At 40.2% G+C, this 144,179-nt stretch overlaps 3 protein-coding genes and 1 pseudogene across 11 annotated transcripts; 2 read left to right on the forward strand and 2 right to left on the reverse strand.

Moving 5' to 3' along the window:
- Nucleotides 1–17,517: 17,517 nt before the first annotated feature.
- On the reverse strand, nucleotides 17,518–67,014 carry BMS1 (BMS1 ribosome biogenesis factor). Of its 3 annotated transcripts, none has more exons than XM_027589358.2 (23): nucleotides 66,893–67,014; nucleotides 65,122–65,331; nucleotides 63,944–64,134; nucleotides 61,783–61,862; nucleotides 58,881–59,069; nucleotides 58,095–58,237; nucleotides 57,232–57,353; nucleotides 56,721–56,914; nucleotides 54,835–54,974; nucleotides 52,808–53,556; nucleotides 52,496–52,597; nucleotides 51,074–51,231; nucleotides 45,836–45,917; nucleotides 27,323–27,396; nucleotides 26,492–26,665; nucleotides 23,982–24,170; nucleotides 23,711–23,891; nucleotides 23,463–23,521; nucleotides 22,368–22,490; nucleotides 21,329–21,476; nucleotides 20,808–20,983; nucleotides 18,578–18,739; nucleotides 17,518–18,054 (listed from the first exon to the last, which is right to left on the reverse strand). In XM_027589358.2, the coding sequence occupies exons 2-23, from the start codon at nucleotides 65,295–65,297 to the stop codon at nucleotides 17,824–17,826; spliced, it is 3,843 nt and encodes a 1,280-aa protein (XP_027445159.1). In that variant the 5' UTR covers nucleotides 65,298–65,331; nucleotides 66,893–67,014; the 3' UTR covers nucleotides 17,518–17,823. The 3 variants fall into 3 exon arrangements, with proteins under 3 accessions (XP_027445159.1, XP_027445151.1, XP_027445168.1); XM_027589350.2 differs by having other exon boundaries at nucleotides 65,122–65,336; nucleotides 66,893–66,997; XM_027589367.1 differs by lacking the exon at nucleotides 66,893–67,014 and adding an exon at nucleotides 66,748–66,766 and having other exon boundaries at nucleotides 65,122–65,336.
- A 56-nt stretch (nucleotides 67,015–67,070) lies between these two features.
- Nucleotides 67,071–82,349, forward strand: LOC113920347 (annotated as a pseudogene).
- A 162-nt stretch (nucleotides 82,350–82,511) lies between these two features.
- Nucleotides 82,512–113,125, reverse strand: LOC113919755 (zinc finger protein 33B-like). Of its 7 annotated transcripts, none has more exons than XR_004819640.1 (6): nucleotides 113,008–113,125; nucleotides 111,929–112,211; nucleotides 111,014–111,072; nucleotides 105,747–105,873; nucleotides 100,223–100,284; nucleotides 98,564–99,603 (listed from the first exon to the last, which is right to left on the reverse strand). XR_004819640.1 is itself a non-coding variant. In XM_027589416.2 (5 exons), the coding sequence occupies exons 2-5, from the start codon at nucleotides 112,005–112,007 to the stop codon at nucleotides 83,080–83,082; spliced, it is 453 nt and encodes a 150-aa protein (XP_027445217.1). In that variant the 5' UTR covers nucleotides 112,008–112,211; nucleotides 113,008–113,125; the 3' UTR covers nucleotides 82,512–83,079. The 7 variants fall into 7 exon arrangements, 4 of the variants coding, with proteins under 4 accessions (XP_027445217.1, XP_027445211.2, XP_035580098.1 ...); XR_004819641.1 differs by having other exon boundaries at nucleotides 100,223–100,288; XM_027589416.2 differs by lacking the exons at nucleotides 98,564–99,603; nucleotides 100,223–100,284 and adding an exon at nucleotides 82,512–83,267.
- Nucleotides 83,259–84,273, forward strand: LOC113923721 (PHD finger protein 6-like). Its single transcript, XM_035724316.1, is given in 2 exon segments — nucleotides 83,259–83,576; nucleotides 83,579–84,273. Coding segments are annotated over 2 exon segments (984 nt in total). The 5' UTR covers nucleotides 83,259–83,287.
- Nucleotides 113,126–144,179: the final 31,054 nt, after the last annotated feature.

Below are 144,179 nucleotides of genomic sequence, written 5' to 3' on the forward strand. Positions count from 1 at the left end.
TCATAGGCCCTCCTAGTTTGACAGGTAAGGAGGGTGCCTAGAAAAGTTGCGGGCTGCAGGTGGGGCCAGGCGCCCTCTCATACCAGGGCATGCGCACCCTGCTTGGGGAAATGAGCTCCTGCTCTGGGGAAGGACAAAGCCAGCCCTCACTCCAGCTCCCCACTCCCAGCTCTGGCCTGTCTGTCCCTCAGTGGGGCAGGACCAATCATATCTGCTTGTAAAAATTGCTGTGAGGAACACAGAAAACTCTGGCACAGAGATGGTAGGATTTGGGACTGTGGCTATAAGTGTCAGAGTTCCTTGGACTGGGCCAACCTTGACACTACCACCTTCTAGCTAAGAGACCTTGGGGAATCTATTTGACCTCCCTGGGGCTCAGTTTCCTTGCCCATGGGATGGGAATAGTCATAGGATTGTTCTAAGGCTCAAAATAACAGAATATAAGTAAAGCACTAAACACAGAGACTGGCCTGGAGAAAGCACCCAGGGGATGATAGTGGCTATTGCCAAGTCTATTGTTACTAGAAAGAGAAGACAGGCCCATTCTCAGCAGAGTGAGTGGCTGGGGCATGGGTGGTGATCTCAAAGTCTGTTCCTTCACTTTGCCATTTCAGCACTTTCAGGGCCCAACTCCTACTAACCCAACCACAGAAGACTAAGGGATACACCCAAGGCCAACATCCTACAAAGATGCCTCTTGCTTTCTTTTCTAAGAATATCTTAATAACTCCCAGGGCAGCTAACTATATTCCTATGCCCTGGGCCACAGAGAGAAAGCATATATGAGAGTTTCTCAACATAGTTTTGTTGAACAAATGTACAAAAGCAGGGACGAAAGAATGCTCCTGGAGACCGTGACACAGAGCAGCTCAGCTGACCTGCCAATGCGCACAGGGGCGGTCCACTGTGGGCCCCCATGGCCGGCAGGACGGCTAGCCTCCCTGTCCTGTCCAGCAGAGCCTCTGTCACCTGGGCCAGTCTCATCCTGCCCTCCTCCACCTCCAGCCCCGTTCGTACTTCTTGTCTTCCCTCGTCCTTCCGGTTTCTGCTCTGGGCCTCCAGGAATCCTTTGTTGACACCCACGGCTTCCTGCTGTCTGGGCCTCACACCTCCCTGATGTGTGTCCAAACCTTCCCCACCTGAATCCTGGGAGGAGGCTCAGCTATGGAGATGAGGTTCGCCTCATCCTGGACTCACAGAGGAGTCTGCACTGGGCACACAGAAGGTGCTCAGTAGCTGCACCTGACACAGGAGGGCCCCGTGTACACAAAGGGCCTAGTGAATACTTGGTGATTGAGGAGAGCATCACTTCTTCTAAGAGGAGGGGAAGGAAAGAGGACCAGAGACGCTGAGATGGATTTTGAGTTGGTTTTGAAGGATGGGCAAGCAGGCAGGGGGTTGTAGCTCAAGGTGCAGAGACAAGAGGCTGTGGGGCGTGTGTGCGTGCACGTGTGAGGCTCGCAGAATGAGAGCTCTCTAGGACTTCACCCTGAGCCTAAAGCCGGTGGGACAGGTGTCTCTTTGACAGGCATTTTGGCTCCCTTATTGGGATCAGGCTCTGGGCCAGGCCCTGTGGAAACCCCAAAGGCAAGACATGCGTGGCAGTCGCCTCCTCAGAGCGGGGAGAGCCCAGTTAAGCTCCAGTACCTCAGGGAAGCCCAGCGGCTGAGGGTCTGACGGAGCACCCCGAGCCGCCTGGATGACCCAAGGAGGCTTCTGGTGGTGTCTCTGTTAAGATCAGAAGAGAAGGGGCACCTGGGTGGCTCAGTTGTTAAGCGTCTGCCTTTGGCTCAGATCATGGTCCCAGGGTCCTGGGATCGAGCCCCACATCGGGCTCCCTGCTCCGCAGGAAGCCTGCTTCTCCCTCTCCCACTCCCCCTGCTTGTGTTCCCTCTCTCGCTGTGTCTCTCTGTCAAATAAATAAATAAATAAATAATCAGAAGGGAAGCGGGCGTAGGGAGGAGGGTTGGGCTGGGGGCAAATGGGCGAGGAGAGGCTGGAAGCGGTGAGCCTCTATAAGCCGCAGGGCCTCATCAGCAAATGGGGTGACAGCCATGCCCCCCCCTCTGGTAGGAGGGCTGAGAGGAAATGCCCGCAAAGCACCTGAAACTGGGCTCGGTGCGTGGGAAGTTCCTCGTGCCGGGCAGCAGGGATGCTGAGGGGGCTGCAGAAGGTCGGGACAGAGATGGCAGTGCAGCACACAGCAAGAGAGGCCGGGAAAGTCTGTGCCAGCCGCCCGAGGGGGGGTAGTAGGAGCCCCACAACACGAAGAACAGAATGCTGAGGACGGTGGGATGGCCGGCCGCAAGGGACTCCAGCAACGGCAGTTATCAGGACTACGTGGCATCATTAAAAAAGAGATCCAAGTATTAAAATTAAGGGGATATGGTAAGATTACTTAGAAGCACACCTTTCCATAATTGCAACTAAGGAAAGATGCACAGGCCTGAAAAGAAGCATGGGAGGGTCTAAGCAAGCCCATGGAAGTCCTTAGACCCCGGGGTTGGGAGTTGGGACTTTTCTCTCTTCCCCAAACCTGTTTGTGCTGCTTGTGTCCAGGACAGTCTCAGTGGCCCCTGTGATTTCAAAGGTTCTGTGTCACCCGTGCTCCATCCTCTTCACTCGGGGAGCCTGGGTGTGCAAGGCGTGCATGCCTCAGAGGACTTCCGGGGGCAGCGACAGGAGAAGCCGCCGCGCCAGCCGTCGGTGTGCTCTGTGAGGTCCTCGGTCAGAGGCCCTGCGGTCAGTGGCTTACTCACCCCTCCTTGTGTCCACTCCCTCACCCCTGCTTCCTGGGATCACCCTCAAACTTGATCTACCTATTTTCCTCTCTTTTTCTTTATACTTAAAGTTTTAATCAGCTGGCATTGATTTTATAGCCTGAGGAGTAACTTGACGTTTTCTCAGTGGACTCACTACTTGTCCCCAGCACACCTGTTGAATAATTCATCTCTCTCCCCTTTCAGTAGTGCCTTGAAGTGGCACAACCACTGTGGTCTGCCCGCTGGTCCATACCCCAGGGGCCCCCTGGTAGAGCCCTGTTCTATCCCCGGAGCACCACCCTGTGGCAGTCTCCTCCCCAAGGGACAGGCTCCGCCCAGGCACCAAGATGCCTTCTTGGCAGCCTGTGCATCTCCTGATGCCTCCGATCTCCACTTCCTTTTCTGAGCACCCTCTCCATCTTCTCAGCTATGTTCCTTCCACCTTTCCTGAGGCTTGGGGCCGCCCTGGGCCTGTCCTCTGTGCTCCCCTCTCTGGACTATAAAGGTGCTCCCTGGGCCTCTCTCCTAAAACATGACCCCCAAGATGCATCTGGATCTCAGCTTCTCTCTTGGGCACCAAACTCCTGGTGTCAACTGCCTTGCGGGGATCTCCCCTTCACTCCTCAGTTCCATCCCCTGGGGCCTTGATGAACATGTTCAAGTGCACACACTCTCACAGGCATGTATGTGTGCACACATTCGTGCACATACCCCCACATGCATGTATGAACACATACCCTTGTGCTAAAACATCTGTTTTATGTAGAAGAAGAAGAACCTCAGGCTCAAAGATGTGTCCAAAGTCACACGAGTACTGAGCGGCAGGACCCGGATCTCTAGAGCTTTTAGCTATATTCTGGGTGTTCTTTAATCACAGATTTACAAAAATACAGGGTTCCGTAATAGGGAAATTCAACGAGAGAATCCACATTATGCAGTCATCGCAGTGCTTGGGAGTATAAATGCGAAATAAGCAATAAGTGTAGTGAGTAATAATTACTATTGTCACTGTCAGCCATAGGCCTGGATCAGAGGCATGGGCTGCCCGTTCTGTCCCTATCAGGCAGGAGGTGGAGCCAGGAGCCCACCTGCTGTCCTTCCGCTTTTGTTTGTCTTTGGTGCCCCCTCCTGGCCTCTATATGTAACTCCTGGTGAGGAAGCCTAGGAGGCGGGCCCAAGCACAGCGGCACGCTTACCCCGGGAGGCTGGACACCCAGAGTCACTCAGACAGGTGGGACGGTCCTCCACCTCTTTTATCCCCAGGATCGTGAGAGGAAGGAAGTCTTCCGCACTGCTGGGAGCTGAGGCCGTCTCCTGTCTGAACACACACACGCACACACTCACGCCCGGCTGCCGCACGTGCACACACCGCAGCTCTCTCCCTCTCACATGGCAGGGTCCCCTAGACTTATACCTGGCTTGGCACCAGTTACCATCAGAAAGGCACATGGTATCAGACCTGCGATGACTTCATTTGTTGCCTGTATAGATGGGGAAACTGAGGCCCCAAAAGAGGACACGGCATTTGCTGACTGTGCATCAGGGCCAGCTGTTGGGTAGCAAGGAATATGCCATTTGGTGGTCAGTTTCCAGTTCAGAAAACAGCACCCTGGGACCAGTAAGGACATTGTCCAGGACCTTAGCATCCACTGGGAGAAGTAGGTGCCTCAACTAACAGACACAACCAAGTATCACGAGAGATAGGATGGATACGTTCGCAGAGCCCACAGGGACCAGGCCCAGCAGTCAGGGGCTGATGGAGGGGACTCCAGGGCTGAGTGCGAAAAACAAGATGTTACTGGAGATCAAGAAACAAGCAGGGCACGATGGGCAGGGAGGACGGTGCTGAGGCCTGGGTGGGAGGAGAAGCATGGCAAAGACCCCCCCGGAAGAAGGCTAGGGATTAACAGGATGGTGAACTGAGCCCCTCCCCCCCAATCCCCACAAAAGCACCCAGGGAAGGCAGAAGCAGCCATCACCTAACAAGGGGCCAGGAGCACTCCCACAGCTCTACGGCGTGAACCCGCTAGTATTCCCATTTTACAGGAGGACTGGAGCGCAAGGAGGCTTAGTAACCTGCTTAAGGCTGTACAACTTAACAGCGAAGGCAGGATTTGAAACAGGCAGACTGGCTCCAAAACCCACACCCTTTAAAAAAAAATATGGTAAAATATACATAAAAATTACCACTTTAGGCATTTTTAAATGTACAGTTCAGTGGTATTATTAAGTGCATCCACACTGTTCTGCAATCATCATCACCATCTATCTCCAGAACTTCTTCATCTTCCCAAACTGAAGCTCCAAAGCCGTTAAACAACAGCTCCCCTTTCTCCCTCCCTGCGGCCCCTGGCAACCACTGTTCTATGTTCTCTCCCCATGAAATTTCCTATTCCATGCAGATGGACTCATGCAGTATTTGTCCTTTTTGGTCTGGCTTATTTTACTAAGCATAATATCTTCAAGGTTCATTCATAATGTAGTATGTATCAGATTTTCCTTTCCCTTTTTTAAGGCTGAGTAATATTCCATTGTCTAGATACCCCACATTTTGTTCATCCATTCATCCACCGATGGACACTTACCACAGCAGGAGGAATGCCTGCTAAGGAACAGGTGTGGGGCCTACCTCCCAGAGACACCCTCTGTGTCAGACTGACAGCAGCCCCAAGGGTTGGGGGTGAGTCTTGGCAGCTTGCAGAAGCCTATGCTCCTCTTCATTTGTGCTAGGCTCCTCTTCACACAGAGGGCTAGCCAGTAGCCCAGGCCAGGTGGAAGGCAGCTGACCAGCAAAATCTATCAGAGAAGTGGACACCATCTCGGCAGTGACAACAAGCAGAGGCGGGGCCCTCTCCAACCCAGGGCAAATGTACCTGGCTAGGCAACTAACTGCCAGCCGCACTCCCTGTGCCCTTGGTGACAAGGAGCACTTACCCGGCAAGGCACAGTAAGGGCAAACGAAAATGTTCCAGGCCTGGACAAACAGATCTCTGGCCTCTCTCCACACCCTTCAGCCTAAGCAAACAGAGAAACATCGTGGATATGTTAAAAGATTCACTGGCTCCAAAGATGTGGGCCAACTACACAGATGAGGCTGTTAAAAAAACAGGAGAATATCTCTAACTCGAGTTACAAAAATATTTGAACTCCTACCCAACAGAGAAGATGTGTTCTCACGCTCGTGTAGAGCATTTGGAAACACTGTGCTGGGAGAGCAAGGAAATCACACCTTCCACAAACCGCAGTCTCTCACCAGGTTCGATAAAATGAGAAACAAGAAGAAGACAAGGGTAAAAATACATTTCGGAAACAAAATTAACTTCCACAGTGGAAATTATAAAACATTTGGAACTCCATGACAGTAAGGTATTCATATAAAAATTATGGACTTCAACAACATTGGTATTTAGAGAGAAATTTATAGCATCAAATGAATTTGTAATAAACACGATGAAAGAGACAGAAGAGAAAGCTGAAGGCAAAAAGCTGATGGGTGAAAAAGAAAAAAAATTGAAGTGAAAAACACTTTAGAAACAGATTACTATAAAAGCATGACCTGTTGGATATGTCCTAAGAAGTATTCAGGGGAAATCGAATAGTCTTAAGTATATAGGCGTGTACCTAAGCGGTATAAGAAAGGTATGATTAAGCAAATACACAAGAAGATTTCTTTAAAAAAGAAGAAACAAGATATAAAGTAATTTAACCTAAAAACAACCATAATAAAAGTAGATTTGATAAAATGCAAAACTGGTTCCTTGAAAAGATCATGAAAAGAAGCAAACCTCTGGGAAGTCAAGCAAAAGAAAAAAGGAAAAGGTATAACTATGAAAACATTAAGTTAAAAAGTGACATGACTACAGATAGGAAGGAGAATTTTAAACCACAAGAAGACTGTAGATACAGCTTCACTCTGGTTGATTTTGTTTTACCTGGAGGAAGTGGAAGATTTTCTTGGAATACATACCAAAATTGGCTTACCAGGAGGCAGAAAATCTGAAAAGAACAATAAACACGGAACAAATGAAACAGGTAATGAAGGCATTACAGGGGTTCCTTCAGCCTCTGGGGACAGGGGATTGCCATTATAGAGTTACCAAGCACAGGAGAAAATGGGAAGCTCCCCAGTTCTCTCTACAAGATGAACACACTTTCTACAGGATCACACACACACGTACACATGCCTGCACACGTGAGCACACACCTACATGTTTGTACACATCCATACACGCAGACACACATTTCAATGATGTAGAAGGGTCCCCCAAGACACGTATGCTAGTAAAAATAGAAAGTTTCCAAACAAAACAGTTCTATGTGTTTGTTTTTTAAGACACCACATGGAGGAGAATAGCAGTATATAAATGTAAGCGTCTAAAAGAGATCCAGAAGATACACATCAGATCAGCACGGTTAGCTGTGGGGAAGATAATGAGATAAGAGGTTTGGGAGGGAATTACAGAGGAAACTCGTTCTGTTTACACTCTTCCTATATTGTTGGAATGTTTACAAACTGAATATATTCATATATTACTTCAAAATAATTACATTTTTCAAAATAATTAAATGTAAATCAATCAATAAAAGTAAATAAAACCAGTAACTAATAACTTGTAATATTCACTTAAAGAGAGAAGTAATAGTGTTTTCAAAGATTTTTTTAAAGTAATCTCTACACCCAGTGTGGGGCTTGAACTCACAACTCCATGATCAAGAGTTGCATGCTCCACAGACGGAGCCAGCCAGGTGTCACAAGAAGAGTAATAGTTTAACAATTACTAATTATTTTTAGGCTAAAGAATAAAAATTAAAAATTTAGAAAATGTGGAAAGATCTTTTATAATAGGAGGATATTTAAAATAGAAGGTCATTTTTTACAAACAATGAATCATGGAACACTACATCAAAAACATGATGTAAGGTATGGTGATTAACATAACATAATAAAATTCAATTTAAAGAAAAGGTCATTTTTTAAATTAAAGAGGTAGGAATGACTCACTCAAACAGGACACAAACTCTCAAAGTCATAGAGGAAAATACTAGATTTGATTTATGAGCATTTAAAACTTCCGTATAAAGAAAAGCATCATGGACTTGTTGAAAGACTAGTATGTGTCATACTGGGGAAAAAATATAAGATTTGTAAACAACCACAAGATTTACATCCAAAATATATAAGGAGGTTTTACAAAACTAATATGGCAAAACAACCCAACCAGAAAAATGAGCAAATTATATGTGCAAATCACAGAAGATTATGAGAATGGCCAATGAACACTGGAAAACATGCTGAAGCCTTCTGGTTATCTAATAAAAATGCAAATTTAAACAATAATGAAATATTTCTTGTGCCTGACCGACTGGCAAAAATTAAAGGTATTGAGCACATTTACCACTGGCAGGAATTGGGAAAATTCTCAATTATTTTTCAGGTAATCCCTCTTATCTATTGATCTTTTCCTCTCCTTCTGGCAGTTGTATTAGATGGCCTTTCCTCATCTCTTCTAGAAGAGCCTCAACCTGATCCCTGTTCGTTCATTTTTTTCTTCTGCTCTTTGAACTTCCCATCAAGTTTATCATTTCAGCACTTACATTGTTCATACACAATACCCCCAGCTGGTTCTTCTTCATAACGGCCTTGAGCCTCCTATTTCCAATATCCTCCTGAGGATATTTATTATGCACATGTAAATGCTTTTCCTGTCTTGTCTATTTATCTGCTCCCTCTGGTGTTCAGTTTGTGGTCTCTTCCTCTCTGGGTTTACTCTTCTCGTGCTCTATCTCCCCCGGGACTCCTCATGGCTTTCTATCTTAGGTTCTGGGCTCTATCAATTAATTATCCCTTTTGTGACATCTCTAAGGTTTGGGTTCACAGGACACAGCTAGCAGCCCATATTAATTAATCATCTTATTAGGCACCAGGAGCAAATTTACAAACAAAAGTCATATCATCAGATGTTTTTATGGGTAAAGAAAACGGACATATGCAGGCATTGCTGGTGGGAGTATGAAGTGTTACGCCCTTCGAGCGACAGATATTGTGGCAACATATTCAAATGACTAAAAATCGATTGGACATTCCATTATAAGATGGTGTAGACTTGCCTGCTACTCCTTCCTTCTAAATATCACTGAATACACTGGAAATAATCTAACAGACAATCATAAAAGGACTCTATAATGTGGGATAGGAAGGCAGACCGGCCAGGAGGCACAGGACTTGATGGGGTGAGTGTCTGAAAATCTTTTTCTTTTTTCCTCCCTAGTAACACTTTCTAGCTTGATAAAGGCAAATTTTTAGCCTAGTGGTTTTCAGAATCCTTTTGCACCATTAAAAATTAAGAATTCCAATGAACTTTATTTTTATGTATGTTATATGTTGGGCTAGTAAAACGTTTAACAACCAGCTGTCCCCAAAACCCTGATTTTGCAGTAGCATTTGCCAGTTTCCATGCTGTAAATACTTTCACTGTGGCCAAGGTTCAGACTGTCAGTATGACACCTCTAAACAGAGTTGGAAATAAATGCAGTTAGCACTTGTGAGCTGGTGCAGTTCTGCTCTAGCACACCACTGTTTACATATATATTTACCATCCTGGAAAATAAAACAAAATTTTAAAACAAAAGAATGCATGAGCACACATTTTATTAGCTATAAGAGTGATGACATCATCATGTCATTTAACCTTTGGAAACCAGCATTGTATACTCAGAGGAGTACAAGAGTGAAAAAGGTAAATGACATTTTAAAATTAAGTATACAATTTGGTAAAATTGGACACATGTATACATCCATGAAACCACTCTAATCAAGATAATGAACAACCCTTGCCTCCTGCCTCCCTGCAATTTTCTTGTGTTCCTGTATAATCCCCTCTAGCTACTCTTCTCATCCCCAGGCAGTCACTGATCAGCTTTATCACTGTAGATAAGTTTGAATTTTCTGTAATTACCTAGAAGTGGAATCATACTTAATGTGTATACTTTTTTGTCTTCTTTCGCTCATCATGATTATTTGGAGATTCATCCCTGTGTGTGTCACTCATTTCTTTTTTATTGCTGAGTGGTAGTCCATTATATGGATATACCATAATTTGATAGACATTTGAGTTTCCAGTTTTTGGCTATTAGAAATAAAGCTGCTAAAAACAAACAAACAAAAAAGGGCGCCTGGGTGGCTCAGTCGTTAAGCGTCTGCCTTCAGCTCAGGTCATGATCCCAGGTCCTGGGATTGAACCCTGCATTAGGCTCCCTGCGCAGCGGGAAGCCTGCTTCTCCCTCTCCCACTCCCCCTGCTTGTGTTCCCTCTCTCGCTGTGTCTCTCTCTGTCAAATAAATAAATAGAATTAAAAAAAATAATCTAACAGACAATCATAAAAGGACTCTATGAGGTGGGATAGGAAGGCAGACCGGCCAGGAGGCACAGGACTTGAGGAATGACTTTAGGAGTAAGTTTCTGGGTTTTCTTTTTATCTCCCATTGTCTTATGCATTTGGTGGCTATAACAAAAATACCATAAACTACATAGCTTGAACAAGAGAAGTCTCTTCCTCACACTTTTGGAGGCTGGGAAGTTTAAGATCAAGGCACTGGTAGAAGGTGAGGAAAGTAGAAGAAGGGGAGTGACGGGGAGGAGAAGGGAAAGTAGAAAAAGGAAAGTTTACAAACTGAATATATTCATATATTACTTCAAAATAATTACATTCTTTCAAAATAATTAAATTACATGTAAATCAATAAAAGTAAATAAAACCCATAACTAATAACTTGTAATATTAACTTGAAGAGAGAAGTAATAGTCTTTTAAAAGATTTAAAAAGTAATCTCTACACCCAAAGTGGGGTTCAAACTCACAACTCCAAGATCAAGAGTAGCATGCTCCACGGACTGAGCCAGCCAGGTGTCACAAGAAAAGTAATAGAAAAGCGTTCTTAGACTTGACACCAAAAGTACAATCCATAAAAGGAAAAATTGAAAAATTGGACTGTATTAGAATTAAAATTTTTATTGCTCTGCAAAAGATCCTATTAAGATGATGAAAAGACAAATTACAGACTAGGATAAAATATTTGCAAATCATATACCTAAGAACTTCTGTCTAGAATATATGAAGAACTCTCAACATTAAAAAAATAAAATTGAAACTGTACAAGAGAAATGAACAGATATTTGACCAAAGTGAATATACAGAGAGAAATAAGTACATGAAAGGATGGTCAACATCATTCACCATTAGGGAAGTGGAGAGCCCCAGGGAACAGGAAAGTACCAGGGAAATCATGGAGTGGAAGGAGTTCAGAACAGTGTTTACGAACTCCTGAGCTGTGCATGCATAGATCTGACCCTAAACAGTGTATCACTGACTTTGAGAATGGACCTAAGAGATAGATCAAGATCCCACGTAGGGTCCAGATCCCATGTAGGCTACTGCATAATGGCCACCTGAAACTGACCCAAATAACACCACCAGAGCTTTGTATATGGAACTGACAACTGTCAGAACTCAAAGAAGGCTGGTTAGCACTTGTAGCTAAACAGCGCTTACAGAGACATGCATAGCATTAAATGCTTGTATTAGAAAACAAGAAAGGCCTCAAATCATTAATCTTAGCTTCAACCTTAAGATACTAGAGAAAAAGAACAGAATAAAATCAAGGCAAGCACAAGAAAAGAAATAATAAAGAACAAAAACCAATGAAATTGAAAACAGCAGTGGAGAAAATCAATAAACCAAAAGCTTATTCTTTAAAAAAAATCAATAAAATTAATAAGCCCCTAGGAAGACTGACAAAGAACAAAACTAGAGAAGACACAAATTACCAATATCAGGAATAAAGGAGGTGCTATCACTATAGACCTCAAAGATGATAAAATGATGGTAAGGGAATCCTACAAATAACTCTAGGCCCATAAATTTGGCAACTTAGATGAAATAAACTAATTCCATTTCATAATCTATCAAAATTCACTCGAGATGAAATAGATAATCTGAATAGCCCTACAACTATTAAAGATACCGAATTTATTGTTAAAAACTTTTTTTTAAAGATTTTTTATTTATTTATTTGACAGAGAGAGAGACACAGCGAGAGAGGGAACACAAGCAGGGGCAGAGGAAGAAGGAGAAGCAGGCTTCCCATGGAGCAGGGAGCCCCACGCGGGACTTGATTCCAGGACCCTGGGATCATGACCTGAGCTGAAGGCAAACGCTTAACCACCTGAGCCATCCAGTCGCCCCTGTTGAAAACATTTAAAAATCTCTAGGCCTAGGTGGTTCACTGCCAAATTCTATCAAACATTTAAAGAAATAACACCAATTCCATTTAATCACTTCCAGAAAATAGAAAGGGAGAGAATATTTCCTAACTCATTTTATAAGGCCAGCATGACTCTGATACCATAATCAGACACAAAAACTCTATAGATCCATATCCCTTACAAACACAGATGCAAAAATACTCAACAAAACATCAGTACTTCAAATATAACAAAATAGTAAAAGAATACTATGCCATAACCAAATGGGGTTTATCCCAAGAATGCAATGTTGGTTCACTTTTTGAAAAATAAATCCATGTAATCCACCATATTAACAATCTAAAGATGGAAACCACATGATTATATAAGTTGGTACAGAAAAGGCACTTCGCAAAATTCAACACCCATTCATGATTTAAAAAAAAAATTCCCAGCTAACTAGACATGGAAAGGAATTTCCTCAAACTGAGAAGAGCATCTACAAAAAAAACTGGGAACAAAGCAATGATGCCCACACTCATCACTCCAATTCCACATTATATGAGAAGTCCTAGCTAGTCCAATATATCAAGAAAAAAAGGCATACAGCTGGGAAGGAATAAAAACTGTCCCTATTTGCAGACAATATAATGGTCTATGTAGAAAATCCTAAGAAATAAGGGGCACCTGGGTGGCTCAGCGTTAAGCGTCTGCCTTCAGCTCAGGTCATGATCCCGGGGTCCTGGGATGGAGCCCTGCATCGGGCTCCCTGCCCTGCAGGAAGCCTGCTTCTCCCTCTCCCACTCCCCCTGCTTGTGTTCCATCTCTCGCTGTGTCTCTCTCTGTCAAATAAATAAAATCTTTAAAAAAATAATAAAATAAAATCCTAAGAAATAAACCAAAGACAACAATAACAAAAGACCTAGAACTAATAAATGGGTCTAGTAAAGTTGCAGGATATAAGTTCAACATATGAAAATCAATGATTTCTCTAAAAACTAGCAGTGAGCAATTTTTGAAAGCAAAATTTAAATAATTGGTATTTTTTGCAATGACTCAATTATTAAATTATTAAAAACCTAGACATAAATCTAATAAAACTCGCACAGGATCTATAGGCTGAAAACCATAAAATGTTGTTGAAAGAAACCAAAGAAAACGTAAGTAAATGGAGAGATATGGCAAGCTCACAGACTGGAAGACTCAACAGAGCAAAGTTGTCAACGCTCTCCAAACTGATTCACAGATTTAATGCAATCAAAATCACCACAGATTTTTTTGTAAATGTAGGCAAGCTTATTAAAACTTATACCAGAAATATACCCTCACAAACACGCCCAACTGATTTTTGACAAGGATGCAAAGGTATTTCAATGAAGAAAGGTTAGTCTTTCAACAAATGGCATCAGAAAAATTGGTTGTCTGTAAGTTAAAAAAAAAAAAGTACCCTGAATCTTATACCTTACACAAAATTCGAAATGAAAATCGTAAAGCTTTATAACTTTTAAAAGAAACAGGAGAAAATCTTCTAACCTAGAGTTAGGAAAAGAGTTCTTAGTCATGACACCAAATACACAATCCATAAAAGAAAAAAAATTAATAAATTAGACTTGATATTAAAAACTTTGCAAAAGACACTGCTAATGAAACCACAGCTGCAGACCAGGAGAAAATGTTTGCAAATCACATATCTGACAAAAGACTTATTCCAAAATGTATAAAGAACTCTTTAAATCAACATTAAGAAAACAAACAATCCAAATAAAAAGAAGGCAAAAGGCTTGAACCTAAACTTCACCTAAGAGATCGCTGTATATGAAAGGCAATCCTCAATATTGAGCTCATATGAAAAGATGCTCAATATTATTGGTCATTAAGGAAATGCGAATTAAAACCACATGAGATACAACTACATACCCATTAGAATGGCTAAAATGAAAAGTACTGGCAGTATCAAGTAATGAAGGGGCAGAGTACTGGAACTCTCTCCCTCTTATTGTTGGTAGGAAAGCAAAAATGGTACAGCCACTCTGGAAGAGTCTGACAGTTCTATTAGACCATATGACCGACTCCTACACCTAGGTATTTACTCTGGAGTAATGAAAACTTATGTTCACGTAAAAACCTCCACACAAATGTTTATAGCAGTTATGTTCATAATTGCCCAAAACTGAAAAAAAAAAAACTGTCCTTCTGTTAGTGAATAGATAACCAACTGTGGTCTCCCTATACAGTTGGATACTATTTAGTAATCAAACGGAAAGCATCACTGATACACAGAACAATTGGGATGAATTTCAAAGGCACAATGCTTAGAGAAAGTAGCCATCACAAGAGATTACGTGCCTTATGGTTCTACTTACATGACCTTCTCAAAACAAAGCTGTCGTGTGGAATAGCATGTCAGTAGTTAGCAGGGTGGGGCGGGGGATGGTTGGGGGGGCTACCTTGCATGAGTTAGTGCTTGGGAGAGAGAGGATTGTTTGTTATCTTGATTGTGGTAGTGGTTACATGAATCTGTGTATGTGTTAAAATACATAGGCTTACACACCTCTTTAAAATGGGACCAGAGGAGAAAAATAAAAATTTGAAAACCTGTTCTGTACCAGTTACCTTGCATGTAATCTCATTAAATCCTTACATACTGCAAGATTGGTTATTAACCCCATTTTACAGACAAGAAACTTGAAACTCAGAGATACTCAGCAACTTACCTAGTCAAATCACAGTGAATGGCAGACCCTTCCTACACCTCAGCACTGGGATAGTCAAGTCTGCCCAAAGTAGTCTAAGACACTGGCTGTCTTAGACTGTACACAGGCTGTCCTACCTGTTGATGTCACTTACATGTCTGGCTTCTGTGCACAGCCTTGCTGAGCTGGACCTGCTCAGCTCTAGTCAACCGAACTGCAACACAATCAATGGGCTTCTTGGGCTGCACTGCTCTGCTTATATGGGTTGGACTTGGTGATTTTGAGGTATGTGAAAATACTGAACCAATGGGAAGCATGCTAGACTAAGACCCACCTGTGTTCAGTTTTGACCCCTCCCTGGATAACTCAATCCTCTTCCAGGAGGGTGCTGATGTCTCTTAGGAATGCATTTTAAGCCCAGATAGGTCAACCTGAGCTTCAGACAGTATTCCTGACTACCTCCTCAGATGTCTCCATATAGCTGTCCCACAGGTACCATGCCCTAAAACTGAGTTCCTCACTATCCAGCAGCCCAGCCAGCAAAATCCTCAGTGCAAGCCAGACACCTAGGAGTCCCAGGGATCTTTCCTGAAAACCCCTTGTTCTCACAACTCTCAGATCCAACATACCTCCAATGTTACCTCCTAAAGCGCTAGCATCCCCCACTTCTCCCTCTTTGTACCATCTTCTACCATTCCTGTGTCAGCCTCCTTCCAGGATTTACCTCTGGATTCCCTCTGCATTATTCTCTACCCCACAGTAAAGGGAATTTTTCAAAAATACAAATCTGACCATGTTTTCCCAGCTAAACATTCTCCAAAGGGCTTTCCAGTGTCTTGAGATAAAGACAGTATCTTGTTGCAGCCTCATCGCCTGCCTCTCCATTTCCTTCTCTATCTTCCTCTGTAGTTTCCTGCAACCCTCTGCCCATCCTGGCTCCAAACACACTGGCTTACAGATATTGTGCTGCCTTGTGCCACAGGGCCTTTGCACATACTCTTCTTCCCACTCCTACCTTTTGCCAAGTTAACCTGCTTCTTCAGATGATGCATCAGAGGTCACTTGCTTCCTTTAAGGACGCCTTTCCAGACCTCCTACACTGTAGAGCCACATTGTCCTCAGCACAGCCACTGGCCATGCAGGCTATCAAGCAACTGAAATGTCTGGCTGCTGCTGAGGAACTGGACATTTAGTTTTGTTTAATTTAATGAATTTCAATTTAAAAACTGGTACTAAGTTCAGTTATATTTGAAACAACTAGGGTATGTCAATCTTTTACACTATAAATTTAATGAAATCTAGGTATAAATCAAGTATTTTCCACAAAATTTAGCATCTGAATTGAGAGTTGCTGTAACAGTAAAGCACACACCCGAGTTTCAAAAATGGCAAAAAATAGAAATGTCGACTATCTCATTAGTGATTTTTATATGGACTGTATGTGGTGGTAACATTTTAGATATATTGGCTTAAAAATTAAAGTACTAAAATTCATTTCACCTGTTTCTTCTTCTCTTGCATTAATGTGGTAGTACTGTATTTCTGTCAGATTCAGAGGGCATTGTCCAGAGGGGAAAGGCCTGACCACACTGGCCCTCCGGGTTGGGGTTCTTGCTGCCTACCCTCAGTGGAGGGCAGACGGTTGCGTGGGCCAGAATCTGTCTCCTTGAGTTGAGCCAGCCTGGGGCACCAGGCCAGTCCTCAGTTCTGTCTCTTCGGTCAGGAGTCCACAGAGGAAGAAAAGACATTTAAAAGGATGGTAAAACAGCTTCACTTAGATAACAACTCCCCTACGAGGATCTCATTACACAGTTAACTTTGCCAGAACCTAGTTTGTAAAGCACGTGATCACATTCAAGGCCCCCTGCACCCTGCAAGTGGCAAGCCACCTACCGCATCTGGGGTCTTGGGCAGGGGAAGTGTGTTGAGGAAGGCACAGGGAGGAGACAGAAAGCTCAGCAGCAGCTCCCCTTCTGTCTTCCTGTATACTTGCTTCCAGGCCACGGCATCTTGGCAGCTAGGGAGCAATCACATTTAGTGACAGAGCAGGAATTTAATTAGTTCATCCCCACATTTACTGTCCTCCTGTAAGGTGCCTGACACCAAGAGCATTAGGTTCTGGGTACAGAACTGGGAGCTGGCGAACAGAACAGGTGGCCACCTCAGGAGGGAGTCGTTCAGGGCAGCGCTTCCCAGGTATTTGGATCTCAAGATCTTTACACTCTTAAAAATGAGGACTTCAAAGAGTTTTTCTTCAAGTGGATTGTATCTATCAATTTTTACTATGTAAGAAATGAAAGAAAATGTTAAAGTATTTTTTATTAATTTGTTTTAAAAGAACACAAACTAGCCCATTACATGGTTAACATAAATAAATAGAAGCAGCTGGATTCTCCCATCTGCAGTCAGGCTACTGCGCTATTGCACATCACGTGGCCTCTGGGAAACTCAGCTGTGCACTGGACCATACACTCTTTTCTAAATTTTATTATTATTATTTTTTTAAGATTTTATTTATTTATTTGACAGAGAGAGACAGCGAGAGAGGGAACACAAGCAGGGGGAGTGGGAGAGGGAGAAGCAGGCTTCCCGAGGAGCAGAGAGCCCGATGCGGGGCTCGATCCCAGGACCTGGGATCATGACCTGAGCTGAAGGCAGACCCTAACCACTGAGCCACCCAGGTGCTCTCTTTTCCAAATTTTAAAGCTGAGTTTTCAAGTCAATATTTACCCCCTCTGGAAGACTCGTCATGAAGGTGGCAGAATAGGCAATTATCCACAATCATCAAGCATTCATCCCTAATGAAAACTATTAAGCCAAAATTAACAGGAAAGTATTTTAATATTTTTGTAGCACAAATAATTAAACTGAGACAGGTAAGAGGAATGTGAAGGAATCTACAACACCATAAATAATATTCCTTTAAATCTTGACATAACCTAGATGCTGAGAATGAACGGGTGTCCTATCAACAGAGTTTCCATTTCTCTTCTCAAAGGCACAGTCTGGGCGACAAATTCAACAAAGAGGTCTTTCTTGGGCTCCAGTGCCCTGTTGTCATTTACAAGTACTGTAATATTTGAAACCATCCATCTCTGCAGATCCAAATGACAGTGTCTGTCTGAAGCTCATTTTGATGGCTCCTCAGGCCCCTTCAGGCTGGACTTCTGATTTCTCCTTTCTTTCTGACCCTGAATTCGGAAGAGCTTCTTCCTGAGGTCCTTCTGTCGCTTCAGTTTCTCTTCTTCCTCCTTCTGCTTCACTTTGAAGTGTTCTTTATTGTGCAGATGTCGTTGCTCCTTGGCCTTCTTCATCTTCTGACTGTGCACTGTACTCAGAGCGTCCAGCAGTGCAAGGATCTGACAAGAACAAAACCCAGTGAGCACCAGAACACTCCTACATGTGCTTTCCTTCTAAGTTTCAGGGGACCTAAACACCTCAGCTCATGTATCAAAACTAGAATCAATCTATGATCCAAATGAATATTAACTCAGGGAAAATTTATCCTGAACGAGGAAATCACAATTGCATGGAGGCAGAAGTAGGAGCATATTTACTGAGCAAAATACTTAAAGAATGGCCTTCACCAATAATCACCTTTGTTAATCACTGTGGATACAATATACAGCTAAGACAGAGTGATTTGCCAGCTGGGTGCCTATTACTCCCCATTAAAATGCATAAGACACAGCATGACTAAACAAAAGAAGGGAAATGGACTCTGGCCTTTCCTCTAACTTCCGGTTCTAGTGCCTCAAATAAGTCTGGCTCTTATCCTTTCCTGAAGAAAAACGAGAACGCAACAGAAACACCAACTGTGCTACTGAAAGCATTATTTTCACATCCAAATGTAACATGCAGGAAGCCATCCGTTGACAGTACCTTCCTCTCGTGAGGTTCCCGTATGACGGCTGGTCTCAGCCTGTCCTTCGGCATCTTGCCTGCCTTTGCTTGGGTCTTGGGCTTGTTCTTAAATGGCAGGGCCTTCTGCAAGGCTTTTGGAATGTGCAGTGAATTAAAATGTTTCTTTTGCCTCACAATCGGCTAAAAAGAAAAATAAAAACAGTGATGTATTTAAATTATGATCTATATGCTTTTAAAACTTGCCTAAAATCTTCTCAATGGATTGACTTTTCCACATGATCAGTAACACCAGAGTCTGCTGATCATCAGAAATGAGGATTCAATCATCCATCAACTGTGATTGCCTCAATGGATGTACATTGCTCTAGGCGAAACAGAGAAATACAAAGAATATACTTACAATTCTCCCAAAAAATCAACTGTGTCCATGTCTATGGTATGAACTATGGGGATCTCAACACAGCAGATGAACATATCCAAAGTTTCTTTTAATGGAAAACCCACACCTTATTTTGGGGGCACTGAGGTAGTTTCTTCTAGCCTAATAACAATAATCTAGGTGTTCATCTTCACTATCAACCTCTGTGGATTTAAGGACATAGTTCTTCCTCCAATCAGCAGGAGCTCAAGTGTTCCCATCCCCGATTCTCATTAAAAAGTTTAACTTTATCCTGTTTCTGATGGGAGGCCAGCTGAGAAAAATGAGATTTAAATGACATATAAAGAACAAATACTCTCTACATTCAATTTTTAAGGTAATCTAATTTCTATGCTTAAATTGAGATGACCAAAACTCTCAACTGCCTCAAAAATAGTTAATAAGTGGAAAGTCTTGCCCTAGGTCTTTACCAAGGTCAATATCAACTATATAGAGAATATTTCTGCTATGTCTTTAAATTTATTATTAAAGACATCATCCATGATAATATTCAATATTCTCTGTTTAGGAGGAACCTAAAATCCTTAGAATGAAGGAACTCAGAGAAATCACATTCTGAAAAAAGAGTAAGCACCACAAGCTAGAGGTGGTCCTTGTAGGTACCATGTCCTGTAGTATATTTTATTAGAAATTCATGTAACAGGATTAAAAATTGGATTACTAATTATTTTATTAAAAAAGTAATGCCTAGGAAATTTGTTTCTGGCAGAATGGCAGACTGATATCCTGAACCCCCCTCTTATTATAAAACAATTTATACTTATCCTGCATTAAAACAAATCTTTTCAAATGCATTGTTAACCTGTGAAGAAAATAATGAAAGTTCTCAAAGACCAAAATCCAAATGAAATGGGATTCTGAAAGGCACTGAGAACTTAAAATTAAAAAAATACTGATGATGCCAACTACTGGCAACTACTGTTGGTGGGAGTCTAACCTTGTACACTACACCAGAATATTGTAGGCATCATACAGTGAAGCTGAACACATGCATACCCCGTACCTGGCAATCCCAACCTGGGGGGATCAATGCAAAAGAAATGTGTGCACGTGAACACCAAACAAGTCACATGTTAAGTGTTCAGGGCAGCATTTATAATGGCCAAAAATTGGAAATAATGTCCATCAATGAATAAACTGACATTATAACATAATAGATTTCTACTCAACAGTAACAACAAATGAATACCTACAAGAACATGAATGAATCTCATAAACTGAAAGAAAAGACACCAGGCAAAACAGTATATGCTATATTTTATAAAACTCAAAACAGCAGAACTAATTTACATGTCAGGAGTTAAGAGAATGGCTATCTCTGAGGTGGAGGTGGGGTAGTGACTAGGAGAAGTCACAAGAGAGCTTTTGTCGTGCTGGTAATTTTATTGCTTGATCTAGGTGATGGCAATTTGGGTGTGTTAAATTCATGAGCTGTATGCTTAAGGTCCGTATATTTTTCTGTATTTATGTTAACACTTCACTACAAAGTTTATTAAAACTTTCCAAAAAACCCCACTCACATTGCTTCAATAAAAATTAGCACATTAATGTTTTTTAAAGTAATACATGTATCTGATGGGGAAAAAAATAGTTCAGAAGAGTATACAGTGAAGAGTTTGTCTCCTTTCCAACCCACGAAAACCCCTATTACCACTTTCCTGCATTCTTTCCAAAATGTTCTATGAATATACATGTTCATTCAAATTTAATGGTAGATTTCCTACTTGAAAATTGAAAACATAGAAAACATTATGTACAAAAGCATCTGGATGACCCCCATCTATGGAGCACATGTATGCATGACTGTACCTTATACAAAGAATCCTTGTTGGGCTTTAGTTTGACACCATGGGCAAGCCGGAGTTGACCAGTGGTCCGCATTCCTGACCAGGTGTCTTTCTCACCAACTGGTTTCAACAAAGATGTTACTGGGTTATAGAAGGCTGGAATGGAGACAGGATACCAGGTTCTCATGAAGACAATATCTGGAAGAAGAGATAACTTACTTTAACATTTTCAAAAGAAGATTCATCTTGTCAAACAAAAGAACAAAACATCCACTCCAAACTTCTCTAATTGGCTGCATGGTTTTTGAAGAGAGACTTCACCAAGTAAACTACTCTTAAATATCACAAAACTTGTACTGGGTGTGAATCACATGGCTCCACACACAGCATGACTTGGCACACTGCATAAGATGTTCCAACTGGAGAGAGCTGGAGCCGATTCCAATTTTCGAAAACCTGAACTACAACCTCTAGTCCACACTGGCTAGAATCAATAGTGAACAGTAAGACGCTGTTGTGATTATACTACAAAGTTATATTTACCACTCATCAGCAACTTATCCTCAAAGCTGGCCCGGAAAGCTCCTTCTGGAGCCCGGAGTGCTTTCTTGATCTGTCCCCTTATGCCACTGACAGTTCGAATCACAGCGCCTTCAAATTTGGCCACTTCCAAGGCAGAATTAAACATTCCCTATAGGTATATGAAAAAAATACATACACACAAAATCAGACATTTTACTTATTTCATAAATGAAACCTTGGTAAAAAAAAAAAAGAACTTCTTTAATAGTGATAAAATAATCAAAATGTTTTTTCCCCACCAAGAGTGGAATTACTAGGTCAAAAGGAATACAATTCTAGTTCATCTTCCCCAAAATAACATTAATCAAGATTCTATTGTAGGCTCATTAACATGCTCATCACTGATATCTTTGTAGAAGAAAAGATCAAAAAGCTATCTATCAGACTGAACTGGCCTAGAAAGCCTTTGCTGTCATTGGCCAGGGCTGGGCTGCAGCTCATATCCTATGACTTAGGTGCACATGCTCAGAAAAGAAAGAGAGTTGGATAAATGTTAGTGACTTTATTACCTGATATTACAAGAATATTTTATGATCATCTTAACTCAGTACTTTTATGGAAACCCCCACTAATAAGATTTTCAATAAATGTCACTCAAACTACCCTCCTACATTATACTGCATAACAGAGCATCCATTTCTCCATACCCCTACCAACCAGTATTTTACAAAATACTTTGTCTATTTTTCTACTGAAAAATAGGAAAAAAAAGCCAGTGAATGAGATTACATATTTTCAATATTAGCTCTGTCACAGTCCCACACGGAATAAGGATTAGCCTCGATTAATAAGTAGCTCTATTAACGTCACCTTGGAATTTTCTGAGCATATTTAAGTAACATAGAGACCAAAAGAAAGTAGTAAACCAAAAATAGCAAAGATCAAGTTTATAAAAGATTTCAAATACTCTTTTGAAAACATCAGACTATATTTTATAAGTATTTCATTCCTCCTTCAATAAAATATACATTTATAAATATGAGTATACAGATATACGGACCTTAATGAATGACGTATTCTTGAAAATTTTATAAGGAAAACCAGTTAGCTTTAATTTCTTCACAATTTTTATGGATTTATCCAGATCGAGGACAACTCCTGTGGCAGCTATCCGGAAATCAGGCTGGGAAGAACCCCCAAAATTTGAATACAGGAATAATATCAGCAAGAGAAAAACTGTAATTCTAGGATGCAATAAATTCCTAAAGTGCATTTCACTTACAACCAGCTAAGAAAGAACAAGAAAGAATATCTGAACATACAAAGCAGTATTTTAACAAAAGCAATCTGAAGCTACAATATACGTAAGCCAAACTAATGATGATGTCTTGAGTATTCTCTGGAGGGTGATTTCACAATAACATAATTTTAAAACAATGACCAATTTGGAATGCAAGGGAATATGAAAATTTGGTTACAATGTTTAAGAAATTAAACTGTGGCCCCCCAGAGCAGATTTCATCTGCTCATTATTCTGTTTTCTGTCAAATAGGGCCAATAAAACCTGCTCTGATCAAATGAAGACTGTATGAACATACTTTGCTAAACCAGCATTACTAGGGCTGGTCTATGTCTAGCTGGTATCCGAAGTATCCTCAGAACCGCGCATTATGTTTAGCACATGGTGAGCACTACTTAGAATATTTTTAGAAAAATAAGGGGTGCCTGGGTGGCTCAGTAGGTTAAATGACTCAACTCTTGATTTCAGCTTGGGTCATGATCTCAGGGTTGTGGGATCAAGCCCCATGCTGGGCTCCAAGCTCAGCAGGGAGTCTGCTTGAAGATTTTCTCTCTCTCTCTCGCCCTCTGCCCCCCATCCGTGCATACGTGCACACTCTCTCTAGAATAAATATTTAAAAAAAAAAAGAAAGTCCAAAAAATGCATAAAAATATAAAATGTCATCAGTACCATAATAGTTCTACCTCTATTCCCACATCCTACTTAAAAAGATGTAGAAAAATTAAAAGCAAAGAAAAGTTTGCTATGAATACTAAAAAACGAGTCATTTTCAACTTCAAGTTTCAGGTACATATTCCATATTCAAGACATACTTCTCGTACACAATCTGGAAAATAAAACATTCAAGATATTTACCATTATGTCACTGACAGACTGTACTGCCAAGAACCCAGTTCCCTGTGGAGTGATTGGACCTTAAAGAAAATAGGAAAAAAGAAAGAAAGAAAGAAATGCAGTGAATCACAAATTCTGGATTCCATTTTACATATGTACCTCAATCCAAAAAAAAGAGGAAAATCTTATGAATTGGGATTTAATGGAGAAAAGCAAAACTGTAATGGCTTAAATTAACCTACAAGCAAGTTATTCCAATCACAAATTACCCCAAAAGGTTGCTCCACAATGCATGTGCTGTGGGGTGTATTTTAGAAGCCTCTGTCTTCCATTGTGGTCTTCAATATAATAGAGTGGAATAGTCTGAAACCTCCTCCACCCTACAGAAAAAATGATTGGATCTCGGGACTTGAGGATTTTCTTATACCAACGATGTTTCTTCAGACGCATCTGAGGGGAGAAGAGATTTCAATAAGATTAGTGGTAGAAGTATGTCCCAAGAACCCCAATTGTCAAAGCATGCAGCAAAGGGTAACCTACCTGTACATATCCAACATTGCCTTCACTATTGCCCAAACCACCCAAAATAATTGGGTAATGGGGATCGAAGTTAAGCACAAATTCACAGGGGACATTTTCTATCTCAATTCGAACATACATCCCAGGTCGAAAACCCTCATACTGAACTCTGGCTTCATCATCTTGATCTTCAAATTCTGCTCGGTTAAGCTATATACGAGAGCAGGGGAAAAAAAACAATTAAAAAACCCACAATGCTGTTATCTTTAATAAAAGTTAAGATTAACATTTTTAAAAATGAGCACTTTCTCATAAAGGAACACGGACATAATCACTTACGCTTTATCCTCTTTAAAAATAACATACATTCTTGTCTGTACAGTTTGTTCAGGATATATCCCAACTGTTTTCTCCTTTGTTGCTCCAAGGTGCAGCAAATGCAAACAACTCTGAAAGCAACCCTTAATGCTGGTCAGCCAACACTCTCAGCTTCCCAGTCCACACTTTCTTTTCTTACTCTCCAATATCCAGTATCCAGTATCTCCTCCCTCATCCTCACTCTCAGCTGTTGACTGTTTAATTCACTCAAAAACTAAGCAGTCTAAAAGAATTTCCACAGCAATCTCTTCTACCAGGGTTTACACCCACATCCAGCCTTTTATTTTATATTATTATATTTATTACTTATTATATTACTGAAATTAATTAAAATTAAATAAAAATTTTAAATTCAGTCCCCTGGTCACAGTAGTCACATTTCAAGTGATCAGTATCAACACGTGGCTAGTGGCTACAATACATGACCGCACAGATAGACATTTCCATTATTACAGAAAGTTCAACTGGGCATCTACTATAGATTTATTTTATGCCAAACTTCACTTGCATACTAGGTATCATTCACTCTTACTGAACTTTATTCTAACAGGTCTTGCCTGTTATTTCTCCCATCTTAACATCTTCTTTTGACTCTACTTCCTCCAACTATTGCCCCATTTCTCTGCTTCCCTCTGAAGTAAAATGGCTTATAAGTTTTCTATATTCATAGTCTCCAGTTCCTCGGCTCCCATTCATTTAAATCCCCCCAACTTGGACTTTAACCCACACTCCATAAAAATGCTTGCCAAAATCACGTAGGGCCTCCACATTCTAATCCAGTTGTCAATTTTGTCTTCATTGTAGTTAATACATCATCAGGATTTAAAATACTTTATCCCTCCTTCTATGGTGGCTTCCAGCTTACTTCGTGTTCTCTTCGATTTCTTCTCTCTCCTGAGCACTGCTGAATCCCCACTGTTGCTTCATCCTCTCCGCCTAGCCTCTTACAATGGAGTTCCCACTGTCAGTACTAGTCCTCTCCTCTCCTGACTCCACGCTCACTTCCCTGGGCGTCCCATCCACTTCATGGCTTTAAGTAGCATCTAGATGCTGAGGACTGTACATCTAAGTCCCTGGCCCCAGTCTCTCTCCAGGGCTCCTCACTGACTACTTGAATCTCCACTTGTCTGAGAGAGATCTCAAACCCAACAGCTCTAAACTTCATCTTAGACAAAACTGCACCAACTCGAGGTTTTCCTATCTTACTGACAACTCAATCCTTCCAGCAAGTCATCCTTATTTCCTCTCACACACCCCACAATCTACCTTTGATCTACCTTTCAAAAGTGTATATCCAGAATTTGACTCTTTCGCCTCCACTGCCACACACGTCCCCACCCCCCACGGCAAGTCACCTTAATCTTACTGAACTCTTGTCACAGCAATCCTTTCAAAGGTAAGTAGGTCATACATGTCTTTCCTCTGTTCAAAACCCCCCATGGGTCCCCATTTCACTCAGAGTAAAAAATTCAAAGTCCTTACAAAAGGCCACAAGATTCTAGGTGATTTTAAGTTATAAATGAACTGAAGCAAAGACTTCAGAACTAGCTTTACACGTCTTAGTTACTAACTTCTATCAAAAGTCAGTACAGACTTAGAACCACTATATTAATGACTAACCAGGAGATACTTTCTTTGAACAGATGAAAGCCTAGGTTGGGCAAAGCCCACTAACCGCATTTTCAGAAATTGTATGCTTAACCTGAACTCTGACCAAGGTGAATTTTTAGAAAAGCCTCCCTGGAGAGCACTGGTGTATGCATAAGCACTGGTGTGTGCAAGAATCACCTACCCATTCAAATTAATTATGGTTCCAGGGAGCAGTAATCAGAATGCTAAGGCAATGCCTGCATTTAAATAAACACTGTCTCAAATCACTACACTGAGAGATCCTCAGCAGTTGCTGCCTGTCTCAGCCATTTTTACTTCCTCAATGCTTGGTATAAAATAGATATTGATCTCTTTCTGGTCAATTTCCAATTTAAAAAACAATCAGATGACTGCATGAATAAACACACTTATCTGCATCTTGACCTAAGAATCCAAACCTGAGGCACAGAAGCAGGTCAGGAAGCAGAGACCCAAACAAAATCACGCACTCAGCACTGTGTGAGAGCCTTGAGATAAAGCTGCCGGGGACCAAGTTTTCCTACCTGTGCTTGTTTATGCAGTTCTCCTTTGAGATCATCAAAGTACGTGCTTTCTCCTTCATCATATTCTGCATCAAACATCTCCTTCAATTTTCTCTTCTTATCCAAATGCTTTTTCTTGGCACTTTCCTCTGCACTAGGGTCAATTTCTTCCTTAACTTCTTCTGCATCTTCAATCTTAAATTTCCAGAAGAGAAAATTTTGTAAAAGTTTGTGGAGATCTTTTCTTTAAACATTAAAGCAGATCTTTAAAATTCTATCTGAGCTGCAAAAGTCTTGGTTATGATCATTAGGAAGACAAAACAAAAAACAAATGAAACCAAAACACAGCCTTTGGCTCTGAATAACATGTACTACTACAAGAGACATTTAGACATCTGCATTCCAATACACTGTCACTCCTTAATCTGGCTGGGAATGCCAAACATAAATAAAAATAACAGCAAGTGTCCCCACCCAGATGCTCCCCAGACACTGTTCTAAAGAAATACTAGGGAGAATAGGGATTTAGTTTTTTTAAATAGTACTTAAATTAAGAAGAGGAGAATGATGGCAAAAGGAACGGTAGAGAGAAAGACAGTGACTCCCGAGCTAAACTTTCAATGACTGAAGAATCATGACAACAAGAGGTAGGAGGTAACATCCAAAAGATCAAGAATAACAAACCAACAACTTTGACCTGTTCCCAATCTCCGTATTTTTAGGAAGGAATCCATCTACTCTGTAATCTACACAGATAATAAGATCTGCATTTCTTAATATGGGCCTCTCTCAGGAAATACTGACCACAGATCAAGGATCAGTGACAGCCAGCCAGCCATGACAAAATCATACCTGAGTATCTGCGCCTGGTTTTCCCTTGTGCACGTCCCCTGTTTCCAGGTCTTCAAAGTCACCATAGAGCTCTTCTGAGAAAAGAACACCCAAATGTCCTCTGTGAATAGGGCTTGCATATGACACTGTAGCACCACCAGGTGCACTGTATACTCTGAAGCCCAAATTTCATTTTTACTTATTGCTACACACCCCAGAAGAATCCTGTACTTCCACAGGCTTCTTTTTCTTGTTGAATTGTCAGTATTTCACCACCTGTTTGGATGAAGTGCATGGACCCAACCCATATTTCCTTACTTTACTTCAATATCCCACTTAGCCAAGAGCTATTTTTCCAATACAGGTGGGTAAACACTTTGCAGCAGAGATGCACACAGAGATATATGCATGGCTCTGCAGGTGAGTCCCCAAGACCAACGGTGACATGAAAAAACCATGGCTTGATTAATAACACATAGGACAAAGAGTCTCAATAGTAAGATCAACACAATACAATGTCTGGCATACCTAGGAAAAACCTTGGATTACATAAAATACAGGACTTAGAGTAAGAGTGGTACCCAAAATAATGCTGAACCACATGAAGAGCTCATTAATTCACTCATCCATTTGTTTCTAGAGCTCTAAGTTTAGCTATGGGTCCTATCCTTAAAAGAAAAAGATGCTAAAACTCCTTTGGGAAGCAATATTTAGAAGTAATATTTAGATAAAACATTTTCATATAAGAAAGACCCAAAGAATCAAAGAGCCAAAGAAGATACAGTAGATGGGAAGATTCCATTTGTAATAAAAACAAAAAAGGACAAAATACTTAGGAATAAACCTTACAAGAAATGTGCCAAAACTTTATTTTAAAAACTTAAAAAGCTTTAATATGCTACCAAAGAACACATGGAATAGACATTAGCTAACACTTGCAAGTGCTTTACAGAAAAGTATTTTATGTGCCTTAACTACATTCTTCAACACAACCTAATGAAGTAGGTGTGGTTAATGTTATCTACTGAATAAAGATTACCATATATTTGAAAAAAAAGACTTAATATCAGAAAGATGTCAATTCTCCTTTTAGCACAGTTATAATAAAAAACACCACCAAGAAAAGACAACCTACTGGATGGGAGAAGATATTTGCAAATGACATATCCAAAATATATATACAACTCAATACCAAAAAAACCCAAATAATTCAATTAAAAACGGGCAAGACATGAACAGACATTTTTCCACTGACCAACAGACACATGAAAAGATGCTCAACATTACTCATTGTCAGGGAAATGCAAATCAAAACCACAATGAGATCCAACTCATACCTGTCAGAATGACTAAAATAAAAAACACAAAAAACAAGTGTTGGCAAAGGATGTGGAAAAAAAGGAATCCTTGTGCACTGTTGGTGGGAATGCAAACTGGTGCAGGAAGACCGTATGGAGGTTCCTCAAAAAATGAAAAATAGAACTATCAGATAATCCAGTAACTGCACTACTGGGTATTTACCCAAAGAATATGAAAATACTAATTTGAAAGGATATATGCATCCTTACGTTTATTATAACACTATTTACATTAGCCAAATTATGGAAGTAGCCCAAGCATCCATTAATAGATGAATGGATAAAGAAGATGTGGGGGGGGGGGGTGTAAAATGGAATATTACTCAGCCATCAAAAAGAATGAAATCTTGCCATTTGCAACAACATGAATGGAGCTAGAGAGCAAAATAAGTCAGAGAAAGACAAATACCATATGATTTTACTCACTTGTGGAATATAAGAAACAAAACAAATGAGCAAGGGAAAAGAAAAGAGACAAACCAAAAATCTCTCTTACTTATAAAGAACAAACAGATGGTTACCAGAGGGGAGAAGGCTGGGGGTATGAGTGAAATAAGGGGATTAAGAGTACACTTTTCATGATGAGAACTGAGTAATATACATAACTATTAAATTACTATATTGTACATCTGAAACTAATATAACACTGTAAGTTAATCATACTGGAATCAAAATTTTAAAAAAATACCAACACAGATTTCTGGTCTAGAAAAGAGAGTGTAGACTTATTTCTTCTGTTCCTCCCAACTAAGTATAACCAACTCCAAAAATAACACAAGAGCCTAAAGAAAATCAAAGAACTCTGAAAGGTGTAAAGAAAAAAGGGCTGGTGAGGGTCCCCGGGACCAGAGGAATAACATAATGGCCAGTGGCTCATTATACCACAACCCACAGAAAGGCAGTTCAGAGCCACTGTTTCCCAACCCCCAACCTAGCAACAGAAGGTAGACCAGGTAGACTCAATGTTCCCTCAGATCAAACTCAGATCTCAGATATTACAGGCAAGATGGCGGAGGAGTAGGAGACCTAGATTTCGTCTGGTCTCAGGAATTCGCTGAATAGGGATCAAACCATTCTGAACACCTACGAACTCAACAGGAGATCGAACAGGAGAGTAGCAACAACTCTCTGAACAGAGAAGCGACCACTTACTGGAAGGTAGGACGTGCGGAGAAGTGAATCCGAGGCGATATTCGAGAGGATAGACGGCGGGGGAGGGGACCTCCGTCGGCCGCTTCTGGCGAGTGATAGAGCCGCGGAGCACAAAATCGGAACTGTTAGAAGTGGGCTCCGCTGAGGGACGTCACTGCAGTGGCTAAGCGGGGGGTGGAATCCTCCCGGGACAGTGTGGTCTCAGGACCCTTAGGGTCACAGAAAGACCGGGGGTGCCTGAGTGCGGCAGAGCTCCCAGGTATCGGAGCAGGGAAGCCGGCTGCAGAGACGGAGCCGAGGCCCAGGCTCTCAGCTCGGGGTTGCCATAAACTGTGATCCGCGGCCCAGTTGGGCCACTGCTCCTCCAGCAGGGACCCAACAGGCGGCAGATACGGGGAGACTCCCCTTCCTTCCCGGGGAGGAGCGGCGCGGGAACGCACCGCAGGGATCTGCTGGGTTTGGAGATTCCACACGGGGTCAGGTGCCAGAGATAGCAACGCTCGGTCACAGGCTGGGTGAGCACGGAGAGCGGCCGGAGACCGGGGACAAGGGAGTGACTGCTTTTCTCTGTGGGCGCACTGCGGAACGGGGCCCCGAGTTCTCAGCTCCTCCGGGTGGAGACTGGGAGGCCACCATTTTTGCCCTGGTCCTCCAAGGCTGTACGGAGAGCTTGCAGGGAACAAAAGCTCCTGAGATCAAACCCGAGCAGCTTGCTTAGCCTCGACTGACAAGGGCGGGGCAATTCAAACTCCGGCAAAGACATTTGGAAACCACAGCAACAGGCCCCTCCCCCAGAAGATCAGCAGGAACAGCCAGCAAGCCAAGACCAAGTTTACCCATCAAGGAGAACGGGAGAACTCCAGGGCTAGGGGAATACTGCACATAGAATTCATGGCTTTTTTTTACCATGATTCATTAGTTCATCAAAGTTAATTTTTGTTAACTGTTTTTTTTTCTTTTTCCCTTTTTCAACCAACATCTTATCAATCTCTTTTTTTAAAAAAAAAATTTTTTTTATTTTTCATTTTTAGAGTCATATTTTATCCCTTCATAGTAGTTACCCTTATTTTTGGCATATATATATAAGTTGTTCTCTCTTTAAAATTTTGAGATACAGTTTCTTCTAACAGATCAAAATATACCCTAAATCACTAGTGTATGGCTCTGTTCTAGTCTCCTGCCTGATCACATTCTCTCCCTTTTTTCTTTTTTTTTTTAAATCTTCTTTCTTTTTTCAAACAACTTCTTATCAAGTCCTTTTATAAATTCTTTTATAATTTTCATCTTTACAGTCATCTTCTATCCCTTCATTGTATCAACCCTCAATTTGTACATATGTCTTTCTTCCTTTAAAATTTTAGGAGGCACTTTTTTCTAACAGACCAAAATACGCTCAAAATCTAGTGTGTGCAACTGATCTATGCACTAGCCTGATCATATCTGATCATATTCTGCTTTTTTTGTATTGTTCTGTTTTTGTTTTTATCTTTTTTTTCCCTTTTTTTTTCTCTTTCTTTTTTCTTTCTTTTCCCCTGGTTTCAGGTCTTTTCTGATTTGTATACAGTATATTTGCTGGGGACGTTGTAAACCTGTTAGCATTTTGTTCTCTCATTCATCTATTCTCCTCTGGACAAAATGACAAGACGAAAAAAATCACCTCAGCAAAAAGAACAAGCGGTAGTACCGTCAGCCAGGGACCTACTCAATACGGACATTAGTACGATGTCGGACCTAGAGTTCAGAATCATGACTTTAAAGATACTAGCTGGGCTTGAAAAAAGCGTGGAAGTTATTAGAGAAACCCTTTCTGGAGAAATAAAAGAACTAAAATCTAACCAAGTAGAAATCAAAAAGGCTATTGATGAGGTGCAATCAAAAATGGGGGCACTAACTGCTAGGATAAATGAGGCAGAAGAGAGAATCAGTGATATAGAAGACCAAATGATGGAAAATAAAGAGGCTGAGAAAAAGAGAGAGAAACAACTACAGGATCACGAGGGCAGAATTCGAGAGATAAGTGATACGATAAGACGAAACAACATTAGAATAATTAGGATCCCAGAAGAAGAAGAAAGAGAGAGAGGGACAGAAGGTATATTGGAGCAAATTATAGCAGAGAACTTCCCTAATGTGAGGAAGGAAACAGGCATCAAAATCCAGGAGGCACAGAGAGCCCCTCTCAAAATCAATAATAATAGGTCAACACCCCGACATCTAATAGGAAAACTTAGGAGTCTCAGAGACAAAGAGAAAATCCTGAAAGCAGCTCGGGAGAAGAGATATGTAACCTACAATGGTAAAAATATTAGATTGGCAACAGACCTATCCACAGAGACCTGGCAGGCCAGAAAGGACTGGTAAGATATCTTCAGAGCACTAAACGAGAAAAATATGCAGCCAACAATACTATATCCAGCTAGGCTGTCATTGAAAATAGAAGGAGAGATAAAAAGCTTCCAGAACAAACAAAAACTAAAGGAATTTGCAAACACGAAACCAGCCCTCCAAGAAATATTGAAAGGGGTCCTCTAAGCAAAGAGAGAGCCTAAAAGCAGCAAAGATCAGAAAGGAACACAGACAACATACAGTAACAGTCACCTTACAGGCAATACAATGGCACTAAATTCATACCTTTCAATAATTACCCTGAATGTAAATGGGCTAAATGCCCCAATCAAAAGACATAGGCTATCAGATTGGATTAAAAAACAAGACCCATCAATAGGCTGTCTGCAAGAGACTCATTTTAGACCGAAAGACACCCCCAGATAGAAAGTGAGGGGGTGGAAAACCATTTACCATGCTAATGGACACCAAAAGAAAGCTGGGGTGGCAATCCTTATATCAGACAAACTAGATATTAAAACAAAGACTGTAATAAGAGATGAGGAAGGACACTATATCCTACTTAAAGGGTCTATCAAACAAGAAGATCTAACAATTGTAAATATCTATGCCCCGAACATGGGAGCGGCCAATTATATAAGGCAATTAATAACAAAAGCAAAGAAACACATTGACAACAATACAATAATAGTGGGGGACTTTAACACCCCCCTCACTGAAATGGACAGATCATCTAAGCAAAAGATCAACAAGGAAATAAAGACTTTAAATGACACACTGGACCAAATGGACTTCACAGACATATTCAGAACATTCCCTCCCAAAGCAACGGAATACACATTCTTCTCTAGTGCCCATGGAACATTCTCCAGAATTAATCACATCCTAGGTCACAAATCAGGTCTCAACCGGTACCAAAAGATTGGGATCATTCCCTGCATATTTTCAGACCACAATGCTTTGAAACTAGAACTCAATCACAGGAGGAAAGTCGGAAAGAACTCAAATACATGGAGGCTAAAGAGCATCCTACTAAAGAATGAATGGGTCAACCAGGAAATTAAAGAAGAATTCAAAAAATTCATGGAAACCAATGAAAATGAAAACACAACTGTCCAAAATCTTTGGGATACAGCAAAGGCAGTCCTGAGAGGAAAGTATATAGCAATACAAGCCTTCCTCAAGAAACAAGAAAGGTCTCAAATACACAACCTAACCCTACACCTAAAGGAGCTGGAGAAAGAACAGCAAATAAAGCCTAAACCCAGCAGAAGAAGAGAAATAATAAAGATCAGAGCAGAAATCAATGAACTAGAAACCAAAAGAACAGTAGAACAGATCAAGGAAACTAGGAGCTGGTTCTTTGAAAGAATTAACAAGATGGATAAACCCCTGGCCAGACTGATCAAAAAGAAAAGAGAAATGACCCAAATCAACAAAATCATGAATGAAAGAGGAGAGATCACAACCAACACCAAAGAAATACAAACAAGTATAAGAACATATTATGAGCAACTCTATGCCAGCAAATTAGATAACCTGGAAGAAATGGGTGCATTCCTAGAGATGTATCAACTACCAAAACTGAACCAGGAAGAAATAGAAAACCTGAACAGACCTATAACCACTAAGGAAATTGAAGCAGTCATCAAAAATCTCCCAACAAACAAAAGCCCAGGGCCAGATGGCTTCCCAGGGGAATTCTATCAGACATTTAAAGAAGAATTAATACCTATTCTCCTGAAAATGTTCCAAAAAGTAGAAATGGAAGGAAAACTTCCAAATTCATTTTATGAGGCCACCATTACCTTGATCCCAAAACCAGACAAAGACCCCATCAAAAAGGAGAATTACAGACCAATATCCTTGATGAACCTGGATGCAAAAATTCTCACCAAAATACTAGCCAATAGGATCCAACAGTACATTAAAAGGATTATTCACCACGACCAAGTGGGATTTATCCCTGGGCTGCAAGGCTGGCTCAACATCCGCAAATCAATCAACGTGATACAATACATTAACAAAAGAAAGAACAAGAATCATATGATCCTCTCAATAGATGCAGAAAAAGCATTTGACAAGGGACAGCATCCTTTCTTGATCAAAACTCTTCAGAGTATAGGCATAGAGGGTACATACCTCAATATCATAAAAGCCATCTACGAAAAACCTACAGTGAATATCATTCTCAATGGAGAAAAGCTGAGAGCTTTTCCCCTAAGGTCAGGAACACGGCAGGGATGTCCACTCTCACCACTGCTATTCAACATAGTATTAGAAGTCCTAGCCATAGCAATCAGACAACAAAAAGAAATCAAAGGCATCCAAATCGGCAAAGAGGAAGTCAAACTCTCACTCTTTGCAGATGATATGATACTTTATGTGGAAAACCCAAAAGACTCCACCCCAAAACTGCTAGAACTCATACAGGAATTCAGTCAAGTAGCAGGCTATAAAATCAATGCACAGAAATCAGTGGCATTCCTATACACCAACAACAAGACAGAAGAGAGACAAACCAAGGAGTCGATCCCATTCACAATTGCACCCAAAACCATAAGATACCTAGGAATAAATTTAACCAAAGAGGCAAAGGATCTGTACTCAGAAAACTATAAAATACTCAGGAAAGAAATTGAAGAAGACACAAAGAAATAGAAAAACGTTCCATGCTCATGGATTGGGAGAACCAACATTGTGAAGGTGTCAATGCTACCTAGAGCAATCTACACATTCAATGCAATCCCCATCAAAATACCATCCACTTTTTTCAAAGAAATGGAACAAATAATCATAAAATTTGTATGGAACCAGAAGAGACCCCGAATAGCCAGAGGAATATTGAAAAAGAAAAGCAAAGCTGGCGGCATCACAATTCCGGACTTCCAGCTCTATTACAAAGCTGTCATCATCAACACAGTATGGTACTGGCACAAAAACAGACACATAGATCAATGGAACAGAATCGAGAGCCCAGAAATGGACCCTCAACTCTATGGTCAACTTATCTTTGACAAAGCAGGAAAGAATGTCCAATGGAAAAAAGACAGTCTCTTCAACAAATGGTGTTGGGAAAATTGGACAGCCACATGCAGAAGAATGAAACTGGACCATTTCCTTACACCACACACAAAAATAGACTCCAAATGGTTGAAAGACCTAAACGTGAGACAGGAGTCCATCAAAATCCTAAAGGAGAACACAGGTAGCAACCTCTTCGACCTCAGCTGCAGCAACTTCTTCCTAGAAACATTGCCAAAGGCACGGGAAGCCAGGACAAAAATGAACTATTGGGATTTCATCAAGATAAAAAGCTTTGGCACAGCAAAAGAAACAGTCCACAAAACCAAAAGACAACCGACAGAATGGGAGAAAATATTTGCAAATGACATATCAGATAAAGGGCTAGTATCCAAAATCTATAAAGAACTTATCAAACTCAACACCCAAAGAACAAATCATCCAATCAAGAAATGGGCAGAAGACATGAACAGACATTTTTCCAAAGAAGACATCCAAATGGCCAACAGGCACATGAAAAAGTGCTCAACATCGCTCGGCATCAGGGAAATCCAAATCAAAACCTCAATGAGATACCACCTCATACTCGTCAGAATGGCTAAAATTAACAAGTCAGGGAATGACAGATGTTGGTGGGGATGTGGAGAAAGGGGAACCCTCCTACACTGTTGGTGGGAATGCAAGCTGGTGCAACCACTCTGGAAAACAGTATGGAGGTTCCTCAAACAGTTGAAATTAGAGCTACCATTCGATCCAGCAATTGCACTACTGGGTATTTACCCCAAAGATACAAATGTAGGGATCCTAAGGGGTACGTGCACCCCAATGTTTATAGCAGCAATGTCCACAATAGCCAAACTGTGGAAAGAGCCAAGATGTCCATCGACAGATGAATGGGTAAAGAAGATGTGGTATATATACACAATGGAATATTATGCAGCCATCAAAAGGAATGAGATCTTGCCATGTGCAACGACGTGGATGGAACTGGAGGGTGTTATGCTTGTGAAATAAGTCAATCAGAGAAAGACATGTATCATATGACCTCACTGATAGGAGGAAATCTTAATCTCAGGAACAAACTGAGTGTTACTGGAGTGGTTGGGGGTGGGAAGGATGGGGTGGCTGGGTGATAGACATTGGGGAGGGTATGTGCTACGGTGAGCGCTGTGAATTGTGCAAGTCTGTTGAATCACAGATCTGTACTTCTGAAACAAATAACGCAACATATTTTAAGAAAAAAGAAAAAGAAGAAGACAGTAGGAGAGGAAGAATGAAGGGGAGTAAGTCAGAGGGGGAGACGAACCAGGAGAGATGATGGACTCTGAAAAACAAACTGAGGGTTCTAGAGGGAGGAGGGTGGGGGGACGGGTTAGCCTGGTGATGGGTATTAAAGAGGGCACATTCTGCATGGAGCACTGGGTGTTATGAACATACAATGAATCATGGAACACTACACCAAAACAAATGATGTAATATATGGTGATTAACATAACAATAAAAAATTAAAAAAAAAAAACTCAGATCTCAGCAGTAACACTGGGTAAACCAGGCAGTACTGGTAAAGGGGGTGCTTTGAAAGCCCCACTGACAATAAGTGATGAGGGGAAGTGTTCGCCTTCCCCAAAGAGCCTGAATCTCCTTTCCTCCACCAAGATATACCAGGTTATTGTCAAAGGGAGATTCTGCCAGGCATGAGGCTCTCCTCCCTCATCTGAAAAGAATGTGTACCCTAGGAGGACCAGCAAAGATATCCCCACAGCAAGCAAACTAGCCCTACAGGCCAAGACAACCTCCCCCCACCTAGCCACAACAGGGGGCCCAGATTAGGGAAGGTCCTGTCTCCTCAGGCAGTACCCGCAGAGACCGGTAGCATCAGATAAACTAAGCAGATCAAAATAGTACCACAAAAGCTCTAAAATTAAATTGTCATTGGAACCACAGCCCATAAAGTAGACCAGGACCTGCACACTAATCCTAAACAAGAGGACTGCATGCTAAAATAAAAAGATTACATAGGACCCAGTGTCTCCTAACATAAAAACCAAACGTGTAGGATACAATAGATAATCACCTGTCATACCCCAATCCGGGAAAATTTTAACTGAAATGTGAAAAGATATCTGACATCAACAATAAAATGAATCAGATCTTGAAATTATCTGACTTGTACTTAAAGCAGCCATTACCAAAATGCTTCATCAAGCGACTAAAAATCCTTTGGCAACAACCAAAAAATTGAAAATCTCAGCAAAGAAACTGAAGAACCAAACAGAAATTATAGAACTGAAAAATACAACAGAAGAAATTTTAAAAGCTTGCTAGATGGGCTCAATAGTAAGAGTGAAGATGACAGAGGATAGAATCAGAGAACTTGAGGCCAGATCAACAGAATTTATCCAGTCTGAACACTGTGGAGGAAAAACAGCCAAAAAAACAAATGAGCAGAGCCTCATGGACCTGTGGGGCAGAAACAAAAGATCCACCCTTTATATGATCTCACAAGGATACCTGGATTGAAAGAAATAATGACTGAAGCTCCCCAAATCTGGTAAAAGACATAAACCTAAAAGATTCAAGAAGCTGAGCAAATTTCAAACAGAGTAAACCCAACGAAATCTTCACCAATCAAACTTCTGAAAACTGAAAACAAAGATAAAAATCTTGAGAGCAGCCAGAAAGAAATGACAGATTCACACCAATTCAAAATGACAGTGCATTTCTCTTCTGAAATCAGAGGTCAGAGGGAAGTGGTACATTTTTCATGTGCTGAAGTAAAGAACTGTCAGCTATGATTCTACATCCAGTGAAACTACCCTTCAGAAATGAAGGGTTGGAAATAAAGACATTCTCACATGGATAACAACTACAGGAATCTGTCGCTAGCATACCTACTCTTAAAAAGTGGCTAAAGTGGGGCACCTGGGTGGCTCAGTCAGTTAAATGTCTGACTTTGGCTCAGATCGTTATCTCAGAGTCTTGGGATTGAGCCCCACATCGGTCTCCCTGCTCAGTGGGGAGGTCTGCTTCTCCCTCTCCCTCTGCCCCCTACTCATGCTCACTCTCTGGCTCTCTCTCTCTCAAATAAAATCTTAAAAAAAAAATGGCTAAAGAAAGTTCTTAAGCAGTAAGTAAATTATAAAAGAAGAAATCTGGGACTACTGGGGAAAAAAGAAAAAACAAACAAAAGACCAAAAGCATGGCTACATACAATAAAATAGCCTTTTTCTTATGAGTTTTTAAAATCATATTTGAAGATTGAAAAAAAATTATAGCACTATCTAATACACAAACCAATAATATTTAAAAGTGGGAAAGATAAAGGGACCGAAATGGAAGAAAAGTTTCCACGTTACTCAAAATGATAAAATGCTGGCACCAGCAGGCTATTATATTACAATGAGCAACAACTACAAAAACTAGAGACACTCAAACACTGTAAACATGTCAAGACAGAAGAAAATGAAAACAGAGGAAAGACAGAAGAATTAGAATCAGAGTAAACAAACAACAGTAAAATATCAGACTTACACAATTACATATAGTAAGTACCTTAAATGTAAATGGCATAATATACCAATCAAAATACAGATTGACAGAGAGGACAGAAGCACATAATCTACTATACATGCTGTTTACAAGAAACTCCCCTTAGATTTAACAACTCAAGTAAGTTGAGAGTAAAAGGGGAAAGATATACTGTGTAACCCATCTTTTAAAAAAGCAAGAATGGCTAAATTATTATCTCATAAAATAAACTTCAGAGCAAAGAAAACTATCAGAGCCAGAGAAAGACTTAACTGAACTGTAAGGCCTAAAATTTCATGGGCTGCCTTGACATCCTTGAGCCTCACAGGGTCCCAAAGGTCTAGCCGTGAGTAGGCCTACCAGATATGTCCCTGCCCTATGGGAAAGGCTCCCCATCCTGATGGTTCTTTTTCAGTTGGACCACCCACACCCCACCTATCCCTCAACCTAACAGGTTTCACTTCACCTCTCTGCCAGCCCATTAATTTATTCAAACACATTAATCACATCCTGTCAAGGGAACCAATGGTCATCCTATGCTCATTTAGGTACAAAGCCTTTCTCCCAAAGCCCCTGGTTGTTCAATCTCTGCATGGCATGCAGTATTCCCTTCCCTCAGGCTGTGAGTGTATGTGACTAATAAACTGCTGTCAATCGCATCTGTCCAGTGTCAGGTGTTGTGTGTTCAGCCATCCCCATAACCCTAGAGCTGGAATCTCTCCTTCACCAATGGGGTGAACAGGAGGTGACCATAATACACAACAACAAAAGGATCAATCCACCCGAAAGACATACCAATCCTAAACGTATGTGCACCAAACAGAGCCTCAAATATAAAAAGCAAAAATTGATAGAGCTGAAAGAGATAGATAAGTCCAAAATAATACATGGTGACTTCAATATCCTCCTCTCAGGAACGGATAAAATTAAGTCTGAAAATCAGCAAAGATAGAGAAGATTTGAACAATACAGCCAACCCAACAGAATCTAACTGACATATATAGAACATGATACCCAACAACAACAGAATAAACAATTTTTAAAGCATCCACAGAACATCTATCAAGACAGGGCACAGTCTGGGTAATAAAGCAAATCTAAACAAATGTAAAACATCTGAAATCATGAGTATGTTCTTAGAATATAATGTAATTAACTGAAAATCAGTAACAGAGACAAGAAAATTCCTAAACATTTTGTAGTTTGCAGGCAAAAAACACTAAATAATGCATGGATCAAAGAGAAGTCTCACAGGAAACAGAAAAATGCACAGAACTGAATTAAAATTTGGGGGGAGTGGCTAAGCAGTGCAGAGAAAGCAATTTACAGCACTAAATGTTCATATTAGAAGTGAGAAAAGGTCTCAAACCAATAATCTAAGAAAACTGAAAAGTACAAAATAACCTAAAACAAGCAAAGAACAGAAATAATAAAGATAAAAGCAAAAACCAATAAAATTGGAAAACTGAAAAATGGAACACAGAAATCAATGAAACCAAAAGCTGATTATTTGAAAAAAATCAACAAAATTAATAAACCTACTGACAAAGAGAAAAAGGAAGCGGATACAAATCACCAATTATCAAGAATGAAATGGGGTTACCACAACCGATCCTGCAGCCACTGAAAGGTTATTAAATGAATACTATGAGTATTATACTCAGAATACCCAAGCTAGCTTCTTGGAGAAGGCACTTAGTGAAACTTTCACTTTGCCAAAAGCCTTTGAAATTCCTTGAAAACCATAAGATAGCAAAATTCAGAAATCCATTCCAAGATGGAATAAATAACCTAAATTATTTAAATTATCCTATAACCGTTAAAGAAATAAAACTTGTCGTTATAAGCTCCCAAAAAAGAAATCTCCAGGCCCTGACCATTTCACTGGAGATTATACCAAACATTTTAAAAATTAACATTCCAATTCTACACAATCTCTTCCAGTAAACAGAAAAATTGGGAATACTTTGGAATCATTTTATGAAGCCAATATTACTCTGACACCAAAACTAAATGAAGACAGTACCAAAAAAAATCCCCCAAAACAAAAAACCAATGCTATAGACCAGTATCTCTTATAAACTTAGATGCAAAATTCCTTAACAAAATACTATCAAATAAAGTTCAACAACATATAAAAAGAATTATATATCATGACCAAGTGGGATTTATTCCAGGTATGCAAAGCTGGTTCAAAATTCAAAAATTGATCAATGTATTCCACTATATCAAAAGGGTAAGGAATAAAAAATTCATATGATCATATCAACTGACACTGAAAGGCAATTTACAAAATTCACCACCCATTCATAATTTAAAAAAAAAAGAAAAAGAAAAACATCTCTCAGTATAGCAGGAATACAGAAGAATGGAGCACATAAAGAGCATCCACAGAGAAACCAAACTAACATCATACATAATAGTGAAAAATACTGGGAACAAGGCAAGATTTCCTCTTAGCACTAATCCTAGTCATTATATAAGAAAAAATTTAAATTAAATATAAATATATTTAATATACATATACATATAATTATAATTGCACTGCTGGGTATTTACCCCAGAAATACAAAAACACTAACTCAAAGGGATACATGCATCCCCATGTTTATGGCAGCATTATTTTCAATAGCCAAACTACAGACGCAGCCCAAGTGTCCGTTGATAGATAAATGGATAAAGAAGATGTGGTGTGTGTGTGTGTGTGTGTGTGTGTGTGTGTATATATATATATATACACACACACACACACACACAGGAATATTATTCAGCCATCGAAAAGAATGAAATCTTGCCATCTGCAACAACATGGATGGATCTAGAGAGTATAACGCTAGGAACAAAACAAATGAGCAAAGGAAAAAAGAGACAAACCAAGAAACAGATTCTTAGCTATAGAGAACAAACTGATGGTTACCAGAGAGGAGGTAGGTGAGGAAATGGGGATTAAAGAGTACACTTATCACTATGAAAAAATAAATAAATAAAATGATTATAAATAAGTAAATAAAAATAAAAAGCCACAGGTTGAAAAGAAATAATACTGTTCCTATTTGCAGATAACACAACTATGTAAAAAATCCCAAGCAATCTAGACCAAAAAAAATCCCCTCCCAACTAATAAGTGGGTTCAGCAGAATAGAAGATAAACACATAAAAATCAATCAAAATGAAATACTTCAGTATAAACTTATCAAAATATACTCACCATTAGGATGCCAAATATTACAAAACACTGATGAAGGAAATTAAAGACAAATAAATGCTCCTGGATTAGAATACTCAAAATAGTAAAGATTCTCCCCAAACTGACCTATAGGTTTAATGCAACTCCCATCAAAATCCCAGCAGTTTTTTTGTAGATACAGACAAGCCTATTCTAACATTTATATGCAGTCACAGGCCCTAGGATAAACCAACCTTCAAAAAGAAGAATAAAGTGAGAGGAATCACTCTACCCAGTATTAATGTTTACTATGTAACCACAGTAACCAAGATAGTGTGGTATGGGTGGAAGGCCTGACACATGAATCAATGCAACACAAGAGAGAACCCAGCAATAAACCCACACAAAGATGCTTAACTGATTTTTGACAAAGGTGCAAAAGCAAATCAATGAAACAAAAAGTGCTTGAAGAATATACACCTCAGGCAAAAATATAACCCTTAACCTAAACCTCACACCTTATAAAGAAATCAAAATAGGGGTGCCTGGGTGGCTCAGTCAGTTAAGTGGCCAACTCTTGGTTTCGGCTCAGGTAATGATCTCATGGGTTATGAGAGCCCCACATGTCAGACTCCACACTCAGTGGAGAGTCTGCTTGAAGATTCTCTCCTTCTGCCCCTACTCACGTGCATGCGCACTCTCTTCTCTCTAAAATAAATAAACCTTAAAAAAAAATCAAAATAGATTGCTGCCATAAACAGAAAATAAGAGTATAAAATTCTTAGAAAACAACATAGGCGAAACTCATCAGGATCTAGGAATAGAAAATAATTCCTAGACTTGACATGATCCCTAAAAACGATAAAATGATAAAGTGGACCTCAGCAAAACTAAAAGCTTTTGCTCTGTGAAAGGCCCTATTAAGAAATGAAAAGACAAGCTACATACTAGGAGAAAATATCTGCAAACCACATATCCAATAATGGAATAAAATATATAAAGAACTCCCAATATCCAACATTAAAAAAAGAATCCAATAAGAAAAATGGCAAAAGACATCCATGAACATTTTATAAAAGAATACACTGCAAATAATAAAATGTGGCAAAAATGATAAAATGCTCACCATCATTAGCCATCAGGGAAATACAAAATGAAACCACAGTGAAATACCACTCTTAGACTGGATAAAATAAATAATAGTGAGGACATCAAATACCAGCAAGGATATGAAGAAACTGGATCATTCATATATTACTGGTGGAAATATAAAAAGGCCCAACTACTTTGGCAGTTTCCTATAAAGCTAAATATGCAATTACCATACAACCCAGCAACTGTATTCTTAGGCATTTATCCCAGAAAAATAGGAAGTTCATATTTATATAAAAACCTGTACATAAATGTTCATAGCAGTTCAATTCTCAATAGCCAAAAACTGGAAACCCAGATGTACTTCAGTGGGTGAATGGTTAAACAAACTGCTACATCCAGATCAGAAAGTACTACTTACTACTCTGCAATAAAAAGGAATGAACTACAGTCACATGCAACAACTTTCATGGACCTCTCTAGGGAATTATGATGAATGCGGGAAAAAATCAATCATAAAAAGTTACATATTGTATGATTCCGTTTATTTAACATTCTTAAAAATTTTAACATTATAGAAATGAAAAACAGGTAAGTGGTTGACAGGTAGGAACTTGGAGATGGGTGACAGCAAGGAGCTAAATGTGTTTAAAAAAGAGCAATACAAAGTATCCTATGGTGATGGAAATATTCTGTATTATAACTGTTTGTAGATACATAAACCTACACATGTGATAAAATAGCACAGAACTAAACACACACACACAGACAAAACATACAAGCATAAGTAAAACTGGGGAAATCTATGTTAAGATCAGTGGATGGAATCAACATTAATATAAAGGTTGTGGTCTTATACTATATAGGACACAGTACAATATACAAGAGATCTCTCTGTCTTAGGTCTTACACATGCATGTCAATTTAATTCAGTCTACAATTATCTCAAAACAGGAAGTTTATTTAGAGAAAAAACACTAAACCTTGGGTCACGACAGGGGCAAAGATTTCTCAGATACATTACCAAAAGCACAGTCCATTAAAAAAAAATTGGCCTTCATCAAAATTAAAAACTTCTGCTCTGCAAAAGACACTGTTAAAAATATGAAAAGACGAACCTCATACTAGGCAAGGATAATTAAAATCACAAGTGATAAAGGACTCCAGTAAACTAAACAGATTAAAATACTTCATAAGAGATTTGACAAACACTTTACCAAAGAAGAAACAGATGGAAAATAAGCACACAAAAATGCTCAATATCATTAGTCATTAGGAAAATACACATGAAAACCATGAGATATCGTTCTATACCTAAAGATTATCTAAAACTAAAAAGACTGACTGTATATCAAGTACTGGCAAGGACATGGAATAACTGGAAATCTCATAAAGTGCTAATGGCAATACAAAATGGTACAACCACTTAGGAAAACAATTTGGCTATTTCTTAAAAAATTAAACATACATCTACCACATGATCCTTTCAGCCCACTCTGAGGTATGAACCCAACAGAAATGAAAGCAGTTGTTCATACAAAAACTTGTGCAAGCATGTTCACAGTAGCTTTATTTGCAAGAGCCAAAACCCAGAAATAACCTAAATGTCACCAACAGGTCAACAGACAAACTGCAGAGCATCATACAATGGAATACTACTCACTAATAAAAGAAATCAACTATTCAGCAATAAAAAAGGACGAAGATGCAACAGGATGGAATATCTCAAAATAATTATGCTGAGTGGAAGAAAAGAGTACATACTGTATGATTCTACTTATATAAAATTCTAGAGGGTACAAACTACTATATAGTGGCAGAAAGCGGTTGAGTGGCTAAAAGAAGAAAAATATTTACAATCAATGAAAGAGGATAAATATCCTTTAAAGAATAATTTTACAAATCAGTAAAAAAACACATTAATACCCCATCAGAAAAATGAGCAAAGAACACAAAGAATTCAGCAAAGAAATGCCATAGCCAACATACCTTCAATATTCTCACTTACTAGTAATCAAAAGAATGCCAGTTATAAATATAAAAAGAAACAATTTTCATTTATCAAATTGCCAAAAATAACATTTTTTTTAAATGGGTAGTATTCAATACTGAATGAAAGCAGTAAAATGTGTACTAAGATACACTGCTTAAGGGCATATAAGTAAGAACGACTTTCTGAAAAACCTTTTGGGAGTTGTGGTTCATAAAATGACTCAACAATTCTAACTTTTATGAATCTAACTTATGAAAATAAAAAATGTGACCCAAGAGTTATTTCAGGGTGCTCCAGTGCAGAGTTATTCATAATATGGACAAGGTAAATTGCTTAAATGAGAAACTGTGAACTGAATTACGATATGAGAGAATTAAATCGTAAACATGAAACCTCTGAAAAAATTTAATGATGCAATTTATATAAAGTAGGATTATAACTAGAAATTTTAAAAATTTGTAAATGACTGGAAATAAACTCAAAAAATTAACAAAGGTTTTTTAACAGATGGTGGAGGTTATGGTATGACTTTTTATTCTAGACGTTCTACAATGTATACCACCTTCATTACTAAAAAGAAAAATATGTTATTTGAGTTTATTTTTCACACACACAAAAACCCATTTTTAACAAACACATGATAAGATTTATGGAAAGCCTCCCACTTTTCTTTAAGGTCCATTTCTAATAAGTCAGTTAACCAGGGGAAGAAAATAAGATCACCATAAAAAGAGGAACCAGAATATTACCCATAAACTCCTCTGTCAGCGTTCCCCAAAGCATTTCACATTTGCCTATTATTTCCAACTTTTTAAAGATACAGAATAAAATATAGAGAAGACAGTCTTCTCTGAAAAATAAGGCCCTTTACTTACCATCTTCTGCTAAAATCTTGGCTGCATCTTTCTCCTCTTCCCACTTCCCAGTCACAAAGCAATCTCTGATACTGTTCATAACCTTACACAGAAAAGTCAGCACTTAGTTGACATGTTCCAACCACTCAACGAAACAACGGAAATTAAGAAACAGTAGTAGGTGACAACTTACCTTTAAATACTTTTCAAGACACATTTTTTTTGGAAATTCTCATTCTAACTAGACATATGAGATATGTTAATCTTTGATGTAGATAGTATAACCACAGAGATAAAAACTTAAATGTTGTAACATTAAGCAGTGGATGGGGAGGTACTATTAGCTCACTGACTTCATAAGTAAACAAATTTCCTAAAGCAACTGATTTTCAAAGATTATTAGTATTCCTAAGGCAATGCAGTTAGACAGCATTTAGAAAGTTGGTTTTACTATTTGTTAATCCACACTTATTATGGCTATTTGAAAATTTAATTACTTGACCAACGATAATTTTCTGACAAAGGCTAAATGTCCTGGATAAACACGATCGGGCAGAAAGTACTGATGAAGTTCCCAGTCTCAGACCTGCTAGATCATCTAGTATATACATGTAGCAGATGTTGGGTGCCCCCCTTAAATACAGAGTAAAACCTGTACACAACTCTCTGTTTCAGAATCTCTTTCCTGGGGAAACTGACCTATGACAGATTATGTCATTCACTGCCAAGGCCTTAAAAGCACACTTATAGACATTTTCAGATAGGTCCTGGCTTTCACCTCAATCATATTTTGGTCATGAATCATGTTTTTCATATACAACCTCACTCTCAAAGAGCAGCTTTGAGGCTAGCATGATTACAATGGATGCAAAAGCAAATCTGTTCATTTACTCATTTCTTCATGCTTATAATCACTCACTAAATATTTACTAAACATCTGCTCTATGCCAAGAAGCTTCGTAGGCAACTGAAGGATGGCAGACTGTTAGAAGAAAATCCTTACTTTCACGAAAATTAACAATTGACTTAGGGGAACCAAAGACCAAAAAATTAAAAAATAGACCCTCCATGAAAAAAACACTAAACAAACCAAGAGTAGAAGGGAACTTCCTCAACCTGATAAACAGCATCCATGAAAAACCCACAGCTAGCATCATACTAAATGGTTAAAATAGAGAACTTTCCCCCTAAGATCAGGAGTAAAACAAGGCCGTCTCCTCTCACCACTTCTATTCAACACTGTACTAGACGTTCTAGCCAGGACAATTAGGCAAGAAATTGAAATAAAGGCATCTAGTTTAGAAAGGAAAACTACCTCTACTCATAAATGATATGGTCTTATATATAGAAAATCCTAGGGATCCACTGAAAAACTTTCAGAATAAATGAGTTTGGCAAGGTTGCAAAATACTAGATCAATATACAACAATAAATTTTATTTCTATACACTAACAATGAACAATCCAAATATAAAATTGAAAAAACAGTTCCTTTTACAATAGCACTGAAAACAATAAAATACTGGAAATAAGTTCAATAAAAGAAGTGCAAAGCTTATACTGATAACTACAAAAATGTTCTTGAAAGAAATTAAAGATCTAAATAAATGGAAAGGCATCCCACGTTAATGGAACAGAAGACTTAATATTGTTAAGATATCAATACCATCCAAAGTGATCTACAGATTCAACACAATCCCTATTAAAATCCCAACTGGCCTCTTTGGAGAAATGAAAAAGCTGATCCTACAATATAGAAAACCCAAAGGATCCAGATAGGTAAAACAATCTTAAAAAAGAAGAACAAAGCTGGAGGACTCACATTTTCAATTTTAAAACTTACTACAAAGCAACAGTAATCAAACAGTAAGGTATTAGCATAAAGAAAGATATAAGTCAGTGAAATATAATTAAGAGTCCATAAATAAACCCATGTATCTATGGTCAAGTGATTTTCATTCAGGGTGCCAAGACAAGGCAATGGAGAAAGAACAGTCTTTTCAACAAATGGTGCTAGGACAACTGGGACATCTACAGGCAAAAGAATGAAGTTGAACTTATCTCACACCAAATACTAAAATTAACTTGAAATGGATCAATGACCTAAATATAAGAACTAAACTCTAAAACTATTAGATGAAAACATAAGAGTGAAGCTTCATGATCTCAGATTTGGCAATGGTTTCTTAGATATGATACCAAACACAGAAACAACAGAAATACAAATAAGTTATACCTCATTAAAATTCAGAACTTTGTTGGGGCACCTGGGTGGCTCAGTTGGTTAAACATTTGCCTTCGGCTCAGGTCATGATGCCAGGGTCCTGGGATCGAGCCCCACACTGGGCTCCCTGCTCAGCGGGGAGACTTCTTATCCCTCTCCCTCTGCCCCTCTAGCTCCCCAACCCCACTCATGCTCTCTCTCACACACTCTCTCTCTAATAAATAGAATCTTTAAAAGAAAAATTTAATTTTGCACTTTAAAGACAACCTACAGAATGAGAGAAAATATTTGTAAATCATATATCTGACAAACTGAATATATAAACAACTTTTACAACTCGATGACAAAAAAACACAATTTTTTAAATGGGCAAACCATATGAATTGACATTTCTTCAAATGGCCAGTAAGCACATGAAAAGATGCCCAATATCATTAGCTATCAGAGAAAAGCAAATCAAAACAATGAGATACTACTTCACACCAACAGAATGGCTATAATAATAATAATAATAATAATAATAATAATAGTAATAACAAGTGTTGGTAAGGATGTAGAGAAATCAGAAACCACATACACTGCTGGTGGGAATGTAAACCTGTGTAGCCACTTTTGGAAAGAGAAATGAGGGAACAAACAAAAAAACTCTGTTTTCAGTAATCATATTAATAGTAACGTGCTAATGTTATTCTGACACTATTTTGTACATAAGTGGGGTAAAGCAAATGAGTGATTATACACTTTTCTAATTTCATCATCTTGAAAGTCAAACGGAATTAATTCCCCAGTGGAAAAACAGAGATACAAAAGTAAAATAAAAGAGGTTAAATAAGAACTCTGTAGTTCCGAATCTGAATTGGAAATAACTGTATGAATTCTAGCTTTGGTCACTGAAAAGCCTAGAAACAATGACCAATCCATAGTAGTGTGTATTCCTATAACTAGATTGTGATGCTGAAATACCATTTTGTACTAAAAGAAATCAGGACTTCTTATAGCTGCTTCCCAGTCTGGCATCAGAAATGTAGAAGATGATCCTGGAATACCTCATCATATCAGATGGCAAAGAAGCAATCAAAGACTATTACGATCATGTCAAAAGAATTTAGGAACCAACTTAAAGAGACTCCCACTGGCCAGAAATGGGATAATAGGAGTATCCATAAGGATAACAAGTTCAGTGGAAGGAAACACTCAATATTAAAGTCTGTGAATTCAAAATGATACTTAAAAAAAAAAAAGTCACATTTGGAGAACCATTCTGAAAACTAATAAAAAGAAATCAAGTATTTATCCTGCTTATATGGAACTAAGTAACCAAATAGTTGATGAGGGGAAGTTTTCTTTATTGAAGTATTCCAGATAATAAATAAAGAGCAATTTGAACAGAATCTCACCATTTTACATCCTTAATAAGTTAATGGATCTAGGCATTGAGGATCAACAGATTTTAACATCTTAAGATGATTTTATGTGCCTCCTAATAGACAAACACCACCCTTTAGGAAGCTGTCTTACCCAAAATTAAAAAAAAATAAACCAAAAAAACCCCTAAATCTAATCAAATTTCTAGATGTGCTGTCCATAGGGTAGCTACAACCACGTGGTTATTTAAATTCTAATAAATTAAGATTAAATAAAACTAAAATTAAATTTAAAATGTAGTTCTTCTGTCTCACTAGCTACACTTAAAGTACTCAAGAGACACAAGTAGCCACACTGGACAGCTCAATGATCGATAGATCATTTCCATCATCACAGACAGTTCTATTGGTATTGCTCTGCACCATTTTACAGGAAATACAGAAGAGAGGAGCCTGATAAACTACACAGAAGGATGCAATGCAATCCACAAAAACCAGAATATGAGAAACTCTACACATCAGTTTCTTAAACAAATAAAATATATGGGAAAAAAAGAGATGGATGGAGGGGACTGTAGATTAAGAGACTGAAAAGGCAGAGTGAAAACTAAGCCCCCCAAAATCTGATAAAACTAACCTATCGTACAAACTTGGAGGATGAAATTATGAAGAAAAGGGCCCCTGGGTGGCTCAGTCGTTAGGCGTCTGCCTTCTGCTCAGGTCATGATCCCAGGGTCCTAGGATCGAGCCCCACATCGGGCTCCCTGCTCTGCGGGAGGCCTGCTTCTCCCTCTGCCCCTCCCCCTGCTTGTGTTCCCTCTCTCGCTGTGTCTCTGCCAAATAAATAAATCTTTAAAAAAAAAATTATGAAGAAAAGTAGGCAATGATTACCATACGAGTCATGGCTGCTTGTGCGGGGAGGACGGGACTGTGACTGGGACGGACACACGGTGGTTATATGGGTCCTCACCTAGTAATCCATTACTTTAAACAGTTGTTTTTATGTGGTTTTCTATAATCTGTATGAAATTTTACTGCAAAAAAAAGTTACCTAAAATCTCATAAAGTGCTTAAGTGCTACTCAGTGAATTAAATTAAGTAATATGATAGTGATCAGGCCTCTCTAAGGAGTGATATTTAAGCAAAACTGAATGATCAAAAGAAGCCAGCCTTAAGAACATCAGAACATTCCAGAAGAGAAAACTGAGGGGCAAGAAGTCTAAGATGGAATTAAGCCTGGCACGTTTGAGAACTCAATGAACTCCAGTGTGACTAAAGAGTGGTGAGCAGGGGAAGAAAATTTACCAGTATCATGGATTTTTTTTGTTTACAAACAGTAGAAATTATAAATGTTAACTCAGGGACATGAGGTATATCCTTGTTATAAAACACAAAATATTTCAAATATATGAAAAATTATGTGCAATGCTTCAAAATTAACATTAACACTACTATCCATTTTCCATTTCTCCATAACACATGCACACAGTCTGCCTAAACTCAAAACACGTTATTGCTTAGGATGCAGTCCAATATCTGGGGGAATGTCCTATTATCTCACAAAAATGAAAAGCTAGTTAACAGGCAGGAAAGACTGAAATCACATAATCTTCTTTTAGAACAATTCCCTAATTGCCTCAGAAGTCAAACATAGATTCATATTCAGCCTTACCTCTTCTAAATCCCAATCATGGGGCGCCTCCACATGAAATCTGGAGCAGTCCAAAGAGTCAAGCTTGTGTTTACACTCTCTTGAAGGCTGGCTGACACGAAACAACCCTCCAAGTTCTTCCCTGGTATCACCATCTTCTTCTTCATTATCCTCTGTCACTAAAGAGACCACCATGATGAAAAAGTGAGAACAAATCTTCACCCTAAAGGACCTGGGACTATGGGTCCCTGTTTGTGGTAAGTATGGTGGTGTCACTGAGCGCATCAGCTCCAGAAAGAGAAAAGGCCAGGGAACTACTGCTCACTGTGTCTGGAGGACCTAGGCCCTCCTGCAAGAAAGCAGCAAAGAGTTCAGGGAGGAGACAGAATGTTGCGGGTTAGGGAAAGAAAGGGGCATTTAAAAGGCAGAGCTTTTAACTAGCATAAAGAGTTCCTCTTGAAGACTGCTGAGTCTCTAATCACTAAGAGTACTTAGGCAAATTTGCAACGACGTGGATGGAACTGGAGGGTGTTATGCTGAGCAAAATAAGTCAATGAGAGAAAAACATGTATCATATGACCTCACTGACAGGAGGAATTCTTAATCTCAGGAAACAAACTGAGGTTGCTGGAATGGTGGGGGGTGGGAGGGATGGGGTGGCTGGGTGATAGACATTGGGGAGGGTATGTGCTATGGTGAGCGCTGTGAATTGTGCAAGACTGTTGAACCACAGACCTGTACCTCTGAAACAAATAATACATTATATGTTAAAAAAAAAAAAGAAGATAGCAGGAGGGGAAGAATGAAGGGGGGGAAATCGGAGGGGGAGACGAACCAGGACAGACAATGGACTTTGAAAAACAAACTGAGGGTTCTAGAGGGGAGGGGGTGGGGGATGGGTTAGCCTGGTGAGGGCACGTTCTGCATGGAGCACTGGGTGTTATACACAAACAATGAATCACGGAACACTACATCAAAAACTAATGATATAATGTATGGTGATTAACATAACATTAAAAAAAAAAAAAGAGTACTTAGGCAAAACCCGAATGGAAATCAGTACATATCAACCTTTTGATTCAATGCTCCTGGCTCCCATATACTCCTTTGGTCTTGTTCTAATCACACAGTAACTGGGACCACAATATAAAACGCACCACTTTGTTCTTTTCTGGCACTAAATTCTACCCAAAAAATGTCCTGAAGGACTTTGGAGAGAGGATATAAAATGACATAATGGAGAGTATTCTCGTCAAAAAGTTTTATGGCAAACCCATGAGCTGATGATCGAAAACATCTGCTACATATAAACTATGATAGCCAACAATATCGTATGGATTTCAAAAGTACCACCCAAATCCTCCAACCAATTTCCTCATCTCCCTTCCAGAAAATGGTCTAAGAAACTAAAACGTTTCTAGATCTGACCCAGAGCTTTCTTACCTGTGCCATAAATAAGCTTTCGAAGGTTTGGAGTTGCCTGTTGCTGCCTCAGAAAGGCCTCAGCTGCTTTCCTGGAAAGGTCTTCCTTCCACTTGAGGGCGCCTGGAAGGACCAACGACAACATGGGTTAAGTGTGTTTATCTGTCCTTTCTGCCTTGAGCTCACTGCTCATTCATCCTCAAATCCTTGAGTGCAATATTTGAAAAATGAACAAAATCTCCAAAACAGCAGACTCCCAAACGTAGACATTCTATTTGTAGAACATTTCCAGTGCCAAGTTTATAACGACAGTTACACTAAATTTAAGCATACCTGAAGTTTCTGTGGAATAGTTGTTTTCTTCCTTGTAATCTTCTTCCTCTTTGAGTAAGTCCTCCACTTCACTGGTCTCATCAGTTAAGTTCTCTGACCCCAGTCTCTGACCACCGGCCACCTGAAAAGACTCTGGAAACTTTTTTCTAATAACCTCTTCATTTTCTGAATCCTCATCCTCTGTACTGAGACAGGAGCTTTCTTCAGCTTCATCTTCAGATGCAAATGCCTCTTCAGCTGTGCAATGGCCTGAATCTGAAATGGTGAGGGTTGCTTTCTCCAGATTCAAGCTGTTACTCAAACCATTAGTTTGTACAAGTCCTGCTTTACTACCGTCTCCAACAACTTTAGATTCTGAAATATCCCTCTCTCCTGCAGGGGAGTCCTCTCTTTCACTGCTTCCACTGGCTTCCTCTGCTTCTCCTTCCCCTGCCGAGCTCCTCTCGAGATCATCATCACTGTCAGCAAAGGCTGGCAAGTCCACCTCGAGTTCTTCTTCCAGCCCCTCAAGTCTCTGCCGTTTGACACGTCTGCCCAGCGCATACAGCGTACCCGGCATTTCGGCATCTGCCTCCTCTCCTGTTCCGTCATCACTAGAGCTATCGTCCAACCTGTCGCCTTCAGACATTTCTTCATCACCTTCATCATCACTATCTCCAGACTCATCTTCTTCATCTCCAAAAATGGCTTTCCGACGCACTCGGCCAGTTTTCAAATCCATCTGCTTTTCCTCTTTCGGCATCCACTGCCTATATGACCAAGTAAATGCAAAATAACTCAATTTGTACAGTAACTGGCTACTCTAGACATGGCAAGTCAATACTTAGGCAAACAGAAGATAATATCAAGGAATGGTTTTAAATAACATAGCATAGAAAGGAATGATTTGATAAATACTGGGAGAGATACCGAGCAAACTCATGCACAGTTCCCTAACACTTTTCTTCAAAAGAACTTATAAAGAGGTAACCTTTAAAAAACAAAAAGTCTAACATTAGGGAAAAATTACTCTAAAGGGAAGTGAGTGCTTGATCAATATTTTAGAAGACTGATCATTTCCAAGCTTGAAATAGATGATCCTTAAATGACTGCTTCCAGATTCAAAGCCAGGAAAATACAAAGTTAAGCCTGGAACATCCTGTTGTGTCATAAAGTCAGGAAATGCTCAAAGGCTAATAGGGAAGTGCCAAAGGACACAGGAGACAGACTGAAGGCATAATCTAGGCATCAGAATGATAGTAATAGGATAATAACAAATGGAATTTTTTAAAAAGTCAACTAGCCAACAGTGATATTCAAATAAAGGGGTGGAAGTAAGAGCTTCCTGTTAAAGAATGCCAGCTAACATTTTAAGAATACTTAACTATCATCTATACCATCTGCTAATTAGAGGTCAGCAGATAAATTTTTCCAAAAAATTTTCCTTTGTATACATTTATAATAAATTATAAACTAGATCATTTCAATCATTTTCAGACTGATTTTTATTGGGAGTCACACATAAATCACTAAATAAAACCAAAACACTCATTATGTATAAGATACACAAATTCCGAACCAAGACTAAAAATAATTCAAATAAGCTACACATTAGTGGATACTGACCCAGGACATACTACAGCACAATCTAAGGAAATCTTCAAGAGATAAGATATGTAGCTTCTCAATAACCACCTGAACAAGCTTCCTTACTCAGCTTATACTAGTATTTGGCCACTAAAAGAAAGCCAAGTGGCCTCAGGTCTCCTAAGAATCAAAAGCAACCTATAGAAAATATTTTGTGATATCTGAGGATTATTCTGGGTCTGCTAAAAACTGAATCCTGTATAATATTTCAAGAATACCTCCATGTAAGGTCACATAACTGAAAAGCCCTCAGAAACATATGTATATATAAAGCAAAGCAAAAAAAAACCCAAAAAACCTGGAACGAATCCCACCAAAAGGTATACTGATGGCAGAATGATAGGTGATATAATCTTCTGTAATATACTTTTTTATGAAAAACAAAACAATGGCAAACTTACCCTTGATTATCTATATCCTCTGACCCCAGTGGTTTGGAATCCGAAAAAAGTGTCACTCGACTTGAAGCCATCTTGGCATCGATAGTGGAATGGGTGGAAATGAGACTTTGTACCAGTTCATGAGTGGGCCTCACCTCGTCCTGTCAAGGCCACCAAGAAAGGGAAAGTGAGGAACACACAAGAATTCGGAAGAGAAACATACTGGTTTCAATCAGTTTCTCAAAATTATCCTAAACATAACATAGTTTCTGAAAACATTTCTTATTGCCTCAAAAAAAAAAAAAAATCTTAGTCCAAAATTGACCTCTGTCTTCATTAAACTTTTCCAAAGTTCATGGAGTATACAACCTGGTAACCTAAATACTTAGCTAGAGAAACCTTAAGTGCCAACACTACAGAAAACATTTAGTTTGCCCAATAAAATTCCATTGCAGAATAAACAAAATGAAAATCTGGGGTTCATTTAAAAAAAATTCTGCTGCCTTTGATTCAAAATTTTCACTTCAAGAAATTCACTGCATAGAAAGATCCCTCCCAGTGACCAAAACTGCATGCTTGAGAGTGCTAACTGCAGCAATGTTCAAACCAGGGGAAGCTAGGGGTGACCTCCCCACAGATTTCCAAGGGTTGGTTCAATAAATAAAATTTATCCAGACAATGAAATACCACACAGCTGTAAAAAAGACCGGAGCAGCTCTACAAATACTAACAGGGAAAAATGGAATCACGTATCCTTAGGTGCCCCCCAAAAGTTGCAAGAGCATTTAAAGTTGGAGCCCATATAAGAAATATTATGGGGCACCTGGGTGGCTCAGTCAGTTAATCTGCCTTCAGCTCAGGACATGATCCTGGGGTCCTGGGATCGAAGCCTGTATCAGGCTCCCTGCTTGGAGGGGAGGCCTGCTTCTCCCTCTACCCCTCCCCACTGCTTATGCTCTCTCTCTCGTGTTCTCTCTCTAGCCCTCTCTCTCCCTTTCAAATAAATAAATAAAATCTTTAAAAAAAATAAAATAAATATTATTTTTCTCTCTCACACACAGGCACACAAAGACCATCTATATGTATACAAATACATGGTATTTACATGTAATATGTAATCATCTATTATACATAATATAATTTAGATAAATATGCATATGTTTAGAAAGAAAAATAAAAAAAGAGAGAGACCAAAGAGAGCTAGAAAACACAGATATTGTGTAGGCATACTTCAGAGATATTGTAGGTTCGGTTCTAAAACACCACAACAAAGCGAGTCAAATGAAATTTTTTGGTTTCCCAGTGCATATAAAAGTTATGTTTATACTATACTGTAGTCTCTTATGTGTGCAATAGCATTCTGTCTAAAAAAAAAGTACATACCTTAATTAAAAAATACTTTATTGCTAAAAATGCTAATCATTATTTGAGCTTTCAGTGAATGATAATCACTTATGACAGATACTGTAACAAAAATAATAATGGAAACATTTGAAATATTGTGAGAATTAACATAATGTGACACAGAGACACAAAGTGAGCAAATGCTGTTGGAAAAAAGGCACCGATAGACTTGTTCAATATAGGGTTGCCACGAACTTCAATTTGTAAAAAAGGCAATATTGGTGAAATGCAATAAAGCGAAGCACAATAAAATGAGGTATGCTTGTATAAAGACAGGAAGTACAAGCACCAAACCGCTTGCAATGTTCACACTAGAAGACCTAGGATCCCCTGTTAGTCTTGGCAACAGAATGGAGACCATGTATTTTACTTTCTGCTTGGTGCAATTAAGTATTCTGTATATTTACAATATACATTGTAGCTTTTACCATAAATACAAATAAAGATAAAAAGCTTCAGTATATAAAAGCTGACTACATTACTTCCTGTCACTTTCCTCTTACCGATTCCTGGAAGCCATGGCTGCCACCAAGATCGACATAGACAGCATCTTTGTCATATAGGACACCACCAACTCCAGAGAGAGGTGCATAAACCAACTTCTCCTTCTCATTTAAGCAGCGCTTCTTTTGTTGTTCAGGAAGTGCACAGGGGTCTGGGAGGAAACTGACATCACTCACAGCAAAATCTCCTACACCTGGAAGACAGATCAAGGAAGATGGCTTCAGCTGTAAGTGTACCAACTGTCGACAAAAACAGCCCACAGTTGGAAGTCTTCAACCACAAGGACATCGTTTGTCATGGCACTCTGCCTCTCTAGCTAACCAATGTCATCAGAACAGAGGGTATTTGGTCAACCCAACACCTTTGCTAGCTGAGGCAGAGCTCAGTTAGTCTTAAAACTTCTGGCAATGTGGCTCTGTCTTGTTTGGCCATTTTTCAGTTTTCCTGAGAAATGAAGTAACTCATCCCAAGAGTTCTACAAATTTGGTAAATTTTACAACAAAAGGATACCTGGCATGTGAATTTGACTTTTATTTTTCAAGTGTGCTCCTCTTAAATAACCATAAAGAGACACCTTTCGGTCACACTTGATATTTGTTCGAATATCTTCTGGGTTTGTCAAATCTTCCATCCTAGAAAAATAAAACCCAATCATATGGCAGAAATAAATGTCAAAGTTTTTGTACCTCCCTTCACGTGTCAAAGACTGGTCAAATTCACTAGTTCACTAAACACGCTGTTTAGAAAATTATAGGAAATACAGAAATAAGGAAGTGTAGTTCACCATCTCCCAAAGGAGAAGAAGCAAACACATGATTGCACTGCTCTTAGGCTCTACGTAATACACATTCTGTGAGTAAGATACCAGAAATGGGAAATAACGTGCACCTGGGGTTAAGGAAGAGATGAAAACATATCCAGAAAAACCTTTATGGCAGAGGATTAAGCTTTGATCTGGGTTTTTTGGTGTGCCCTGGATTCTGGCAAGTAGAGAAAGGGATTCCAGGCTGAGAAAAGGATATGGAAAAAACATAAAGGAAAGAAAGCACAAGGGCACATCTGGGTGACTAGAGCACCACGGTCCAAAGACAGTTATCACTGAAGATTAAGGTTGAAAAGCAGGATAGGACCATATCGTGTAGCCTTAAATGCTTCAAAATCCTCATATTTTTTCTAAACATTTCCTACTTTACTCCTGAAGCCACAGCATCTTTAGGTAATGATACAAAAAAAGGAGATATTTTCCACCAACTACATTTCTCCCTCACTATTCAAAAATAAGAACAAAATAAGCTCTATTACTCTTCTTTTTCTGACCTTTGTAGCTTTGAAATATACAGGCCAGAAAGAAAAACTTTACATGTACTTTTTACCTGTCTGCTAGGATATAAGGATGAGAGGTTTGCCATGTAAGAGGCCTAAACTTCATAACTGTAATAAAACGGCCCAGATTGTGAATTTCTTGGTTTTGATATTCTCCATGTACCATTCCAGAAAGGTAGAACAGCTTGGCACCCTAAACATTAAAAAAGCAAAAAATTAATTTCAATTAAATTCTTGTCAATACTATATCAAAATAAAGACCTCTAAATAAGAAGCAATCCTAAGGGAGACTTCTAGAAAACCACTTATCAATGCTTCCCAAACTTCTCTCCCTTCTTTCAGTACTCTTGTTAGGGCTTAGTAGAGGCAGAACTGCAAATACATTTAGCTTCAAGATTGCTCTCCAGTCAAGCAGTGGCATTTGTCTATAGAGTACTGCACAGGGAGGACAGTGAGGCTCCTGGGCACAGAAAAACTTCTATGACCAATGGGCCACAGCAGCATGCAGGGGAGAGTGGACTGGCAGTATGTGTGCGCTATAGTTCCTAGTCCTGTAACGATGAGAAACTTCGGACAAACCCTATTAAATAATCACAGATCTAAAACACTTAGAGCCAGGTATTGCCTGGTGCTGGGGGTGGCTACAGAGACAAATGAGACACACCAAGAGTTCTGAAATACAGACTATTTTGAGGAAATATTGCAGGGACTATGAACAGATATATAAAAGAAATTCCAAAGGTGAATCTTGAAGGGATGCTTATTAATCTCTCCTACTCAAACTATTTTTTTTAAAGATTATAGTGTTAGTATTCAATAATTAATTCTCTTCCTACCGGGTACACTTCTGTCCAGAACCTGTGTTTTAATCGTTTCTTCGTCTTCTTCAGTTGCTTATTATACTTGAAGGAATCTAAGTGAGTGAGAACGCCCATAATTTTGGGAAAGCCATGTACTTGACAGATGTTTAGAAACTCAAATGTTTCCATTTCAAACCCAAAGCTGGCATCTATAAGCATCAAAACCTAAAACAGAAAACACAATTACTCAAGGAAGCTACTCAAAAGAGACCATAAGCAAACTATAGTCCATGGGCCAAATCTGACCCATGACCTGTTTTATAACTAAAGTTTTACTAGAACACAGCCATATTAATTTATTTATGTATTGTCTAACCTGTGTTTGCACTACAACGACAAAGCTAAGCAGTGGCACAAGAAACTATGACCCGCAAAGCTTAAGATATTTACCATCTGGCCCTTTACAGAAAAAAGTTTGTCAACTCCTAATCTGGACTAAATCAAAATGATTACGTAGGGATCATCATGACAGAGAAAATGCCACCCTTGACTTTCTCTAAAAGGCAACCATAAGACAATATCCACCACAATATAAATTTCCACTTCAAGAATTTGGATGTATTAGAAATAACTCAGAAAAAGCTGGGTCTAATTTGGCCCTCACCTGGAAAGTTCTCACTTCAAGAAATAAAAATTTTTTAAGGTATTTTTAGGCCAAATAACAGGTCTCTAACAAGAAAACCAAGCAACAGATCTGACATCCAAAAAATGGGATGAAGTGGTAATCAATGAAAAATACCAAAAATATAAGAAAACCAAACATTTTTGTTTCAGTCTTCTCACAGGGAAAAAAAAAGTTTTTTGCTGGGAGGTATATAGTAGGAAAGCTCTATCTTATGTTAATTTATAACATGCAATTGCTCAGAAACTAAAAAAAAAAAAAAAAGCTACCAGTTTAGAATGGAAAGTCAGGAATGCTAATCTATAAGAAAATATAAGCATATAAGACCAATTTTTAAGATTTTTGACTCTTCAAACATGCAAAGTAATTTCAGAGTTGATTACTGGATACTTCTAGTTTTAATATATTAAAGACATCTCTGTTCTTGTCTTTCTGTAGCTAATTGAAACACACACACACACAGAAACAGAATCAGAAACACTCATCTTTGGTTAAATTAAGGAACATTCATAATCCTAAACCACAAAATACATGATGGTGGGCCACTGAGCACTGCAAGAAAGTACAGCGGCCACTGCAGACCACAGGCCAAGCTGGCAGCAGAGTTCTTCCACTCCCCTCAACAGGCTGAAGGTGAGTGGCTGGAAGGAGAATAGCCCTCTATCCCATTTGACACCATACAGTGCCATGGGGCAAGCAATTCATTGTAGGAACAGAAGAATAGGTAGCAACAGCCCCATAGCTGACAATCTTGTCAACTAAAGATAAATGAAGCCTGTATTATTCCTTCAAAGCACACACATGCACATACACACAAATCCATGTATGTACATGCCTTTGCTTTGACTTAGGAGGCTTCATGACAACCCAGAGCAGAGCAATCAACATTTTTAAACAAGTTAAAAAATTATGGTACATGCAACAGAATACTTAAAAAGAACGAGGTTGAGCTATAGTACTTATATACTTTTAAGACATACTGGAGTGAAAAAAAAAAAAGCAAAGTACAGAACAGAATGTATAATAAATAGCGTATGCTTTAAAACGGTTGCATGTGAATTTATATACATATCTAGGATATTGCTTTGAGGGAAACTGAGAGACTAGGGGTCACAGCAGGGAAGAGAAAATACACATTGTACTCTATAATGCAGTTTGAATATTTTACCAAATGCATGGGTTCCTTTTTGAGTCTTAAAAAGATGTATATGAAAGACATCTTTCTTAATATGCCTATGCTTTTAAAATTAGGGACTTGGTATATTTTACATAAAAAAGGAACCAATGACTCATATGCTAAACTACTGTAATCATTTCAAAACACGAGATTTAATAAGTTTATACTATTTTATGTTGACAATGATACACTTTTTATTAATAGTAGCATTACATGTTCAAAATTTGAATGGCATTGATATTAGAATGGCACAGCTATAACATCTACATTAAATTACTTTTATTTTATATTTTAGGACACTTCCTGGGCCAAAGGTTAAAATCTGTAGCTCACGTCACCAAACAGCTTTCCAGAAATTGTTGAACCAAAAAAACAAACAAAAAACGGCCTCTGTTACCCCACTCTTCCTAATCAATATGGCTTTATTTTTTCTTAGATTTTTGTTTTAACTTAAAATGTAATTAATGAACATTACCATTAAATGCAATCAAAGTTGCACAATTTCCATATGTTGTGTACTGTCTAGATTTTCTATTATAAACTCTGACAACTTCTCAAAGGCAATTCATGAACTTATTTTGTCATAATCATTAAGAACTGGAGTTTCTGGCACCACCAAGAGCAGAGATCCTATACTCAGAAACTACTTAACTTCTAGGGACTCAATTTCATCCTATGTAAACTGGAGATAATACCTACTTACCTCTAAGGCATACTGGGGGATTTGATGAACTAAATTTCTAGAAAGCTGTTAGCACAGTGCCTAGTAAGGTTCAAGAAATGGTCTCACTACTTACATATTTGTATGTCTGTATGTCTGTCTGTATGTATATCTTAATTAACTATGTTAAAGGTGTTTTCTGTAATTCGCTTGTAGATTTGAGACATTTCACTGTGCATATTCCATTCTTATTATAACAGTATTATCATTATCATCAATTCAAACACATCTATGGTATTCCTGATTATATTCATTCCTTTAATAATAAGCCTTTCTTTCCTTCAACATGAGATAAATAATCTCAATAACACTGCTGTTAAGTCCTCATCAGAAATTCACACTGCTCCCACTGACTTACCAAATCTGCCACTTTAGCCAGATCAATCATCATGTTAATGTCACACCCACATTCAATAATGGTGAGTCTGCGCTTTTTACCTGTAAGTGAAAAGACAATTTCATTCTTTTTTAAAGATTTTATTTATTTATTTTAGAGAAAGAGAGAGCACGCCAGTAGGGGGAGGAGCAGAGGGAGAGTGAAAGAGACAGACAGAAAATCTCAAGCAGACTTTGCACTGAGTTCGGAGCCCCACACGGGGCCCGATCTCATGACCCTGAGATCATGACCTGAGCCTAAATCAAGAGTTGGCTGTTATAACTGACTGTGCCACCCAGGAACAACCCCCAAATTTTACTTTTTAAAAAAAATATCCATTTACTCTAATTACCATTTTAAATTCTATCCAGTAAAGCACCATATACCCTTACGCGAGTATGCCATAAATTCATTTTTACAGGAGAAAACTGATAAAATAAATTCCATCTTGGTTTTCTTGCTATGTTCCCTAATTTTAAAATAATATCGAAGTCTACCCACATGAATAAAGTGCTCAAACACGTAAAATTCTGCCTGGAATGGGCAGACATGCGAGCTTCACGATGACCATGATCCTGCTGTTCAGCAGCAGGCCAACACTTCTAACTTTATCAAAGTTTCCCACGTTCCCACTGTAGCTAAAGACATCCTCAAACATAATGTAAGAGAATCTTCATGGAACAATCATTACTTCTAACTTAAGTTAAAAGGAATCAGTCTGTGACTCTTGATCTTAAAGTTGAGCTCAAGCTCAACCCACGTTAGGGTAAAGTTTACAATCAATCAATCAATACACAAATACATACATACATACATACATACATAAATACATACACACATACATAGATACATAAATACATACATACATAGAAGAATAAATACATAAATACATACATACATACATACATACATAGAAGTGGGGTACTTGGCTATCTCAGTCAGTGGAGCATGTGAGTCTTGATCTCCAAGCCAGGAGTTCAAGCCCCACAATGGGGGTAAGAGTTTACTTTAAAAAAAAAAAAATTAAAAAGAAATCTGTCAAAATGACAGGAATGCCTTTATGATAAAGAAAAGCTCTGGCGCACCTGCGTGGCTCAGTTGGTTAAGCATCTCGCTCTTGGTTTTGGCTCAGGTCATGATCTCCGGTTCCTGAGATGGAGCCTTACATGAGGCTCCGGGCTCCGTGCTCAGTGGGGAATCTGCTTGAAATATTCTCTCCCTCTGCCCCTGTCTCCACTTGCTCTTGCGTGCTCTCTCCCTAAAATAAATAAATAAATCTTAAAATAAAAAAAAAAAGAAAGAAAAGCCTCAATCCAACTATATTATGGCTATAATAAGAAATTTCAGTGGCTCAGTAGAGCATGTAATTTTTTTTTTTTAAAGATTTTATTTATTTATTTGAGAGAGAGAGAGAGAGGGAGCACAAGCAGGGGGAGCAGCAGAGGGAGAAGGAGAAGCAGGCTTCCTGCCAAGCAAGGAGCCCGATGTGGGACTCAATCCCAGAACCCTGAGATCATGACCCAAGCTGAAGGCAGACGCTTAACCAACTAAGCCACCCAGGCGCCCAGAGCATGCAACTCTTGATCTTGGGGCTGTGAGTTCAAGCCCCACGTTGGGTGGAGAGATTACTTAAAAATAAAATCTTTTAAAAAAAAAAAAAAAAAGGAAAGAAATTTCAGATTCTTTCATTGCCATTTGGGAATTTGTTTCATCTTCCCTCAAACAGAAAGGTCACCATCTTCCAGACCAGACAAGTTCTCACAGAAAAAGAGGAAATCTCCCTCACTTTCCTAACAATGTGGCTTCATGAGGGCAAGCAGGTATGCCTGACACACAGCAGATACTCACTACCTGCTAAATGAAGGCTGTCACCATGAACAACCCAGGCTGCCCAGGCCTGCCAAACCTCTCAGAGAACACACCTGGCAAATCCATATAGCAGTCAGAATAAGGTATACATCTATATCATTATTATATCAGGGAATCTATCCTTTTTTCAAGCTATAGCCAATTTAGTACAAGAGAGGTAATACGAAGTGAGAACATTACTTTAACATTTACCAGTCCAAGAGAATGTTCAACAAAGACAGTCCTATCCCTCAGATGACATATGCCCTATCAGCCTGGGGTATCACCCTCCTACCTGACACGATCGTTACAGGGCCTCTGATCTCTGTCAGCTTCTGCCTGGTGAAGTTCCGAATGAGGCACTGGATCAAAGTGCTCTTTCCAACTTTTGGAGGCCCCATCACCACCACCACTATTGGCGGGGGCTCTAATGGAGTTCGATCAACCACTGGAATGTGATGCTTCTTTGTCTTCAAATCCTGAGTCCTATTTGTAAAAAGAAAGAAAAATTAAATCCACTTTCAAAATATAAAAGGCATCATACTTATAAGTAAAGATTTTAAAGAGAGCAGAACAGACAATATGGATACTATTAACTTGTTAACTTTCGAGACCCAATCCAAATAACCACTTTAGTAAACATATAACAGATTGACTTCAACAGTATAGAATATTGAAAACTATACACACCTTAAATCTGATTGCTTTATTAGCTGACTGTACTAGTTTAAAAAAAAAAAAAGATAAACATGCAGGCAGTGTATCATAATGAATAACAGCAGGAGCTTTGGAGTTAAATTTGGCTCTCCTATTAGAATTTAATTCAATAATGTTTAAAGTACAATGGTTTGCATATAATAAGAATGCATTAAATAAAGCTATTTATTACTACATATTATATGAAACATATCCAGAAAAAAACACAAGCACACCTATTACCATAGCAACTGTTTAAATTTTACAAATTCTTTCTTTCTTTCTAGAAGGCTCCATGCGCAGTGTTGGATCCAACATGGGGCTTGAACTCACATAAAGAGTTGGATGCTTAACCGATGGAGCCACCTAAGAGCCCCACAAACAAAGAAATTCTATAAAGAAAAACTCTTAAGCTTTTCTCTTGGGCAAAAAAAGCCAATCAGTGGGCAAATACTGGAGGCAAGGCAGCTTCCACAGGAAAGACTACTTGCTCACATTTTATTTTTTTATTTTTTTAATGTAGGGTCCATGCCCAGCATGGATCCAATGCAGGGCTTGAACTCACAACCCTGAGATCAAGACCTGAGCAGGTCTTAAGAACTGGACGCTTAACCAACTGAGTCACCTAGGCTCACATTTTAGTAAAAGGAATTATGGCATGCATCTTCATGTCCTTCAAAGCTGTTAAAGATTCATGAATCCAAACATCATCTGGGGAGGCTCATACTGTTTAAAAAGAATAAATGGAATGAACAACTAGACTCCAGCTAAACATACCTGTGAAAGGATCGAGCCATCCGCACAGCAGACTGGACTGCAAAAGCTTTGGGGTTTCTCTTCCGGGCATCTTCCTCGTCTCCAAGCTGGAGATCCTGCAGATGCCGTTTCTTTTTCTTCTCAGCTTTGGGCCCACTGTTTTTCTTTCTGTGTTTCTTCTGGTCCTTAGTCTCCATAGTGGCTTTTTACCAATTCACAAGTAACTCTAACCTACACTGATGAGGCAGGGATATGGGAAACATTTTACAATCCAGAAAACACCCAAGGAAAAACAGTAAATTTCATTTATTTCTTTATGAAGAGATAAGGTATTCCTGCAACAAGGACAGAAACTGCTTAATACTATTCCCAATTTCATTTCTGTTATGCTATGAATTAGATTTGCTAGTTACTTCTGCTTATGTTACTTTTTATTCATCTTAAGTGTCTATATCAGCACTATTTCTGCAATAATGGAAATACTCTATACCTATACTTTTCAACACAGTGGCCACTTACCACATGTGGCTTCTGAGAACTTAAAATGGACCCAGTGAAACTGAGAAACTGAATTTGAATATAATTTTAATTAAAATTCCATTCTAAATTTAAATAGCCATATGTGACTAATGAAGTCACCATACTGGACTGCTCAGCCCAAAATATCAATTGGACTAATGAAGTGGTTTCCAAACTTAAACCATCTTTAAGACATTTTAACAAATTAAAGCATTTTAATAATCCTCCAACATGATAACATGTGTTACTTTTAGTACCTGTTGATTCTGTAAAACTTTTAAATTACAATAATCATTTATATGCATTTTAAAAAATAGTAACATCTAGATGTGTGAGATATGGTTGATTGTGGATGATGCCTGGAGACCACATGTATTTGCAGAAACCCTTACAAAGATTTCTGAGCGTCCTAGGAATTCATGACCCATAAATTGAGAAACACTGAATTAGTGAGCTTTTTTAGGAAACCAGGCTGCATACAATCTGAGCACTTGGCTAATTAAAAAAAAGAAAAAGAAACTAAGAAAAAAGGAAAAAAAAGGTCACTTCACTCGGTTAAGTTACTGAATTAATTTCAGTTCAATAAATATTTGTGTCTTCCTATGATGTACTGGGCATTTTGCCAAGAGAGGACTACAGCTGTGATCTGACTAGGAAAGGAAATCCAAACTAGTATCTTTCATGCCATGCAGTAAAGGGCCACATGAGAAGGCTGCACTTAGATCAGTCAGAGACTTCCCACGGACACACACCGGCGCAAATAGAAGTCCACATGTACCCGCATAATGTCAGGAAACACCAGCTAGGAGTTAGGAGAGCTGAGTTCTAGGGAACGCTTTGAAACCTAAATAGCTATGTGATTTCAGGACGTTATTTTTCTTCTCTACTACATTTTGTTCCCAAACTTGTACTGACGCTTTTCTCCCTCTCTTGGGGGGCGGAGAGAGGGATGGGAAAAGCACAATTTGGAATCAACAGATGTGGCCCAGGTCTGAGTCACCTGCTAGGATTATCCCGCCAAGGAACGACCTCTCTCTTCTCCCTGCCACCTCCCCACCCGGTTCGGGCTCTCTGCACGAATTCATTCAGCCATCCCAAGGACCTTGGGAGCAAGACTCCGGCACGTACTATGTGTGACCGGTCCGGCGCCTAAGGCGCTCTTCAGGGGCAAAGACTGTCCTGGCCGACTTTGCCAAGCACGACTCGCAAAACTCTCAGAGCCCCAGTCCCCGGGACCCCACCACCGCCGCCTCCCCTACCCCGTGGCCGTTACCGGGTTCACAACTGCTACTTCTTAGACCCGCATGGACAGCGCCGGAAACGGAAATGCACCCTACGCGCGGACTCCACAGGCCGGCAGGAAACAAGGATGTAGAAGAAAGAGACCGGCCAAAGGACGACTCGCGGGAAAGCCAGAGGGAAGGCTCCTGATTGGCTGAGGACGGGCGCAGATGACAACTGCGCGGTGCGATCCAACCCGAGGCCGCGCGCTGCCGCGGCCCGGCGGGGACTGCGGCCGCACTGCCCACACGGCTTTGGGACTCCGACCCGATTCGTCGCGCACATTTGAGTTGCCCCGGAGGCGACGGTGCGGCCTAAAGCCCGTTCCTTGGTGTAGGACGAAAGACGAAGTAACACATTTAGTCTCGGTCAACCGGAGTCATGGCACCCGTCGCCTCCGAATGCCACCGGCATCAGGTCCCTCCATGGCCTATTGGAATAGCCCACGGTTGGGAGTCTGTCTGGCTCATCTGTCTGCTCATCCTTGAAGATGACAGAGTTGGACAGTCTCGGACTTCTTTAGTACTGTAATTCCCTCTTTTGCCAGCACCGAGACAGAGGGCAGGGACAAACTCTGACTCAGCACGTTCTCTGGTCCTGGAAATGGGCCTTTCCCCGGAAGAACGTAGCCTCTTGCAGTTTCTTCCAGCACAGGTTTGCCCTCCCAGGGCCCTGCCCATTCCCACCTGAGGGACTTCCTTGAAGTTCATCTAACCCCCATCTCTGGTGAGCTGGGATGTCCTCGTGGCTACAAAGCTGTGTACATTTTCAGAATTTGTGTGTCCCTCTTGCCTTGGAGGTTTTCTTTCCAGTGCCATCTCACCAGTGCTCCTGAGACTCAGTTCTACCCCCACAAAACTAGGCTCACTCTAGTAATTGAGACCTCTGTGCTTCATGCTTTTCACAGTGAGCTCGTTCTCTCCCTCTGCATCCCACAGGTATTCACTCTGCAGTGCTAGGGTGGGCTACCCTACAGGGGGCACCCACTTCTCTCATCTGTCAAGAGTGTAATTTTGTAACTCCCTCCAACAGTATCCCTCTCACTTCTGGGAGCTTTCAGTTTACGGGTAGATAATCCCAACATTCTCTTGGCTCCATGAGTCCCACTCTTGTCCTCTGTCTTACATCAGCCCCTCACTCTGCTTGTGATCAGACCCTAGACTTTGTCAGGTCCAAGGATTGCAGTCCCCAAAGCATCCTACACTGACTGCCACCTCGCATCTTCAGGTTTCTCCCTCTAATGCCCTGAAATCAACTGTAATCCAACCAGTACCTCTGACCCAGATCTTCCTCCCTTGATGAATTCTCCTTCCCTAGTAAGCTCGCTTAAACTCCATGGGCAATCATTATCATCAGTCTCTTGTATACTGCCTCATCTCTCTGTCACCTCATCATATCTGCTTGGTAAAATAAGAGCCCTGGGTAAACCCTATTCTCCATCTATGGCATGCTACCACAAATGGCTGGAGGAAACCCTGGAACCAGGCTGACCATCCTCAGCTCAGTAACGCTAACTTTGCCTGGTCTATGCCATTCTTCCAAATGAGTATTTCACATCTTCTCTTCTCTCTTCAGTCCTTCCCACCACCTCTCCTTTCCTTGCTTCTGACTTCACCAAAAAAATGGAAGTGGAGACTCCCACAATCACAGACTTTCACCACCACATCCACTCATGCTCCCCTCTGCTACCTGCCTGTTACTGTAGGTGAACTACCGGTATGTCCACCTAAAGGATTCCTGCACTCAAGTGCAAGATCCCATCATCTCCAGGGTGTCACTCCCCCCAGTCTATTCTCTCCCCAACATCATCTGTTTTTACTGGACTATTCCCATCACTGTACAACATGCGGTTATCTCTCCCATCTTCAAAACAAACTCCTCTTGGCCCATTTCCTATAACAGATACTACATACCTTTTCTCTGTGCCTCTTTGTAGCAAACTTTTTTTTTAATAATTTTTTATTGTTATGTTAATCACCATACATTACATCATTAGTTTTTGATGTACTGTTCCATGATTCATTGTTTGTGCATAACACCCAGTGCTCCACGCAGAATGTGCCCTCTTTAATACCCATCACCAGGCTAACCCATCCCCCCACCCCCCCCTCCCCTCTAGAACTCTCAGTTTGTTTTTCAGAGTCCATCGTCTCTCATGGTTCGTCTCCCCCGCCGACTTACTCCCCTTCATTCTTCCCCTCCTGCTATCTTCTTCTTTTTTTTTCTTAACATATATTGCATTATTTGTTTCAGAAGTACAGATCCGTGATTCATCAGTCTTGTACAATTCACAGTGCTCACCATAGCACATACCCTCCCCAATGTCTATCACCCAGCCACCCCATCCCTCCCACCCCCCCACCACTCCAGCAGCCCTCAGTTTGTTTCCTGAGATTAAGAATTCCTCATATCAGTGAAGTCATATGATACATGTCTTTCTCTGATTGACTTATTTCACTCAGCATAACACCCTCCAGTTCCATCCACGTCGTTGCAAATGGCAAGATCTCATTCCTTTTGATGGCTGCATAATATTCCATTGTGTATATATACCACATCTTCTTTACCCATTCATCTGTCTATGGACATCTTGGCTCTTTCCACAGTTTGGCTATTGTGGACATTGCTGCTATGAACATTGGGGTGCACGTACCCCCTCGGATCCCTACATTTGTATCTTTGGGGTAAATACCCAGTAGTGCAACTGCTGGATCGTATGGTAGCTCTATTTTCAACTGTTTGAGGAACCTCCATACTGTTTTCCAGAGTGGTTGCACCAGCTTGCATTCCCACCAACCATGTAGGAGGGTTCCCCTTTCTCCACATCCCCGCCAACATCTGTCATTTCCTGACTTGTTAATTTTAGCCATTCTGACGGGTGTGAGGTGGTATCTCATGGAGGTTTTGATTTGGATTTCCCTGATGCCGAGCGATGTTGAGCACTTTTTCATGTGTCTGTTGGCCATTTGGATGTTTTCTTTGGAAAAATGTCTGTGCATGTCTTCTGCCCATTTCTTGATTGGATTATTTGTTCTTTGGGTGTTGAGTTTGATAAGTTCTCTATAGATTTTGGATACTAGCCCTTTATCTGATATGTCATTTGCGAATATTTTCTCCCACTCTGTGGGTTGTCTTTTGGTTTTGTGGACTGTTTCTTTTGCTGTGCAAAAGCTTTTTATCTTGATGAAATCCCCATAATTCATTTTTGCCCTGGCTTCCCTTGCCTTTGGCGATGTTTCTAGGAAGAAGTGGCTGTGGCTGAGGTCGAAGAGGTTGCTGCCTGTGTTCTCCTTTAGGATTTTGATGGACTCCTGTCTCACGTTTAGGTCTTTCAACCATTTGGAGTCTATTTTTGCGTGTGGTGTAAGGAAATGGTCCAGTTTCATTCTTCTGCATGTGGCTGTCCAATTTTCCCAACACCATTTGTTGAAGAGACTGTCTTTCTTTGTAGCAAACTTTCACAAAGGAATTGTCAATATGTTCTCCAGTTCCTCTCCTCCTATTCTCTCTTAGATTCTCTTTGCTCCGGGCACACCACCCACAGTCTTGGCTGCTCCTTCTCAGGAGCCTTTGCTAAAGGTTCTTCCACTCCTACCTGACATGTTCAAGTTAGACAGCCCACAGGACTCAGCCTTTGATCTTCCCTTCTGTGTCTGTACTTCTCCCTGGTGATTTCATTCTGTCTTGTAGTTCTATATGGCATCTGTATCAGTTAACAATTTATTGTATCTCTGCTACAAATTCATTATTAATTGCCTACTCTAAAAATGTTTCCTTTGACACTGGCATATGTATTAAGTTTTGTAAGTAGGGGGCGATGGAGAGACTTTGCAGGGGCAAGCAGTCTTTCTGCCTGGTTTTGCTCTGCTTCTTGGCCAGGCTCCTGCAGGTGGGTCATCTTTCCAGGGCCAGCGCCTCCAGTATGTGGTGCCCAGCAGCATCTGCTGGTCAGAAGGCCCCACTCTTTCTCCCCCTACCCCCACCTCCTGGCAATTTTGTCATGGAGGGACTCTCCTGAGACACCTACCTTTTCCCCAGCACCCAGATGGGGATTGCCAACAAGTTCCAGTGGTGCAGCACTGCAGAGACCGCCCTGACACCAGTGGGCCGTGGCCATACCCCTTCAATGAGGTCTAGATCTCAGTTGATAGGGCTTGGAGTTGAGGAGGGGGACTCTTCCTGGGCCTTCTATCCCTGTCCTAGGGTAGTGGCTGCTCCTAAGATCTGCTATTCTTAATATTCTTTAGAGTTTTCTTCTTACTAGCCCATACCTCATTGCTCCAATTCCCTGTTGTAGTTAATAATGCTTAATGTAAACTTTTCCTTTTCAAATTACAGTGAGTTTCTCTTTCCTGATTGGACCCTTACCAGTACACCATCATTTGCCAACAACTTCCAAATTTAATCAATGACTCAGACCTCTTTCTTGAACTCCAGCTGCCTCCCTGACATATCCTTTTGTTTTGTTTTGTTCAAGATGGAATCTCCCAATTATTAATGCCAAAAAAGAAAATTTTACACATCATTTAAAGATACACAATAGGGTGCCTGGGTGGCTCAGTTGGTTGGGCAACTGCCTTCGGCTCAGGTCATGATCCTGGAGTCCCGGGATTGAGTCCCACATCGGGCTCCCTGCTCAGCAGGGAGTCTGCGTCTCCCTCTGACCCTCCCCCCTCTCATGCTCTCTCTATCTCATTCTCTCTCTCAAATAAATAAAATCTAAAAAATAAAATAAAATAAAATAAAATAAAAAGATTTTCTTAAAAAATAATAAAGATACACAATAAATCAGTTATGTCCTGGTAATGGAACCAAATAGCTTGGGGACAAAAGTATGGGGACTCTTCATGCATGCATTTACAAATCTTTTGAATTTTGAATTATATGAATATATTATCTAAATTAGAATAAAAACAAAAATTTTAAAAACTTTACAAAATCTTTTCTGCCAATTATTTTATCCTCCCCCTGTCCAAAAGTGTAGTATGTGTGATGTGATGTGTGGTGGGACCTTTAAAACTGAGCTGACATATGCATTTGGATGTATAACAGACATCTCAAATGTAACATGCCAAATAGACTGGCTGCCAAGTTTTTATCTCAGTTGATGACTATTCCAGCCATAAAGTTGATTAGGCCAGACACTTCAGACACATCCGTGTCTCCTCTCTTTTTCTATCCTCCATATACAACCTGTCAGGAAATTCCTGTTGACTCTACCTTTAAAATACAACCAGAATCCAACCACTTTTCACCATCTCTGGTACTACCATTCTGAGCTGAGCCCCGTCTTATCACACATGGATTAATACAAAACCTCTTGATGATCTTCCTGCTTCCACCGTTGCCCTTACAAATTCCCAGTGCAGCAGCCAGAGTGATCCTGTTAAAACATAAGGTGCCATTGGGAATTTAAATTGGTATAAACACTGGAAAATAGTTCAGCATATTATTACTGACCATATATTTATCCTATAAGCCAGTGACATAAATATATACAGAAAGACATATACAAGAGTGTTCATAGCATTATCCAAATGGGGAAAACTCCAAAAGTCCATCAACAAAAGCAAGAATAAACTAGTATATTGATACGATGGAATAATACATAATATGTAACAATGAAAATAAACCACCATGAGAGACAACATAGATGATGTTTAGTAAAAGAAGCCAGACACAAAGGAGAATATGTTCTTTGTTTCTGTTTAAAGTTTTAAAATTAGGCAAAATTGACATGGCACTGGAAGTCAGGATAATTGTTACTTTTATAGAGGAGGGGAATATATGACTGGGAGGGGTCTGTGGACAGCTTCTGGAGTACCTAGTAATGTTCTCTCTACTCATCTGGTGCTAGTTGATGGCTTGTTGACTTTGTAAGTAATTATTGAGCAATACACTTGAGCTTTGTGTACTTTCTGAGTGTATATCCTATTCATGTTTCTAAGTCATGTTATAAGTCAATGTATATTCTATTCATGTTTATAAGTATGTATTTTGTAGTCAATAAATTGCCATGTTATGTTCTTTGCCATTTTTCTTTCCCATTAATACTTAACTATGGATTAAGTTTCCCCATTTATATCTAGGAACCTTACAGAGATTGCTGAGGGGCTCCTTAGAGAAAGTGGTTCTTAGCCTATTCGGGGTAATAGATCCCTTAGAGAATTTGATGCATGTGCAGGGGCGGTGGGAGCCAGTGGCCTTCCAATGCAGCATGTGCAGGGAGCTTGCCAGGGGACCATTTCACACACATGACCATGAGCCCATTAGTCCCCTGAGAATTCACAAAAATCGCAAGGTGTGCTTTCATTTCCACAGTTGATGGAAATTTGAGCCAACCTTATGTTGATCTCATTGGGCTGATGGCTATAATGAGAGCCCCAAAAAATCTAATTAAAAAACTGTATCTTGGGCGCCTGGGTGGCTCAGTTGGTTAAGCGACTGCCTTCGGCTCAGGTCATGATCCTGGAGTCCCCGGATCGAGTCCCGCATCGGGCTCCCTGCTCAGCAGGGAGTCTGCTTCTCCCTCTGACTCTCTTCCCTCTCGTGCTCTCTGTCTCTCATTCTCTCTCTCTCTCAAATAAACAAATAAAATCTTTAAAAAAAATAAAAAAATAAAAAAATAAAAAAAATAAAAAACTGTATCTTTCTGTGATAAAAGGACCAAGTCCAAGGAAAACTTAATATATTTGTCGCCCCGATTTAATGCTTTGTTTCTATTCGCACCTAGGGTAGCCTGTGAGACAGGCAGTGGCGAGACGCTGCGCCGAGTCAGTGAGAGAGCTGAGGGGAGTGGCAGAGGTGCTGTCCCTGCCGGGGAGGCAAGACCATGGTGCAGTGGCCTTGCTGGGGGTGAGGCTTTGGGTCCTGAGAAACAGCAGGGAAGTTTGGACAAATTAGCAGCGGTGGGGAGGGCAATCGAGTTTTAGCCTAATGCCTTGTTGGCAGAAGAGCTGCGTGGGTCAAGTTTGCCTTTGCATCCAGAATCTGGTGACTGATTTTCTCTCCGCCTTGCTCTGTGTGTTGCCCTGTCCCCCGGTCATCTGGGTCTGCATGTCCTGCAGTAAGGGCCATCACGGAGCACCCCAAAAGGACCCCGCAGATCCGCAGTTCAGATCTCATTCCCCATGGTCTAACCCGAAGGCGTGAAAAAGAACCCACTCCTCGACCTGGGACAAATACAGCAGAAAGTGATAGTCAAAAGTGCCAACTAAAGAAAAAAAAACGTTTCAAGTGCAAACACCGCATGCTCACCACAGGCTGAGCACCGCCTTCCGCATTGGCAGCCACTAAGTCGGCAGCTGTGGGGAGTAGGAGCTGACCTCCCAGGGCTACAGAGCTAACAGCTGTAGAGCAGGATTTTGTTACAGATAACTCCACTTTTTGATAGATAGGCTAACGGTGCTTTTGCTATTAGGCTCTCATTTCAGTTCTGGGGAACGGAGCTCTGGTAGAGATCACAGACATATACAGGGGATGCCTCACAGCAGCTAGAGCTCATTCCAGCAGCCTGGGCGGGGCCGCAGCAAGGAATGGAGGCCTGCAGGAAGGAGTCCACCCATGTGCTCCATTGGATAGGCCTGCCCAAGAAGACCATGAGTGCGCTCTCTCTCTCTCTCTCTCTCTCTGTCTCTCGCTAGCTGCAGTCTTTCCCAAAGCTGAGCCAGCAGACCGGGGAGAGCACAAAAGCCCGAGTTGCTCTGCTAGGATGCCATATTCTCCGGGTAGGGTTTACTGTGCTGAGTTTCTCACCCCTTCCTAGGCTCGGCCTCTCCCCTCTGAAAGCCCAGCATTGTCATACCCGAGGAAGGGGTCTCGGGGTCTCGGAGTCCTGGCCTGTAGGAAATCCCGGGTGAAAAGTGATCATGGACATTTGAGCTTCCTAGTGCCATATATTCTTCCATTACAAGGAAAGCAGGGAAATAGGAGCGAATGACCTTGAGATAGTTTTTTGACCCCTCTGGACTTATTCTTTTTTTTATAAAAGGAAAATTTGGACTAGATGAAGTCTAAGTTCCCTTTATCCCTTGAAGAGATCTTCTAGTTGCAAAAGGAGGCTGAATGGCAAATAAACCAGGCCATTCCGTAAGTCATTTGCCAATAATAGGCAATAGAAGTTTTTTCTACATGGTTACATTTGTTCAACTGTATTCCTTGCAAAAGTAAAGTGGAGGGCCCAGCTTAATCCTGGGCAGGAGCTCTTACCCTTCCCTGATCTCTTGCAGGGATTAGGGAGTACAGACAGGCTTAATGGAGGTGGTTGTGTTGGTTTTGGTTTTGGTTTTGCCAGGTCACCTCTCATGGGTTCATAGTACGTTTGTAAAGGAAAATATTTTTAGTTAATTTTATTTTGACAGCTTACCTTGTAACGGGCAATTTGCTAAACAGCTTTCCATTTGGCATCTTCTTTAATTCTTTCACCCACCGTTTCTGGAAGTTCTACCTCCATCTTACAGCCAAAGGACTGAGGCTTGGCTAAGTGGCAACATGTCCCACCGCACAGCAGATGTAGATGATCAAGCTGAATTCAAACCAGGGCACTTAAAGCCTGAGATCTCAACTACTGTGCTCATCTCCTCAAATAACAGAAGAACAAAAGCAATCTGTTCCCTTGTTTCATATTAGTAGACATTATGGAATGTGAGCTATTGCCCAGCAATGCTTTGCACAGGTGTTCTCTGACAGTTTGGGGGTGCCCTATACATAGCAGTCCATCTGAGCCCCGTAAGCTCCAAATGTGTGCATGAGAGAAACACTATGCTTCATGATACCAAAGCAAATCAACAAACAAATCTCAGATGGATTCAAAGCCCACTTTGAACTGATCATGTACCTTGCCTCTTGCAACAGTGAAGGAGGAGAACCTACATATACGTTGTTCTTCAGCGTATGGGACATGTTGGGGGGGCAGTAAGATGGTTCTGAGATGCCACACCTTGCACATTCTTACCCTCAGAATGGTCTGAAGTTGGGCAATGGGCCACGTCTGTTGTTGAATCATAAACCACTTTACTTAGACTTACTAGCATACACTTTCTCCCATTAATGGTTTTATTGGTTTGCTGCCATAATGTTAACCCTGGCCCATGTTTACATCATGGGTTTCCAAACATAAGGCTTCTTATTCAATAATTATTCTGTTTATGTGTCATTTCTTTTGAGTCACTGAATTTCTGAGAAAACCTTGCTACTGCCTTGTTTCTCCTATAAGGGACAATCTACTGGGTTAAAAAAAATATTGACATCTGATTTATTTGTTCTTCTTCAGAAAAACATTTGGGCTATATTGTAAGTATTGTTACTAAAATTTTTGCTTTATATAAGTGATGCACTTAAAGAAAAAATTAGGAAAGCAATGGAAAACTGAAACTATGATTTGTTTAGGTATGAAAGTCTATGTCGAATATTCTCACACCATTGTTATCCTATTTTCTGAGGTGTGAACAAACAGACTGTGATAAAACATTTGGCAATTTTTCACTTCATATACTTAATATTTAAGTTTTTTTCTCTTTATTGATGTTGCTTCAACCTCACTTCAAATAGGATTACTGCTGGGTGGAAAAAATAGAATGTATCTAATAAATGACATCTAAATATTGATGTAACTAAAACATTTCTGTTAAATGAATGGATGAAATCTATTCTCAGATTCCATGGGGATTATGTGGCATAAGCTCTTTCCCCAGACTGTTACAACCAGGATAAGTGGACCCAAGGACTACAGGTATAATGAGGCACTTGTATTATAGCCTGTTTCTGGGTCCCCTTGGAGCCTGAATCACCTAGCAATCCAGGAATATGAATTGTGTCCCATTTTTTGCACATGAGACAGCATGGAGTCACTTGGAGAAGACTTTGAGGAATTGTTGGAACTTTGGTGATAATGGCTCACAGACCCACTGTAGAGGTTGACAAGGCAGGATAGTTCACGTGGAATCTAAATAAAAATGATTTGTATCCGTTTGTATAGCAATCTAGCACTGTGTATGGAGTCTGAATGTACTCATGGCCTCTAACTCAGAATTTCCCCTCAAGGAAATCATCAGGGAAACAGACATGGGGATGTCCCTCAGTGACTGGAATAATCCCAGTAAACTGAGAGAGCCGCCATCAAGTGCTCACTCTGAGACAGGACTCTGAGAAGCCTATTTCTCAAATACTATCTCACTTAATCTTTACAAGAGTGCCTAAGATGTAGCACTATTATCTCCATTTTACAGATCGGAAGACTGAGGCTCAGAATAGTTATATCATTAAAGGTCACAGGCTGTGGGGCCAGTGCCACAGTTCAGAGAGCAGCTGTCTACCTTTACCAGCCCAAGTAGTGCTCACTGTGCCACCTAACTGCAGGTCTGCTCGTGAATTCTTGAGTGCCCACTAGACCAAGGCCTGTTTGCATTTGCTCAAGTGGCCCACCATTAAATTGAACCAAATGAGTAATAAAATCAACAGGTAAATATTGTGAGATACCAAACATGACATGTAAAGATACTTAACACCAAAGTTGCAAAGTGCTTTAAGGATTGAGATAGTATTTAATTAGAGCTATTAGGGAATTGTGTCCTTTCTCTTTCCCTAAAAGATTTGAAGCAACTTTAAAAGTTTCACACTTTTACAGTTCTTTGTGGTTTTTTTTAAGACTTTTTTTTTTTTAATTCATTTGAGAGGGAGAGAGAGCTTGGGCATGAGAGGGAGGAGGGGCAGAGGGAGAGGGAGAAGCAGGCTCCCCACTGAGCAGGAAACCTGATGCGGGGCTCCGTCCCAAGACCCTGAGATCATGACCTGAGCCAAAGGCAGACTCCCAACCATCTGAGCCACCCAGGCGCCCCCACACTTTTATAGTTCTTAATGAGAGGGTAAGTTGGCTCCCAAATTCTTTGCCATTCATGTAGGAACATTTGTCAGGCTTTGGGACTATATAGCTTCTTTTGTCCACTCTTCATGTCTGGGAGTTCCTCATACTACCTGGTTGTCCATTACTGGGATAAAACTGGAGCCAGCCTTCCCAGATGCCCTTGTGGCTGCTGTGGCTAGACTGTGGGCTGAGGCTGCCAGCCCTGATGCAGGGGTGTCCGCCCCTGGGACTGATGTCGGTGGTGGGGGAGAACCACAGGCTGCGGAGAATCTTCTGGCAGTGGTGACAACGGAAGTGGTGGCCAGACCCGAATCTCTACTTCCCCTAGTGATGAATATTTACATCTGATTTCAAAAACCGTATAAAGATGGATACAGTGGCAACCTTAGTGAATATGGGAATTAAGACTTTTTATCTGTAGCTAAGAGAAAATGTACAAAGCCAATTTAGTAGACTCCTACATAGACCACATAGAATTATAAACACACACAAGGCACCTACCTTCTTAGCCCTAAATACATGAGTTAAATAAAATCTAATCACCTGGAAAACTTGGAGAACATCTGTCCTTCCCTTCCCTTGGGGTGTTAAAGGGAGAAGTTAGGGCTAGGTGTTGAATGACTCAGGAGTGACAGTCTGGCTCCTTCAATTGAGGGTGATTTTTTTTTTTTTTCTCTTCTCCATTTAGTTCACAGCTACATTCTCCTGCTATGGTTTAAGCTAAAACATAGGGTAAGGTGGGTAAGGATAGTGTTATTTTCATCTCTCTATCCCTAACTGCTCTTAGAATATTCATTATACATTAATATTTATGAATAAAATCTCCACCTTGGGAAAAATCTTTTCACATAGTTATAGATCACACAAAGGGGTGATAACCTTTGTAGTGCCAGTCCTCTCCAGAGCTGGAAACCTAGGACCTCAGAACCCCTGCACAAAACCTTACTTTCCCTCTTAAAATGACCACATAACATTGTGCTTAAAAAAATTATACTTGACAGTTAGGAAATAAACATCAAAGTAAAAACATCAAAGAGGAGATCTCCTAGACATGAAATTACGTGTCATCTGCAGTGGCAGTTAAGACCAAGACTTGAATCTACCCTGAGTTACTTGCTTCCCAACACACATTCTCGTCTTCACCAGACACCACTATTTAGACTTTTCTCCTCAATGCTCCTCTGCTTAGTCAAGGGAGTTTCATAAGGCCCGAGCATATGTTGGGGATAAATATATGTGGATGTAATAAATGATGAGAGGATTTTCAAAAATCAGGGGAGGGAGACAAAGAGATGGTGATGTGTTAATACCCAACCCCCAGGCTGGAAACTTTCCGACCATCCTAGGATCATGCCTCCCTCAAGCAAGACCATTCTAGGAGACTCTTTTATAGCAGGATTCTCCAGAGAGACAGAACCAAGACTACATAAATACAGAGACAGAGATATATATGATGTATTTTAAGGAATTTGTTCATGTAATTGTGGAGGCTTGGCAAATCTAAAATCTGATGGAGGTTGGCAGACTGGAAACAGAAAGAGTTGCAGTCTGAGTCTGAGGACTATCTGCTCAACCAAGAAGAGCCAATATTGCAGATGAAGTCTGAAGGCAGTCTTATGGAGAATTCCTTCTTGCTTGGGGAAAGTCAGTCTTTTTTAAATTCAAGCCTTCAACTGATTGGATGAAGCCCATCTAAGAGAGCAATCTACTTTATTCAAAGTCCACCAATTTAAATGTAAATCTCATCCAGAACACTGTCACAGAAACATCCATAATAATATTTGACCAAATATCTGAATTCTGTGGCCCAGCCAAATTGACACATAAAATGAACTGTCACCGGGACCTGCTTATCTAGGGCATGGAAACACGTACAATCACCCTGGGGCTTCTGCCAGGCTTGCCCTCTGGAAGACACCTACCTCCCTTAATTCCACTACATGGCCTTCTCCCCATACTCATGTGGCTTGGTTTCAGATATAATATAAAAAAAAATCTGTGCATTCGCTCTATCATTGAGTACATCTGTTTTCACTCAATAAGCTGTCAATATTTATAAATAACCCATTATCTTTTGGATAGCTTAATGATGAGATAAACATTGTATTTAGAGCTTCATTTGAAGTAGACAATTATATAGCATACCCACAGTAGTCATGTGGGTCTAAATGATGGTACCTAATCTACTGGTGTTGGTCTGTCCTGAAGCAGCCCTGAGATTTTTTTTTTTATTTTTAAATTTATTTGTCAAAAAGAGAGAGAGTACAAGCAGGGGGAGTGGCAGGCTCCCTGCTGAGCAAGGAGCCTGTTGTGGGACTCAGTCCCAGGACTCTGGGATTATGACCTGAGCCAAAGACAGACGCTTAACCGACTGAGCCACCAAGGCGTCCTACAGCCCTGAGATTATTAAACTCAGTGTTCTGTTTATCTTTTGCCACTTAACAAACCACCCAAAAACTTGGAACAACCACAAGATTTTTCCTGTGTTTTCTTCTAAAAGTTTTATACTTTTAGGTTTAACATTTAGGTCTATATCCATTTTTACTTCTTTTTTATATATTGTAGAAGGTATAGATCAAAGCTTTTTTTGCATAAGAATATGTAAATGTTCCAATGCCATTTATGGCATTTTGCTCATAGACAGTTCTCCATATATATGCTGGTCTATTTATGGACTCTATTTTCTGTTCAAGTAATACATTTGTCAATATTTATGCCAATACCACCCTGTCTTGATTGATGTAGCTTTATAAAACTTGAAACCAGGGAATCTTAATCCTCCAATTTTGTTCTTGTTTTTCAAAGTTGTTTTCATTATTCTAGGTCCTTTACATTTCCATGTGTGTTTTGTTTATTTTTATTTTTTTTTAAGATTTTATTTACTTATTAGATAGAGAGCATGAGCAGGAGGAGGGGCAGGGGGAGATGGAGAGGGAGAAGCAGGCTCCCCGCTGAACAGGGAGCCTGATACGGCGCTTGATCCCAGGACCCCGGGACAATGACCTGAGCCGAAGGCAGATGCTCAGCAGACTGAGCCACCCAGGCGCCCCTTCCATGTGAGTTTTAGAATCGGCTTTTCAGTGTCTGTTTTTTGATAAAAGCCTGCGGAAGCAGATGGACAAGAGCCTATAATGATGGCTACCAGCAGCTCCTTGCTCTGATTTACAGCAGAGCAGGATATAGCTGTGAACCGCCACCCCCCCCACCCCAGCTGTAGGCATCTTATGCTGTGCCCTGGTAGCAGGAGGGACCTGGGACCTCGGAGAAACGTGAGCCTTTCTCAGAAGTGGTGGGCAAAGGAGTGGGTCCTGCGGTGGGCCCAAGCTGGGCCAGAGAGGGCAGTACGCCATCCGGGGGCGCTGCACTCTATCTATCACTAGTGGGTTTGTCTGAAGATAGACTGGGTGCACTAGGACGTGGAATGGGCCAAACTCCAAACCCAGAGAGCAGTTTTGCCGAGAAAAGGAAAAGATGAAGAAAATGTGAAGTACTTTGTGAGAATAATGGTGTTAGCATATGCACTAAAACAAGAAAGGGTAAAATATTACAAATTATATGGCACAAAGCTGAACCATGATGATCTGAAAATGCCACCCTTTGAATCAGAAGAAACCAAAGATACAGAAGCTGCCACAGGACCTCAGAAGAGCCAGTTAGAGTGGAAGCCAGGCAGACAGCTATTAAGACAACATCTTTAGGAAGCAGGTCACACAGATACATTAGATGTACAGTGTTAGTCTGTAAGGCCGTTACTTGGACTGTCTAATCCAGAACCAAACGGATCACTGGAAACAAAAGAATTTAAAACAGATCCTGAATGGAGGGGAGTCTCCTAAGCAAAAAAGACAAATCAAAAGGTCCTCTGGTGGTGGTCCTGAGACAGTTTCTTAGAAAATGCTGATGACAGAGATGAAGAAGAGGATAATGACCTGACTGAAGCCATCCCAGAAAGAAAAGACAAACATCAGATGAATAAATACAAAATAAGTAACGAAGGTTTAGCTGCTGACCTAATGATCCTGATACTGAGGAAGAATGGAGAGAATCTGAGTCTTGTATGACTGAAGATGATGAAGGAGCTGAAGAAGCATGAGGGGCAGGGATGGCACAGAATGGGCTAAACCAATAATGTTTCTGTTTGGAGGAGGCTAGTCATTTTCTATGGGTTCCAGTGATGTTTGTGAAGTGTAATAGGCCTTGGAGACCTTGCAGACTTGACGGGAATAAAACATGCAGACTAGAGCTATGGCTTGTTTGGCTGTCAACAGGGATGTCTTTCAAAAGACATGGAACCCTAAGTATACACTACGTAGGCATTTAGATGGAGTATAGGCATTCGCTTTTCATCCTTTAGAACTAGTGCTGGTTACTGCCTCTGAGGACTGCTCTGAAACTTTGGAACTTGGAAAAAAACAGCTTCTGCTCAAAAGAGTGTCTCTTTAGAGGTAAAGTCTACCTACACATGTAGGGCCCACACTGGCCATGTTCTGTAATTCCCTATTAGGCCTCATGGAGAACAGTGTTGTAGTGGTAAATACTGATGCAACCATCCAGTGGTAGAATATGCCTAGCCCCACTGTGGACCCTTATGATACATATGAACTAAATGTTCTACCTGGCACTTCAGTTGCTTGTAACAGATGCTGTTTAGGGTCTTGCTTGTAGTGCAATTAAAAAAAAAAAAAATCAGTTACTGTCTTGTTCAGCAGATGGCACTGTTAGGTTATGGAATCCAGGAAAAACTGCCATGTATTATTCACTTAGAGACAAGGAGTGTGTAATACCTACATCAGTTCACTCAATAGCTGGGATCCAGTTCATATGGTGACCTCTTTCAACACTGAAAGTACAGGTAACTTATGATTGAGAAATATTAGTCATTGGTGATGATTTCATCCGATTCTGGTTTACAATCCAATAAACATATTAACAGAGTAGCAAATCATCCCACACTTCCTATTACAAAAAACTGCTAATGAAGATAGACACATCAAATTTTTTTACAATAAAATGGGTAAAATGATCCATTCTATGGTTTTTCATTTGGATGCTGTTACAAGTCTAGCAGTAGATCCTACTAGAATCTATCTGATGTCTGGAGCCATGGCTGTTTCATTAGATTGAAATTAGAATTTAGAATTTAGACAGTACATAGGAAGAAATTTGATAAATCAACATATGTTGTTTGCCATCCATCAAAAGCATGTATTACCAGTGCAGGGGCTGATACCCTTGCCAAAGTATTTGTGTGAATCAACAAAAACTTGCATCATAACAACAGATTCGCTTGGACAGAAAGAGGGTCTCTATCACTGCCATCAAGAGGTCACCGCTGTGGAGCCCGTCTCTCCTCGAACGAAAGGAAACAACCTTCGGCGACAGAGCCCCGCTCCCAGGCGCTTCCGGAGAACCGACACCGACTTCTTTCTCTTTTCTCTCATTGGCGCTTCTCCGCTGCCGTTCGCCTCTGGGCCCCACCGCATTTCTTGAGGCTTAAAGTGGCATTCTAAAAGCAATTTAAAAATCATGTCAAGCTCAGTTGAACAGAAAAAGGGGCCTACAAGACAGCGCAAATGTGGCTTTTGTAAGTCAAATAGAGACAAGGAATGTGGACAGTTGCTTATATCTGAAAACCAGAAGGTGGCAGCACACCGTAAGTGCATGCTCTTTTCTTCTGCTTTGGTATCATCACACTCTGATAACGAAAGTCTTGGTGGATTTTCTATTGAAGATGTCCAAAAGAAAATTAAAAGAGGCACGAAGCTGATGTGTTCTTTGTGCCATTGTCCTGGAGCAACAATTGGTTGTGGTGTGAAAACTGTCACAGGACATACCACTACCACTGTGCATTGCATGATAAAGCTCAAATACGAGAGAAACCTTCACAAGGAATTTACATGGTTTATTGCCGAAAACACAAGAAAACTGCACATAACTCTGAAGCTGACTTAGAAGAAAGTTTTAATGAACATGAATTGGAGCCCTCATCACCTAAAAGTAAAAAGAAAAGTCGCAAAGGAAGGCCACGAAAAACTAATTTTAAAGGGCTGTCGGAAGATACCAGGTCCACATCCTCCCATGGAACAGATGAAATGGAAAGTAGTTCCTATAGAGATAGGTCTCCACACAGAGGCAGCCCTAGTGACACCAGGCCTAAATGTGGATTTTGTCATGTAGGGGAGGAAGAAAACGAGGCAAGAGGAAAACTGCATATATTTAATGCCAAGAAGGCGGCTGCACGTTATAAGTGCATGTTATTTTCTTCTGGCACAGTCCATCTCACAACAACATCAAGAGCAGAATTTGGAGATTTTGATATTAAAACTGTACTTCAGGAGATTAAGCGAGGAAAAAGAATGAAATGTACACTTTGCAGTCAGCCCGGTGCTACTATTGGATGTGAAATAAAAGCCTGTGTTAAGACTTACCATTACCACTGTGGAGTACAAGACAAAGCTAAATACATTGAAAATATGTCACGAGGAATTTACAACGTTCTTCTGGAGGGTTAAGCCGGTGCAACAAGAAAAGGAAGAAAAATGTATAATAAATACCATGAAGGAGCAAAATAAAATTGTCAGTATTTGTTATTGATGTCATTGTCTACCAAGAAAATCCAAAGGGACCAACTCCATTTACTAAAATTAATAAAAGCTCAGGTTGCCGGAAAAAAAAAAAAAAAAAAGAGGTCACCGCTATGAAACTACATGAGATCTGCCTGGTGAAGACTATTTGGGGCAGGCGTACATTAGTGGAAGTCACATCTTAATGTCTGGCTCATTCATTTAATGTAATTACTATATTTTGTGGGACAAAGAAAACACTCCAGTATTTGTGGCCTGTACTGCATATGTTTGATTTTTAGGTGTCTTAAGCCAGTATGGAGGCTGATCTTACAAAGACTTTTATTTTGGACTCTGTGTGCTGCCTTAGGGTTAGGAATGTGGTGCTCTTGTTGAGGGGAAGTGAGCTCTAAGAGTATATTTTTTTCATCTCTTAGTGATCTTCTGTTTATGAGGAATGCCACAGATTTCCTTTTAAACATTGCAGAAAATGTTTGAATAAAATTCTAGTTTTTGTCTTTTTACATATTCAGCCTATCACAACAGTGGCCAAGATTGCACTGAAGTTTTTCTGCATTATACAACCCTACACAGAGATCTCAATGATCTGCTGCTGTGCAACCACCTCTTTCCTTCTTTTACCTAATATAGATCACTCAGCTAAGTCATCCAATAAAGATGCTAAATCACCTTCATCATCACATAATTGTCTTCATAAACCAAGGACTATTAACGGTGTTAAAATGAAACAGTGGGGTTTAGTATTCCAAATGAACTCCTAAAAAAAAATAAAAAATCCCCAAATGAAACAAAACCTAATCTTGGCATCCTATCACTATGTGATACTTAGTCCATTTTACTGTATTTACAAGTTTATTTATTAAGGATTATCCATCTTTCTAAAAGCCTATTATTTATTTCACTTTTTGTTGATCTTTGTATCCTTTCATTAATGTGCTAAAGGAACCTATTTTGGAACTCCTTGATTATTCTAAAATAGACCAAAAAATGGAATATTTCATAGTTTAGGTTATAAACCAAGGTGATTCTCCCAGATATGTGTCTTGGTTTACCAAGATTCCAAACGAAAATATCCTGTTTAAAACTATTTGTACTAAAATTTTATTTGCACTACTAACAGGATATAAGAATAGTCGAACCAAAATTCAGAAATCTGGACTGGTTGTCCCTGTTTCACTTTTTTAGATGTGCTTAATTTTATGGTTTAACTAAAGATTTTGTTTGTATAATGCATGATTAAAACAGTATTTTTCCTAGTCATCCAAAAAACTTTTATTAATTTATTTATTCATTTTAGAGAGAGAGTGCACCTGAGGGCATGCGAGCTGGTGGGGGGAGGGGCAAGGGGAGAGGGAGAGAGAGAATCTTAAGCAGGCTCCACACCCAGTGTGGAGCCCAATGTGGGGCTTGATCTCAGGACCCTGAGATCATGACCTGAGCTGAAATCAAGAGTCAGACGCTCAACCCACTGAGCCACCCAGGTACCCCCAAAGCATTTTTTATAATTGGCTTGTGAGTTTTCATTAATTTTGTAAGATTTTTATTTTACAAACTATGCATCAGCAAATTTTAAAGATTGTACCACATAGCAAACATACAGCTACTGAAAAATAGTATATATAAAATGCATATAATAAATATTAAGTAATGTGCCTGTAAAAAAAAAAAAAAGGCCTGCTAGGATATTAACTCAGATTGTATTTGGCCTACTTATCAATTTGGGTAGAATTGACATCCTAACAATAATCTTATAATCTGTCAACAGTGTATAATCTTATAATCTATCAACAGTGTATATCATATCTACATTTCTTTAGGTCTTTTGTTTTTCTCATCAATATTTTCTACTTTATAGTGTACAGGTCTTATTTATCTTTTCTCAGATTTATCCCTAAGTATTTCCTATATTTTAATGCTATTGTTAATGGTATTTTATTTTTATATTCAGAAATATATAGAATATTTTATATTCAGAATATATAGAAAAGATGCTCAACATCACTTGTCATTAGGGAAATGCAAATGAAAACCACAATGTGATACCACTTTATACAACTAGGATGACTATAATTTAAAAAAATAGAACATAGGGCATCTGGGTGGCTCAATTGTTAAGCATCTGCCTTCAGCTCAGGTCATGATCCCAGGGTTGTGGGATCGAGCCCCGCATCGGGCTCCTTGCTCAGCGGGAAGCCTGCTTCTCCCTCTTCCACTCTCCCGGCTTATGTTCCCTCTCTCGCTGTGTCTCTCTCTGTCAAAAAAATAAATAAAATCTTAAAAAAATAAATAAAAAATAGAACATAAATATTGGCAAGGATATGGAAAAATTGTATTTTTGTACATTGATCTTCTATCCTGCAATCTTGTGAAACTCACTTATTCTGGATTTTGGTATTGTTGCTGACTCCAATTGGATTTTCTGTATAGATGATCATGTTTCTGTGAATATGCTTTTACTGATACAATGTGTATGCTTTCTGTTTCTTTTCTGCATTATTGTACTAACTCTGGTTAAATGGTTAACCTAAAATCTGTGGCACAGTGTTCAATGGAAGGGATCAGAGCAAACATCCTTTTTTTTGTACCGGTCTTTGGAGATGAGCATTCAGTCTCACATTTAACTGGTGATAGCCGTACCTTTTTCATAGGTTCCTATTGTTTCTTTTTTTCCTCTCTTGCTCCCTACCTTTGTGCATTGGTGATCTGCTGTGGTGGTATGCTCTGATTCCCTTCTCTTTATCTTTTGTGAATCTACTCTAGGTTTTTACTTTGTGCCTACCATACAGCTTCCATAAAACATCTTATACATATAACAGTCCATTTACACTGATAGCAACCTAACTTCAATTGCATACAAAAATTCTTTTATTCTCTTCTGTTTTTAATGTCACAATTTACCTTTTTATGTTGTGTATTCATTAACAAATTATAGCTGCAATAGTTATTTTAATACTCTTTCCCTTTAATCTTTATATTATAATTAAGCAGTAAGACATATTACAGACTTAGTTTTCTGAATCTTGCTATATATTTACCCTTATCAGTGTGTTGTATTTGTTCATGTTTTCATGTTACTTGGTGTCTTTTCATTTTAGTTTGAAGATCTCCTTTCACCATTTCTTTCCTTTTTTTTATTTAAGATTTTTATTTATTCATTTGACAGAGAGAGACACAGCGAGAGAGGGAACACAAGCAGGGGGAGAGGGAGAGGGAGAAGCAGGCTTCCCGCAGGGCAGGGAGCCCGATGCGGGGCTCGATCCCAGGACCCTGGGGATCATGACATGAGCCGAACACAGACACTTAACGACTGAGCCACCCAGGCGCCCCTCCTTTCACCATTTCTTAAAAGGCAAGTCCAGTAGTGATGCACTCCCTCAGCTTTTGTCTGGGAAACTCTTTGCTTCTCTTTCATTTTTGAAGGATACGTTTGCCCAACAGAATATTCCTAGCTGGTAACTGTTCTTTCAGTACTTGGAATTTATCTGCTGATAGCCTTACCTTTTTTTCTCTAGCTGCTTGTAGGGTCTCTCTCTTTGAATTTTGACAGTTCCATTTAATGTGTCTTGGAGAATATCATTTGGAATTGAAATAATGGATTAATGTATTAGCTTTATGAACCTGGATATCCAAGTCTCTCCCCAGGTTTGGGAAGTTCTCAGCCATTATTCTCTTCTTTTTTCCCCTTCTCCCTCTCTGTTCTTCTGAAATTCCAATTCTGTTATTGGTTCTTTTGATGGTTTCCCAGAGCTCATATAGGTTTTCTTTGCTCTTTTTCATCCTCTTTTCTTTGTTCTTATTTCTAAGTGCCGTCTTCTAGCTTCTGCCTGACCTATTCTGCTGTTGATGCTCCCTATTGCTTTATTTCATTCATTGAATTCTGCTGCTCCAGAATTTGTTGGGTCCTTCTTGTTATTTTTGTTAAATTTCTCATTTTGCTCACATATTGATTCCTGATTTTGTTGAATTGTCTTTGTGTGTTTTCTTAGTTTGACAAGTTTCCTCAAAACACTATTTTGAATTCTTTATCTAGTAGATTGCAGATCTCATGTCTTTGGGTTTAGCATTGGAGGATTATAATGATCTTTTGGTGATGTCAGCTCCTTGATTCTTCAAATTCCTTGGGGTCTTGCATTGCTGTGTTTGCATGTGAAGTAACAGTCATCTCCTCCAATCTCTACTAGCTGCCTTTATATGGGAGATACGTTTGTTTGGGCCTGTTTATATTCTGGGGCTTTCCCTGCTCATGTATGAACACACCTCCTCCACACATCTTGCTCCCTCTTGTGGCAGAACCTTTAAGCGTGTATATCTCCTTTTGATCTTAACAACGTACCAAGTCAGCTGATGGTAACCTCTTTTATTTTCTTAAATGTGACAAAAGAGCTTAAGTTTGTGGTTTCTCCCATACCTGCAGAAGCTGGCTTGTTTTCTGCACATACTCCATCCACCCAATCTTGCTCTTGCTATTGCCCTCGGAAGTCCACACAAGAAGCTGGCTGCAAAGTAGGGGAAGGTGTGGGTTTGGCATTTGGGGCATTAGTGGTGCCCACGCACCAGTTGGGGGAATCCTGGGTGACATTTTCCCCATGATTCCTGAGTGGGCTTCCTGCTGAAGTCTAGAATGCTGTCAGTAGGAACTGCATCCCTTTTATGCCCTTTGATATTCTTATCTGCATCTTTCCAGATCCCCTCCCTCCCTGCCTCGGAGCTCTACTCTGGGTGATACTGGAGAGATGGGTTTCTTTAGCAGCAGCCCACACAGCTGGGGAAGCTGGGCACTCACTTGTTCCTCCCCCTTTTCTCCTGTGGGAGGGATCCCCAGCCTCCTCTTCCTCTAAGCTGTGCCACCTTGAGGAAAGGTGTGAGGCAGGCAAGTTCCTCTTACAAATGCGTCCCAATTCATTTGTTTTGTTTTTGGTGCAAGGGAGTACTGGGATTTCTCCTCTAGAGACCTAGGCTTCTACAAAGGCTCTCTCATCAGTGAGTGTCTGCCCAATTCAGTGTTTTCCAGGTGTTCTAGACTGCAGCCAAGAGGTGTTATAATCATTTCACAGGTTCCTGTCAGTTCCACAGACTGTATGGGAATCTGTCTGCTTATTACCTGATACACAGGTGGGGAAGCCCCCTCCTGGGTCCCTTGGAGGATTGTGCTCGATCTCACAGCTCCCACAAAGGTACTTTTGGTCGTGGGTAGATGCTGAATTTTAGGTGTTGAAAGGGGGATAACAAGGGATGTCTTAGGCTGCCATGGTATTAATGTACGCTCCCCTGTATTTTTTACTTTGAATTATGAAAAAACTTTTAACCTTCAGGAAAGTACAGTACAAAAATTCATGTATATATTTTACTTAAAGACCAAATTCAAGTTTCACCAATTGCTCTAATAACGCCTTTTTAAGAAGGATCCTTCAAGTGTCATGGGTTTATTCAGGTATCCGATCTTTGTAGTCTCCCTCAGTTTGAAACAGTTCCATTTCCTGAACTTTGATTACCTTGGATTTTTGAGGATTATAATCTACTTTGTAGAATGTACTTCAATTTTGCTTTGCCTGGTATTTTCTTTTTTTTTTTAATAATTTTTTATTGTTATGTTAATCACCATACATTACATCATTAGTTTTTGATGTGTTCCATGATTCATTGTTTGTGCATAGCACCCAGTGCTCCACGCAGAATGTGCCCTCCTCAATACCCATCACCAGGCTAACCCATTCCCCCAACCCCCTCCCCTCTAGAATCCTCAGTTTGTTTTTCAGAGTCCATCGTCTCTAATGGTTCATCTCCCCCTCCGACTTACTCCAATTCATTCTTCCCCTCCTGCTGTCTTCTTCTTCTTTTTTTTTCTTAACATATATTGCATTATTTGTTTCAGAAGTACAGATCCGTGATTCAACAGTCTTGCACAATTCACAGCGCTCACCATAGCACATACCCTCCCCAATGTCTATCACCCAGCCACCCCATCCCTCCCACCCCCCACCACTCCAGCAACCCTCAGTTTGTTTCCTGAGATTAAGAATTCCTCATATCAGTGAGGTCATATGATACATGTCTTTCTCTGATTGACTTATTTCACTCAGCATAACACCCTCCAGTTCCATCCACGTCGTTGCAAATGGCAAGATCTCATTCCTTTTGATGGCTGCATAATATTCCATTGTGTATATATACCACTTCTTCTTTATCCATTCATCTGTCGATGGACATCTTGGCTCTTTCCACAGTTTGGCTATTGTGGACATTGCTGCTATGAACATTGGGGTGCACGTACCCCTTCGGATCCCTACATTTGTATCTTTGGGGTAAATACCCAGTAGTACAATTGCTGGATCGTATGGTAGCTCTAATTTCAACTGTTTGAGGAACCTCCATACTGTTTTCCAGAGTGGTTGCACCAGTTTCCATTCCCACCAACAGTGTAGGAGGGTTCCCCTTTCTCCACATCCCCGCCAACATCTGTCGTTTCCTGACTTGTTAATTTTAGCCATTCTGACAGGTGTGAGGTGGTATCTCATGGAGGTTTTGATTTGGATTTTCCTGATGCCGAGCGATGTTGAGTACTTTTTCATGTGTCTGTTGGCCATTTCGATGTCTTCTTTGGAAAAATGTTTGTTCGTGTCTTCTGCCCATTTCTTGATTGGATTATTTGTTCTTTGGGCGTTGAGTTTCATAAGTTCTTTATAGGTTTTGGATACTAGCCCTTTATCTGATATGTCATTTGCAACTATTTTCTCCCATTCTGTCGGTTGTCTTTTGGTTTTGTGGACTGTTTCTTTTGCTGTGCAAAAGCTTTTTATCTTGATGAAATCCCAATAGTTCATTTTTGCCCTGGCTTCCCTTGCCTTTGGTGATGTTTCTAGGAAGAAGTTGCTGTGGCTGAGGTCGAAGAGGTTGCTGCCTGTGTTCTCCTTTAGGATTTTGATGGACTCCTGTCTCACGTTTAGGTCTTTCAACCATTTGGAGTCTATTTTTGTGTGTGGTGTAAGGAAATGGTCCAGTTTCATTCTTCTGCATGTGGCTGTCCAATTTTCCCAACACCATTTGTTGAAGAGACTGTCTTTTTTCCATTGGACCTTCTTTCCTGCTTTGTCAAAGATGAGTTGACCATAGAGTTGAGGGTCCATTTCTGGGCTCTCTATTCTGTTCCATTGATCTATGTGTCTGTTTTTGTGCCAGTACCATACTGTCTTAATGATGACAGCTTTGTAGTAGAGCTGGAAGTCCGGAATTGTGATGCCGCCAGCTTTGCTTTTATTTTTCAATATTCCTCTGGCTATTCGGGGTCTTTTCTGGTTCCATACAAATTTTAGGATTATTTGTTCCATTTCTTTGAAAAAGGTGGATGGTATTTTGATGGGGATTGCATTGAATGTGTAGATTGCTCTAGGTAGCATTGACATCTTCACAATGTTTGTTCTCCCAATCCATGAGCATGGAACGTTTTTCCATTTCTTTGTGTCTTCTTCAATTTCTTTCATGAGTATTTTATAGTTTTCTGAGTACAGATCCTTTGCCTCTTTGGTTAAATTTATTCCTAGGTATCTTATGGTTTTGGGTGCACTTGTAAAGGGGATCGACTCCTTGGTTTGTCTCTCTTCTGTCTTGTTGTTGGTGTATAGGAATGCCACCGATTTCTGTGCATTGATTTTATATCCTGCTACTTGACTGAATTCCTGTATGAGTTCTAGCAGTTTTGGGGGGAGTCTTTTGGGTTTTCCACATACAGTATCATATCATCTGCAAAGAGTGAGAGTTTGACTTCCTCTTTGCCGATTTGGATGCCTTTGATTTCTTTTTGTTGTCTGATTGCTGTGGCTAGGACTTCTAATACTATGTTGAATAGCAGTGGTGAGAGTGGACATCCCTGCTGCGTTCCTGACCTTAGGGGAAAAGCTCTCAGCTTTTCCCCATTGAGAATGATATTCGCTGTAGGTTTTTCGTAGATTTATGATATTGAGGTATGTACCCTCTATGCCTATACTCTGAAGAGTTTTGATCAAGAAAGGATGCTGTACTTTGTCAAATGCTTTTTCTGCATCTATTGAGAGGATCATATGATTCTTGTTCTTTCTTTTGTTAATGTATTGTATCACGTTGATTGATTTGCAGATGTTGAACCATCCTTGCAGCCCAGGGATAAATCCCACTTGGTCATGGTGAATAATCCTTTTAATGTACTGTTGGATCCTATTGGCTAGTATTTTGGTGAGAATTTTTGCATCCATGTTCATCAAGGATATTGGTCTAGAATTCTCCTTTTTGATGGGGTCTTTGTCTGGTGTTGGGATCAAGGTAATGGTGGCCGCATAAAATGAGTTTGGAAGTTTTCCTTCCATTTCTATTTTTGGAACAGTTTCAGAATAGGTATTAATTCTTCTTTAACTGTTTGGTAGAATTCCCCTGGGAAGCCATCTGGCCCTGGGCTTTTGTTTGTTGGGAGATTTTTGATGACTGTTTCAATTTCCTTAGTGGTTATAGGTCTGTTCAGGTTTTCTATTTCTTCCTGGTTCAATTTTGGTAGTTGATACATCTCTAGGAATGCATCCATTTCTTCCAGGTTATCTAATTTGCTGGCATAGGGTTGCTCATTATATGTTCTTATAATTGTTTGTATTTCTTTGGTGTTGGTTGTGATCTCTCCTCTTTCATTCATGATCTTGTTGATTTGGGTCATTTCTCTTTTCTTTTTGATCAGTCTGGCCAGGGGTTTATCAATCTTGTTAATTCTTTCAAAGAACCAGCTCCTAGTTTCGTTGATCTGTTCTCCTGTTCTTTTGGTTTCTAGTTCGTTGATTTCTGCTCTGATCTTTATTATTTCTCTTCTCCTGCTGGGTTTAGGCTTTATTTGCTGTTTTTTCTCTAGCTCTTTTAGGTGTAGGGTTAGGTTGTGTATTTGAGACCTTTTTTGTTTCTTGAGGAAGGCTTGTATTGCTATATACTTTCCTCTCAGGACTGCCTTTGCTGTATCCTGAAGATTTTGAACAGTTGTGTTTTCATTTTCATTGGTTTCCATGAATTTTTTAATTCTTTAATTTCCTGGATGACCCATTCATTCTTCAGTAGGATGCTCTTTAGCCTCCATGTATTTGAGTTCTTTCTGACGTTCCTCTTGTGATTGAGTTCTAGTTTCAAAGCATTGTGGTCTGAAAATATGGAGGGAATGATCCCAATCTTTTGGTACCGGTTGAGACCTGATTTGTGACCTAGGATGTGATCAATTCTGGAGAATGTTCCATGGGCACTAGAGAAGAATGTGTATTCCGTTGCTTTGGGAGGGAATGTTCTGAATATGTCTGTGAAGTCCATTTGGTCCAGTGTGTCATTTAAAGTCTTTATTTCCTTGTTGATCTTTTGCTTAGATGATCTGTCCATTTCAGTGAGGGGGGTGTTACAGTCCCCCACTATTATTGTATTGTTGTCAATGTGTTTCTTTGCTTTTGTTATTAATTGCCTTATATAATTGGCCGCTCCCATGTTCGGGGCATAGATATTTACAATTGTTAGATCTTCTTGTTGGATAGACCCTTTAAGTAGGATATAATGTCCTTCTTCATCTCTTATTACAGTCTTTGTTTTAAGATCTAATTTGTCTGATATAAGGATTGCCACCCCAGCTTTCTTTTGGTGTCCATTAGCATGGTAAATGGTTTTCCACCCACTCACTTTCAATCTGGGGGTGTCTTTCGGTCTAAAATGAGTCTCTTGCAGACAGTATATGGATGGGTCTTGTTTTTTAATCCAATCTGATAGGCTGTGTCTTTTGATTGGGGCATTTAGCCCATTTACATTCAGGGTAACTATTGAAAGGTATGAATTTATTGCCATTGTATTGCCTGTAAGGTGACTGTTACTGTATATTGTCTGTGTTCTTTTCTGATCTACACTGCTTTTAGGCTCTCTTTTTGCTTAGAGGACCTCCTTCAATATTTCTTGTAGGGCTGGTTTTGTGTTTGCAAATTCCTTTAGTTTTTGTTTGTCCTGGAAGCTTTTTATCTCTCCTATTTTCAATGAGAGCCTAGCTGGATATAGTATTCTTGGCTGCATATTTTTCTCGTTTAGTGCTCTGAAGATATCATGCCAGTCCTTTCTGGCCTGCCAGGTCTCTGTGGATAGGTCTGTTGCCAATCTAATGTTTCTACCATTTTAGGTTACAGATCTCTTCTCCCGAGCTGCTTTCAGGATTTTCTCTTTGTCTCTGAGACTCGTAAGTTTTCCTATTAGATGTTGGGGTGTTGACCTATTTTTATTGATTTTGAGAGGGGTTCTCTGTGCCTCCTGGATTTTGATGCCTGTTTCCTTCCCCACATGAGGGAAGTTCTCTGCTATTATTTGCTCCAATATACCTTCTGCCCCTCTCTCTCTTTCTTCTTCTTCTGGGATCCCAATTATTCTAATGTTGTTTCGTCTTATCGTATCGCTTATCTCTCGAATTCTGCCCTTGTGATCCTGTAGTTGTTTCTCTTTTTCTCAGCCTCTTTATTTTCTATCACTTGGTCTTCTATATCACTGATTCTTCTGCCTCATTTATCCTAGCAGTAGTGCCCCCATTTTTTATTGCACCTCATTAATAGCCTTTTTGATTTCGACTTGGTTAGATTTTAGTTCTTTTATTTCTCCAGAAAGGGTTTCTCTGATAACTTCCACGCTTTTTTCAAGCCCAGCTAGTATCTTTAAAGTCATGATTCTGAACTCTAGGTCCAACATCGTACTAATGTCAGTATTGAGTAGGTCCCTGGCAGACGGTACTACCTCTTGTTCTTTTTGCTGAGGTGATTTTTTTCGTCTTGTCATTTTGTCCAGAGGAGAACAGATGAATGAGACAACAGAATGCTAACAGGTTAACAACGTCTCCAGCAAGTATACTCTATACAAATCAGAAAAGACCTGAAACCAGGGGACAAGAAAGGGAAAGAAAGAAGAGGGAAAAAAAGGGAAAAGAAAAAGATAAAAACAAACAAAAACAAAAACAGAACAAAACAAAACAAAACAGAGTATGATCAAATATGATCAGGCTAGTGCATAGATCAGTGCCACACACTAGCTTTTGGGCATATTTTGGTCTGTTAGAAGAAAGTGCCTGCTAAAATTTTAAAGGAAGAAAGACATATATGTACAAAATAAGGGTTGATACAATGAAGGGAGGGAAGATGACTGTAAAGATGAAAGGTATAAAAGATTTTATAAAAGGAATTGATAAGAAGTTATTTTTTAAAAAGAAGGAAGATTGAAAAAGAAAAAAGAAAAAAAGAAAAAAAAAGGGAGAGAATGTGATCAGGCAGGAGAATAGAACAAAGCCATACACTAGTGATTTAGGGTATATTTTGATCTGTTAGAAGAAATTGTATCTCAAAATTTTAAAGAGAGAACAACTTATATATATATGCCAAAAATAAGGGTAACTACTATGAAGGGAAAAAAATATGACCCTAAAAATGAAAAATAAAAAGTTTTTTTTTTAAAAAAAGGGATTGATAAGGTGTTGTTTGAAAAAGGGAAAAAGAAAAATCCAAAAAATAGTTAAAAAAATTAACTTTGAAAAACTAATGAATTATGGTAAAAAAGCCATGAATTCTATGTGCAGTATTCCCCTAGCCCTGGAGTTCTCCCGTTCTCCTTGATCGGTAAACTTGGTCTTGGCTGGCTGTTTGTGCTGATCTTCTGGGGGAGGGGCCTGTTGCCGTGATTCCCAAATGTCTTTACTGGAGGCGGAATTGCCCTGCCCTTGTCAGTCCGGGATGAGCAAGCTGCTCGGGTTTGCTCTCAGGAGCTTTTGTTCCCTGCAAGCTCTCGGTACAGCTTTGGAGGACCAGGGTGAAAATGGTGGCCTCCCAATCTCTGCCCGGAGGAGCTGAGAACTCGGGGCCCCGCTCCTCAGTGTGCCCCCAGAGAAAAGCAGTCACTCCCATCTCCCCGGTCTCCGGCCGCACTCCCTGCTCACCCGGCCTGTGACCGATCGTTTCTATCTCTGGCACCCGACCCCGTGTGGAGTCTCCAAACCCAGCAGATCCCTGCGGTGCGCTCCCGCGCCGCTCCTCCCGGGGGAGGAAGGGGCGTCTCCCCGGATCTGCCGCTTGTTGGGTCCCTGCTGGAGGAGCAGTGGCCCGACTGGGCCACGGATCACAGTTTATGGCCACCCCGAGCTGAGAGCCCGCGCCTCGGCTCCGTCTCTGCAGCCGGCTTCCCTGCTCCGATCTCTGGGAGCTCTGCCGCACTCAGACATCCCTGGTCTTTCTGTGACCCCGAGGGTCCTGAGACCACACTGTCCCAGGAGGGTTCCACCCCCAGCTTAGCCACTGGAGTGACGTCTCTCAGCGGAGCCGGCTTCTAAAAGGTCCGATTTTGTGCTCCGCGGCTCTATCACTTGCCAGAAGCGGCCGACGGAGGCCCCCTCCCCCGCCGTCTATCCTCCCGAATATCGCCTCGGATTCACTTCTCTGCACGTCCTACCTTCCAGAAAGTGGTCGCTTTTCTGTTCAGAGTGTTGTTACTATTCTTATCTTCGATCTCCTGTTGAGTTCATAGGTGTTCAGAATGGTTTGATCACTATTCAGCTGAATTCCTGAGACCAGACGAAATCCAGGTCTCCTACTCCTCCGCCATCTTCCTCCACCCCCTGCCTGGTATTTTCTAATGACTAGACCCATGTTACCCATTGGTTGAATTGTCACTGAAATGTTGAATTTTCTCACTGAATCCATTCAGGCAGACATGATGTGGCTTAGAGGTGGCCCATGATGTTGATTAAACCATTACTGATAGGGTTAACTTTGATTGCTTAAGAGGGTGTCTACCACGTTATTCTATTTTTTTCACCCTTTATTTTGTAGGGAGATACTTTGAGACCATATGATTCTTCATCCATTTTCATCCACTAGTTTTTTAGTATCCACTGATACTTGCCCAAAGTCATCATTACTGTGATAACCAAATGGTAATTTCTCAGTTCTATTATTTCCTTCTACATTTATTGATATTATTCTGTAAGGAAAAACATGTTCGTTTCCCCATTTATCCATTTATATTAGTATAGACTCCTGGATTCCTATTTTGCTCAATGTTGTACAATTATTTCAATTCTTACATTGTCCCAGAATCTGCCAGTGGAAGTCCCTTTGTTTTTAAGCCATGTCCTTTTGATGTGGTCCCATTATTCTTTATCATTTCTTTCTCACACAAGAAATGTTCCGGGCTCATCATGTAATTTCCCCGAACCACTCCTGGAATCAGCTATTTCTCTAAGAACTCTGGTTCCTTTTAGTGAAGAATGGTGTTTAGAAATGAAAATGTAGGAACTAGCTATGTCTATTTCTACTGTCTTTTTGCTGCTACTGTGCCATCTCTAGTGGACAGAGCTAAGAAACGTGGGTTTGTATACTTCCATATGTGCACTTCTGTATATTTATCCATTAATATTAGAAACTATGCATAAATTCATGTTGGTAACAATGCAACACCACAGTATTTATTCCAATTTCCCCTGTCTGTAGACTAAGCTCTTCTTCTGCTCAAAGGAGCCTCATGCAACAAAAATCCTGCCTAGGGGCGCCTGGGTGGCTCAGTTGGTTAAGCAACTGCCTTCAGCTCAGGTCATGATCCTGGAGTTCCGGGATCGAGTCCCACATCAGGCTCCCTGCTCAGCAGGGAGTCTGCTTCTCCCTCTGACCCTCTTCCCTCTCGTGTTCTCTGTCTCTCATTCTCTCTCTCTCGAATAAATAAATAAAAAATCTTTAAAAAAAAATCCTGCCTAATACATATTCCTTAGAGTAAATCCTATTCATAAATCATTTAACACTTACATTACAAATATAATGCAATCATTAGTATCATCCTTTGAAATTTATAATTTTTACTAGATTTTCTCTTGCAATTTCCCCATTAGTGTTTTTGATATAACTTAATTGGGCTCTATATGTTTACTCAGAAATTCCCTCTGAAATTTACATTTTTAAAGTACACTTTCCAAGTCTTTTCTTTTCCCTTCCCACAGGCACTTTTGAACAGATACTGAGTCATTCACATATAGTCCATTTCTGTCAAATATCTTTAAATGTTGTAATATTCCTACTGATTTTGAAAAAGCAAACATCATCATGATTCATTATTCCTTCTAAATGACTGATTTTGTTTGGAAACTTCTGATCTTAAAGTTCAAAATTCTTACTAGGATATTCATGTGTGATCTTTTTAATTAATCCTAACCAGTACACAGGGCTTCCATAACTTTTTTTTTAATGAGAGAAATTGGAATGAAATAATAAGCAAATACTGAACATACACTTATCATATGATCCAATGCCACTACTCATAGGTATTTACACAAGATAAATGAAAATCTGTGTCCACAAAGACTTCTATGGAATGTTCATAAGAGGCTTATTCATAACAGAAGTTGAAAATAAGTCAAATGACCTTCAACGGGTGAATGGATAAACAGGCTGTGGCACAGCCATACAATGGACTATTACTCAGCAATAAAAAGTAACAAACTATTGATGCATGCAATAACATGGATGAATCTCAAAAGCATTTATATAGACATAAAAGATTATATAACCCATGATTCCATTTACATGACCTTTTAGAAAAGGTAAAACTGTAGGGGCAGAAACAGATCAGTGGCTGCCAGTGGCTGAGCATGATGGTAGTTACACAATGGCATATATTTGTAAAAACTCAAAACAGTACACTTTTAAAATGGTGAATTTGATTTTACATAAAATTATACCTAACTAACTCTTACTTCAACAAAGCCTGTCTTTTTCCCATTGCACATTCTTTCCTCCTTTGCTGAAGATTAATTGTATAATTATGGGTGAAAGGACTTACTCTATAATAAAAAGCATTAAAAAGCCATACTAATTAAAACATTACCTTTGGCATGAGCATAAACAAAGAATTTAGTGAAACAGAAATCAGAACTGATCATGGTACAGAGAATGTCAACATTTGTTGGCTTAATAATGAAACCAGAAAAACATGACAGTGTGTATCTATGGAATATATAGAACAAGGGAGTCAAGCACTGATTGACCTTGTGCAACATCAAGATTCTCTCTTAAATGTTTCTACATGTTAACTATTTTTCTTCATGCAGACACCTTCTCATGGCTGCTAGAAGTCCCAGGTCACCAACCACAAAACATGTTTTCCTTTTACAAAAATCCCATGTAGGGCTCTTATTGGCCCATTTGGATCAAATGTCCTTCCCAGGAATGTGAAGCCAAGAGGATGTGGAATCTTCAGGAGATCTACCAGCTCCTATTTCATGAAGGCAAGCTGGTTACTAAAGAAAATACAGGGATGAAGTCCTGAGCTATAAAAATACTCCCTACAAATGGTAATTTAGCACCTGATAAAGATGGTACTTCAAACTTCAATCACACGGTGTTGAGAACTGATTATTCATTTGGGAAAACATTAGATCCTTATCTCATACCTTATCTAATCAAGCAGTAACACAGAGACAGATCAATGGACAATTTAACTTAATGTTTATTTCACATATTTTAAATGTAAGGCATACATGAGGTAATGATTTTCTAAGTGCTTTTCTTGTACAGATGCAACGAAAGCTCAATGAATTAGACACTTGTTTCATATGCTAAAGTAACAAATAGCTTTATTTCTAATGGTTGGGCTCACTATATGGAGATTTACAGGGCTGAAAAACAGCCACCCCTGAATCAGTTTCTCATGAGAAAATGTCCTCTCCGCAGGCTTATAAATGTATTTCTGAATTAATACCTCTTCAAAAAGGTCTATCTGTAAGTTGTTTAAACCACTTTCAGCTCTAAGAAACAGAAAATCCCAACTCAACTAGTATAATTAGAAAAAAATACTATCTCATATAAAGAAGCTCCAGGGTTGGTTGATTCACCTGCTCAAAAGACGCTGTTGACTCAACCTCTTTCCAGGTTTGTGTTCTGCCATCCTCAGATACTACCTTAGGATCAAAAACTACAATCAGATATCACAACCAGACATAGAAATCCAGCAAAATCAAAGGGCTTTTTTTTTTTTTTTTAAATCAAATGTTTGTTAACCACTGGGAAATCCTGTTTTCCCATATTTCACTGAATATTCTTCAGAGTTTTTCACTGGCCAGAGCTGGGTCAGATGCTTATTTCAAATAAATCATTAATCAGGATACATTTTTCAAAATTAGGTTAGAGCATGAGGAGCTAATGTATAATATGGTAACTGGAGTTAGTAACACTGTATTATATAACTGAAATTTGCTGAGTAGAAATGTTCTCACCAAATAAATGTTCTCACCAAAAAGGGGGGCTGGGGCTGGTAAATATATGAGGTGACAGTTGCCTTAATTAACTTGATGGGGGAATCCTTTTACAATGTATAAATTACTACATTATACACTTTAAATATTTTACAATTTTGTCAATTATGCCTCAATAAGCTGGAAAAAAATTAGATCATCATTCATTTCCTGAATCTTCTACTGGCATGGAGTGAGGAACAGCTGTTGAGTAGGTAATCAAAAGCCTGTAAAAGCTCCAACAAATCTGTTGCCAGTCATATAACAGCTGACACGTGTAGCATTCTATACAGTGGTTTAGTACTTTATATTCAGGAACTTACCTAGTCCTTACTAGAACTCCATGTGGTAATGTCAATATCATCATTTTGCAAAAAAGGAAACTGAGGAACAAATGTTAAGGGATTTGTCCCAGGCCACATAGCTAATGTGCAGCAGAACTGGGACTTAAGCCTAGCACGTATAGTTCCAGAGTCCATGCTTTTAACCACTATATCAGGGGTCCACAAACTATGGTCCACAAACTAAATCTGGCCAAGTCTGTTTTTCAATGGCCCATGAGCTAAGAATGATTTTTTTTTTACATTTTTAACAGGTTGTAAAAAAAAAAAAGTGACAAAAAGCACATGTAGCCTGTAAGGTTAAAGTATTTACTATATGGCCTTTTACAGAAAACGTTTGCCAACACTTGCACCATACATATCATGGTTGCCAATACTAGAAGTAAAGGTAAAGAACGTTACTATACACATAGTTCCCAGGTTACATCTAAGTTGGGTTTGGCACATTCAAACCTACTTAGGTTCCCCAAGTAAACATTTCAGGATATTCAGAGATGGGGTTGTTTTCTTAATGAACACATTTTATGGTGGTAAGTACAATGAGCTTACTATTCATGACAGCTTTCTTAAATTCAGAGTTGTGCTAAATGTGAAAAATATATACTTGGCCTCTGTATTTCCTGTTACAACTTAAAAATTTTTTCTAAAGAAAAAAATTTCTGTATTTTCTAAATTGTTTCCCTCGGTAATAATTCTCTGAAATACAATAAAATGTTTTATTGAAAGCTTTCAGAAACCATGTGCTTATACAGTTTTAGTCTATTAGTTTACCTGAGGTTCAATGAGATAATACCTTTTTGTAAAGGCTTTTTTAAATTTGTTGCAATATCAAGATTTCTTAACTCTGATTTCTCCAGTTACAGTAAGTTTCATTTGTGAATTAGATTTCTAAACATCAAGATGTTGACAGAGGGGTGCCTGGGTGGCTCAGTCGTTAAGCATCTGCCTTCAGCTCAGGTCATGATCCCAGGGTCCTGGGATCGAGCCGCATGTCAGGCTCCCTGCTCAGTGGGGGGCCTGCTTCTCCCTCTCCCACTCCCCCTGCTTGTGTTCCCTCTTCTGCTGTCTTTCTCTGTCAAATAAAATCTTAAAAAAAAAAAATGTTGACAAGAGATTTCTACTCTTGTGTGAGTTCACCAACACAGTGAGTGCTGACCTCTCATCAGAAGGCATTCTACATCCTACTCCGTAGAGAACATAGAATACAAAGAATTGCCATGGAGGCCATTATGTGTCATACCAGAAGTGAATTACATTATACTGACAGCCCATTGGCCAGATCTCATGCACATCATCCCACCTGAATGCAAAAAGCTGCAGAGAAATAAAGACTTGCTCTGTGCCCAGTTTGGTAAAAACACTGCCAGGGATGTCCCCTGTGAGAGTTCTATGATGTAAATTGAAGGCTGACTTCTGGTAGGACTTCCCACATTCATTACAACCATAGGGTTACCTCCTTGGGTATACTTTCTGTCAGGCCAACAGTTCTGAGTTACAGCAAGACGGTGTTTCACCATCCATCTTTAAAGTGTTTCTCTTCTGTGTATTTTCTGATGTGTGGTGAGAGTTGCTTTGTGGCTGAAGGTCTTCCCACATTCATTACATTTATAGGGTTTCTCCCCTGAATGAATCCTCTTATGTTTAGTGAGGGTCGAACTATCATAAAAACATTTTCCACATTCGTTACATTCATAGGGCCTCTCTCCTGTGTGTGTTCTCTGATGTACATTGAGGGATGCCCTCTGACAAAATGTTCTCCTACATTCTTTACATTCAAAGGGCTTCTCCCCTGTATGAATTCTCTGATGTTCAATGAGTTGTGACTTTTGGCAGAATGACTTCCCGCATTTGTTACATTCAAAGGGTTTCTCCCCAGTATGGATTCTCCGATGTTTACTGAGGGTTGACTTCTCAGAAAAGGTTTTCCTACATTCTACACATTCATAAGGTTTCTCCCCTGTATGAGTTCTCTGATGCTTAAGGAGAACTGACTTCCCACAGAAGGTCTTCCTACATTCACTGCATTCATATATCTTCTGCCCTGTGTGAAGTCTTTGATGTTTAATGAGGGTTGACTTCATATGATACATTTTCCCACAGTTGCTACATTCATAGGGCTTCTCCCCTGAGTGTATTCTCTGGTGTACAGTGAGTTTTGACTTTATACTAAAAGACTTGTCACATTTGTTACATTTATAAGGTTTTTCCCCTGTGTGAGAGCTCTGATGCACAGTCAGGTCTGACTTTTGGGAGAAAGATTTTCCACATTCACTACATTTGTAAGGCTTCTCCCCTGTGTGTGTTCTTTGATGTTGATGGAGGGCTGAGTTCTGGTAGAATTTTTTCCCACATTTAGCACATTCATAGGGTCTCTCTCCTGTATGAGTTCTTTGATGTACAGTGAGGGTTGACTTCTGGTAAAAGGATTTCCCACATTCATTACATTTATAGGGTTTTTCTCCTGTGTGTATTCTGTGATGTATTGTGAGGTTTGACTTCCGGAGGAAGGTTTTCCCACATACATCACACTCATGGTATTTCTCACACTCTTCACCCATGTGAATTCTAGGACGTTTCTTCCAAAGGGCTGACTTATCACAGCTTTCTCCACATTCATTAAATTTATACTGATTCTTCCTTAAGTAAATCATCTGACGTAGCATGTGGTTTGACTCACCCCTGAAAGTTTTCTCACATTTATTATAATCACATAATTTCTCTCCTGTCTGAGTTCTCTTATGTGTAAAGAAGAGGGCATTATTGTGGAAGGTTTTAATGCATTCATTATATTCAGGCAGTTGCTCCACAGTGTGAATCTTTTGTTGCTGAATAAAATCCTCATTATGATAGAAGATGCTCTCATTTTTATTAAATTCATTAAACTTCTCTCTAGTATGAGTTTTCTCATGATTAATATCAGGAAGTAATTTCTTGTACCCATTGGCATCATCGGATTTCTTTCCTGAGTAGTTTTTATTATTAGTGGTTAACTCCGACATATCTTCTAAACTGACTCGATCTAGATTATATTTACTGGACATTTTTCTGGAAGGAATAGAGTCTATGTACAGATTAAACGTTTTCCTTAATACATTCTCTTTCTCTGTAATCATCTTGCCATAATGTCTGTCTTGGTTTTCTTTGCTCTCTATTATGCCATCAACTTTCAATTCTTCTAGAAATAAGAAAAACATACCTTATGAATCTGAAACTACTTCTAATAAAATTGGGCTAATACACAAATACCCCTTATACACCCAACTCTTTGGTTTCAGAGACTGTCTTTTAAGATAAAAGTAATACCAAATCAGCATTTTCCATTCCCTCTACTTTTCTGAGGAGCTGGGGGAAAGAGGTGACAACAAACCAACCAATCAAACAAAGCTATTATGGTGGAAGAGATGAACACACACATATTTATTTGGTCCTTCACAAATATATATTTCAAAATGGACATAAGGGGTAAAATAAACAAAGAATAGAAAATAAAGGATTCAGTAAGAGTGGATGAATCACAATGAGTGGAATTCACAGTAAGATGTACTCAATAAAAAAATTATATAAGTAAATGTGACATGGAAAACAGGTAGACAAGATTGTTGTTCCAAAAAACTACCCAAGGAATTAAAGTGTTCAGAGAGAATGAATTAGAATCTAGGTGCTGATTTTGTTAATCCTACCTTTGAAAGATAGCCTGAATTCCATTACTTTGCACACTCTACTACCTCAAACCTAGTCTATGGGGTGTCGTTTTTCCTAACTGGTCTCCTTGCTTCTACTCTCAACTCTCATGGCAATCAGCTTCCTGCACCTCTCTCCTGCTAATACAAATTCCATGAGATCAAGGGATTTATTTCACCACTGCTCTATCTCTTTCACTTAAAACATGACCAGCATGGAGCAAGTGCTCAATTAATACTGGTTAAACTAATTAATTCCTGAAAACAAAAGAAGTCCTTGAAAATGAAGGGAATATGAAGCTGAGAATGCTAGAGGAAGGAGACTAACCAACATAAAATATTAATATGACATGGGAATGAATTTCAAGGTACGAATAAAAAGGAGTAAACTCTTAAAAAGCCAACTGAAAAAAAGAACATATATGTGTGAGAGTGTATCTTTGGTGAATTTAGGTATGCAGGCTAAGCATCCTTAGTCACTTCCAAACAGAGCTTCTTAAAAACACTCCAAAGATGCACATACTTGAAACAACCACCTGGGATCTAACTTCCTCTGGATTACTCATCAGGGTAATACCAGCTTCAAATTCTTTCTCTAACACCCATGGTGCCTTCTTGCTCTAACTTCAAGATCTCCTCTGGTTTGGTAATGCAATGTCCTGATAATGAAAAATGATAAAGGACACAGGAAAAGCTGCTTGGCTTTAGGAACTCAGAAGAAAAACCAAGGTCCAGCTTCAGGAGCTGCACAGTGAAGGAACCCACTGGAATCTTTCAGTGGGGAAGTGAGAAAACAATATTCCTGGTGTCCAAACCTAAGTATCATTAAACTCTACAAAAGATCCACATGCTTTTGGGCACCTGGGTGGCTCAGTCGTTAAGTGTCTGCCTTCAGCTCAAGTCATGATCCCAGGGTCCTGGGATCGAGCCCCACATGGAGCTCCCTGCTTGGTGGGAAGCCGGCTTTGCCCTCTCCCACTCCCCCTGCTGTGTTCCCTCTCTGTCTCTTTCTCTGTCAAATAAATTAAAAAAAAAAAAAAAATCCACATGCTTTGATGACAACGAAACGACATGCTGATGTTACTCAGGAAAAGTTTTCCTTACCCAGTGAGATGAAGATGCTATAGTTCTCCAACATCACATCCCTGTACAAGGTCCTCTGATCAGGGTCCAGTTGACCCCACTCCTCCTGGGTAAAGTTCACAGTCACATCCTCAAATGAAATTGATCCCTGTAACACACATATCTGATCAATCAGAAGTGCTCAAAACTATATGACAGAAATATATTTAGGAAGCAATCCTTCACCATGTTTACTATTGAGTTTATTGGAAAAAGTTTATAGAGGAGACTTACCATAGTCCCTGTTTTGTTTTATATGTAGAGGGAGAAAGAGAAATATAAAATAATAATAATAATAATAAAAAAAAACACATACAGGGATGCCTGGGTGGCTCAGTCGGCTAAGCGTCTGCCTTCGGCTCAGGTCATGATCCCAGGGTCCTAGGATTGAGTCCCACAGAGGGCTCCCTGCTCGGTGGGGAGCTTGCTTCTCCCTCTGCCTGTCACTCCCCCTGCTTGTGCACTCTCTCTTTCTCTGACAAATAAATAAAATCTTAAAAAAAAACACAACACACACAAATACACACAAGCATAAGATGTGTTATATACATGAAAGTGTCCTAGTTTCTGTGGATATTAAAATACATAAAAAACACTGTTTCTACTTTCAGGAAGCTTACAATCTAGTATGGATGCAAACTGGATTAAATAATAGCATAAGATCAAGAGAGAACTGAATTTGGAGCTTTAAAGATATAAAATGCCGTAATCTGGTAATTTTGGCATTGTTCATTTAGACAAGACTTCTCCAAAGTATTTGATGACTCACCCTTTTAAGAGAGAAAAACTTTTAAGCATCAAATTGGCACAAATCTGTGGCAATATATAGATATGTCTGAATGTCTCTACAGGTAGTCCACACTTTGTATGGTCCTGACATGCACAAATTTCAGTTACAGTTTATTTAGTTAAGTAACAACAGTCCCCCCACAACCCTGTCAGATTTCAGTTACTATGGTAACTCTGAGTAATCACATAAAGTATAAGCTTTGCTGCTTGCTCTTCAATCCACAAATCACTACATAAATAACAAACATCATGAATGATTATCAACCATGTCATTTTTTTTTCAAAGTCCACCAGTGACTGATCACTGCACATCTGTTACTCAGTCCACACACAAACAACAAAACACATGTTCCCTCCTTGTCTCCTGGCAATATGGCATTTTGCAAAAATAGTTGAACGGTTTGCAAAAGGGAACTGGCCAACAAAGATGAAAGAGCAACAAAGAAATGAAAAGTGATCACATTAGAAGTGAAATTCAAATCAAATATAAATGGGGTTTTAGAAGAAATACCTGACTGTAGGAATGTTGAAACTGCCTCCATTTGAGACACTCTAAATCTACATCCAAAGGATCTTAATGAAGAGGTACTTAGTACTAAATATTATAGTATTTTTTCATTTTTATACACATTTTTAATGTTTTGACAAATATTTTTAAAGATATTTAAAGATCACAGAACTACCACTTTCCCCCATGATTAAGATTGCTTTGCATGGTTTCAGCGTATGTGCCCATTTTTATAGCCCCACACGACAGTGCAAAGTGAGAACTGCCTATGGGTGGCACGCATGTGTCTGCATGCATTCAGTATACAGTATACATAGCCATCATCTAAGCTCAAAGCGGATAGTGCGCTGACTGATTGGCTGAGGAATTAACTGAAGGAGTGTCAGACCACTCTGGGCATTTGTCAGTCTGTATAAACACAGCTGATAGTTTAAGGATAAACCAGATTAAAAAAAATGTTTTAGGTAAATGCTTCAGGGGCTCTAGCAATGGCCAAGTCAGCCAGAAAGAAAATGGATACTGGTTTTGTTTTAAGGCAGGTCTTTGATGAGATAGATCATGATGGTGTAAATCCACAGTATGGGAAATGTCCACTTCAAAAATCAATAGTCCCTTAAAGTTGCCTATATACTCCCTGCTGATAACCTGAAAGGAAATTCACCAGGTTATATCTTTCCAACAATTCCCTTTATAAATCCTTGAAGTCAGTTCTTTTACTGAGGAGAGAAAACAGATAAAGGAACAGCATTCTGTATTTCTGAATAAACTCACAATAGCTACCTATATGAATCAAACCAAATCTTCACATATAAATGTAGACGGACAATGAAGGTTCACTAGAAATTTAAGAATGGGTAACACAAAAGACATGCACCAGATGAAGTGAAAAAGTGAGTAAGAAGAAAACAAAACTATGTAATTATTATGATTCCAAAATAGGAAACGACTGTTTTTAAAGACAATGGAGAGTAACAGTACTCAAAAGAACGTTACTTCACCTCACACCCATTAGCAAACAAAATAAAAGCGTTGGTGAAGCTGTGGAAAAACGAACTCTTGTGCACGTTGGTGGGAATGTAAATGGTGCAGCCACTATGGAAAAGAGTATGGTGTGTCCTCAAAGAATTAAAAATATAATTACCATGTGTTATTAGTTTGCTAAGGCTCCCATAACAAACTACCACACACTGGATGGCTTAAACAAAAGAAATTTATTTTCTCACAGTTCTGGAGGCTGGAAGTCCAAGATCAAGGTGTTAGCTCACTGACCTCTTATCTGTAGACATTTTAATCCAAATACCTTGGAAATTACAGAGAATAACCAGATAACTTAAATAAAAGATTTTTAAAAATTTATATTAAAAAACAATTCTGGGGCACCTGGGTGGCTCAGCTGGTTAAGTGTCACCTTCAGCTCAGGTCATGTTCCCAGGATCCTGGGATCGAGCCCTACATCAGGCTCCCTGCTCAGCAGCAAGTCTGCTTCTCTCTCTCCCTCTGAGATCTCTCTCATTCTCACTCCCTCTCAAGTAAATAAATAAAAATCTTTAAAAAAAATAATTAAAAAAATTAAAAAACAATTCTGATCACTTCTATAAAACATGAGATGTGGGAGGAAGGGACAGTAAAATATGCAAAAGATCAGGTCAGGTCTAGAAAGTAAAAGTTCTTTATGTTGATGGAAAAAATACAAATATAAACCTATGTTAACTGTTTCCAGGAGAAACAAAGGAAAAAAATACAGAATTTTCAAAACACTGGAAGGGAGAAATATAATCGACAGAGAAAAATTAAAGAAAGGAGAGAAGATGGGATAAATAAAAATACAAATAAAGACGGAGGAACTAAAACTAAACACCATCAGTGAGCACAATAATTGTGAATGAGTTAAATACCCAATATAAAAGGAAATCTCATGTCATGCATAAAAACAATTCAGCCAAGTACTGTTTACTAGTCACATGATCATAAAATATGTATATATTTATATATGTATATATGCATTTACTCACACATACACCCCATATATATTAACACATATATATGTATACATACAACACATACATACAACACAACAGATCACTGTTATCTTCTCATAGGACTGGTAATGGTTAGTTTTATGTGTCAACTTGATAGGCTACAGTATCCAGTTATTTCACAAAACACTTATCTAAGTGTTGCTATGAAGGTATTTTATAGATGTGGTTAATATCTACAATGGGTTGACTTTAAGTAGATTACCCTCAATAATGTGGGTGGGCCTCATCCAAACAGTTGAAGGCCTTTATGAGCAAAAACTAATGTTTCCCCCAAAAGAAGGAATTCTGCCTCAAGACTGCAGCATTATGTCCTGAGTTTCCAGTGTGCTGGTTAGATTTGCCCGGCCCCACAATCACATGCGCCAATTCCATAAAACCAACGTATACATATGTGTATTTATGTGTGTCTATATTATATGCTATCTGCACATACACACACACACACACACACACACACACACACACACACATCCTATTGGTTCTGTTTCTCTGGGGAACACTGATACAGGGCTTACAAAATATTTATTTTTCTTCATCTTCGTTTTTTTCTCCATTCTATCTCCTGCCTCTCTCCCAAAAGCCACCAGAAGATGAAAGAGATGGGGGATGGAATCTCCTCTAGAAGCTTAAGCAGGAGCACATCCCTGACAACACCTTGATTTCAGACTTCTAGCTTCCAGAACTGAAAGAATAAATTTCTGTTGTTTTAAGCTACTAAATCTGTGGTAACTTGTTATAGTATCCACAGGAAAGGAATATACCAACTCTTTGCAAAAACCATACAGAAAATCAACAATTTGCTTTGCTCAGTAAGAATATATCTGACCAGCAATAGCTCTCACTTAAACAAGCACAACATTCAGCGTTTGAATTTCAAATTGAGTGGTTGTGCAACCTGTGAAACAGTTAAAAATCCACAGAATATAAAATCAATCAAGAAATAATAAGGTAAGAATTGTAACAGACCAAAGATAATCACATGAGGATAAGCTTTGCTAAAAGGCAACAACAGAAAAAAGACAATACTGTAAAGTAGACAAAAGAAATCATCAACCTGAGGGGCACCTGGGTGGCTCAGTCAGTTAAGTGTCTGACTCTTCGTTTTGGCTCAGGTCATGACCTCAGGGTCGTGAGACAGAGCTCCATGGGGGGCTTCATGCTCAGTGGGAGTCTGCTTGAGATTCTCTCCTCTGCCCCTCCCTTCTCAAATAAATAAATACATCTTTAAAAAAAATCATCAGGGGGCGCCTGAGTGGCTCAGTTGGTTAAGCGGCTGCCTTGGGCTCAGGTCATGGTCCCAGGGTCCTGGGATCGAGCCCCGCATCGGGCTCCCTGCTCAGTGGGGAGCCTGCTTCTCCCTCTCCCTCTGCCTGCCTCTCTGCCTACTTGTTCTCTCTCTGTATCTGCCAAATAAATAAATAAAATCTTTAAAAAAAAAATCATCAGCTTGAATCAACTAAGTTATGCTTTGGCCTTCTCCTCTCTGCACCCACTAAAGAACAATCAGAAGTGAAGATGGTGGGCAGCATTCATCTCAGACTTGTTAATTCAGATTGTCAACTACCTTATTTTCAGGAAGACAAAGAATTTTTTCAAACTTCAGGCCAGGAAATCTTTGTGTTCCGTGAAGAATTACTTTTATTTTTATGGTCAAGGCAAAGCATTTCCCTTTTGGACAGAGTATCAAAGATAAATTTGCAATAATTATTATTATAAAAATTACTGCTACATAATATAATGTATAATATATATACTAATGGAAAAACAATTATAATTATCTCCACATAATTAACATGCTGACCTTTCCTTGTTTTCGATCTGTTAACTCTCTGTATTCCTTGACAGCTTTTATCATTTTTATCTTCACTGTTTTATGCAATGGGAAACAGTGTGAGAAATGAAAAACAGCTCACCTGGGATTTGTTCTTTTTCTGTTCCTTTTGGGAAAGTACAGAGAAGGCTGAATATACAGCTATGGGAGAAGAAAACAGTAGGTCATGTGAGAGTTGGCTGCTATAGACTTTTGAGATTCAGCTCCTAAAACCCCATGCCCACCAGACGGTCAAATGTTACCCTGTAGGAAAAAGTTCTTTGGCCCCCGAGAATTAGCAAGAACCATGTGCAGGGAGAATTCACATGTGTGACTCTGACAGGAACTGTAGAGCCTGGTTGAGCAATTTTTCACTGGGTTTATTTCTTAATGATTTAAAAATTTCATTTTTCTTTTAGAACCAATCCAGTACTAATTTAACAAAGATATCAAAAGACAAATCTTTATTTTTCACTATCAATGTTGTAGGAAAAATACTCAAGATATTTGTTTACCTACATTCCTACTGAGTTGCTTACCCTTAAGAGAGAAATCACTCTGCAGAAAAAGATGAGGTTGCTTTATGGACAGGCCTACTTTAAAAACTGTTTCTAACTAAGCTGCGATAGAACCTGGTGGGTGACTTACCTCGTGGATAGTTTTCCGGTCCTGGCACTGCCTCTAACAAACTCGGTGACTCTGGGCAGGCTACTTATACACTCAGAGTCAAGGTTTCTCAGCTCTGAAATTAAGCAGACACAGATGACCCTATTCTATGCCTCTATAAAATCAGGGTAGATGGAGTGGCAGCATACCCCTAGAGGGACATAGAAGAGCAGCTCAAAATCTAGAAAAAGTGGGTGGAGGCTGAAGTCCGGACATGTTTATTAAAGGCTGGAGACAGAATTTCTTCAGTTGTGCCTAGGGATCTCTCCCTGCAGACCATACAGACATGAAACCTCTAATGAATTTTTTCCACACAGCCTGCCCCTCACCCACCACTAAGTGTCCCACTCACCTATATTTCCTGAAGCTTGGTCCAGACCTTTCATCATGGTGAGGCCCTCTGGATGCGGTGACAGTGAGGCAATGCTCATTCTAAGCACAATAAAGAACTGCTACTGCAGGCTATGCAAACCCAGCACCTGCTCCTTTCTAGCAGTATCCTGCCTCTGCTCTAAAGCTGTGGTTGAGAAGTCTGAGGTCCGAGGAGTGACCTTCAAGGTGAGATTCCTGTTCTTGGGGCTTCCTCCTTCTTACTTCATAAAAGCTGCTTTCTTCCAAGGGAGCTGGAACCTAGGCTTAAAAGACAAAATCATTTATTTAGAAGTTTGTTTCAGAGATCCAAATCTCACAGAACTTATCTGCCTAAACTCTAAGGCCACTGAGGATGCTGAAAGTTGGACAGTGCAGTAAGTTATGCAGTCTGATCCAAGGGTTCTGACACGCCAAGAAATCCCAAAATACATGACCACAAGGTGAGATTCAGTGCTCACACACTTTGGGGTTGTTTCCTTGGGCCCTAAAGAAGGTGCTGTGAGAAATACCATGGTTTTCGACAGGGTTGTCTACCAGAACTGTGAGACCTTGCGTATTTCACTTGAGCCCTCTGAGCCTCAGTCGTCTTGTCTGCCAAGACAGAAAACAGTTACATTAAAGGCCGTTATTAGGATTAAATAAAATTTAGCCAACGAAAAAGAAAAATATCTTCCAAAAACCTTAACAGCTAATATTAACTAAGCTCTGCTCCGAACGTTAAAACTGAAAATGCTATTTTAAAAACGTGTAAAAAATTTTAATCCTCAGAACCCCACGTAGCGAATAATCTTGTTTTACAGATGAAGAAACCTACTCTCACGCATCTCCGTCATCTTGCCAGCAGTAATCAACTTAGACCCGGCTCCACCTGGATCCAGGGCTCAGACCCCTTCCCGCAGCCCCGCCGACGCCGCGGCCCCACCTGGACGCCGGCCCCCACAGGACAGAGGCGCCCGGCCCGGCCGTCCCTCCCCGAGGCCGCCCCCACCCGCCTTCGGCTGGCCCGCTCCCCACCGCCGCGCCCGCGGGCGCTCGCTCATCCCGCCTGGGCTTACCCACCGCCCCTACTCGCGCAGCGCCAAGGCCCCCGGATCGCTCCAGGACTTCCTCCGCCGGGCGGGGAAACCCGCGGAAAACACCTGGAGACCGAAGTTACACATGCGCACAACAAGCCTCGGGGAACATGGAAGACCCTTTCCCTGAACCTGCGCCGTGTGAGACGAGGAAACGTAGGACTACGTTTCCCATAAGCCCTGGCACCACGCCTCGTCTGAAGAGTTTCCCATGGAGGACAGAGGTGCTCTCAGGGCTTCTCCCAGGGGCTTGCTGGGCCTGGTTCTTTATGGCCCGCAGGGCATTGCAAAACGATGCAGTGTGATGCGAGGTTGCTGAAGGAATTATGAAAGAGTAAGCTGTAAAGAACATGTCAGGGACCACTAGGGAACCGTGAATTATATGGTTACAATATAAAGTGGTTCATTTTGGCCTGAGTAGAATAGTAGAATAGGATCTCCTTGCCTCCAAATTCATGTCCATTAAGAGCCTCAGATTGTGACTATTTTTGAATAGGGTCTTTGCAGATGTTATTAGTTAAGTTAAAATGAAGTCATACTGGATTAGGGTGGGCTCCGATGGCTGGTGTCCTTACGAGCAAACAGAGGAAACAGAGGCATGGGAGAATGCCTTGTGAATGTGGAGACAGATTGGAGGGATGTGGCTACAAGCCAATTGGTGTCAGAGACTGCCAAAGACCATCAGGAGTTAGGAGAGAAGCATGGAACAGATTCCCTCTTAGAACCTCTAATAGGAAACAACCCTGTTGACACCTTTTTTGAAGCGGGCATCCATCTTGTTAGTTCGGATGAAATAATGAACACTAGGGGTCATATTGTTCCCAGGCACAGCTGGACCAGCCAGGGAACACACAGATCCAGGACCAAGAGATAGGAATGCTTGTATCCTTCAAAGGAACGTGAAGGAAAGCAAACCCACTAGCTTATGCACACACAAGCAGATACAAGCAGCTGATTAGCACTCTCCTAAACACATAATCACCAGGTGTACCTAATGAAATCTCTAACATATATAAAGATATTTTTCAGATTCCAAGCCTCCTGAGATAGAACAGACCTCTGTGGGACCAGATGAAGTGGCACCAGAAGTAAATATCATCTTTTAACATTACTTCCTAGGCCTCCAATCAATAGCATCCACCTTCTCAGGAAACCCCTCCCCCAAATTTTGCCCTTAGAAGGCATCACCTGTAAGTTTGAGACTTTGAGCATTAGCTCCCCATTCTCTTGGGACGCACCATACCAATAAATAGCTTATCTTTCTTCACTGCCGAAGCTCAGTGTCAATCTTTACTGGCTTGTTGTGTATGGGACAGATGAACACTGGTTTGGTTCCGGTATAATTTCAGACCTGGGAGAGAATACATGCCTGTTGTTTTAAGCCACACAAGTTGTGGTGCTCTATTAAGGCAGCCCTAGGAAACTAGTACACCATTCAACTGTGGAATTGGCACTCTAGGCACATTTGTCAGGCTTCCCTAGGCTGAATCACTAAGCTTTGATTTTGGTCTCAATACTGGAATATAGACGCACATCCTGTGTCATGGTATATCCAGAGGTCTATGGTCTTATCTGGATGGCTCAGGTCTGATCAGCCTAAACTAACATCTCTTGGTTTCAGTGATGTTCATTGTCAAAGGGTCCTTTTCCACTGGAGTCCACATGGGCGACAACAGGAGTAAGGGATCCTATACAATCTGTTATCACAATGTGTGACCCCCCAGGGGCTTAGGACTTGATCCTGCTGCTAGGTACTGAAGCACCATGCCATCCTGTTGGCTATTGCTCATGAGTCAGTGAAAATGTAGCAAGATGTATTTTGGGGGAGTGTTTTACTGGACAAGCACCACAGCCTACAACTTGGACCATTGGTGGAATTTTATTTTGCATATAAGGTTTGTAACAGTTTCCTCTGTGGATACACAAGCCATAGTGGCTCAGTGCACTACCAGCCTTTAAATTAGCTAATCTGTTCATCATCGAAGTCCAGGCCTCTTCAGGGACTTTAGTGTTCCAACACCCCCAAGAAGCATAAGGTGCTGGCACAGACTCCAACCTCTGAGAAAGCCACATCTACAGAGTTAAATGTCCACCTTCATGAAGGTGGGAAGTTTGGCTGATGCCTGACTGGTGCTCTAGTGTGCATAGTGGTCGGTCACTGACATTTGCAGCTCAAGAGGCTTATTAGGACTGATCGACCCAAGTGCGAGAGCACACCGTAGAGCCTTGTAAATAGTTAAGTACCCCTATCTCTACCAGCTCTTTATCAGGATGTTAATCCATCCCCCCATGGGCTTTACTGATATTACATGGCTGGGCTGGGAGAGCCTCGCTGGGCACTTGTCCCAGTACCTCTGTCCTAACATTCCTTACAATTAAGGAAAGCATCACACATACTTAAAATATCAATTTTTACAATACATTTAGCAGTATCAGTTACAGCCACTTGGGTGTGTGGAATGTCCATTTCATAAAACATGATATGGTTTAGTTTCAAAGGCTGGAAAAGCCAAACATGAAAATGTCAATAGCAGTGAGGCATCACTGACAAACCATCAAAGGTTTAATGTAGTCAACCTATGAGGGTCTTGAGTCCCCTCCCACTCTCCCCCACTCTCCACCAAATGTGGCCTTCCCTCTAGCCACATGACCCCTATCATTGTATTTTGTGAACAATTTGTTTTCAAGTTTTACAGGTCTGTGGACAGAGAATAATTATGCCCCAGAACAGCCTATACCTAGAATCTCACTGATTTCTGATTTAGATGATTTAGAATTTGGGATTGGGGACTTTTTGAATTATTATATTTAGATGAGATTTTGGACTTAGAGTTAAGGCTGGAATAAATTAAGAATTGGGGGGTGTGTTGGGACTTGGTGAATATATTTTGCATAGGAAGGACATGAATTTTGGGGGGGTCAGAGGGCAGACTGTTATGGGTTGAACTGTGTTCCTCCAAAAAGATATGTTTAAGAGCTAACACACAGTACCTGTGAATGTGACCTGATTTGGAAACAGGATCTTTGCAGATGTAATCAAGTTAAGAGGAGGTCATACTGGACTAGAGTAGGCCCTAATCCAATGACTGGTGTCCTTATAAGAAGGAAATTTAGACACACACCATGTGATCATGGAGATAGAGACAGGAGTGATGCATCTACAAGCCAAGGAATGCTAATGACTGTCAGCAACTACCAGAAGCTTGGAAGAGGCAAGGGAGGAGTCTTCCCTAGAGGCTTCAGAGAGTGCAAGGCTGTGCCAACACCTTGATTTTGGATTTCTAGCCTCCAGAAGAGAGAATAAATTTCTGTGTGTAAGCTACCTAATTTGTGGTACTTTGTTATAGAAGCCCAAGAAAACTAATACAAATGGCAAAGGAACTCCAGGGCACACAGCCTGGGGCACCAGACCTGACGGGTCCTGGCAGATAGACTATCCAGACTCTCTACCTTCCTTTTGAGGGTACCTCCGGGCATTGACTATTCAGGTATGGCACAGCAATTCTCATTCACACAGCAGATGCAGGCCATACTATTCAAGAGTTCCTAAGTAGACTATATTACACCCTTTAGTTCCCAAACACATCCTGTCAAAGAATAATGCCATCTCTGTTGCCAAGAGTACTTAGCAGTAGGCAACTCTCTGCAGCATTCACTGGACATATACTTCATATCATACCCAGGAAGCATTAAAAGATAAAATGTACTATTAAAGAAGAACCCAAAAAGCTAAGTTCATATCATACCCAGGAAGCATTAAAAGATAAAACGTACTATTAAAGGAGAACCTAAAAAGCTAAGTAGACAGCTAATACTCCCAGTGAAGCACACACTTAAACAGAAAGTATGCGCTCTCACTCTGGCAATTTTCCAAATGGATGCCTCCCTACTGGATAAATTATGAGGTTGGGATATGGCGAAAGAAGAGGCACACTAACTGTATGAGACCCAAACCACATAAATAACCCTTCTCGCTCGTAGTTTGCTCTTATCTACCTCTGAGAAACTGGACTGTAGGAACTTATGGTGGTAAAGAAGAGCTGATGGTGGGAGAGTCCAACCTGGTACCTCTTTTACCACCTGGTTATACCTGCTGCATCTGAGAAGCTCTGAATATTGATGGTAACGCAGGGAAACGATATGTTCTAGGATGGTACAAGGAAGAAACCACTGCATGATTACATGGTATATCTGGTTGAACAGTATGGGTTGAAAATTATTAAGGATGAGACAAAAAGAGGAGGTAGTTGTTTCAGGGATTGGTTATACTGATCACATGGTCATACAGGTAAAACCCCAGCTGCTGGGGAAGAAACACCTTAGACTCTAGGAGGCCAGGATTGGTGGGAGGGCTATTAAATTCCCTTGGCTCTCATCTGCTGAACACCTGGGCTGGACTGTCCTATCAGACTATCACCACTGCCCTCAACTTAACTACTGGATTCTATTCTACTGGGTGTCCTTCAACTGAGACCTGAAAATTTTAGAAGTGGATGACCCCCACCCAAGATGACAAAACAAGCTTAATTTTCCATACAAGCATGAGTCCCCTCAGCCTTATATTATTGCTGATACCCTGTAGTCCCCATATTGCTTAAGGAGAAAAAGAACTCCCTGTATACTTATCCTAGACCATAGATATGGCTCTGAAATTTATTGCTGGATTGGTCACCTTCAGCCTGACTGTGCTGATAAAAACCTAATAACTGTTCCTTTGTACACATCAGAAAGTAGCATCCCTCCTACAAATCTTCCTCACATTATAATCCCAACTTTTAGACAAAGATTTGGATCCTGACCAATGACCCTGAAGAGGTCACTATAACTAAGAATAAACTTTCTAGTGTGAGTGGTGATGAACAATCACACCATCCAGGATTTCCTGCTGGCCAGACAAGACAAAGTCTGTGTGACTGCTTCATCTGGATTCTCAAACACGGAAAGTAAAAAAATCAATCTCCCACCTAAGAGAGAAGCAGCTCTTCACAGTTAATCTCAATGGTATCTGCAACATATTTACCTGGCTTGGATCTGGATGGGGAACATAGCTACAATCCTCCCTCCAAGTGGGATTGAGCATCCTGCTGATGCTCAGTTGTAATCACGTTCATCTAAGGTTGTCTAAGACAAATAGAAAGGATAGGTACAATTAATTAAGGTTTATGATGGGATATCCTATGCTTCAAAAAAAAAATCTTAGCTGTTAACATGAAAGGTTGGGGTACAGTTGTAAAAAAAAATGGCTCTGCCACAACACACTAATAAGCTGGTACATCTCTTGAGTCTTGGTGGAACATCCTACAGTTCCTTTTAAAGCAAGGGGAGATAAGCCTGTCTAGGATGGGACAAAAAGAGGAGGTAGTTCAACCAGATATACCATGTAATCATTCAATGGTTTCTTCCTTGTACATTTTGTACCATCCTAGACAGGCAAGGAGCTGCCACGAGACAGTTTTTATGCCTGTCTTATAAGAGACTGCTACAAGGCAATTTCTCATCCATCTGCCTAGTGTCAGATGAGTGTAAGACTTTCCACCTTTCCCTCTTCCCCTTTTCAGAGGCACCTACAGAGGGCTTATTGAAAAGGGGGGGGGGAACGATCTTTCACTTGGGGGCCCGAGATCTGGGTACACCATTTTTCCTCTGATCCTCTGAAGAAGTGCGAAAAGCCTCCAGAGAATAAAAGCCACACAGGTCCCGCTTTCACTGAGCCCAGCCCCGTGACAAGGGGTGGGGCAACACCAGCCAGGCAAAGACACCTGAGAAGCAGCACAGCAGGCTCCTCCCCCAGAAGACAGACTGGAAGAACAGGTGGACTACAACTTAATGGATCCCACAAGACTGTAAAGCTCCAGCACCAGGGGAAAATAGTATACTGAGCTCCAGGTATTTTCTCATGACTCGTTTATCTTTCAGTCTAGAATTTTCCATTTCCTTTTTTTTAGCCTTTTTCCTATTTCAACTAGAATCTTATTTTACCAACTTAGGTTTTTAAGTTGCTTTTTAACTTTTATTTCTTATACCTACATTGTATAGATATATGCTTCATTTTAGTCCTTTTTCACTCTATTCAATTTTACTTTATATATATATATATATATATATATATATATATATATATATATATATATATAAGTTTTGCTTTCTTTGCAATTTTGTGATGTAGTGTCTTCTAACACACAGCCAAAACTCATTCAGGAACAAGTGGACCACCCTACTTTGTCCACCTTGTGAGATTATAGTCTCTCTTCCCCCCCCTTTTTTTAACATATAATGTATTATTTGTTCCAGGGGTACAGATCTGTGATTCATCATTCTTACACAATTCACAGGGCTCACCATAGCATATACCCTCCCCAGTGTCCATCATCCAGCTACCCCATCCCTCCCACCCCCCTTCATTCCAGCAACCCTCAGTTTGTTTCCTGAGATTGAGTCTCTTATGGTCTGTCTCCCTCTCTGGTTTCAACTTGTTTCATTTTCCCTTCCTTACCCTATGATCCTCTGTCTTGTTTCTCAAATTCCTCATATCAGTGAAATCATATGATAACTGTCTTTCTCTGATTGACTTATTTTGCTTAGCATAATACCCTCTAGTTCCATCCATGTCATTGCAAATGGCAAGATTTCATTTTTGATAGCTGCATAATATTCCATTGTGTGTGTGTGTGTGTGTGTGTGTGTGTGTGTGTGTGTGTGTGTGTATACACACACCACATCTTTATCCATTCATCTGTTGATGGACATCTAGGCTCTTTCCATAGTTTGGCTATTGTGGACATTGCTGCTATAAACATTGGGGCGCACATGCCCCTCCAGATCACTACATTTGTATCTCCCCCCCCCTTTTTTATTATTTTGTTTGGTTTTGGTTTTGTTTGCTTTTCTGTGGTGGCTTCCAACCACTTTGGATTTTTCTAGGTGTATTTTGCTTCGGTCATGGTTGATATTTTGGACTCTGCTCAGTTGTTCACCCATCCTTCTCTGGGCAAAATGATTAGGAGGAATTCACAACAAAAGAACCAGAGGCAAGGTTCTCTGCCACAGAGGTAATCGATATGGATATAAGATGTCAGAGACAGAATTCAGGATAGCAATTATAAAGTTAATAGCTAGGCTTGAAAAAAGCATAAATGACCAGAATCTCTAAGGGCAGAAATGAGATCTAATCAGGCCAACTTAAAAATGCTATGAATGAGACAGGGGAGGAGACAAGATGGCAGAGGAGTAGGGGACCCCGTTTCAACTGGTCCCCTGAATTTAGCTGGATATCTATCAAACCATTTTGAATACCCACAAAATCAGCCTGAGATGTAAGAATACATATCTGGGTCTCTACAAGCAGAAAAGTGACTGCTTTTTGCAAGGTATGACATGCGGTCGTGAACCTGAGGGGAGATATCAGAAGATAACCAGAAGGGGGAGGTAGCCTCCATAAGCTGGCTCCTGGAAAGTGATATAACACTGGAGCACAAAATCGGAACCCTTAGAAATCTGCTCTAGTGAGAGCCATCCCTCTCTGAAACGGGCTCTGGAAATGAAAAGGCAGAATTCTAGGTAGGACATTGTGGTCTTGGGATAGAAGGAGCCGCAGAGCTAAAGGGGGTGAAGAACTGGTAGAGTGCCCAAGCAGTAGAGCCAGGAAGGAGGTTATGGTCAGCGAACCCAGGAGGGACTCTCAGCCCAGATCGCCATAAACCATGTGCTGGGCTGGTCGATAAATGGCCTGAAAAATCTGGAACCTGGCCCGCAACCAGGCAAAAACTCACAGAGCAGTAGCCCCAGCCTTGAAAGGGTTTAGAGCAGTACCCAGACATGGCCCAGGAGCTTCAGGTGTGTGCACGAGCCCACGGCTGCTTTATGGTTTTAGAATCACAAAGGGTGCCTGGGTGGCTCAGTCATGAAAGCATCTGCCTTAGGTGCAGGTCATAATCTCAGGGTCTCAGCAGAGAGAGTCTGCTTCTCCCTCTCCCTCTGCTGCTCCCCCTGCTGTGCTCTCTCTGTCTGTTTCTCACTGTCAAATAAATAAATAAAATCTTAAAAAAAAAAAGAATCAAAAAGGGCAGTGGCACTCCTGGGCCCCTGGGACGACCTCTGAGAGAGTTGCTGTGGGTGCACACCATGGGAGGCTGCAGTTTTCAGTGGCACTTGCAGAAGTGAGGACTGTCCTGGAGGGTTTATTAAAGTGGGCAGACTGCAAATTTTCTGCTCTGGGCCAGAGGTTTGGCTGTGGCCATTTTTGCTCTGATCCTCTGAAGAGGTGCGAAAAGTCCCCAAGGAACAGAAGCCACACAGAAGCCTGTTTTCCACTGACAGGCTGGGGCAATTCCACACAGACAGGGTTACTGCAGCAGGCCCCACCCCCAGAAGACAGGCTGGAGGAATAGGTGGACGACAATCCTATGGATCCCATAAGACTGTAAAATCCCAATGCCAGGGGAAAATTGTAAACTGAGCTCCAGGTGTGGCCTCATGACTTGTTTATTTTTCAGATAAAATTCTTTATTTTTTTTCATATGCTTTTTGTGTTTTTTTTTTCTTTTTACCTTCTCATTTCAACTAGATGTTTATTATATCAACTTATTTTCCATAGTTGCTTTTTATCTTGTATTTTTTTCAAACCTATATTTTTTATACCTATATGCTTGCCTTTTTTCATTCTACTCAATTTTACCTTTATATATATATGACAGATGAATGGATAAAGAAGATGTGGTATATATACACAATGGAATATTATGCAGCCATCAAAAGGAATGAGATCTTGCCATTTGCAATGACGTGGATGGAACTGGAGGGTGTTATGCTGAGTGAAATAAGTCAATCAGAGAAAGACATGTATCATATGACCTCACTGATATGAGGAATTCTTAATCTGAGGAAACAAACTGAGGGTTGCTGGAGTGGTGGGGGGGGTGGGAGGGATGGGGTGGCTGGGTGATAGACATTGGGGAAGGTATGTGCTATGGTGAGCGCTGTGAATTGTGCAAGACTGTTGAATCACAGACCTGTACCTCTGAAACAAATAATGCAATATATGTTAAGAAAAAAAAAGAAGAAGAAGACAGCAGGAGGGGAAGAATGAAGGGGGAAAATTGGAGGGGAAGACCAACCATGAGAGACGATGGACTCTGAAAAACAAACTGAGGGTTCTAGAGGGGAGGGGGGTGGGGGGTGGGGGGATGGGTTAGCCTGGTGATGGGTATTAAAGAGGGCACGTTCTGTGTGGCGCACTGGGTGTTATGCACAAACAATGAATCATGGAACACTACATCCAAAATTAATGATGTAATGTATGGTGATTAACATAACAATAAAAATTATATATATACGAGTTTTACTTTCCTTGTAATTTTGGGACATAGTGTCCTCTAACACAGAGACCAAAATACACCCAGGAACAACTGAAACACCTTGCTTTGTCCACACTGAGAGATTATAGCCCCCCTTCTTTAAAACTTTTACATTGTTTAATTTTATTCTTGTGTTACATTTTGGCTTTGTTTTTTCAGTGGTGGCTTCTGACCACTCCAGATTTTGCTAGGGTGCATCTTGCTTGGGTCGTGGTTGATATTTTGGACACTGCTCATTCACTCAACCATCCCCTGACAGAATGACTAGGAGGAGGAACTCTCAACAAAGAAAAGAACCAGAGACAATGTCTTCTGCCACAGAACTAATGGATATGCATATAAGCAAGATGTTAGAGTTAGAATTCAGGATGGTAATCATACAGTCAATAACAAGGCTTGAAGAAAGCATTAGTGACAATATAGAATCTCTAAGAGCAGAAATGAGATCTAATCAGGCCGAACTAAAAAATGCTATGAATGAGATGCAGTCTAAACTGGATATTCTAACAGCCAGGGTAAATGAGGCAGAAGAAAGAATTAGTGATCTAGAAGATAAGCTGATGGAAAGGAAGGAAGTTGAGGAAAACAGATAGCGTGCTAGTAGCACATGAAAAAAGGACTGGAGAGATTAATGATGCCATGAAATGTTCCAATGTCAGAATTATTGGGATCCCCGAGGGGGTGGAGAGAGAGAGAGGGCTAAAAGGTATAGTTGAGCAAATCATAGCTAAGAACATCCCTAATCTGGGGAAGGAAACAAGCATTCAAGTTCAACAGGCAGAGAGGACCCCTCCCCAAATCAATAAAAATAGATCAACACCCTGACATATAATAGTGAAGCCTGCAAATTTTACAGCCAAAGAAACTGTCCTGAGAATAGCCAGGGAGAGGAGGTTCCTTACATATGGCGGGAGGAACATCAGACCTGTCCACAGAAACCTGACAAGCCAGAAAGGGCTGGCAAGACATATTCAGGGTACTGAATGAAAAGAACATGCAGCCAAGAATACTTTATCCAGCAAGGCTGTCATTCAGAATGGATGGAGAGATAAAGAACTTTCAGGACAGGAAGAAACTGAAAGAATATGTGACCAACAAGCCAGCCCTGCAAGAAATACTTAGGGGGATTCTGTAACTGAAGAGAGAACCCAAGAGTCAGAAAGACCAGAAACAGTGCCAAGCTACAGAAACAGGGACTTTACAGGCAATACAATGGCACTAAATTCATATCTTTCAATAGTTACTCTGAATGTAAGTGGGTTGAATGCTCCCATGAAAAGACAGGGTTTCAGATTGGATAAAAAGCAGGACACATCCATATGCTATCTACAAGAGACTCATTTTGAATCTAAAGACACCTCCAGATTGAAAGTGAGGGGATGGAGAACCATTTACCACGATAATGGACCTCAAAAGAAGGCTGAGGTAGGAATCCTCATATCAGACACATTAGATTTTAAACCAAAGACCAGAGTAAGAGATGTAGAGGGACACTATATCATACTTAAAGGGTCTATCCAACAAGAAGATCTAACAATCGTAAATATCTATGCCCCCAACATGGGAGCAGCCAATTATATAAACCAATTAATAACCAAAATAAAGAAACATATTGATAATAATACATTAATAGCAGACCTCAACACTCCACTCACAGCAATGGACAGATCATCTAAGTAGAAGATCCACAAAGAAACAAGAGTTTTGGATGACACATTGGACCAGATGGACTTCGTAGATATATACAGAACGTTCCATCCTAAAACAACAGAATACTCATTCTTCTCGAGTGCACATGGAACTTTCTACAGAATAGATCACATACTGGGTCACAAATCAGGTCTCGATCAATACCAAAAGACTGAGGTTATTCCCTGCATATTTTCAGACCACAATGCTTTGAAACTGAAACTCAACCACAAGAAGAAATTTGGAAGAAACTCAAACAATTGGAAATTAAAGAGCAGCCTGCTAAAGACTGATTGGGCCAACCAGGAAATTAAAGAACTTAAACAATTCATTGAAACTAATGAGAATGAAAAGACATCAGTCCAAAACCTATGGGACACTGCAAAGACAGTCCTAAGAGGGAAATACATAGCCATCCAAGCCTCTTTCAAAAAATTAGAAAAATCCCAAATGCACAAGCTAACCCTCCACCTAAAGGAGTGGAGAAAAAACAGCACATAAAACAAACCAAGCAGGAGAAGAGAAATAATAAAGATTAGAGCAGATATCAATGAGATATAAACCAGAAAACAGTAGAATAGATCAACGAAACTAGAAGCTGATTCTTTGAAAGAATTAATAAGATTGATAAACCTCTGCCCAGACTTATCCAAAAGAAAAGGGAAAGGACCCAAATCAATCATGAATGAAAGTGTAGAGATCATGACTAACACCAAGGAAATAGAAACAATTATTAGAAATTATTACCAGCAACTATATGTCAACAAATTAAGCAATCCGGAGGAAATGGATGCATTCCTGGAAACTTACAAACTACGAAGACTGAAACAGGAAGAAACAGACAATGTGAACAGACCAATAACCAGTAAGGAAATTGAAGCAGTAATCAAAAACTGCCCAAAAAACAAGAGTCCAGGGCCAGATGGCATCCCAAGGGAATTCTACCAAACGATTAAAGAAGAAATAATACCGATTCTACTGAAGCTGTTTCAAAAAATAGAAATGGAAGGAAAACTTCCAAACTTGCTCTATGAGGCCAGCATTATGCTGATCCCAAAACCAGACAAAGACCCCATCAAAAAGAGAATTATAGACCAATATCCCTGATGAACGTGGATGCAAAAATACTCAACAAGATCCTAGCCAATAGGATCCAACAGTGTGTGTGTGTGTCTATATATATATATATATATATATATATATACACACACATATATATATTTAAGATTTTATTTATTTATTTGAGAGAGAGAGAGAGAAACAGCATGAGATGGGAGAGGGTCAGAGGGAGAAGCAGGCTCCCCGCTGAGCCAGGAGCCCAATGTGGGACTCGATCCCAGGACTCCGGGATCATGACCTGAGCCAAAGGCAGTCGCTTAACCAACTGAGCCACCCAGGCACCCCCAACAGTATATTAAAAGGATTATTCATCAGGAACAGGTGGGATCTATTCCTGAGATGCAAGGGTGGTTCAACATTCAGAAATCAATCAACATGATAGAGCACATTAATAAAAGAAAAGACAAGAACCATATGATCCTCTCAAATGATGCAGAAAAAGCAGCATTTGACAAAATACAGCATCTTTTTTTTTTAATTTTTATTTATGAGAGGGAGAGAGCACAAGCAGGGGGTGGGGAGAGGGAGAAGCAGGCCCCCTGCCAGGCAGGGAGCCCGATGTGGGGCTCGATCCCAGGACCCCGGGACCACAACCCGAGCTGAAGGCAGCCGCCCAACCGTCTGAGCCACCCAGGTGCCCCTACAGCATCCTTTCTTGATTAAAACTCTTCAAAGTATAAGGATAGAGGGAACATACCTCAATATCATAAAAGCTATCTATGAAAAGCCCATAGTGAATATTCTCAATGGGGAAAAACTGTGAGATTTTCCCTTAAGGGCAGGAACACGAAAGGGATGCCCACTCTCACCACTGTTGTTCAACATCATAGTAGAAGAGCTAGCCTCAGCAATCAGACAACAAAGAGAAATAAAAGGCATTCAAATTGGCAAAGAAGAAGTCAAACTCTCTCTCTTCGCAGATGACATGATACTTTATGTGGAAAACCCAAAAGACTCCACCCCCAAATTACTAGAACTCATATAGCAATTCAGCAATGTGGCAGGATACAAAATCAATGCACAGAGGGGCACCTTGGTGGCTCAGTTGGTTAAACGTCTGCCTTCAGCTCAGGTCATGATCTCAGGGTCCTGGGATTGAGCCCCACCTCAGGCTCCTTGCTCAGCAGAGAGCCTGCTTCTCCCTCTCCCTCTGTCTGCAGCTACCCCTGCCTGTGCTCTCTCTATCTATGTGTCAAATAAATAAATAAAATCTTAAAAACAAAACAAAATCAATACACAGAAATCAATTGCATTTCTATACACTAACAATGTAACTGAAGAAAGAGAAATTAAGGAATCAATCCCATTTACAATTGCACCAAAATCCGTAAGATACCTAGAAATAAACCTAACTAAAGAGGTAAAGAATCGGGGCTCCTGGGTGGCTCAGTCATTAAGCATCTGCCTTTGGCTCAGGTCATGATCCTAGGGTCCTGGGATCGAGCCCCATGTCGGGCTCTCTGCTCAGTGGGAAGCCTGCTTCTCCCTCTCCCACTCCGCCTGCTTGTGTTCCCTCTCTTGCTCCCTCTCTCTCTGTCAAGATTAATAAATAAAAACTTTAAAAAAAAAGAGGTAAAGGATCTTTACTCTAGAAACTACAGAACACTTATGAAATTAATTGAGGCAGACACAGAGATGGAAAAACATTCCATGCTCATAGATTGGAAGAATAAACATTGTTAAAATGTCTATGCTGTCCAGAGCAATCTACACATTCAATGCAATCCCTATCAAAATACCATCGACATTTTTCAAAGAGCTGGAACAAACAATCCTAAAATTTGTATGGAACCAGAAAAGACCCCGAATAGCCACAGGAATGTTGAAAAAGAAAACCAAAGCTGGGGGCATCACAATGCCTGACTTCAAGCTGTATTACAAAGCTGTGATCATCAAGACAGTATGATACTGGCACAAAAACAGACACATAGATCAATGGAACAGAACAGAGAGCTCAGATATGGCTCAACTCTATGGTCAATTAATCATCGACAAAGCAGGAAGAATATCTAATGGAAAAAAGACAGTCTCTTCAATAAATGGTGCTGGGAAAATTATACAGCCACATGCAGAAGAATGAAACTGGACCATTCTCTTACACCATACACAAAGAAACTCAAAATGGATGAAAGACCTAAAAGTGAGACAGGAATCCATCAAAATCCTAGAGGAGAACATAGGCAGTAACCTCTTTGACATAGGCCACAGCAATTTCTTTCAAGACACATCTCTAAAGGCAAGGGAAACAAAAGCAAACATGAACTTTTAGGACTTCATCAAGATCAAAAGCTTCTGCACAGCAAAGGAAACAGTCAACAAAACTAAGAGGCAACCCACAGAATGGGAGAAGATATTTGCAAATGACATTACAGATAAAGGGCTGGTATCCAATATCTATAAAGAACTTATTAAACTCCACACCCAAAAAACAAATAATCCAGTTAAGAAATGGGCAGAAGACATGAAAAGGCACTTCTCCAAAGAAGACATACAGGGGCGCCTGGGTGGCTCAGTCGTTGAGCATCTGCCTTCGGCTCAGGTCATGATCCCAGGGTCCTGGGATCGAGCCCTGCATTGGGCTCCCTCCTCAGCGGGAAGCCTGCTTCTCCCTCTCCCACTCCCCCTGCTTGTGTTCCCTCTCTCGCTGTGTCTCTCTCTCTGTCAAATAAATAAATAAATAAATAGATCTTTAAAAAAAACCAAAGAAGACATACAAATGGCCAACAGACACATGAAAATATGCTCCACATCACTTGCCATCAGGGAAATACAAATCAAAACCACAATGAGATACCACCTTACACCAGTTAGAATGGCTAAAATTAACAAGACTGAGAACAACAAATATTGGTGAGGATGTGGAGAAAGGGGAACCCTCTTACGCTGTTGGTGGGAATGCAAGCTGTTACAGCCACTCTGGAAAACAGTATGGAGGTTCCTCAAGAAGTTAAAAATAGAGCTACCCTATGACCCAGCAATTGCCATACTGGGTATTTATCCCAAAGATACAGATGTAGTGGGGTGCCTGGGTAGCTCAGTTGTTAAGTGTCTGCCTTCGGCTCAGGTCATGATCCCAGGGTCCTGGGATCAAGCCCTGCATCAGGCTCTCTGCTTCACGGCAAGCCCTGCTTCTCCTTCTCCCACTCCCCCCACTTGTGTTCCCTTTCTTGCTGTGTCTGTCTCTGTCAAATAAATAAATAAAATATTTAAGAAAAATAAATACAGATGTAGTGAAAAGAAGGGACTTCTGCACCCCAATGTTCATAGCAGCAATGTCCACAATAGACAAACTGTGGAAAGAGCTAAGATGTCCTTCAACAGATAAATGGATAAAGAAGATGTGGTCCATACATACAATGGAATATTACTCAGCCATCAGAAAGGATGAATACCTACCATTTACATCGACATGGATGGAACTGGAGGGTTATTATGTTAAGTGAAATAAGTCAAGCAGAGAAAGACAATTATCATATGGTTTCACTCATATGTGGAACATAAGGAATAGTGCAGAGCATCTTAGGGGAAGGGAGGGAAAACTGAATGGGAAATCAGAGAGGGAAAGGGAGGTGGGTGGGGATGGGGTAACCGGGTGATGGGCATTAAGAGGGCACGTGATGTGATGAACACTGGGTGTTATATGCAACTAATGAATCACTGAACTCTACATCAAAAACTAATGATGTACTATATGTTTGCTAACTGAATTTAAATTAAAAAAAGAAAAATAAATAATTGAATAAAAACATCAGGATGGACTTATGGATATTTATTTTTTCTATGGGCTATAATTAAATACAATTGTTATTTATCTTCTTGCTCACATTGTTCAAGCTTTGGCCATTTCTTTTTAGTTTTTGCAGGTTGGCTCTTATGCCCTTTCAACATGAGCTTATCCTTTTTTGGAGTACTTCCTTCCTTTCTGACACCACAAGGTGGACTAGGATTATCTGTACCTTTCTGTCTCAGTCCTGAACCAATCACTTCTCCAAGAAACACTGGTTCTTTTTATTGGAGAATGGTATTTAGAAACCAAGATATTGGTATGAAATGCGCTCACTATTATAGGGATATTAGCACTTCTAGGCCTTCTATAGACAGAGCTTGGAAATACTGTATGAATACTAACCCTTGCATGCACAGACATCTCTATTTATTTTTGTATGTCTCCAACCATATGTATATGTGTATATGTAAATATATGTATGCATATGCATATATATGCACTGCATTCAAAACACATGTGTAATTGACCACTTGTGCCAAAATTACTGCAAGACTCCTGCTTCCACCTTGCCTTCTTGCCTATAATATCTTTTCTTAACACTGAAACCAGTGATTCTCAGAAACATAACTTAGATCACACCACTTTTTTGCTCTACAACTTGCAATGGTTCCCATCTGACTCAGAGCAAAAGCCCAAGTCCTTATAAAGCCTTCCACTGTGCCACATGACTTGGTCTATCAACTCTAACTTCATTCCCTACTATACTCTTCCTCACTCTTCTATGCCAGCTCAACCAGCCTCCTTAGTGCTCCTTGAACAAAACAGCATCTCTGTGCTATGTGTTCCCTCTGTGTTGTGTAAGTGCCTGACACTAAGCTTTTGATTGCTGAGGCATCCATTTCAAAAGAATATCCATCCTGATTAAACCTATTGTTAGCTGTATAACACAGCTGCTAACAAAACAACCAAATAAGGAATTAGGCTGCCTCCACCTGTGAAGTACCCTCTTTCAGAAAGCCCTGGGCAAGGTAGACAACTGACAGTCTTAGTGACTGAGCTTCTCTCTCCTGTGCCCTAGTTTCTGCTCTTATGATTTAAATTAGCTAATAAGGAGTAAACCCACAAGACCTTAGACACTTCACCCTTGGACTGTAATAAAGGCAGAGCCCCAGGTCTATTTTCTTCTCTACCTGTGACCTCACTACTGTGTGACCCCTGGGCATGCAGTGTACCTTCTAGGACTTGTGAGTAATAAATCTTGTTCCTCAAAGTTTCCTGATGGTTTTTGAAGTGCATCCTGCAATCACAAGCATGAAGGCTGGTCTAGCCACGACACTGGCTTTGGTCAGGGAAATGTCTGTCGGGGGCTCACTTCAAGGAACACGGGCCAGAAGAGTGCCTCAGGCATTCCTAGCCAATAGCATCACTATCAACAGGTTGGGACTGACACAACCTTCTGGGATGCATTACTCTAGTAGTTTGGCAAGGATGGTCCCTGGACTAGAAGCATCAGCACCACATGGAAACTTCAAAGACAAGGAAATTCTTGGGCCCCACTCCATACATACTGAGTCAGGAAATCTAAGAATGGGACCCACAATCTGTGTTTTAACAAGCCCTCCAGGTAATTCTGATACCTACTAAAGTTTGAGAACCACTGCTCTACTTCACTTATTGTTATTGTTTAAATGTCACCTCCTTGTTAGTTCCACCCAGCCTATCCTATTTAATAACCCTGCAATTTCCCATGTGCCTTATCCTACTTGATATTTCTACCACTTATTTTCTAATAATAGGCTATATATATATATATAAGTATATAATTTACTTAGTTATGATGTTTATTGCCTTTTGCCCTCTCCTCTAGGAAAACAGGGTTATTTTTATTTTTATTGTTTTTTTAAGATTTTATTTATTTGAGAGAGAAAGAGAGAGAGTGCATGGGGGGCTGGGGGCAGAGAGAGAAGCAGACTCCCTGCTGAGCAGAGAGCCTGATGCAGGGCTGGATCCCAGAACACTGGGATCATGACCTGAGCCGATGGCAGACACTTAACCGACTGAGCTACTCAGGCGCCCCAAACAGGGTTATTTTTAGTCAACATTATTCATGGCCGGGTCCAGTGATTGCTGGAACTAGCTCATACCAGCTTAAAAGGGTTGGTATGTATATCTCTCCCCAGCTCCATGTTCAGTACTGTCAGGTTGGTAGCCTAAAACTGGCTACGGTGGGTGCATTAACACTCCAGAAATCAGAAAACACTACAAATCAGAGGGTGGGATTCTCCTAAGAGAACTAGTTGTTAAACATTTACCAGCATACCACTGACAGTATCCTGAACACATAAAATACTGTCTGGCAAAAAGCAATGCTCAATTAACAGTTAAAGAACTAAGGGATACAAACTAATTTCCAGCAAAAGTGCAAAATGATACATCACTGTTCAGGGCAATTTTGTAGTATCTATGAAAATTAAGAAATGGCCTAGTTTCGACCTATGACTCCATTATTCTAGTTCTAGAAAACTTTTCCTTAAGATTCACACATAAGAAATTAGGTTTACATAAATAAGGTTATTCAATGAAACACTGTTAGTAACAGCAAAAGAACGTAAACAAGTGTCCTTCAACAGAGAACTGGTTAAATAATCAATGACAAATGCACACAACAGAAACCATGCACCTATACACAATGAGGAGCAAAAGTAATAAGAAGCAGAGTAAAGACTTCCATAAATTCCTCCATAAAATAATTAGGAAAACTAGCAAAAATTGTAAGAATCAACTTTTTAGAAGTCTGAAACTATCCAAACGCTTGCATAAATCCAGGGAGCATTTATTCAATAAACATTTAGTTTCACCAAACACGGCTGAGGAGAGATTTGTGGCATTTTTACTTGCTTCATTTCTTTTTTTTTTTTAAAGATTTTATTTATTTATTCGAGACAGAGAGAATGAGAGAGAGAGAGACACAACATGAGAGGTGGGAGGGGCAGAGGGAGAAGCAGACTCCCCGCCAAGCAGGAAGCCCGATGCGGGACTCGATCCCGGGACTCCAGGATCATGACCTGAGCTGAAGGCAGTTGCTTAACCAACTGAGCCACCCAGGCGCCCTTACTTGCTTCATTTCTATCCTTTACAATCCAGCTCCACAGGAGCCTTGAAAATGAGCAGCTTGTAATCACAATGAAAAGCAGCAACCAGGCAGCCACCAGAAAGAGCAGAATAGGGATGGAGTTCTTTCAAAGCCTCATTCCCAGAGAAATGTCATTATTTACCTGTCTGATCGTTCCCTGGAAGACTCTACTGTCTTTAAGCTAACTTGGAGCTTCCACAGTACAAACAGCCTTTTCCTTAGGCAACATGCTTGGAAAAGAATTAGAGGAAAATGATTAACTTCACAGCTGCCTGCAGTGATAAAAATAACAGTTGGAGCAGGCAACTTGGAGAGGCTAATTTAAAAGCTGAAAAGGGAAAAGCAAGTAATTAGATGCCCACAGGAGCTTTGAAAGCTTCAACATATTCCTGGGAATCTAGAAAGCCACATGAATGCCCAGGGGTATGCACATGCTCAGGAAAGATCTAAGAAGATCCTAAGCTCTTATCCTCAGCTGACCTTGAAGCTTTGGTACATGTAGGAAGTAAAGACTATGGCAGAGTTGTCCACAGCATGTCTGAGTGTTGAAGATAGGTGCCAACAATGCACGGAGAGCCCTGGGCACAGACAAGGAGACTTATTAACTCCAGGCATTTGAGAAAATCTGGTAAATCATTAGCTGACTAACCTACTGAGTAGAGATTTCAGTGGCTGCACATGATAAAGAATAGAACTTTACATAATCAGTTTAGAAACCGCACTAAGCAACATAACAATGACAGCAATAACAATGAACAATAGGGAGGAGAGACTCTGAAAGCCACCAAATACTATTTAAAATACACAGTTTTCAACAAAAATTACAAGACAAAGAAACAAGAAATTATGTCTGATACAATAGGGAAAAAAACCAATTGATACAAATTGTCCTAAGGAAGTACAGATATTAGACTTGCTAGACAAAGACTTTAAATCAATTATTTTAAATGTGTTTAAACGACTAAAGGCAACCACATCTAAAGAACTACAGAAAAGTATGAGAACAATGTCCTTCTATGTAGACAATACCAATAAAGAGTTAAAAATTATTTTTAAAAAACCCATAAAGATATTTCTAGAGTTAAAATACAGTAACTGGAAATTAGAAATTAGAAGGGCGCAACAACAGATTTGAGGTGGCAGAAGAAATAACCAACAAACTGGATGGAAGACAGACAGGTCAACTGAATTTATCTAGTCTGAATAACAGAAAGAAAAAATGAAGAGTTGAGCAGAGCCTCAGAGATCTGTGGGACATCAAGTGTATGAACATATGCATTAATGGGAGACCCAGAAAGAGAAAAGAGGAAGAAGAAACAACAGCTGAAGAAACAGTGGCCAAAATCTTCCCAAACTTGATAGAAGGTAGGAACCTGCACATCCACAAAGCTGAACAAACTACAAGTAAGACCCAAAAAAATCAATTAACTACACACATCATAAACTGTTAATGGTCAAAGACAGGGTCTTGGAAGCAACAAGACCAAAGCAACTCATTGTGTACAATGGATTTTCAGTAAGACTAACAGGTCATTTTGCTTTAGAGACCACAGAGGCAAGAAGGCAGTAGGAAGGACATATTTAAAGTGCTGAAAAAGACTGTCAGCCCAAACTATCCTTGAAAAATGAAAGACATATTAAAACATCCACAGATTAACAAAAACTGCGAGAATTCATTGCTACCACGTTCATCTCACAAAAAATACTACAGGGAGTTGTTCAGGCTGAAATGAAAGGACATTAGACAGTACCACAAATCCACACAAAGAAACAAAGAGCACTGGTAAAGGTAATACTATCTAAGTAAAAGAGTATAAATGTATTTTTTATCTGTAATTCTTTTTTTTCTCCTACCCGATTTAAAAGACACTTTGTAAAGAAAAAATAGAAATGTGTTGGTGCCACAAAATACATGAAGATATAATCTGTATGGCAATAAAAATACAAAGGGAGAGTAAGGGAATGAATAGAGCTATACAGAAGTAAAATTTTTATATGCTATTGAAATTAAGTTGATATTATTCCAAACTTGATTGTTAAAAATTAAGATGTTAATTGTTATTCCCAGGACAACCATCAAGAAAATAACTAAATACAGCAAAAGAAATGACAAGGGAATTAAAATGGTACATTAAAAAATATCCATTGAACAGAAAAGGCAGTAATGGAGGAACAGAGGAACAAAACGATCTAGAACACAAATAAGAAAACGGCAGGCCTAAATCCTACTCTGTCAGCAATTACACTAAATATAAATTGATCAAACACTAATTAAAAGACATATAGTGGATATCATACTGGATAAAAACAAAACAAAAACGTGATCCTGGTAAACAGGGTCTGACAGACTCACTTGAGATCTAAGGACATAAACAGAAAATAAAAGGATGGACAAAGATACACCATGAAAACTGATGAGCAAGACAGTCTCAGGTGTGTAGTCTTTCAACCCCCACTCAGCTACATAAGAACGAGCCTTGGGCATGGAACACTTCCTTACAAAGAGATAAAGAGACCACACAGCCTGTACAAACCATTTGCCTTGTGGGAGTATCTTGTATTTAAGTGTTCCTTCTTTCTGATTAAGCATGTAATAAATGCACCTCTGGCACCACCTCAGCTTTCAGTATTCTGGACTCCACAATAGTGGGGTTGGATTCCTGTTGTGGCATAAGAGGAGGGTGCATAGGCCAACTGCCCTGTGTCAGCTGCTGGGGGCACCGACTAGCTTTGGGGACCAGTGGCATATTATCAGAACTTATCTTGCTCTATCTCTTCTCTGTGTAAAAGCATTATTCCATCCAGTGCTTGTCTCTGTTGTGTTTTCCTTGGTGACTCTGATACCAAGATGCAGTGGGCATAAGTATTTAAACTTCTATTCCTACAGGCTGGTATAGTGACGGTGTTTGCTATCTCCAACATGGTCAGTCTTCCCCAGCATCGGTAACTTGTGCCTAGTGTTCTGCTCAACACGTCACCAAAAGACAGCTAGAAAGGCCTATATTAATATCAAGTAAAAGAGACTTTAAGACAAAAATTGTTACTTTGAAGAAAACACAAGGTTGAATCAAGATTTTGGATTAGGCAATGGTTCATAGGTATGACACTTAAAGCATGAGCAACTAAAGAAAAGATAAATTGGACATCAATAAAATTATAATTTTTGTGCCTCAAAAAACATTACCAAGAGGCACCTGGGTGGCTCAGTTGGTTAAGTGTCTGCCTTCGGCTCGGGTCATGATCTCAGGGTCTTGGGATCAGGCCCCATGACAGGCTGCCTGCTTGACGGGGAGTCTGCTTCTCCCTCTCTCTCTGCCCCTCCCCACCGCTTGTGCTCTCTCTTTAGCTCTCTCTTGAGCTCTCAAATGGGCATATAAAATCTTAAAAAAAAAAAAATTACCAAGAAGGTGAAAAGATAATCCACAGAATAGGAAAAAATATTTATAAATTATGTATCTGACAACAGTCTGTATCCAGTTTATATAAAGAACTCTCATAACTCAATGATAAAAAAATAAACCGATTAAAAATGGGCAAAGAATTTGAATAGCCATTTCTCACAAGAAGATATACTAATGGCCAAGAGGTGCATGTAAAGATGTTCAACAACTTTAATCATCCAGGAAAATCAAATCAAAACCACAATGATATCCCATTCCATACCCACTAAAATGGCTATCATAAAGAAGATGAACACTAACAAGGGAGTCAAGGATGTAGAGAAATTGGAATGCTTATATTATATATTGCTGGTTAGAATGCAGAATTATGCAGCCCCTCTAGCGAACAGTTTGGTAGTTCCTCAAAAAGTTAAATATAAACTTACCATATGACCCAGCAACTCCACTCCCACTCCTAAGCATATACTCACAGCACTAAAATCATATGTTCAAAAAAATAAAAAATAAAATAAAATAAAATCGTATGTTCATGCAAAACCTTGTCTATAAATGTTCAAAGCAGCTTTATTCATAATAGACAAAAGGTGGGAAAAACACAAATGTCCAAAATAATGGATAAACCAAATGTGATATATCTGTATAACATAAGAGAGCCATTAAAAAAAAAAAGTACTAATACATGCTACAGTAAGGATGAATATTGAAAACATTATGCTGTCAAAGACACCAGACACAAAAGACCTCAGATTATACGAAATATCCATGATGGGCAAATCTATACAGACAAAAAGTCAATCAGTGGTTGCCTGGAGTTGAGGCAAAATAGGAAAGTAACTACTAATGGGTATGGTGTCTTTGTTTTGGGATGATGAAAATGTTTTGAAAATAGATACTGGTGATGACTGCACCACTATGTGAAAATACTAAAAACCACTGAACTGAACTCTTTCTCCTTCTTCCCTCCCCCCTTCCTTCCCTCCCTTCCTTCTGGTTTTATTTTTACGTAATCTCTACACCCAATGTGGGGTTCAAACTCACAACCCTGAGATCAAGAGTTACATGCTCTACACTCTACAGACTGAGCCAGCCAGGCATCCCTGAACTGAACACTTTAAAAAGGTGAATTCCATCTCTATAAAAAAATTTTTAAATAAACTGCATAAATTTTACTATGTACTAATTTCAAAATATCTCCAGTATATATTCTTAAATGCAAAAATTAAGGTGAAGAACAGGTTATTTTACAGTATGCTTATATTCTTTGGCTAAGAAGGATTAAAAATAAGTACATACATATATACACACATATATATACATGCATTAATACACATGTATATATGTATTCACACATATATACATATAAATACATACAAGAAAAAGGTAGAAATGCATATTTACGTGTACATAGTTTATATACATACCTATATCTATCTACCCAGATAGCTATAAAATCACATTTACTTGTCTCTGCATTTAAAAAAATGGAGAAAATACACATACACAAAATTTGTTCCCTATAATTACAAGAGGAGGTTGCAGTGAAAGACAGACATCGGAGTGTGAATTCACTTCTATTTATATTGTTTGTATTGTACTGACTTTTCCAATGTGAATGCATTACCCAACACACACACACACACACACACACACACACACACACACACACACACAGAGATAAAAAAATACATAAAACCATGACAGCTTGGTATATATTAATGGTTGGCATCACTACGGCAACTCTGTGTCCTCTCCTCGCAAAGCATTTCAAGAATGCTATCACCATCTGAAAATATCAATCCTGGGGCGCCTGGGTGGCTCAGTTGGTTAAGTGCCTGCCTTCGGCTCAGGTCATGATCCCAAGGTCCTGGGATTGAGCCCCGCGTCGGGCTCCCTGCTCAGTGGAGAGCCTGCTTCTCCCTCTCCCTCTGCCTGCTGCTCTGCCTACTTGTGCTGTCTATTTCTGTCAAATAAATAAATAAAATCTTAAAAAAAAAAGAAAATATCAATCCTATATCCACATGCTAGAATTTTAGGCTTTCAGATATATGACTAGCCAGACCACAGTTTTTCCATTTCTAATCAGCAGCTTCTACATTAAAGTGAAATTTAATAACTGATAAAAATTGGAATAAAAAATTAGCATTCACAGTTCTAAAAAAATTAGCATTCACTAAAGATTTTAAGTCAAGTCTTTTAAACATACTTATGCAAAGAAATTGGAAAACTTAAAAAAAGTTACAATTTTTTAAATAAATGTGCCCAAAATTGAACCAAGAAGTTCAGAAAACCTGAAAAAAACTATATACCATCTAAGAAATCAAATTAGTAACCAAATCAATCCTTATGGGATCTAGAAAAACTACGAAGTGTAATGGACATTTACAACTTAAGGTTTAGGAAGAAACTTACTTAATGGGGTAACTGGTGTGTACCAAAACCCAAAGAGACTATGCCAGTGTTTGCTAACACTTCCTAAGTAATCTCTGAAAACCAGGCACAAGGTAAGGATGCCAGGTTTCATCCAGTAGGACAGAAAAAAGGTGAGAAAGGACAAGATGAACCTAAAGAAGAATGAATTAAGGATTAATGGAATGAATTAGAATGGCCAGAAACAGATGTATGCAGACACAGTAATATATGGGATAGCTGTGGCATTATAATTCATTGAGAAAAACATTAGTAAAGAACTGGTACTGGGGTGCCTGGGTGGCTCAGTCGTTAAGCGTCTGCCTTCGGCTCGGGTCATGATCCCAGGGTCCTAGGATCGAGGCCTGCACCGGGCTCCCTGCTCCGCAGGAAGCCTGCTTCTCCCTCTCCCACTCCCCCGGCTTGTGTTCCCTCTCTCGCTGTGTCTCTCTTTGTCAAATAAATGAAAAAATCTTAAAAAAAAAAAAAAAAGAACTGGTACTTCATGTGTTAAAAGGTAAAACTAGATTCCCTCCTATTATCTACAATAACAATTTCCACATTGGTTCAAGGCTTAAATATTTTTAATAGTATTAATATTAATCAAACTAAAATTTTAAATATTAAATTATCTTGTTAGGGAAAAATTTTTAAATTGAAAAATAAATAAAATGGAAAAGATCAAAAGATTGGTCTAAGTAAAAATATAAAACTCTAGGGGCGCCTGGGTGGCTCAGTCGTTAAGCGTCTGCCTTTGGCTCAGGTCATGATTCCAGGTCCTGGGATCGAGCCCCGCATCGGGCTCCCTGCTCAGTGGGAAGCCTGCTTCTGAACCCTCTCCCACTCCCACTGCTTGTATTCCCTCTCTCGCTGTGTCTCTCTCTGTCAAATAAATAAATAAAATCTTTAAAAATATATATATATATAAAACTCTAATAAGGCCAAAGGCTCTGTAGAGGTAAAGGTCAAGGGACAGAGTTGGAGAACAAGTTCACAACAAATATAATAAAGAATTACTGTCCAAAATATATCAAGTATTCTTAAAAATTAATATAGAAAAATTAAAAATGAAGTCATTCACAAAAGCAATGAAAAGCCAATAAATAGGGGCACCTGGGTGGCTCAGTCGTTAAGCGTCTGCCTTCAGCCCAGGTCATGATCCCAGGGGCCTGGGATCAGTCCCACATCAGGCTCCCTGCTCAGCGGGAAGCCTGCTTCTCCCTCTCCCTCTACCTGCCACTCTCCCTGCTTGTGCTCTCTCTCTGTCAAATAAATAAATAAAATATTTTTTTAAAAAGCCAATAAATATATGATGTACAAGCTCATTAGTAATCTCAGAAATGCAAATTAAAATGATGAGTTTTTCTCAGAAGTTAGATTGGCACTAAGTCTAAAGTCTGACAACACCAAGTGCTGACAAGTAAGCAGGGTTAAGTAGCAGTCACATGTATAGTGCCACAGTCTAGGTGAGGGAAATATTTATGCAGAGCTGTTTAAAGGACACATAGGCCATTCAGCCTTCTTCCAGATATTCTATACCGCTGGACCAAGCAAGACCATTAGAAAATTATGTACTCGAACTCTGTTATGAACCGAACACTTGTGTCCCCCCGCCACCTACTCTCTCCCCACCATGTGAATGAGAACAGATCCATGTGCAAACTGGATAAGGGTCCTCACTAAGAACCAAATAGGTTGGCATCTTGATCTTGGAGTTACCAGACTCCAGAACGATAAGAAATAAGTGTTTGTTAAGCCGTGAGTCTCTGATAATTTGTTACAGCAGTGCCAGTGTTTTAGTGCCCTAAAAGACTCTTTTTTCTCTGGTTCTCCTCTGCTGTCAGAAAGATTAGAAGGCAAACTTGCAGTTCAAATTTGGTAACTCTGAGACTTTATAAGACCAGGATTTATCTATATGCTGACTTTACTCAACTCTTGACCTGACAGTCTATAGGGTCTCTGATGTTGATTTTCATCTATTTCTATTTTTCTATTTTAATTTCTGTTCCCTTACAAACCTCACAAAATCCACAGTGAAACAAAGCAGGAATAAACTCACCTGCGATTCGTTCATTTCCTGTTGCTCTTGGAAAACTGAAGAGAACTATAAAGCTGGGAAAGAAGGTAAGAAAATGAGGTCCTGTGCAACCAGGTGAGCTGTGCAGTTCTCAGGCTTACCTGCCTAGCAAGCTTCACACACACACAGCAGCTACATACAAAGCCCCTGTGGGCTGGGCCCTCCAACTCTAAGGGCACGACAGAGCCTGTGGAGGAGCACCCGGTGTCTATGCTGACTCTGCTCACAGAGAGCTTAGAATGCAGTTTTTCGTTGAATGAATGTAAACATTTCCGACTAATTTCCTACTAAGAATTTATCTTCCCCTCTAGTGACCAAAAAAAAAGTAAAAATTACTGAGAACTAATTAAACAAAGAACAATACAGGGAAGACATTGCCTTTATTTCTCTGCATGCCTAGTAACAATGTTTGGCCCTTGGGTTAGCATCCCCTCATCAGCATCCCCTGAAAAGCGATGGGGGTACTTTGTTTATTCTAACTTGGTTATGATTTTTCAAAAAGATCTTGTTAATGGGGGACAGCAAGGAGTTCTCTGGGCATGCCACTAATAAATCATGTGACTCTAAACAAGTCACTTACCTTTTGGTCCTCTTTCTTTTTCACCTCTTAAATAAAGGCAAAACTTTAAAATCTTCAAAGTCTAGGGGCGCCTGGGTGGCTCAGTCGTTAAGCGGCTGCCTTTGGCTCAGGTCATGATCCCAGGGTCCTAGGATCGAGTCCCACATCGGGCTCCCTGATCAGCGGGAAGCCTGCTTCTCCCTCTCCCACTCCCCCTGCTTGTGTTCCCGCTCTCACTGTCTCTGTCAAATAAATAAATAAAATCTTTAAAAAAAATAAATAAAATCTTCAAAGTCTATACATTAGTTATTTGATTTTTTACTGTCAGAAAAGAAGGAGCAGTGATACACTGCTCTAGGTTGTAGAGCAAGCGCAGAGTAAAGGGAGTGTGGCTGATGAGAGTGAACAAGAAGGGCAATTTCTCCTTCTGTGGCTGGTGATTCCTTTTCCCGAACTGTGTCCTCACCAAGCCTCCGGTGAGGTCCCCCAGCTGTGCCGCCTACCCTTTGCTCATGCTGCTAGCCTTATTTCAGTTCTTAAAGCTGATCAATGGACAGCCTGCAATGACTTCTGGTTAAGGTGACATCACCCAAGCATTGCTCATTCTGTAGGAGGACCAAGAATTACTTTTGTCCTGTCAGTTTTAGGATATAGTCTCTCCTGGGACCCTTCTGTCTCTGTGTGGAGCTCTGGTGAGAGGTCTCACTCAGACCAAGGAGTAATCTTCCAGGTGAGGTTCCTGGGGACTATTCTTTCTTACCTCAAGAGCTGTTTTTCTTTAAAAGAGCTGGGACCTGAGCCATGGGGACAAATTAAACATGGTTGGAACTTTCAAACAGGACTCCCAATCTGACTCTCAGGTCATACTTTCCCCAAAAATCAAGGGCTTGGCCATCTACAAACTCAAATGAAGGCCTCCAAAGACAAAAGCTAGACAGGGCAGACCTGGCCCAGAAACTGTGCTGCCTGAAGAATAATAAAAAATCCCATAAACACAAGCGCCAAGAAATTATTCAGTCCCCATATACTTCACAATTATTCTCCTGGATTCTGTAAAGACACTATCAGTGCTCAATGCTATGAATAACAATGCTGGGTTTTAGGCAGGGCAGTTTATTAGAAAGAACATGAGATGGAGAGAAAAAAAGATCAAAAACTAGATTCCCACCGCTGCTGGCTGTGTGATCTTGGGTAAATCACTTTGCCTTTGAGCCTCAGTTTTCCTATTCTCTTAACATGGAAACAGCCAACTTACCTCAAATATGGAAGTGAGATCTCTTGATGACAAAAATCTAAATATATATAGCATATATGTTAACAGCGCAGAACCACCGCAGGTTGGTATTAAACCAACAGTCGCAGGCAGGTATTAAATTATTCTCACTCTGCACAACGGGAAACTGAAAGTCATTCCCAGAGTTGCTCAGTAACTTGAACAGAGCTCTGGCAGGAGCCGCGACATTGCGCACGGATTCTGCAACCTCCCGGGACCTGCGCCCCGGTCCCCACGCTGGACGCCAGCCCCTTCCTCCTCCAGGCCGAGGCCACCCCCATCCGCCCTGGGCAGGCTCAAGTGCCAGAGGTCCCGCTGCGGGGTCCCCTCTACAGTCCCCCCGCCACCCCTGAGCCCTACGGACCCTTGTCGGCCCTCTGCCAACCCTCAGGGACTCACCCGCCACTCCCCTAGCCAGTAGTACTGGCCCCTAGGGAGTGCAAAGACTCCGCGACCCTGGAAGCGCCACCCACGCAAAGGTGTACCCTGGGGAAAGACAATTTACAGATGCGGAGTGAAAGTGAACATGCGCAAAAGCAGCCCAGAAGTCCAACACCCGAGTGAAAACTACATTTCCCATAAGTCTTTGCTCCCGTATCTTTGGGGTGTTTACCAACCCCCCCACCCTCTCCCCAACCCAGCTTTTTGGTTCGAATTGACCAATCCAGCCTTACCCTGGGAGCCCTAAAGCATTTTATTCAAAGACACAATAAAGGCTTGTGCCCCAGGTGATGCCTCCCTCTCTCTGCCTGCAGCCTGCCTTGACCTTCCCACGTGGCTTCAAGGCCTTGAGTAATAAACTTGTCTATTTTGATTTCTTTTGTGGTCTTTTGTTAAATGGCAAAGAACCACCTTTTTCCATATTACTAAGACTTACCACAGGCCCCTTGTTTACCTATGACAAAACCAGACACAAAACCACCACATTCCCATTCTGTCTCATAAATGATCAGCCAAACCATTTGTCCCCATGACCAATCAGAATAAAATATCTGTAAATTTTACTTGACTAAATTTTTCTTCTCCCCCCACAGGACCCTGAAATTTGGCTTACTCCTAAGTTTAAACAAGTATAGGAATGCCAAACAATCCCTCTCAAAACTTGGCTGACAATAAGGAAAGATATTTCCTGATCTTGCCACCCACTCCCCTGCTCCTGACACCCAGTTCCTTCTTGCCTTGTCTACACCTCCATTAAAAAAATGAGTTTCTCTCTTAAGTTTTTTCTTTTTTTTTTTTTTTAAGATTTTATTTATTTACTTGAGAGACCGAGAGAGAGCACAAGCAGTGGGCAGGTAGAGGGAGAGGGAGAAGCAGACTCCAGTCTGAAGAGGGAGCTCGAAGCGGGACTTTGATCCCAGGACCCTGGGATCATGACCTGGGCTGAAGGCAGACGCCTAACGGACTGAGCCACCCAGGAACCCTCTCTTTAGTTTTCATTGCTCTGTTACCAGTGGGAGAGTCTACATTGTGTAAATGGAGGTGTTGATGATTGGATTACCCACAAAAGATTTACGTGAGGATCCACGCTCCAATAAAAACCGCCAGCAGGAAAGTAGCAAGCCCAGAGCAGTTTATTAAGGACAGTACACTCTGGAGAAGGGAGAGTTGGCAGGCCCAGAAGTGGTAACTGCACCGGGGTTAAGGATGTCTTTTCTTTTATCCATAAAAAGATAAAACATAAAACAATATAACGTAAAAAGAAGGTTATGGGTCATAGTGATGAGGGAACAGAAGGCTAGCTAAGGACAAAGCACAGGCTGACACCCTCCCAACTCCTGGGTGGCATATGTGTGACATTCTTCCAGGAAGCTCCCAACTATCTTTTTTTTTTTATTTTAAAGATTTTATTTATTTATTTGAGAGAGAGAATGAGATAGCATGAGAGGGGGGAGGGTCAGAGGGAGAAGCAGACTCCCCGCTGAGCAGGGAGCCCGATGTGGGACTTGATCCCGAGACTCCAGGATCATGACCTGAGCCGAAAGCAGTCGCTTAACCAACTGAGCCACCCAGGCGCCCGCTCCCAACTATCTTAATGCTAATGCCTTGCTAGAGGGAAAAGCAACCGAAGCTTGACAGTGGCAGGGCCTTCTGTATCCTGTAGATCCTCTTTAGCATTTGAAAGTTCTTTTGAAAACTCCCTTTTCCTTACAGCCCCCAACTCCCAAGTATATAACCAGCCACCCCTCACAACCCCGGTGCAGCAGCTCTTTCTGCCCATGGCTCCTGTCCCTGTGCTTTAATAAACCACCATTTTGCACCGAAGGCGTCTCAAGAATTCTGTCTTGGTCGTGGGCTCCAGACCTCACCCCACCAAACCTCACTATATTCCAAAAGCACATCAGTTAAAACACTCTCCAAGAGAGGTTGTTTCTAATCATCTAAGGGACTCCTCCTACCACTTCGGAGGGGGAGTTTTGG

The sequence above is a fragment of the Zalophus californianus genome, chromosome 15 (genome assembly GCF_009762305.2).
Source record: "Zalophus californianus isolate mZalCal1 chromosome 15, mZalCal1.pri.v2, whole genome shotgun sequence".
Taxonomy (NCBI): Eukaryota; Metazoa; Chordata; class Mammalia; order Carnivora; family Otariidae; genus Zalophus; species Zalophus californianus.

Coding starts and splice junctions, on each gene's coding strand:
- BMS1 (XM_027589358.2), bottom strand. CDS start 65,297: ATGGAGACTAAGGACCAGAAGAAACACAGAAAGAAAAACAGTGGGCCC. Junction 61,863..63,943: donor CCCTGTAACGATCGTGTCAG/GTAGGAGGGTGA, acceptor TTTCACTTACAG/GTAAAAAGCGCAGACTCACC. Junction 22,491..23,462: donor AGTCTGTCAGTGACATAATG/GTAAATATCTTG, acceptor GGTTCTTCCCAG/CCTGATTTCCGGATAGCTGC.
- LOC113919755 (XM_027589410.2), bottom strand. CDS start 112,007: ATGAGCATTGCCTCACTGTCACCGCATCCAGAGGGCCTCACCATGATG. Junction 105,874..111,013: donor AGAAAAAGAACAAATCCCAG/GTGAGCTGTTTT, acceptor TGTGTGTTACAG/GGATCAATTTCATTTGAGGA. Junction 104,138..105,746: donor TAGCATCTTCATCTCACTGG/GTAAGGAAAACT, acceptor TCTTATTTCTAG/AAGAATTGAAAGTTGATGGC.